Source organism: Apus apus, chromosome 3 (genome assembly GCF_020740795.1).
Source record: "Apus apus isolate bApuApu2 chromosome 3, bApuApu2.pri.cur, whole genome shotgun sequence".
NCBI lineage: Eukaryota > Metazoa > Chordata > Aves > Apodiformes > Apodidae > Apus > Apus apus.
Window position 1 is genome coordinate 33,650,488 of NC_067284.1, and position 110,921 is coordinate 33,761,408.

The 110,921-nt window shown below is 37.3% G+C and overlaps 1 protein-coding gene across 6 annotated transcripts; it reads left to right on the plus strand.

Annotated features, from left to right (window-relative positions):
• Positions 1-19,948: 19,948 nt before the first annotated feature.
• On the plus strand, positions 19,949-108,771 carry AHI1 (Abelson helper integration site 1). Of its 6 annotated transcripts, XM_051616008.1 has the most exons (26): positions 19,949-19,978; positions 22,529-22,630; positions 25,405-25,476; positions 26,313-26,434; positions 30,871-31,481; positions 32,050-32,207; positions 33,245-33,455; positions 33,745-33,937; positions 36,064-36,159; positions 37,542-37,727; positions 39,226-39,375; positions 40,840-40,972; positions 41,957-42,080; positions 44,386-44,615; positions 45,969-46,072; positions 46,693-46,811; positions 49,812-49,942; positions 51,248-51,388; positions 53,411-53,613; positions 65,087-65,204; positions 83,954-84,012; positions 89,148-89,213; positions 91,505-91,667; positions 93,138-93,238; positions 105,385-105,464; positions 107,620-108,771. In XM_051616008.1, the coding sequence occupies exons 3-26, from the start codon at positions 25,467-25,469 to the stop codon at positions 107,846-107,848; spliced, it is 3,738 nt and encodes a 1,245-aa protein (XP_051471968.1). In that variant the 5' UTR covers positions 19,949-19,978; positions 22,529-22,630; positions 25,405-25,466; the 3' UTR covers positions 107,849-108,771. The 6 variants fall into 6 exon arrangements, with proteins under 6 accessions (XP_051471968.1, XP_051471967.1, XP_051471969.1 ...); XM_051616007.1 differs by lacking the exon at positions 22,529-22,630; XM_051616009.1 differs by lacking the exons at positions 22,529-22,630; positions 105,385-105,464 and having other exon boundaries at positions 107,620-107,807.
• Positions 108,772-110,921: the final 2,150 nt, after the last annotated feature.

Sequence of the window (110,921 nt, forward strand, 5' to 3'; positions counted from 1 at the left end):
TTTGTGTATCAGTGCTCTAAGTAAGCAATCCATAATACAAAAGATGGGGACCACCAGCTGTGCCTCTAACCAAATCTTTTAAGAATGAACTCTGCCCAAGTGTTTTTTAAAGCAAGAGCTTAGAGCTGTGCTCTGAGTTTTGCTCCTCTGCAGAAAGGAGGAACATTCCAGAGATGTATCTACCCTCAGCAGTTCCTTTTCTAGCATTCCTACCACTCTATTCGTTGCAGGCAGCTGGCTTTTGATTTTAGGCAGCCACATTCTCCAAGAACTGCAAGTTCATTTTGACACACTCGATTCTCAGAAACATTGCAGAAGGAACTGTGGTGCTAATTCAGTGTTCTGAATTTACCAAGAGAAATGGACAAAAAATGATCAGGTAACAGAGGTCTAACCTGGGCCAGTGCAGGTTCTACATTCACCAGAGAAGCAGCTTAAAGTGAGGGTGGGACCACCTCCAAATGGTGAAGTACCTTCAACTGCTCTAGACTCACTAGATTGTTTCCAGTAAGTTTACTTACTGCATTGAATCAGCTCCTTTGAGTCAAAGCAGTTTTACCATTGAGGCAACCAAGAGCAGCTTTGCTCAGTATGGAAAACTGCTGTCTGAGAACTGAATTATGATTAGGAAATATGTGTTTCACACAAATTTGAAAATCTTCCCAGTACCAATTGTAAGTAGAAAAGAAATATTTCATAGAATCATAGAATGGTTAGGATTGCAAGGGACCTTAAAGATCATCTAGTTCCAACTCCCCTGCATGGGCAGGGACACCTCCCACTAGGCTAGGTTGCTCAGAGCCTCATCCAACTTGCCCTTGAACACCTTGAGGGTGTTCAGCCTCATCCAATCTTCTAATACTAGGGAAAAAAAAAATAGAAATTTGAGGACATGAATATATCACTTAGATTTTCTTTAGGAAAGGATCTTGAGTTTCTAAAAATTCCCAAATTAGTGGCAGCAGTAACAGTATGCTTCTCATACTGATTTATTCACAGGAAATGGCTTTACAGCAGAGCAACACACCACAGATAGGAGAATTAGGTCCTGTGTTTTGGGCACTCGCAGTAGGTTTTCCTCTCATATACCATAAGAGGAATATTTTAAACAAAACATTTCAGAAGCCTTCTACATTTTTTAACATCCGGAATAATAAACTGTCTTGCTACCTTTGCATAGTCTGCAACTCCCCAGTATCTGCAGGAAAACCACAAGAAAAACCTCACTTACGCACATACTCACCACAGCAACATCACATGGTCAGCAAGGTGAAGATAACAGCCAAAGCCTGATGCAGCTGGAATACATTTGAAATATAAAAATCCCAAACCTCACACTCCTCAGCATTATTTTTACATATATATATACATAGTTGTATTTTCTTGCATTATATTATAAATAAAAATAAAAGCTACCCACACAAACCCACCATTAGCATATACAAAAATTAGAACTATCCAAAAAACTAAAAATATTTTGATGTCAGTTTTTAAAACTATTAGTATGTAAAATGTATATGTACTGGAAGGAAACCAACATACACTCTATGTTATTTTAATTCTCTATGTCAATAGAAATCTTCTGCACTGGTTCTAACTTGTCTACTTTGGAACCACCTGAAATCAATATTTGACCATTTGGGTTTAAAATCTACATATATCAATTTATAGCCACAATCACACATTTTATAAAAGAAATCACCAGATGGCTTTCAAGAAAATCAATTAAACCCTATTTTAATTTAATGCATATCTCATTAAGAGATATTTTTAGACAAGGATTTTTAGTCCTTACAAAGAAAGGTTCCATTATTTTTAGTTTGTTGAGGGCCTCTGTACAATATTTATATAATAAAAAATACTTATATCAGAGCTTTGTAGCAGATAGATTTACAAAAAGCATGGAGTTAACTTAAAAAACCTGCACATTAATCTTTAATTCTGAACAAGAATATATGACAAGACTAGAGAGGGGTGAACTGCTGCTGTCCAAACACAAGCCAAATCTCAACATCTTTTGGGGTTTGAAAAGGTTACACAAATTTGTTTGATTTCTTTCAGTTTTGTGCACTTCCTAGATTCAGGCAGAAGCACAAATATCATACAGTGATAAGAGAAAAGCTCTTCCTCTGCTACTATATTTCTGGTCCGATGAGAAACAGGAAATATCAGCAGTCTCATGAGATTGCCTGTTCTCTGAAAATCTCCAGCTCAAATAAGGATCGTTGCACAAACCCATCTGAGCCTGAAAACCTTTTTAAACTGGCCTATTTCTAATTGAGACACAAAAAATCCTAGCACAATTCAGCAGCTTTGTCACCTGAAGCCAAATATACATAGAAAGTGTTTGCCTATGCTGTTTGTCTGACATGGCTACAACAAGCATTAACTACTGATAAACATTGAATGGAAACCTTTCCAACACTACATACAGATTTCTACATATAAATCATGCTTTAACAAACAAATTAAACATTTTCAAACAGGGGTTCACACCTTTACTTTGTGATACCTTAAAGGGACTGGATTTTTACAGGCTGCATTGTCACTTTTTCTTGAAAAGCAGAATCCTTCAAGTTTTATCATTAAGTAAACCACTCTGAACACTAGTTTTTAAACCTTTGATTAAAAGTTTTAAGACTCAAAAGGTGTTCAATTTCGATCAACAGCAAGAGAATACAGACACAGAATGGCTACACTGGTGTCAGAATTCATGCTGACAAGAGCCAACAGCACACGCTTACAGAGTGATCCTTACTCTAGGAAGGATTTTGGCAATCTGGTAAGGGACCTTCTGAGACAGAAGGCATAACTGGACCATTATATGTTTACTGGCAATATGAATCTATCCTGCATATATTTTTAAAATTCGTTTTGAATACAATCATATCTTTAGCCTCAAGATCTTGGGGTGATGAATCCAACAAACTAGTGATGCATTGTGTGAAGAAGTGCTTCCTTTGTTTTGCTTTTAGAATTCCTGTGTTACAAAGCGCATAATCATTCCTGACTTGCTGTCTCTGATTTTATTACGCGTTTTCCTCTCACCCTACCTTTGGTCTTTTTCCACATCAAAGTGGTCTCTCCTAATCTGTGAACTCTCTCTGTTCCATACTCCTGACCAGTATTTTTGTACTTCACATTCTAGTATTTGCTTTCTGAAATGAGGTAACCAGAACTGAACATAATGTTCAATCTGTGACCGTATCCTGGATTTATTTAGTGGTACACTGGCACTGTTTATTTTGTTCTCTGTTCCTTTCCTCATTCTTTTCATGTTTCTGGCTGGTAATTTGTGAGCTGTTTTCAGAGGTCTGCCCAAGGATTCCAGTATGTCTTTCCTTAAATGTAACAGCTCATTCAAAGTCCATTGCTTTTCAGACATAAAGGGGTTTCCCCCCCTCCCTTGTACATTATTGATACTAAGAGTCAAGCATCACCTTTTTACCCACTTACTAAGGATTACAAGTAGCCCTAGTTTTGGCCATTCTGAACTATTTTTTATTATTGGACAATTTCTTCATGTCCTTGTTCCACCAATTTGTTCAGTCTCTTTACAAACAGCTGAACACATTTCCCAGCACACAGACTCATGAGACTCCAATGGAAAACTCCCACCGCCATGAAAACTCACTCATCTTTTAACCAGTATTTTATCCTTGAAAAGTTATTATTTCTTTTCTCTTGCAGAAGGTTGGCCTCTTCACAAGCCATTGTGAAGGACTCTGTGAAAAGTTCTTGGAAATCCAAGTATGCCTGACTCACTAGACAACCCTCATACACGTGCTGTTGATTTTTTCTAAGGACTGCAATGCATGAATGAGATCGGCTTTCCTCCACAAAAGCCATGCTAATTTTTCATCTATGTATTTGGCTATTAGTCCTATTCTTTATAATAATTTATAAAGATTTGGCTGGTAATGGTGTCAGGCTTTTAGTCTGTAGGTTCCCATTGCGCCCATGGCCTTCTGAAGTTTGATATCACATTTACCTTCTTCACCTCCTCAGATACAGTGACTGCTACAAAGAGCATGTTACATTTCTTGGTTCACTATTTTCATGGCTGAGCTCTTTTAAAACTCCAAGTTGCTCTGGTAATATGATTCTTCTTATTCATCAAAATACTGTCATGTCTTTTAAAACATCATGACAGATTGGCATAAAAAAATTAAGGACTATATCCTGCAGGTTTCCTTTGTAATCCTGTATAGATGCCTTTACTATTCTCCTACAGAACTGCATCTTCCCACGGCTTCCCAATGGCACTCATGCTAGGGACTGGATTTGGTATGGGTAGCTTAGTAATACTGCTTTCCAAGACTGCAAAATGTGAACATGAAGTCTTTCAGGAGAACAGTTAGACTAGGTCTTAAGACAACAATGTATCTTAAAGAAGACTAAGCTGAACTTGAATCACTGACTAGAGAAGCAAGCACAGGCTAAGGAGAACTGCAGTGAAGCTAAAGCTTCTCTCCTGTCCACATCCCACTGAAAGTGAATGAACTGTTAATGATAAACAGCATGACCAGATTATTATAGTTCTGAGGGCAGCTCCTTAAAATTCTTAAGAGCTTTGTCATAATGGCTAATGTTCAAACAATTTTATACCATTATTTTCAGCTATAGAGAAGTTTGGAGGAGGAACACAAAACACAGAAATTGAGAAGATGGTCAGGAGCTGTGATTACTGTAGTGTTGTTTGCAGTAGTGCCCAGTAGATCTGCTGCAGATTCAAAGTTAAAGATTATAGTGAAGTGCAAAAGTTAAAAATTTTCTTAACTTTCTAAGTTGAGTTTGATTTCGTTTGTTGTTTTTTTTTTTTTATACACTACATTGAATCCTCCTTATTTCTACACTCTTCTGCTTTGTGGAAATCCATTCCAAATACTAAATGTAAATTCTGCGATTATTTTCAACTTATTTTAAACGTACTGCCTTAAAATGCCATTAGCTTATTCTGGGGTTTGCATTATGACAGAGATACAAAAAATACTACTATCCACTATTTTTATCTAAAAAGTCTTACATCTAATGATTTTGCATGCTAAATTTTAATAAATCATTATACATGCAACATAATTTTAATTTTACTGCACTAATATTTTTTTAGTTCTGGTCAGAACTGTGACATATCAATACAGCAGAACTGTTGTCCTACTGCAGCTTGTATTCCCCAGAAATACTAATGAGTAGAGATTAGTATAGATTACAAGAATGCTTCTAAAGACCTCTACCTCAAGGTTTTAGGGTCCACAGTTTCAGATATTTTTGACCAGATTTAGAAAAGTGTGGGATCTGGATGATGATTTTCAAATCAGATTTCTGAACTGTTCACCTCTCTGTTACCATGTAGCACCTTTCCCTCCACTCTCCACTCCAACTAGTCCATTTCCTTCTCTCCTCTCTTGTTCACGTTCATGTTCATTGCTTTCACTCCACAAGCATGCATTCATATTTTTACAACGTACTTTTTTCCTGTCGCTCTATGAAAGTCCTAGACAAAATACAACTGTAAAGACCTTTTTATAATACTGTTGGGGACTGTCATTTTAACAGCATTATCTGTCATCTTAATAATGTCCCTGTTGCAAAACTGCAGCAGTGCATGTCATAGCCAGTGACAAATCCTGTCAGACAGTCCTGATGAGCTCTTTTCAGCTGGAGACTGTTCAGACTGTATTTAGAAGCAGTCACACTAGGTCTGCATACTGTCAGCTTTCCCCTGGCCCCTGTAGGCTGTGGAACTGCAGGCAGGCTTTCCCTGCCTGCTCTACAATATTTCCTGTACACAGTTTTTCTATATGCCCTCCAGGCCAGTCTTCCAAGGCCTTCCAGACGAGGGCTACCAGTGTGCCCATCCTTCCTTTGGCCCCTGGGAACTCTGGTGTTGCCACTCAGCCTTCTACAACATCTGAGACTGAGGCATTATCTGCATGTGCCTCCTTGTTTTTTGATCCTTAAACAAATTCTGGCCATTTTCTGAGGTGACATCACAGGACTCTTAGGAGAAAAGGAATCCAGTCCAAACCCATCCCAAATTCTGCCAAGGGCTTCTCTTCCAAATCACGGGACACGCCTCCCATGCAGCATGCTTTCCTTTTTCTTCACTGGCTCCACAATGAGTTCCTATTATAATAAAAATATTATCCCTGGTTTTCTGGCTTTCAAGTTTTCTGCCCAAGAGCTTCTCTGAGTAAGTCAACAAAAAGTGTGATGCACTTCTCCAATAATGGCCTTACACATGACACACTTTGCAGCCTGTCCACCTTGTACTTACACAGCTGTTTGCAGATGATCTGGTGGTTGTGCCAGTTAATACAGGGAGGTGCCTTATAGCCTCCTGTACCTCCACTGAATTCACAATTGCACTTGGAGGTCTGCTGTCCCTAATGACCAAACATACTGTCTTGACAGCAACTGTCAAAAGACAGTGCGGATAAAACCTTTGAGCCTCCTCTCCATCCATCTACTGGAGCTTGCCAGCAGTGTGAATTTTAAGACTCAGCATTAGATTGACTTTTTATTTATTTATTTATTTATTTCCTTTCGGGGGGATTTCCACATTCAAATCACCATCCCCAGCAGAGCTGATGAAGAAGACTGACCTAATGAAATTGGCAGCTATCTCATTGTTATAAGTCAGAACAACTCTAGGTTTTTCATCACTGTAGGCAAAATTGAACCCAGAGGAGGCAGAGCCACTGCCTGAGGTTCCATACCCCACCCCATCACCACTCAGTCCATTAGCAACACAACTTCTCCTTTGAACTGCAAGGAGTGTAGATATGGACCCTGCAGAATGGGGCTGAGCATGTACATTGCAGGGCTACCACTAATGTGGATTTTCCTTGAACTGCTCAGTGAGAACCTTGTCTATGAGAACTGCTCTGCTCCTGTTATTACCGCTTAAAAGTAACATGTTTTCAGAGTGGAACAGCAATTGGAGCCCAAGATGATGAGAATCCCCTTCAGTCTTTTATTTAAGGATCTGATTTGGCCATTCATCTTAGTCTGTCTGTGCAGAAACCAATTCTGGTTTGACCATGCTCATACCCAGCACGGTCAACATCCTCTCATCTGCATCTGAGGGACTGAAGCCCAATGAACGTGCACTGTCCACATCTGATATAGGAGCCTGAGAGCATCCCACTGACTCTATACACCTGAAAACGGTCCCTTTCACAGTGATCCACGAATGCTACTTACCCAAATAGCAACAGCACTTCTTACCACAGATAAAATGTAGAATCCAGAGCTAAAAGCAACAAGACAGTGAAGATAATGTTATTCATTATTTTATACACTATGTAGATAGTATTATACTGTGTATACTGCGAGGAACTGACCAGGAGGCAGAATATGTGCTTAGGCAGGGAAAAAAAAAAAAAGGAGGTTCTGGAATTTAAATACATAACCTTTAGATCTGAATTTTAATCCCTGGAGCCCTTTCTTAAAGCTGAACAGAGCTAAGCACAATTGCCCCAGGTTTTGCTTTCTCATGGTTTTATTTGGTTTTGTTGTTTGGTTTGGGTTTGGTTGTGGTTTTTTTTATATTGAAAATAAGACAGTAAAAGTCAGATGGCAAAGAAAAAATGTTAGTCTCAGTTTACAGACCCTCTCAACACTGCATATGCTTGCCTCTAAAAATTCCTATTTATCATCATCTTCTGTATTACATTGAGATCAAGGGATGATAATGACAGAAGACTATGAAAATGCAAGCAATATTATCTATAATTTATTTGGTGGATAAAGGATAATTAGAAAAAAAATACATGTGAACTACGGTTTCCTTATCTTTTGTATATCAAGATGCTTACTGTCAGAAGGCTAAACTTGGTGGAAAGTGCATTAAAAGTAATTTTGCAGATCATAATTGCAACACCTAGCATTTACTATTAAACTTGGGGACTCTTGAGTACAATATCCAGTAGATTACATCTTTCTATTAATAGATACAAAAACAGGTACAAAAAATGTCCTGCTTTTCATAACACATGTATGCCACATATGGAAGTAATTTCCTGTTACAGTATTATCTGGACTATGAAAAATAAGACATTCACTTCCAGGAGGCCTAACAACTTTTCTTGTCTCTTCCAGCAGGCCTGGATACATGATATGAAAGCGCTGAGGAACAGAACTTTTACAGTCTATTTATTATCTCTTCAATAGGAACAGATTTGTAGCATGATGAGATGTGTTAGCATGGTCATACGTGCATTTCCTTAGCAGGAGGCAAATATTGTTCTCCACTGCAGCTACATATGCAACAGCCAATATTTTTATTCTTCAAAAGAACTTTAATTAATGAATGTTAGTTACTTAATATATGTACAATATTTAAGTTTTGTTAATGCAATTATTCTAATTTGTAAACAAAAGTTAACTCATTAAGCTGAGGTTATTTAAAGCAGAGTATGAGTCAGAAATAGATTGGAGATTCTTGATATATCTCATGCTGCCATAACTTTAAATACTATCCAACTTTAGAGTCAGGTTGTACCTGCTGTTTAGCTTGTGCCATTTAAGAGAAACCAAGATGTGCAGATAATAAAAGAAGTTCAGAATATTGTGTTTTCAGACATAAATATGTAGAAGAAAAAACATAGTTTTCTAGGAGTGAACTTACATAGTACAAGACAAGCGGGTTGAAAACAGTGTTATAATAACATTCAATAGTGATTTATCTATACAGAATAAGGTACTTGAAATGAAAAGCTTTATGAAAACACTCAGCAGAATAAACTCACTATTCTGAGAAAAGAGAGGGGTTGGATAGCTCTGACCACATCCCCGCTGCATCCTGCTGCCCTGGCAGCATCTGTCAAGCGAGGGGTTTGCAAATGCCACAGCTGCAGCAGGCAACAGTTTCACTGCAGATCCAGTTTAGGAACAAACCTGGACCTGGGCTGGAAGATCTTACTTGTCTGGAAGCAGGAGGAAAGCAAGACAGGGCACCAGGTGGAAGAAAGCAATTCTGCTACCCTAACCTGCATTCACTCTCACTGCAGTGCATACACTGGCAAACCTTGCCCAGTAAAAATCCCTGTGAGATGATGTTTGGCTTAGAAGGAGTGTGAACTAAATAGTAACAATCAAGTACTACATATAATCTTAAAAGAAGGATATGGTGTGGAAAGAAGGCAACTGAGTGAGCTTTCTCAGTGTAAAGAAAGTGATTATACACATTTAATCACCTAATAGCAAAGAGATTAAGAAAAAATTAGAGGACTTCAATAAACCACTACAGTCTCTTCTGTGAGTACTTTTATGGATCATTAAATGACATAAATAGGAAAAGAGGTCTTTGAGGTACTTTTAAAAATTCACCAACACACTAAGTCTAGGACACACAGGCTTTCTGTAACACTAATTACAAGCAAGCTGTATCACATTCTCTCATAAACTGGCACATTATGGAGCCAAATTTAGGTTAATTGTGAAGTTGGAGGCAAATGCAAAAGTATTTCAGTTGCTGAGAAATGTTTCCCTTTATTAAAAAAAAGAAGAAGAAAGGAAGAGAAGAGAAAAAAAAAAGCATCATCTCCGGAGGTTCACTCCTAGCTTAGTTTCTGGTTTGTGTCAACTTGTTTATATCAGCTGCTGATTTGCGTCATTGCCTTGGCTTTGTGGTTGTATCTGGGGCCTGATGGACACCCTGGTGCATTAAGAAATTCACCACAACAGTACAGCATGTTAAGATCAGATAGCACAACCTAATGTTTTCTCAAGCACACACACCACACACAACCCTACCAAAAAAAAAAAAAACCACAACATTACTGGAGGCAGCTAAGAGAAGCAGACTATCAGTTTGATGCAAACCAGGTTTAAATTCTGATGATGGAGAAAATGTCCATGCAGCATCAGAAAAGTTGTAAGGGTACCAAAAAGCTGTATATGCAGTTTTAAAAGGGTTTGTGTTTCTAGGAATCAAGATATCTTACATCTCCTCACTTCCTCTAAGTTTTTAGCACAAACATCTTGAACCACTGCATATGTGTTGTGTTGTGCAGGGAAATTTTGTACTTTGAGATGTAAAACATTCTTTGAGCTATGACTTTAATTAGTTCCTTGAAAATAATCTAAAAAAAAACAACAAACCCCAAACAAATCCTGAGTATTTAAGCTTGAACATCTGATCCAATCATTTGGAATAGTGAGCACAGTATAACTTAGATTCTCTGCTTAAAACAGACATTTTATAATAGATGCACAGTATGTAGGGTGTCCATAAAGAAGTCAACATGACATTTTAAGATTTGTGCCCGTGATCAGGCAACTCATGTTCACATATATAGAACTGCCTAAGGAAGATGTCTGGCTCACCCACCACTTCAGAAAGGAGCGAAACGTAGAGCATGATGCCCTCTTGCTGCAGCTGAAATGCCGAGCAAGGAATAACTCCGTTCAGAGGACAGACTTCGATAAACCTAATAATAATAACCTTTCACTCCAGCTGATGTCCTGCTTCACTTTTTCTGTCCAAGCTTCCACGGGCAAACCTTATATTTTTTTTTCTAGTTTTGTGATAGATCATAGAAGGTCTAGTGAATAAACAAAGAGGATATGTGTCTATAATCTTAACAGAGATATTTCATAAAAGAAAATAAAATGTTTTCAAATCTATGTTTACTTTATGCAAATTTTCTTTAAGAAAAACTGAAAGTAGTTTCAAGAGCCTCAAAATTTTCCATGAAGATGTTCCTAAAATATGTGGTTTCTATTTAAAATTTACAAATTGGGTCAAATTTGTGTTAAGATTTTAAAATATCTTTCAAGACAAACTTTACAGTTGAAATGTTTTGATCAATCTGTTTTACTTCTCCTTTTCTTTCTGAGAATTTCAAAATACTTGGCTGTTTCCCAATTTGAAATGAAGTCAGATTTTGAAATCTGAGATTCTTGAGTAAAGTAGAATGATTATTCCCTAGGTTGTTCTGATACTATACCATATTTTAGATGGAGGAGCTGAATTTCTAGAGGTTAAACAATGAGTCCAGGAAGGACCAGTAAAGCAAAAACAATAATCCCATTTTTAAGCAATGGGTTCAGGAATAACCCATTTTGTAGTGAGTATAATTTCATGGGGCAGTGTGTGTGTGCAGTATTGCCACAGTGAAGTAAAAAAGCTGACCTCTATCTGTCTCTATCTGTCCAAACACACAGTGCTCATTCACATCCTAAGGATCTTCTTTCCTTTCCCCCTCTCCTATGTCTTAATATTAACACAAAGCATCAAGTAGCATCCTGATTGAAAGGTATTCACCTGCAGTTATCACTCTCAGTGGATACTGAGGGCTTCTAGAGGAGCTGGAACATGTGGTGTCAAAGAGAAACATATCACTTGGCAGCCTGGTTTGCTGTGCATGACCTGCATTGTGAAGTAAAGAGTGGGTTCTGTGCAGAGTTATTATGATTCACTCTTTCAGAAGCATGATTAAAAAACAAATATTAGACATAAATTTTATTTATTGATTTATTTGTTTGCTTAGTAATCCCTTTTAAAGCACAGATGAGAGAAGCAACTAAGTTTTAATTTCATTCAACACCTTTTGTAAACATATCCACATCTCTGTCAATATCAGGATTCTGTAGCTCTGGAACTGGGAGCTTCCAAAAACATTGTGAAGTCTTAACACTGCTGGTAGAGTTCGCCACCCCAGCTAGAAGAGGCACACTGAGGAGCTGGGGAGTACAGTGAGCCAGAAAACAGGGCTGGAGTAGCTCTGTGGTTTCAGGGCTGTGGCACGGACCTTGGGCTTTAAGGTATTCTGGCCCTGCTGGCTCCAGAGAAGCAGGGAAGGACCCAGCTACAGAGAAACAAATGAGGAGCAGTTTGCCTGTAGCTCAGAGTGTGAAGATGCTATTCCCTGTATGCCCATCTCCAACACAGGAAGGATGAGAAGAACCCAGCAGGGATGAACAGGGGTCTCTGGTGGCAATCTCACTGGATCTGTCCACCAAAGAGTACCATCACCTCATTCATGAGGGACCTACTTTCCTTGGGGGCTCCTCAGCTCTCCACCACTACAATAAATCAGTTTTGCCTTCCCCATGTTCTCAGGTCTTTTTTGCTACTCATTCAGCCACCCTAGAGAGTTTCCCTGGCTATCAAATTCCGTCCTTTCAGGCCTCCTTAAAAATAGCAGAAGGGCCCTGAAGTATGCCATTATGACAGTCAGAGAAACTTGGAAAGGAGAGTTTGCAAAAATATTTACTATGTGAACTCCCTTCTGACTGTCTTCATAGGAACTGAACTAAGTGACCAAGGAAGAAATTTGAAACCAAAGCTTCTAAATGAACTCACAATTAAATAAAAAATCAACATGCCCTAAAATGACAACTGAAAAGCTAAGTCGAAAGCACAAATTTCCACGGTCTTTATAGCTTTACAAACATTTTTTCCCAATTTGTTTAAGTATGTATTAATTGGGTAAGAAACACAGGAAGATGACTCTCTGGTGCTTTGCTGACAGTTTAAATTACTTCTGTTTAATTCAGAGGTTTGACTAACTGCTTATAGTAAATTCTGACTGTTAGTCACTTACTTTGATGTAGCAAAGTTGGAAAATAGGAGTCAGTCTTTTAGTCCAACAATCTTCTCTAGCTGAGACCATAAGAATAGGTAATTTTATCTGCAATGCTTACATTTTATTTCTTCAGCCTTTTTATTACAGGGAGAGAATTATTTTATTGTAGAAGGTGTAAATGTTTGTGTGGTTTTTTTTTAAATAGACTAGTAACCAGCTTTGAAGTAAACAACTGTGAATTTAAAAGTACACATAATGGTTTTTGAGTCTTTCCACTTAGTTTTTCACACTCCTACTTAATTTTATGTAACTGACATAAGAACAATACCATGGGTGAGGCAGAGTTTATACAGTTAGATAACATAATAGATATAGTATAAAATCACAACTATTCCTTTCCAAAATACCATGCTTTACAGATTTATATACCAATAGACACATATGTTCCCAAGGTCATATTTTTTTTCCTCAATACTATTCATGAGGTGTGCAGACAATCTGACTTTCAAAGCATGCTGCACCAGCTAGTCTAAAAGGAAGAAACGCATCCCACACCCACAGTGCTTCTCAGAACTGGAAAACTTCCAAATAATCCCAGGGAGACTGTAGAACGGTGGCTGTGAATGTAAATGTAGACAAAGTATCTTAGAGAATAACTGTAGATGGCCATCTTTCTCCCACGAGTAGTTGTTTATCAGCATTTTCACAGTGTGACCCCATGAAAGACACCTTAAAAAAATGTAATTGATCTTAGGGATGATCCTGGACTTCAAAGTTTAATATAATGTTTCCTGAAGACAAACATCAGGGATGGAGATACTTTGCAGAGAGGTGAGTGGTGCTCACTTCATGTCTAACAGAAAAGGCCTTGATGGTTACAGGCATACTAAAATATAATTAACTTTTTAATGTTGATATACCTATTCCATCTTTCTGGCACTACTGTGAAGAGGGGAGATATCCTTTAAACATCTTGGCCTATCAACATAAAAAGGTGAAAGCTTGTCTATCAACAAACTTGTAGAGGGAAAGCTTGGTCATGACTGGTTGCAGCTTAGAAAATAATTACATATCAAGCTGTGATTAATCTTCTGATTCGAGTGAAATTGAAGACAACCTCAGGAGGAAACTCATAATGTGTCTCTGTATCAACAGGGAGCTGCATAAAGGACAGCGTTTCTTACTGAGGCCTTGGGGAGGCTTTCTTCATCAGTAGATGAGAACTATTAAAAAAAAGTAAAAAATAATAATGGAATGAATAATCAAACCACTACATGACTGAAGTAAGATTCATCATTGTGTGGAAAATAAATGGGGACAAATCATACAGTTTCTTTCTGCGAGAAGGTAACCTGTTTTGAGAGGGTAACAAACTTTGTGCATGAGGAAGAGACAACTCCCACATGTCCATCTTTTGTAGAGTTTTTGGCACTGCCTCACACATCTCTAGCTTGCCTATGCAAATGTTACATACTCTAGAGGAAATAAGCATATAGATGATATAAAACTGGTGGAAAACCTAATCAGAAATAGCTATCATTAATTCAGGATGAATAAGGAATGCTGTACTACTGTGACACTTGCAGGAGTCTGCCCTGGGTCTGACACTATTTGATGCACTAGCTATTGAACCGGGTTGTACATTAAAGAGGAAGGTTTTTAAACTTGCAGTTACACCTGGCTGTGAGGGACTGCCAGCATCTCAGACAGGAGGGCTATAATTCAAAGAGATCTTGACAAACAGGAAATCAGTCTGAAAAAGGAGACTGTAGCTCAGTAAGGGCATGTGCAAGGCTTACACAGACAGCAGTAAGCATGCATACAGGCTGGGGAATGCTTAGTTGGCAACTCTGCTGAAAAGATCTGAAAGTACAGGATTCACAGGCTGTATTTGAGTCAACAATATCAATGTCATTGGGAAAAGGCACACACCATTACCATCCCAAAGATTGGTAAAGGCATTGTTTTACATACTGTGTTAACTGCAGGCATATTTTAAAAGAGATTTGGACCAATTCCAGAGTCTAACAAAGAGCAACAAGCATGGCTGGAAGTCTCTAAAACACCATCTACAAGGAAAGAGGGAAAGCACTGAGATTGTTCAGGCTGCAGAAAAGACTGAGGGGAAAAACTGGTATCTGTTCAAATCCCAAAGAATGCTCATCTTGACTGATACAAAGGCAATAATCCACTATTTTTGCTGGAGTAATAGGCCTAAATGGCAGGAAAAGGGGCAGTATTAGCAGAAACAGATATATGACTGTGGGCGAAGAGGTTGTGAAGACTCCAGCTCTGGAAGACATTTAAGAACAGTCTGCAATGATGGGTATAGTATACGTTGCCCTAAAAAGGACAAATAGACAGCATGTCACTCCAGAGCCCAGTATTCTCTGATTGACTTATATCATTGACTTTTCCTATAAGTTTTATTTGAATGTTCTCCAGCTTTGTCCAATAACACAGAGGAGTGGGCTGCAGTTTGGAAATGGAAAAACAACCATTTAGACAAAAGGTGATCCAATAAGCAGAGTAAGAAAGCTTGAGAGAGTTGGAATATTACAAAAATTTTTAATCCTGCAAGGATCTGCAAGCTTGAGTCAGATAAATGATCAAGAGATGAGAGACATGTAGAATAACTGAATCAAGAAGTATAATGCTGAAATGGAGAATGATGCTACTGTAGCTGATAGGTAAACATGACTGCATATGATCTTAGGAAAAGACTGCTAATAAGATAATGATCACAGGCAAGAAACAGTTTGCAAAATCATAGAAACACCTAGCAAGAAACCTTCACAATACCAGAGAGATGAAAGCAGTAGAAGTATCTATTAAGTGTTTCAGGAGCAAATCAATTAACACTGGTACTGTTATTTTCCAATACACTGGTGTTATGTAAAGTAGGTTTTCCATGTGACTGATTTATGTACATGCATCTGATACCTTTGGCCCTGATGTGGTCAGGTTGCTATGTCCTTGTTTCACAAGGCTTTTTAGCAGTGGCAGGAAATCAGTGGCAAAACATGGTTATAAAGTCCTACATCCTGAAGCAAAAGATGTAGGTCTACTCTCTCTTGCAGCAAGAAAGAGTAGCTGCCTTTAGGTTACCTAGGTTAACAGAAAAAGGATAACGTCTTTCTAAATGAAGTCATGCCTGTTCTCAGGAGGTAACAGAATCAAGACAGGCATGTAAGTATGAGTTAGAAAATGTAGAAATGATAAAACGTACATAGAAACAAAGGCTAAAATAGGTACTCATTATGCATTGTGACAGGGTAAAGGTATATAAAAAACCTGCCAAGAAGGGATTCTTAAAGTTATCTAGAGATGGGGAGAGAAGGTTGTAGAGCAAGCCAACACTGAAAACTGAACAGGCAGAAAAATATCTTCAGGCAGTTCCTCATTTCCTGCTGAATAGAGCAGGCAGAAATGGGAGAACAGACTTAGATCTTGTCTATGTTGAGAATTTGAATTGCAGTATTTTTTTTAAGCTGCAAGCATCTTTGAGAGTAGTTTGTGTTTTTGCTTTGCATATTACTTACGGAGGAACTTCAATGAAAAATAATATGTTAATTTTGCTCTCAACCATCAGACCATTTAGATGTTCAGTAATTTTCTTCACTAAGTTTCATTTTGAGTTCATTTTACTCAGAAATTAATCTGAAATGTCAACTTACACTGACTTCTGAAGCACCTTTATAAACCTCATTTGTAGCTGTGACAGAACAGTGCATTTGAGTTTGACAAATGAAAGCTGAGGTTTTTATTTTTGCTGGGCAGACACCAAAATCTGATGATACCACAGTACCAGCACATCACCCCAGCAAAGGCAGAAATACCTAGGAAGCCAGTGCCCATCATTGCAGAAGGACATGTTAAATTGGAAGCAGAATTTCAGTATAACACTAAGTTGAAACTTCTTGTGCTATTTGGTCCCAGATTCTTTCACAACAAAGTCAAATGCATTAAAAACTTATCCCATCTTTCTTGGAATCTGAGTAAAGTTTAAAAGGCACTGCAAGATACCTCACTTTTGACTGCTATTTAGACATGTCCAAGCCCAAGCTGCTCTCTGCAAAAACCAGCTCCTTCATATGCACTGACCAAGTGCAACACAGTCAACTGTATCACCTAGAGCCCACCTAGAAAAGCAGATTCTCGTACATCAGTACAAGTCCAAAGTTTCATTATCCCTTTGCTAATTGCAAAGGATAAAAAATTGTACTGGCTTTGATATAAAAATATGAAATACATAAACCAGTTTTTTATATATATATAAATATGGCTTGCAAAATTGCCATGAAAGCAAACTCACATTGTTCCATTTACCTCAGACACCTTCAGTGAAGCTCTAGCAAGACTCCATCCACAACAGATTGCTTAGAAACAAATAACAACAAGGATGCACAACAGCTCGTGCAATGGAGCCCTTAAAATATTTCCCAAGTTAAAAAACAGCAACTTTTTCACTGACAAGAACAGTGATTCTTAGTCAAGAAACCACTGGAAGCATGGAAAGCGATGAACCTTAATAAAATACTGAAGAATAATATATTCCAGTGAGATAAACAATAATGATTAAAAACAGATTTGAAGGCTTTGAAAACTGAGTTGTGAGAACCTACCAAAGGACTATGAACTAAAATATCCAAACTGACCTGCTAAAAAATTAAAATTCTTTAAAAGAAAGAAAAAAACACAAGAGGAAACACATAAACAATTACATTTTGAAACAAATTAACCATTACATTTAAAAGAATAAACTACTTTTCTAAAAAAAGACTGCTGCAAGTAGTCTACAAATAAAAGAGTATTCATCATAGCACACAGAGAAATCCAGAAGATTCATTATTCTTTACTAAAGCCTATTGTACAGTTAATAAACAGCACAAAAGGAATACAATGCAATTAAATTGTATGCAAAGATGCACTGACCATACAAGGGGAACATCATCTTTTGAAAAGTTTAAAAGCAATAACACTGCATTTAGCTACAGGCAAATTCCAGCTCTGATATCCAGCGTTTCCAAAACACTCCAGAAGTGTTCTGACATGTGCTGTTACACTGCCATCCTGTGGCAAGGAACCTACAGCTCTCAGCGAACATAGTAAGAGTTTTCCAGATGATAACCGCCTTTCAAAAAGACAGAACGTAGTATTCTTGCTCTGCAGACATGAAAACATTAAAGATTTAGTTATACCTCAGGAGATACTGCTCAAGAAACACTAACTCTACTGAAATCCCAATCAAAATTTCACTTCAGAGGGCTCATAACCTCCTTGCCCGGGAAGACAATTTGAACCTATGGCTTCTGAAACTTAAGTTTTCTAGCAGTTAAACAAAATGAGTTTATCTTATCCTTTTTGTCATGTTGTAAAAATATAACACATTATAATAAATAGATAATCTAGTATGTTGAACATGCTGATAAACCATCTGAGATATGAAGGAGTATTGATGTGACCCTCCAATTAACTTTAGCCCATTTAAAATGAGACCACCGGCCTTGCTAAGACAACTCTGGCCTGGCCTCTGGCCTTCTTACCACAGCCTCGGGCCACGGGGCTTTTGCTCCGTCCCAGCTGATCATAAAACCTGCAGCCACAGTAACTGTCAGGTACAGTCGCTGTAGTTGTCAGACTGTAAAACTTCCAACATCTGTGCTGTGTCTTGGCCAGACAAGCAAGCTGCTCATCCCTTCACCCCTCCTCATTGTCAGGTAAAATATAAGCACGCTAAATCAGCCTGTGCCCTTGTCCAAGGGGGTACAAGATAAACACACTAATTGGCTTGAACGAACCAAGACATCTGTGTTCCCACACTACCTCATGGCTAGCCCTGAGACCATTTTAAGTGTCTTGGTTACAGTAAAAGCTAGCACTAGAACTGTCATATAAGTTAATTATAAACATAACAAGTAACGTCATAAGCACACAACTTCGGAAGGGACATCTGGATTTCTGGTTATCTGGTCCAATCTCCTGTTCAATGCAAGGCTAGCTTCCAAGTGAGAAGTTGTTATTCAAGGCCATTGTTTACCTGAGTTTTGAGTCCTATCAAGGATGGAGATACACAAGAATGGAGATACACTACAGACAGAAAGCAGCAAAAGAAATGCTGAAGGGCTATTTTGTTGTAACTGCATTATGCCTTGGCAATGCAGGACACCCACCTTACGAAAAAAGAAACACCCCTACCCATCAGTTGAGTGAGTGTAAGCATTTGAGAAAGAGGAGGACAGGAAAGTTCCAGAAAGAGCTAATAGCATCTCTCACTAATCATACCTGAGAAACAAGGTTTCAGATGGACACGATGCTTGGGAATTGTGAATGCCACAGTGTTCACCTCTAGGTTGTACGAAGAGCACACAGTCAATGAATGGGCTCATTTTACCCAACTTCACTTCTGAAAAGATATGGCCACGTTCATCCAAGGCCTGCATTAAGAATCTTTGACAGCTACAACTTTTATTTATTCATTTTTACACAGAAAAAAATGAATCTGTTACAGTAAAGATAAGCTATTATACCTAGACTGCCTTAATTAGCTACTAAATCAGACAGAAAATAAGTTTCTGGAGTATCTGCATAGGCTCAGGACATCCATTTGTGCTGTTATTTGCAAAAGCTGATTTATATTCCAGACATTTGATAGACACCCTCCAGTCTCCCAGCTGGGGCCATCATCCAGAAATTTTATTCTGCAACTTTGTTAGTCGGAACTCGATAGGTATTTTTGACAGATTTTTTATTTTTTTATTTTTTTTTAATGGAGGGTAAAATATCTCTAAAGGGCTTCCCTAATTCTTAAGCATTTCGGTGTTGCGTTCTGCTCTGAATTCCCACTCCATCTTTCAGCCGAGCTCCTCCGTGACCAGCTGACCCCGCAGGCACGAAACGCAACCTCAGGCGCAGAGCGGGAACACGGCAGCAGCTACCGCCGAGCCTGTAAACCAGGTTGCCCTCGTCTACCCGCCCCTCTGCACTTTCCCATCGGGAGGCTGCCCCCGCTCCCCGTGCGCGCGTACGAAGGGCTGCGGGAGGAGGAAGCAGCCACAGCTGCCCCTTTCCGCGCCTCTGCGGGATGGCTGCTCCCGCAGGTTCTTCCCGGAGCTCCCGCCTCGTTCCGCGGGGCACGCCCGGCCCGTGGCGGCCAGCCAGCCAGCGCCGCCGGCCCCGCCCCGCCCCGCCCCCGCCTCCGGCCGCGGCCCCCGCCCCGCTCAGACCCCGCGCCCGCCCCGCCCCGCCCCGCGTCCCGCGCGGCGGGAAAACCCGCCCCCCCGTGCGCGTGCGCCGGCCGCGCTGTTTCCGTGGCAGCGGCGGTTGTTGTGGGCCGAACCACCCGCGCGCAGCTGCGCGGGGGGGGGGGCGAGCCAGGGAGAGACCACGGGCGGGGAGGGGGGGGCATGCGGGGCGGCGCCACCGGAGCGGACGGGGCCGACGTGAGTGATGGATGCCGGGGGCAGCGCGGGGGGCAGCGCGGGGGGCAGCGCCGGGGGCAGCGCCGGGCGAGAGGTGGCCCCGCAGCTGGCGGGGGTGCTGGGGCCGGGCCCGCGGCCTGCCCGCAGCAGGGCGGAGCGGCCGGGCCGCCCCCCGCGGCCGGCGTGGCTGCCGGGGGCCGGTCCCTGCGCGGCCTGGGGCGTGGGGCAGGGCTGCGTGGCGCCGCAAGCCCCCGGTTGGTGTTCCGTCCTTCCTCCCTCTCGGAACGGAGTTGGTAGCTCACGCCAGGCAGAATGCTGTGTTGGGTTCGGGGCCCCTCGCTGTAGGAAGGACGTGGAGGTGCCGGGGGCTCCGGTGAGGTGCGACGGAGCAGTGAAGGGTCTGGAGAACAGGGAGCGTCTGAGGGAGGTGGGGCTGTTCAGCCGGGAGAAGGGGAGGCTGAGGGGGGGGAGACCTTCTCACTCCCTACAGCTGCCTGAAGGGGTTGCAGCGAGGCGGGGGTTGGCGTCTTCTCCCCAGAGCAAGCAACAGGACCAAAGAAAACAGGCTGAAGTTGTGCCAGGAGACGTTTACATTAGATAGTAGGAAAAAATGATGCAGTGAAAGGGTTGTCAAGCATTGGAACAGGCTGCCCAGGCAAGTGCTTGAGTCACCATCCCTAGAGGCGTGTAAAATAACGTGTAGATGTGGTGCTGAGGGACGTGGTTCAGTGGTGGTCTCTGGCAGCGTGGTAAAATGCTATGTTACCTGTTGAACTTGGAGATATTAAGTCTTTTCTAACCCAAACGATTCTGTGATACTATGAGCAGTTTATATCCCTCAGCAGACGAAGATGCAGTGCTTCTCCGTGCTCAACATGCTAAGCCCCAAAGCAATTACGCTTCCCTCGCATGAGGAATGTGCACCTGCACACTAAATGGGATCAATCCAGACAGTTATTCCAGTTTCGGCATATGCTGGGCATGTTTGTGTCTTTGTTGTTTACCACTATTCCACTGTGCAAAGAAAAATGCCACTTTGGAAATTCAAATACTTGGAGTGGTCTCTTGATGAGAACCCATTTTCATAATTATGATCTAAGATAAGGCAGAAGCTAAAATGTAGGAAACTCTGAAAGTCAGCTGTATTTCCTTACACAGAACTGAAGTCCTTGGTTTTGCCATCTGGACAGGCTGTGTTCAACCTTCTCCTGACCAACCGAAGGTGCCAAATCTGGGAAAAAACAATAGTGAAGCAAAAGCTTTTTGATACATTACAATTAGAAAACTCAGATGGGTAGCACCAACATTTGTAAACATCCTTTTAAATTAGCGTAAACACAAGCTTTTTAAAGGGACATCTGGACTGGTAGAAAGATATTGCACTTTTAGTAGTTTTTATTTGATATATGCAAGTACATAGAAATTTACAAGGTAATAATGAAGTTATCTGGCAGTATTCTGGACTTAAATGCTGAATTGTCATGAATAAAACCAGAATGTTTTTGGTGTCACATTTATTAGTGAAGAGGAATAGATGAGACTCTGTGCTATTTTCTGTATTGTTCTGAGTTAAAGCGTTCTCTGCTCTTGAAATAGTGATACCTACAGGTAGCTGAATTAGAAACCTACTAGTAAAACCCAAGGTTTCTCACTATGGTACCTGGTATCTAAAAGATATAAAAAGGCCTGGTATTCTTCTTGTTTTCGGCCACTGAAAATTCCATTCACTTTTTGTGATACTGGAAAAATGAGGAGTTTAGTTAATGAAAAATCTTCAAGTGCGCAATTATGTTTTGTCAACTCAGCTTCCTAAATTATCCTAATTAGGTATGAAATGTGTTACGTCCTATTGTGTAATACAGGTTTTCTATGTTCTGCTCCATTATAGTATAGGTTTGATTTTAGTGGGGATGATGATGATGCTTATTATTATTATTGATAAATACAAGTATTTTCCATAAATACTGGGCCTTGTGGCATGTTTTGCATAGATAATTCCTGTATTATGGATGGAGAATATAGCAACTCAGTGACTATTGTAAAATACTGTGAAAAGAGCAAGAATTTAATGTAGGATGACATAAATACAAATGGAGTATTAGAGAAGAGCAAATTAGATTATTTTCAGGAAGGTATATAGTAATTCTTGGAAGTTTGGGCTTTGTGATTTTGTCTTCCTGGTTATTCCTGATGGCTGTAATGTGCCACTGTTCCAAGTATGGATTTTTGTTATCCTGAATTGCCTTTTAATAGCCAACATGGAAAAGATCAAATCTGATCAGGCAAAAATGCATTTTTCGTTATTAATCTTAATGATAATCGAGTTTATTCAGATTGGGGCACTGTGGTTGCTGAGCTTTGATATACGATTAAGTCTCTCCTATTTTAAGATGAGATTAGACTGAATAAACAGTCTTGTTCTTACCCTGTTGATTAATGATCTATATTTACACAAGTCTAATAGTTGCTTTAATACACCATGTCAAAGGTAATGGAATTCTAAATTGGAAACTTGTATAAAGTAATAGCACTATCATTAATGGACTTTTCTCTCACTTGTCTTGCCACAAGAGGATAGACTTTTACTGAATAAATAGAGGTAAATAGAAAAATATGTTCTCACTGGTGGAGTTGGCAAGTCTGCGTTTTACAGAGTGCTGTGGGAAATGTGAGGTGAGTCTAGCCTTTGGAAAGGTGTTTGTTCCCTTATTAAGCAAAAGTATCTGCAAAATTATTTTATCTATAGGTTTTTTTTTAAATGTGATTTATTAACTTTTGACTATAAAATTAGTTCCGTACCTGCAATAGATATGCACTTCACTCCTGTCTCCTATATTGTCTGTCATATTTTCATTTTAAGTTTAAGAACATTTTATATGTTGTCATGAGTTTTTCTAAGGGGTGATTGAAATGACTGAACTAATCATAAGAGACTTTTCCATATTCCTGCAATCCTTAATGATGTATTAAAGTGATAGAATCTGCTGTATTTTATGTTTATTTTTATACTCTTTCAAATTGTAAGCATTTTGTAAGCAATTGTGAATTGACTACTTGAAAAGCAGCACTTAATAACTAGCATTTTTTAAATGGCCTTTTGGTATAACTGAGTATAAATTGCAAAAGTAGATTTATTTAGATTTATTTTTCAATAACATTTGTTTTCTTGTAAGAAACGTTATTTTAACTGTTACTGTTTTAGTTGTGACAGTAAAACTTTGCTTTACAAGTCAAAATATATTTTAGTTAGGGAAAATATTGCTACCTTGTCAGTGACACCATGAAGCATATTACAGAACAAAACATTCTGTTTTTCTTCCTGTGAAGTCCTTGTTGGTCAACATTGCTCATTTCAAACATCCTTGTTGTTCTATACTTAGTATAAATACTTTGCTTAGTACATGAAATAAACTAGTAACCCCTGGCAACTGACTAAACAGCACTCCTATAGTCCCAAACCAATAACACTGCCTTTTTTTCTTTCTTAATTTGGTTTGGCTAGCCAGCAGGCCAAACTGTCGTAAGGACCAAATGTGAATTTTTTGTCCAGAAAGCAGGGTCCCTCACCTGGTGTGCAAGAAGCCAATCCACACACAGAGTCAAGATACTTGCTTTAATATCCAGTTCTGCGCAGAAAAGGGAGCAGGGGGGTATTCCACAAAGCCAGCTCAGTTTCCCAAAATGCAAGTGCTACTTTTATACCCAAAAATGTGAGAAAGAACTTTGTCTCTAACGTTATTCTATCACTGGCACACATGATTAGTCAGCTAATCCCTCGCTTCCATTTAAAGTGGCAGTACTCACGAAGTTCAATACTCATGTGCAAAGCGTAAGGGGCTTGTTAGCAGGGGTCCCTCTGGTCTGTGGGTGTGAATTTTAGTATGCTAATGGCTCATTAATATATTAATACGGTGACTTCAATTACTCAGTATTTTTCTGACCAGTGCTCAAAGCTGTAAGCAAGATAAGCTGTGGGGAGTGCTACTTTCCATCCCTTTCATCTGTCCTGCAGGCATTTTGCAGGCCTGTCTCAAGGCTGGGCTGTTGACTGCTTGGGGAGTGTTTTTCTCTAATTGGAATCTGTTTTTTTTCTAATTCTTACTGTTTTACTGTTTCCTAAGCCCTGTTTTTATTCTGCATGTCCTTTATATGTAATTTTTTTCCCCAATGTTACTTACTTCAATTAATAACTGACATGGAAATGATGAGAGAGTTTGTAGCCTGTGGGGGACAGGTTGTGAAAGAGGGATGAGAGGGATCTGAAGGTATGATAGTGGAGATGCTTGGAGAAATGCAAGTGTAGCCTCCACTCTTTCCTATACTGGTAAGAGGTGCGTGCCCAGGAGTGATTTTTGATGTTGAGGCCAAAAGGTATGTTTGGCCTGCTTCAATGATTTTACATTCTAGCCACTCACCAGAGTTGCTGTGTGCAAACTGCCCATTAACAGTAATCCATACCAACTCCTGAACTGTACTTGGACCAAAATGCTGTCAAGGATAATGCAACCAAATAGCCTGGCAGTATTTAATGCTACATCATAATTTATTATGCTAGGTGAGGTCTGGGTGCCCAGCGAATATGTATTATTGGTGTCTGACAGAAGGTGTTACCTGGAGAGAACCTGGAGCAATTGCCTGATGGGCTATCAGGGAGACATGTACAATGGTTTATTGCATGGAGTGCTGAGGGGAATATAAGGCATCCACAGAAAGCTAGGTTTTATTAGCTCCACTGTTTACAAAACAGCTTTTTGTATTAAAGTTTTTGTAAAACATTCTGAATTTTCTTGATGAAAAGATAAAGCTGTGTGATATTTTTATTTGCCTTCCCGCTTTGTTTGGATTGTATCTGTGGGCTTCTCTCCACAACCAGGAGGGCCTAACATTTTTTCTTTAGAGAAATGAGTTTCGTGTAACTGCTTGTCTGCTTTATGTAAAATACAAATGCTTTATGTAAATATAAATATTTAGAGATTTGTAATGAAGTTTGCTGGCAGATACTAATCTTGATACGAAGCCTTGAAGGCTCTCAGCTGGCTACAAGGTGACTTCCTTTATGATGTCAGAATAGGAATGTGATTAGAAAGGCCTCAATATAAATGGCTTTGTGGGTCATTAGTATTTAAATAAACTGTAGGTTTTTTTAGAAGATTGTGGGATTACAGACCTGAAGTATTTGGCTACTGCCCAGAAATATTTAGCTAATTAAAATGCTGTAGTTTTGGTTTTTATTTACTGTCAAATAACAAGTACCAGATAGTCACTAAGAATTCTGAGCTGAGATTTGATGGCAAGGGGCTTGTAATAATTCAGACAAATAGTCTAGAAATAAATGTTTCCCTGAAAGACCTGTACTCATTCTTGATATTAATTAGAATACATTAAATTGTTAGCTTCAAGTCTATGGACCAGTTATGTTAATGAAAGTTTTAAATTCATTTAAATAGGATGGTGAATTCTGAGGAAGAAGCAGCTGGTGTGTTAAGCTACTTCTAACTGAGGACTGAAAATGCCAGCAGGTAAGAATACATTGTGTTTCATTTCCAATACATATTTTATAGTCAGAACTAGATGAAAATGGTAGGAGTTACTTCTGTCTATAAATGTTTAATGCTATATTGGTTTTGAGTCCTTGTTTATAGCTGATTTTCAAAGTGTTGGGGTTTTTTTCATTTTCAATTTGGGGATTTTTGTAAAAATAGCAATTACAATAGTAAATATGCTGTAGCTGAGGATTCAACAGCCTTTTTCAGTGGTGTGCCAGATTGCATTTTTAATTCTGTAGCTACAAATTATGCACTACCTCAGGGGAGCTAGAACACCTGCTGCAAGGGTTGAAATGCTGCTGATGGCAGTATCATGATCACAGAAATGCAGGGACTCTCAGCTCTAGCTCCTTTCAGACCTATGTATACTCCTGCCTCCTGTAGGTCTGGCTCAGGGTGATGCTCCTCTGGGTTCCAGACTCAGTAAGAACCTCAACCTGTTGCTTCTCCTGGAGACAGTGTGTCACATCTGTTGTTATCCATGTGCTGGCCAATAATCTCTCCTCAGCCTTGGCAAGCCCAAGTGCAGTGTGTGCTCTTCAAAATGTGCTTTGTGCAGGCAACTGAGTAGACAGTGCCAGCTTCAGCAACCAGGAATAGCCTGGTGTGCTTGTACAACAGTACTGAGTTATCCTGGTGTGGTTCATGTTGTCAGTGGAAATTCTTAACTGAATACCAAGAATATTTCTTGGTAAACTTTCCCTGATAAAATAATTCTTGTCCTTTGAGATTTTAAAGCTTGATTATGCACTTTTTTAGCAATGGTGATTACTGAGCTAGTGAATCATACTCTAGATTTCTTTTTGCAGTTGAAAGTGAGGCAAAGGCAAAAACCAAAGCCTGCTTTGAGGAGATCTTCAGACGTCATGCTAGCCTAACTGACACAAAGAAATCAAAGAAAAAGAAGTTTCCCTCTCAAGAGAATATTGTGGTGAGTTTGGACACATGCAAGCTTTGGTTGCCTTCCTTAATGGAAAAAAGATCTGGAAAATATTTTGTAGAAAGGAGATTTAAGTATTTTTTTAAAATAAAGTATAAAGTATATTTCTGCACATATCCTTTGTTTTGTTGTGGCTTTTATTTGTTGTTGCTTTACCAGCAATGCATTCTTCTAGTTTGGAGGTATGCCAAAATTACATAGAATGTAATAATGGTAAGAAGCAAGTGGCACATGCAGGCATTCACTTATTTAAAGTCTGTGAGTAGTTAATCATAGAATCACAGGGTTTGGAAGGGACCTCTGAAGATTATTGCGTCCAACCCCCTTGCTGTAGCAGGAACACCTAGGGCAGATCACACAGAAACACATTCAGACGGGTCTCGAAAGTCTCCAGAGACGGAGACCCCCACAACCTCTCTGGGCAGCCTCTTCCAGTGCTCCATCCTTACAATAAGAAGTTTTTCCTCATGTTGAGGTGGAACTTCCTGTGCTGCAGCTTGGTACCATTTCTGCTTGTCCTATCACAGAGCACCACTGAAAAGAGACTGCCCATTCTTGACGTCCACCCTTCAGATATTTATAGACATTAATAAGGTCCCCTCTCAACCCCAGGTCTCGTAGCCTTTCCTGATATGACAGGTGTTCCAGTTCCTTTATCATCCTTGTAGCCTTCCATTGGACTTTTCCCAGCATATCCCTGTCCCTCTTGAACTGGGGAGCCCAGAACTGGACACAGTTCTCCAGATGCACTCTTAGACTGGACATTAAGAAATTTTTTTTCGCAGAAAAAGTGGTCAGACACTGGAATAGGCTGCCCAGGGAGGTGGTTGAATCACCATGCCTGGATGTGTTTAAGGGTCGTTTGGATGTGGTGTTGGTGGATATGATTTAGGGGAGAACTTTGTAGAGTAGGGATGATGGTTGGACTTGGTGATCCCAAGGTTCTTTTCTAACCTGAATAGTTCTATGATTCTATGTGGTCTTACTAGGGCAGAGTAGAGGGGGAGGAGAACCTCTCTTGACCTGGTAGCCACACTGTTCTTAATGCATCCCTGGATACCATTGGCTGTCTTGGCCACAAGGGCACATTGCTGTCCCATGGATAACTTCTTGTCCACCACGACCCCAAGGTCCCTTCTCCATGGGGCTGCTTTCTAACAGGTCAACCCCTAATCTATACTGGTGCATGGTGTTTTTTTCTTCCCAGGCGCAGGACTCTACAGTTATTCTTGTTGAACATCAGTCTTGTTGAACATCTTTGCCCAGCTCTCCAGTCTGTCTAGATCTTGCTGAATGGCTGCACAGCCTTCAGGTGTGTCAGCACACTGCAGTTACCTAGAAGCACTTAAAATCACTGTGAACTGAATCAAAAGTTAATGGTATACACACGAGCTATGAGGCTTTTCTAGGATCAGTGTGTAAGCCTAACTTTAAGGTTCTCTTGAAGCCATAGATTTGTATCAGGCAAAACACTAAGAAATTAATAACTTGAGGAGAACGTGTATTGAAACCTAATAGTGACCATTCTGAATCTTTCCTTCAAGTGTGGCAAAGCTACAAGAGCTCTTGTTGGTATTTTCCATGCTGGTTTTGTTTGAGTAGAAATTTCTGCAAACTCTTAAGCAAATAAACAGGAATTTCTTTGTAAGAAATAAACGTGTATGGGAGGGGAAGAGCAGATAGATGGAGGAGGTTAACTGCTTTTCTACCTGTTTTCTTCACTTTGTATAATTTAACTATTATAGAGCTTCATATGTCTTGAAATAATGTGAAATTTATCAGTGACAGTTGTTGTGTCACGCACTTGCCATAAATGCTCTCCCAGGTTTAATCAGAAACAGGTCATAGTTGAGAGCATAGCTACACCTGAAATGTTCCAGTCTACTTCTTTCTTTTGTCTCCACTGAATATAGGTGTTTTTAGATTAAAACCTTTTCCGTCATAGTCCATTGTTGCCTTGAAACCCGAGTTCTGGAGCTGCAGAAGGTTGCTGTTGACTTTGAACAGCAGAAGTGAGGGTCAGGAGACTGGCTGTCCCCTTGCCGGCTCTACTCTGTGTTCCCATTGCCTGGAGAGCCTGCCTGGAGGGAAAGGAAGCATCCTGACTGTAAGAGGAAAGGCTGATGTCAGTAGGGCAGGATAAGTTTGAAGTTGCAAGTGTTAAGAATGAGGGGCTTGTAATGATGATGGAGCTAGACGTCAGCTGTGGCCAGTGTCAGGTCTACTTTGTTGTTCAGTAGCCACAGGGGCAGTGGGTATGAAGCCTGAAGCAAAAAAAAAACAAGCAATTGGGGACACAGTCAGAAAGTGAATTCACTAGTGTCCCTTCCAGGGCTAACCATGCTTATTTTTTACCAGTTGTATCTCCTATTATAACTTACTAGAATGAGGAAAGCCTCAGACCAGGCAATGCCCAGACTGTTTTGCCCAGATAGATTAATCTGTCTAAAGTCAGCATGGAAATGGTTGCGTTTATTTGGTGCAAACTAAATATCATGGCTTAAAATCATGGGAAAAGTGGCCTGAGTTATGATCATAGAGACTCTGTGTCTGGGGAATGTGTTTGAACTGCTGAAGCAGTGTTGTGCTGCCAGGCAGTATCTAGTAATGTTCCTGAAATATGCTGCAATTAGAAATTGTGTTTCATTTCATTATGAGGATATTCTATGTCTTTTTTCCTATGAGTAAATTTGCTATAGTTAAATGACTGTGCAGCTACTATTGATGACACATATTTCTGGTTGTATGTTTTTGTTTCTGGGCATAACAAATACCAAATTCTAGTAAATACTTCAAGTAGGTTTTGCAATAGCTAGGTTTCTCAGAGGAAATGATTCTTGAATAGCAGAGTTACTTTAGAAACTCTTGAACAAGTCAAAGATGAGGGCTTTTTTGTTTAGGATTTCTCACAGAATTCTGCTTCTTGGGCTGGATGGATTAAGGTTCTATCGAAGGCAAAAATCAGCATGACTTTAGCTGTTGATCACTTTTGGGTCTTAATTGCCAGTGTATTTTAACCTTCATGCCTTATACTCTATTCATAGAAATGTAGATAAGGAAGTGGACAACCTATCAAAAACCATTATTTTTTCTAATTTATACAAAGTTTGTTGCTTTATTTTGTATTTTAATTTCCTTTAGTCTATTCAGTTTTTCAAGTTATTTATATGAAATCTTCCACATCCTCTTAAGTCACTGACTTATGAATAAAGAGGATGTTACTGGTCTATTTAAGCAAGTGAAAGGTGAAGGTACAAATATAAGATTTTTTCATTATTTGATACTGAGATAATTTAAAATCTTTTTAGTTGTAGGATGCTAAAAATAGAGATATCTACTGAAAAGATACATGAATGGCTTTATGTTTTCCTGATGTATTAGATAGGCCTACCTGCATGAAATTCCAGACATTTTCTGTTTAACTCCTACTTTATTAGGACAATGTTGTGCATGTTTAAGCTTTGTCTCTAGTTTCAGACATCAGCTAGAGTTTTATGTAGGGCAATAGAGTAAATGAACCTCAGGGACTTTATAGAAGTTCCATTAAGGAACAGACCTGTGGGCCAAGCTCCTTAGAGAATTAGGCCTTAGTAACCTGTGGTGTTTGGAGTTATCATAGAATAGTTTGCATTGGAAGGGACATTTAAAAGTCATCTAGTCAAAACCCCCTGTAATAAGCAGGGACATCTTCAACTAGATCAGAGTCCTTCCCAGCCTGACCCTGAATGTTGCTACAGATGGGACATTATAACTTTCAGTATCCATGAACAGAAACCTGAAGGAGGGAAGAAAGTATACAATGTGTTTTCTGAAAAACACCAAAAATTGGCAGGAGTGCAGAGACAAATGCATTAGCTGAAATTTATCTTTGCTGTTTTTACTAGACTGGTCTTTATTCTTAGTAGAATGACAAAGAGTTGCTCTAATGTGCAGGTTTTTTTCAATTTTATACTTTAAAAAAAGTCTTAATGGAAATCTGTTTTTCAATTTTAGCACATTTTAATATAATTTCATTGTCAAACTTTGGCAAGCAATTTTCAGTAAGAGAGACTACAAAGAACTGAGCCTGGAGTTGCTCTAACTTGCATTTTAAATGGATGAAAGTACTTGATATCATGCTGCGTGTAATCTTGAAGTCTGTTTATGGAGTAGACTTGTTGATTTTTTGTTATTTTTTTTACTAGAAGTTATTTAAAAACATAGTGAAATTAATTGAGGATAAAGTGCCCAAACACAAACTTTTTTTTTCTGTGTGAATTTTCTGTTGCCTTTCAATCTGTCACTTGCTAATTTTAAACAAGAAAATAACTAGATCTTTAATTTCATTTTACTTTGTGTAATGTTGCTAAAGAAATAACAAAGTACTATGTTTATCCTTACAACATAATTTTTAGTACAAGTATGTTTTATGTTCTTTTCATTTATAGCTTGATACCTTTAGAAGTAATATTGATCTAGCTAAGGAAAGTGTGAATGATGAAGCAATTATAAACAACACATATAATCCTGAAGAAGAGAGTCCTCGATTTACAAAAAATAAACTGAGAGAGAAAGCCTCACTTGCAGAGAAAATAAACAATGACATTGTTAGTGGAGAGAAAATCAAGCAACCAAAGTCTAACAAGAAGAAAAAGAAATCACTGGTACAAGAACAATTTAACGAGGAGGAAAATTTATATGAAGATAAATTGGAGAGTTTTGAGGAACAGATTAAAGATTTTCCAAAGAAGAAAACAAGAAGAAAATCACAAACAGATGTACCTCATCAAGAAGGTGATAGAAAGATTAAAAATTCCTTGACTGAAGTGAGAAACATAACTGAGTTAGAAGAGAAAGAAGAGCTAATTCGAGCTTATCAGCTGTATGTGGCTGAGGATGAGGCAACTGCAATTAAAAAGAAAATAAAAATGAAACTTAAAGAACAGATGTCTGAATTTACTTCCAGTGTTCAAAGCCATGAAGTAGTATTGAACAATGAAGTGGGCAAAAAGAAGAAAAAGAAGAAACAAATAGCAGTTTTAAGTGAAGCTGAAACAAGGTACCGTGATAAAAGACTATACTGTGTGTCTCTGAATCTTAAGTGAACGTTTTGTTTTCTTTTAAGATAGAAACTTTCTTACAAAATGTACATATTTTTGAAGTGATTAACTGGATGATTCTGTTATGAAAAAATATTACCAAACACTTTTTCCAAATACTACGAACATTAACATGTAACTCGCAGATTCTTTTTAACTTTTTAAAAAAACCTCCATTACTATCTGGTGTTTATTTCCTTGGAACTGACTCTTAACTAACTGTAGATAATTTTCTGCATGGTTTTCTAGTGAGGAGTGATGGCCCTGATCCAGCAGAAAAGTATTAGCTTAGCGCCATTCACAGGAATGGTTCTACAATTACCTAGAAATCAGGAGGAGCTGAAGGGGAGAGAGAAATAAAAAAGGCAAGACACGAATATTATGGGGGGATGTTGCATTTTCAAGATAATAACATGATGAGTTGCAGAGCTGAAGAGGAAATTTCAAGTTCATTAGAAATGGTAATGAGCAGTTGCATCCTTATGTGCAGTAGAATGCAGCCGCTGATGGTAATTCCTTATGTTGCAGTGCAATGTCCCTTTCTGAGCTACAGCATCAGCCAGAAGAAGACAGCACCGAAAATCAGTCTTTGGAAAGACTAGTTACAGCAGAAGAACAAAAACTGGAGGAAAGCATGGAAAAACAGAAACCTAAAGCAAAGAAAGTTAAAAAGAAAACCAGAAAAGGTGTGCCAACAAAATGTTAGAATGCTGTACTGCTTTGCTGCTTTATCCAAGCCTTTTTTTTTTTTTTATGCATTGCTACAGAAATATTTGTCCATAATAGTAACACAGTATTGACTGAGCTGTTGAAGTTACTTGTTTTTTAGTTACTTAATTCTATTTTTGTTCTTCCAATTCTGTGGCTAATTTGTAAGGAAGTTAATTTAGTGTACCTGTCTAAAATCTTGAAAATTCATTTACTGTAAACAGTTCTGAAATGAATATAGTTAAGGAGGTTTTTAAAGCATAATACAATATAATACCATCTTTACAGTGTATTACTTAAATGCATATTCTAATTGTCACTTTATTACTTTATCACTTTTATTTACTTTATGCTACAAATATGCATCACCACTGTATTAACCAGATGCTCATTTTGGACATAAGGAATAGTTTTTCATGCAGCACATAGTCAAATTGGAGAATTCATTTCCTCAAACATTGTGGAGGCCAAAATAAGAAATTAGTTTAAAAAACGGAGATTACAGAAATTGATGGGGAGTAGGTCTTTTGATATCTGTTAAGTATGGTCATCTCACTGTAACTTCTAATTGAGGAAGTTCTGAAAAGAGTGTTTGATAAATTCAGGGGAAATGCACATGGAGAAAACATCACTTTCTGTTTACCTTGTTTCTTACATTTTCCTTCAAACAAGCAAACAAACCTTGTTAAAGGCTGTAGTCCAGAGCAGGATATTGAACTGTCAATTTTGAGTCACTGTGGTACAGAAGAACCTATCTCAATCAAGAGAAAGACATGAGATTTTATATTAAAATGTTGGTTAATGGAAATATAGTAATATAAATTCATGTGAATGCTCATACGTGTTTAAAATTATGCATATTTTATAGTTTTAATTTAACTCATTACATAAAGAACATGTTAAATATTATTACTTTACTATTAATTGCTAAGACTGTACAGTGCATTTTTACTTTTTTGAATTGTCACTAGTGGAGCATGTTAACCACTATTTACTTTGTTTTTATTTCTACAAGAAAACACAGAAGTTGCTGCAGAAAATGATGAGGAAATGAGGAATACAGAAATTTCAACTCAGTCTAAATTTGATTTTGATGATGAACTTGTGTTGGGAGTTTACATCCATCGATCCGATCAACTTAAAACTGATCTCCTGGTGTCTCATCCCATGGTTAAAATACATGTTGTTGATCAGAGAAATGGCTTATATGTCAAGAAGGATCATAGGTGATTTTAATAAACTTGTCCTATTATCAATGATTAGCGTAAGCACATAGATTCCCTAAAAGATTATATATTAAAATAAAGCTGAATATTAAGCATGCAACATCATTCATTAGTTTCTACATCTATGATAATGCATATATCTACCTAGAGTAAATTAGAGTGGTCTTTTGCTTTTCTTTTAGTCACTGTCAAATGTCAAATGCTTTCAGTAACTGAAAACACTGTTTTGTTTTAGTTAGTTTTTTTAAGGAACTATAAGAATTGTAATTTTTTTGAAATTTTCAAACAGCAAGAGCAAAGTTTCATCTTCTTATGAACAAGAACAGAGAGAGCATGTTCTTCCTTTAATGACACAACCATATGACTTCAGACAGACTAAATCAACAGTTCCAGAGTGGGAGGAGCAAGTCATATTTAATGAGCGTTTTAATTATTTTATTCAAAATACTGAAGAAGATCCTCAAGTAATCCTGTTTTTTGAGGTAAGGTTAAATATTTTACATCAAATTTCTGCACTGTATGATTCTGTTTCTTTCCTTACCAGTATATGCTTGACAGATTCAGGTGTTCTATTTTGGTTATATTGAGTTAATAGCATAGCCTTAAGGGACAGAATTAAGTAGAGATACCAAAAAGTGTTACTGGTGTTTGGTACTACTACTACTTTCAATAGAAGAAAATTTACATTTTCGTAAGGCTGGTAAGATAATTCCAGATCAGGAGTGATGGCACCACGTATAAAGCTTATTACTTCTTCCTTTTGCACATTCACAGAATCACAAAACAGTGGGGGTTAGAAGGGACCTCTAGAGATCATCTAGTCCAACTCCCCTGCTAAAGCATGTTTCTCTAGAGCAGCCTTTCCCGATAAGGAGATGCTTCAGTCCCTCATAATCTCGTAATTCCTAAAATCTGAAAAGAAATTGAAGCACTAGAAGCTCAGAGGGAGTTTGCATGCTTGTAGCAACACTTCCCTTTTACTGTTGAGCAAGCTATTTCATTGGTTCCCGTTAACATTGTAGACATCTACTTCTCCTCTCCCATTATTCACAAGTAATTTTTAATTTGTCCTCAAATACAAATATATTTAAAGGAAAAATTCTAAGGTATGTATTCAATCTGATTTTGAGCTTAAGTATTTCAATATTTGTAAAGACAGATTCTGCAGAATTAACCTGAAAATGGGAACTTAGTACAATAAATATCTTTAATTCCTTTTTTTAAATATATTTCACTCATTCCTTTGTTTTTTATATTTCAAATAGATTAGATATAGAATATCACTGTATATTTCATTATGTTCTGTGTTACTTATAAATAACACCATTTATGGAATTCACGGTCCTTAATTGCTTAACACAAAAGTGATCACATTTGTATGTAAAGATTCTACGTGGAAGTCACGTTAATATTGGCACCAAAAGTTTGACTACACTGAAAACATGCTGTTTGACTTCACATTGTTTATGAAGTTTGAAGACAGTATGATTCCAGGTGTTGATTTTTAAATTATTTTTATTATTATTTTATTTTATATCGGATAAGCCTCTAAGTGGGGCTTAATATAAGATGATTCTGGTCATTGACTAGAAAAATTGAAGAATCTCATGGACACCTTTGGAGGTGTTCCAAGTCAGGTTTACAGATCATTGAGCAACCTGATCTATTGAAAGATGTCTCTGCCTGTGGCAGGGGGCTTGGACTAGATGATCTTTACAGGTTCTTTCCAACCCATACAATTCTATGATCAATTCTGTGACATAAGTGATAAAGCTAGGAAAGGAAAACTAACTTTTAAACTGCCCTTTATTGTTGCAGAATGGCTTGAGCAGCAGGGCCATGGGCCCCTGCTATCTCCTCGAGAGGCCTTGAGAGTGTAGCACAAACAGCAGCTGTACAAGCAATCTCTTTTTTTAGCCTAACACAAGTATAAACAATCTCTGTTAGCTTAAACTAACTCAAGGACAAGGTAGAGAAGTAGAATGATAGAAAACAAGGAAGAACCCTGGAACTCAGATGTGTGTTATTATCCAGTAAAATCACTGCAAGTAGTTGCCGTCCAGTGAAATCACTACAAGTAGTTACTATCCAATGAATTCACTATGCGTGGTTACTATCCAATGAATTCACTACATGTAGGTTTGGAAAAGGGTATAAAAGTAACACTGTATTCAATAAATCGGAGCTTGCTTTATCAATCACATTGATTCTGGTCTGCTTGCTTCCCTCGCCGCTGGCACTTTTCTAGTGAGATTAACATACAGCTGGTTTTCTCTGTCAGATTTGTGAACTTTATAGGATTTATGAAAATTACACATGACCATTTTCAGTTTTTATTGAGACAGAAGAGAAGCAAGAACTAATTTTTTTTTAAGACCAGACTTACAGGGTTTTTTAAAGCAAGTGAGGAAGAGTCAAAGGTAAACTCATATGGATGTTATTTCTAATTGTGTACTTGTGTGGAAGAAGTACTGGTTTTGTAATAGCTTACAACTGAAATCTGCTAGGTTTAGTGAATCACATCTAGCATCTTTTCAGCACTCTTTTTTAATTACCCTGAAGTATATATTAATTACAAATACTTTTATATCCCTATCAATACTTTCAGATCCTAGATTTTCGAGGGATGGATGAAGAGAGATCCAGCTCTGATGTACGAATTCTGGAAAGGGGCTTCCGAAAAATTTGTTGGGCATTTCTAAAGGTATTGTAAATATTTAAATGAGAAATAAAGTTTAAAAATCTTGTTGTTCAGTTTTCTAAAAGACATTAACCCTCCTAAATGGGTAAAACATTTCATATTCTCAGGAACAGATATGGGAAAAATAAATCCTTGCTTGCTTGGATGTTCCCTCCCTCTTCTTTTACTCCATAAAATTCACAGTAACAAGCATGACAGTAGAAAAAACACACACACACACATATATATATCAAGAAGGTATAGAATATGTAAGGTTGGGTTTTTTTGTTCATAAATTACAGAAGGCAGTGAGGGTTTGTGTCTTCATGGGATTGTGTCTGCAAAGAATGTACCTCAGTGGTTGTTTACTCAAGTGCCATTTTCACTTGGCCAGGCTTTGAAAAGACTTGCTAGCCTAATTATAAAAAAATCTGCCATTTTTAATTGCAGGGTTTGAAATGCTGCAACAATGAGGTACAAGTAATCTAGCCAGCACATCATGTACCTTTTTACACTTTTAGGAGACACCTGGATGTGCCAGTTTGGCCTTGGAGAGTTGATAATGTGTTACATTCTTTAATTTGCCTGAGGATTGTTCATTTATACCTACCCTTTTGGTTGGTGATCTTGATAGCCACTGAGCAGTCCACAACATGAGAAATACAAGAGAGATTAATGGAGTACCTTCCCAAGGCATCAGAAGTCTGGTGTCCTGTGTCTCATGTGTAGCTGGTGGGAGCTCTGTATCCAGTCACTGAGTACAGTGTATTCCTGACCAAAGTGAAGAATGACTTCCCAGCTCATAAATACAAATAAAATTTTCACCTGTTCTTCATTCCTACTGCATCTTTCATCTGTATCAGTCAAAGCAGAAATGTCCTGATAAACTGTGGTCAGTGGCAGTGGGTACATGCAGAGTGAGTTGTGAAAGCACCAATATCTTGTTAGTTCTAAAGAGGGAACTCGAGTTCCTCAGAAGTTGGAAGAGTTACTGCTTTGCTGTATCTTCTAGTCTGAGTCAAGGCCTTACGAGTGCCCTTTACTGTTGTGTTCAAATGGGGCAGATTTGGAAGAGGCTCTTTGTGGATTGACAGTTCTTTGAAATGTGGCTAGTTCCAGCAAGTAGTAATTTAAAAAAAAAAAAAAAAGCAGTACTGCAGAGGCTACAGAGGTCTCCTCACGTAAAGGATATTATTGATGTGCATATGAAGTATCTTTCAAAACTAAACTACCATGATCTTAATGATTAATACATACTGAGGTCATTATTGCTTTTAGGGATAGCATATTTCTCCAATGGGAAGGGGATTTCAGTGTTTATACTACAGTTGTTTAAGATATTAGAAATGATCAGTGACTTTTATTTGTGTTAACACTTTTTTTCCTATTTTTAATGACCCTTCCAGCTTGTAGGTGCAAATGGAGTTCTAAATGTTGATGGAAAACTCCGTCTGCAATTGTATTACCCACCCTCAAGGACCAAGTCACATTCAAATGTTGTTGAGGTTTATGACTGGTGGGCAAAATGTCCTAGAAATCGTTACCCATCAACTTTGTATGTCACCGTAAGAGGCATAAAATTGCCAGATCATGTAAGTTAAGAATACAATATATAAATAAATTTATAAATATACAGACCTTTCTGTAAGAAGTAGTAACTAGCTAAAGTGTGTGAGTATGCATGTACGATAAAGCTGTACTTACATGCAATATATACAATAGCTAGTATGTCACAAGCTATAGTAAGAGCTTTGCATGTTAAGATACATGTTCCAAACTCAGCCCTTCGTAGCTGTCTTTGAAAAAAAGACATAATTTCCCATCTGCAACTTTATATATTTTGCCATTGACAGTCAGGAAACATTCTTGAAGAATGATATCCTTTTCATTAGGAGGTATGCCATTTTAACTAGAATCATTCAGGAATGTAAATTCTGTAGTGAGAGAAGATGTGAGTTACTTAACTCAGAGCCCCTGTATTCTCAACCTGTAGTGTGTTCTTTTTTTTCTCAAAAGAAAACAACTTTAAAGAGAGGCTTGCATTGATTATGTGCTGAGATGTGTGTTCGAGATAAATAGAGCGTTTGTTGTACAATGCAAGCACAGTATTGTTCCATTACCTAATTTTCCATATGTATTTACAATTGTCGTAAATTTTCTGATCGCTGTTGATACAGCCAAGGGTGATCTGTGGAGTCCTGATGAGATGTGGTCTGAAACCAAGCTTATCTGTGAGATTATTTCATATGCTTTTGGGACATTTTTCTAATCTGTATACTGGAATGACATCTTCAGATCTCTTGCTCAGTCAGCTGTTGAGGTTGTTAGGAATTCTGCGTGCTTCGCTTGAGTGGCTGTGGTTGATCCTTCTGCAAGTGCTCCAGGCTTGTCTTCCCCATGGTCTGGAGGTTTTCCTGGTATGTTTAGGTGCTGTCACTTGTTCACAGCTGTCCTTACTTGGCAGTTCTCTGTGAAGCTTAAGTGATGTGATGAATTTTCATAGGCTTTCTAAGCTGTACCTGACTTGGATCCATTTGCTACAGATGGTATTTTGTTCTTGTTCTGTTAAATGCCAGATTTGCTAAGACTGGGATTGAGCTCCAGGTACGAGCCATGGCATGATACAGTTTTCTCTGCATAGATTTCTGCTTCCATTTAAGATCTGTTACAGATCCTGCCTGGTCTCCTCTTTCTCCAGAAGCACCCATATCTGCCATACCTGGTGGCTATAAAAAAAGGATGTCCCTTATAAAGCAGGGCATCTTGCATGGAAGTAGGTCTTTACCAGGTAGTATAGCGTTACTAATTTTCACTTACCTAAATACCTAATAAAAATAAGAAGTATTAATTATTTCAAAAATCTTTAATGCCATCTGATTGACACAACTTTGGAAGCTCAGTTTGCTTTCTGACTTGCTGGTTTCTTTAAATGACATTTTTGCTGTGACATTTTCATGTATTAAGCTTTTTATTTTTAAGATATAAAAGTGCAATGCATTTGAAGTTAAAAGTATCTTTTAATATTTTCATATATTACACTGTTAAGATTAAAAATATTTTTTCCTAATACTTAGTTTTGTTTGCCTTAAGGTTGCTCCTTCTTTCTGCTCTATGATAGCTGATCAGCAGGAACAAAGTAGTGCAACAAGTGAGCTCCAGAGAGAGGGATCTAAAAAATCCTGTGAACCCTTTGCAAAGGAGAAAAAGGAGCCATGTAAATGGACAAGATTACCTGGACAGGTGGAGTGTTTTTCTTTGCTTTTTAAAAGAAAAATAATTATATAACTTTATTTTTATGTAACAAGTACTAGGAAGCAAGTAATTGATTAGAGCAGATAAATTAAAAAAACAAAATACATACCATAAGGAACTCTCAGAACTAGCAGATGCTGCTTAGTTTCTTACCAAATATGGCTGATTTAACAGGTTTTTTTCTCAAAACAATCAGGTATTTTTATCTCCAGAATTCTCCAGGAATTTGAAGGAGTAGGGCTAATCAGACAGTGGAAGGAAGACAGGCAACCAGTTCTCAGATTTCAGCTTGGTTGGAAATGTTTTCTCGTGTGCTTTTGTTATTTTGTTTGATGGTGGTTTTTTTTATTCCCTCCATTAAAGTTATTTTTACAATAGAACAGAATTATGAAGGAGCTTTCATTGAAGAACCATATGAAGGTTCTTGCTGACTTCCTCCTAACTCCTGCATTTCTGCAGCTGATTGAAATTAGCAATCATGTAAAGGGAGTGTTTTTGCAACTATGTACAGTATGTTCATGCAGTGGGTTCATATTTTTCTGTAGAATTGTGTTAGCTTGAGCTCCTGGTTCTATAAGAATTCCAGTAATACAACATAAGATTTGTTAACAAATATTGTTGATTTTAATTTTGATCTCATATGGTAGTCCACGTACAGATTCTTTCAAAAAGCATAAGAAAGCTTAATTGCATATATAGTTTCTAAGAATATGAGTTTACCTTTATTCTGAAATGAACTATGTGTATTATTTCATGTTATGCTTTTAAATGTATATTAATCTATTAATAATTATTTTTCATTCATAAGTTCAATCAGGTTTAGGTTAAATCATCACATAACTACTTTGAATATTTTAATTCCCCTTAAACTTCTAATTTAGTTCTGGAGAAAAACCCCATGAGTGAAAAGGAGAAAAAGAGGAAATGTTTTGGGAGAGAGGAAGGGGGACTATAATACCTGTGCAATTTTTTGCAATGTTTTATCTCCAGCTGTGTTTAAAAAAAAAATTGGGACTTGAAATCCAGATGAGGAATACTAAAGGTTATGGGGGAAACCAAGGGTTTGAGTGCCTGTCGTTAGTCTTCTCAGTTCACACTGGAATCAAGTTACTAAAAGTTTTGCTTAGACTCCTTAAGGGAGTTTGACTTACAGTCTAAGTCTACAGCTTATATTATTGATGTTAGTAATCATTAAGCACTTCTTAAGATGAAGGAAATTGTTTCAATTTTACATTTTCTTGGTTTTTTTAAAGCTTCCTATTTGTAGTAATGGGGCAGAAAAGAATGTACAGGAGAACTGTCGCTGTTGATAAGGTGGAATTTTTCTTTTAAATTCCCTTAAGATGTTAGTAGCTTTTTAGAACTTACACGTGACAGGAGCTAAGAATGTGTGCTGAGCATTGGGAAGTTAATGTTCCTAACTGTAATCCCAATTCTTCCCTGGAAAGCTAGGCTTGCCGCATACCTAACAAGCGGCTGTTGTCCCTGCGAGGTGGAGATCAGGGCTGCTTCTGTGTTCGTTTCTCTCATGATGGGAAGACACTGGCAGCAGCATGTGCAGGAAGGAATGGCTATCCCATAGTTTGTAAGTTTAATATATGTTTTTTGTTTGTTTTTTTTCTTAAAACTCACGTTGTTTGAAATTAAAGGGCCAAAGATATATTTTTAAATTGTGGGTTTTCAGGGGTTTGTTTTATAATTGGGTTTTGTAAGTTGTTCTGTGCATTAAAGAGCATTGAGGAAAATTATCTTTCTGTATTAATAGAGCTGGAACTGTCTTCGTATATCCATGGTAATGTATATACAATTTAGTGGTATAAAATCACAGTATTTCTATGCAGAGGTCTAATGGAAATGCTTAATCAGTTTGCATAAGGAACATACATTCTGATAATAATGTTTTAAGTGAAAAAACTTTTTCAGCCCCCACCCCACATGTTTTTTTTCTGTTTTTCTCCTAACCTGTCGTGGAAGTTAGATACATGGAATAGTCCGGACAAACTACTGGAGGCTGCTGTCTTCCATGGACTGCATTAGTCAGAACTACTAATATTGCTTATAACTCAAACTTGGGGCTGCTTCTACACAACAGCTTCAACTGCATAGTTCTCCAGACCAGCGTAACAATTTTGAGATTGAGAGACAACAGTATTTTAAGTGTACTCCAAGTAAATATTTGAACACAAGGAACAGTAAGGCTAGACTCCTTTATTGCACAGACCTAGAGAACAATCTTTGTGTTACTCTACTTCAGAGATTTGTCAAGTAGCTGTCAAAATTTAAAAAATAATAATAAATTTAAAAACTATAATCCTAATCTGGTTCTAATGATTTAAAGTGGGTAGGCTGTTTTTTAAGGGTTAAGATATTTGTAACATCCATGAACCACTAGATGGAAGTATACGCTTGCTGTCCATGCATATGGAGCAACTGTTTGTTTTTGGAAAATGAAAAGATAAAGAAAATGAGTTGATTTATGCTGGCAGACACTCAGCTTAAGACTAAACTTTGTACTAATAATTTAATGTAATTGATGGTAAATACTTACAAAGTTTTTGGTTTTCTGTAGTGTATGAAATTCCTTCTGGACAGTTTCTGAGAGAATTTTATGGTCACTTTAACATAGTATATGATCTTTGTTGGTCAAAAGACAATCAATACCTTCTTACTGCATCCTCTGATGGCACTGTCAGGTCAGTATGATGATAATGTTCTGGCATATAGTATCAGAAGCACACAAAAAAGTGGTCCGGTTTCATGTCTTATTACAAACTGTGCTATAATAATTTAATTCAAGATTTGACTGCAGTATGACTTACTCTATTATACAAAAACTGTGATTCAGTCAGTAACTTGTGCTGTATTTACTGTATTGGTTTCTAATGTATGTGTATTTGAGGCCAAAGCTTTTCCAAAAACTGTAGTGTCTAAATCTACAGTTCAGTAAAACACAGAAGGCTTTATATTTCAAGAAGTCACTGAGACAGTTGGAATATTCTGTCCTTGGAGAAATTGCCATACTATGAATGCTGTATTAAGTCTGCAAATTTGAATGAGGCAGGAAATTGAAAATATAAGATTCACATTATGTGTATAAAATGACCACACTGCTCCTAAATATGTTTTGCGGGTTATTTGGGATTTTTTTTAGGGTTTTTCAACTATTTAGTTAAACAATTCAACTTAAATGGCTGTAAATAAATTTTACTAGTGTTATTTCCAAGGCTGAATGTGTACACATTTTCCTCTGCAATTAAGAAGTGTACTTCAGTGCAGTGTTAATGTTAAAATCCTAATATGCTCAAGCTTTGAAAGGAAAATCTCCAAACCTATAGAAAAATACGAAAACTTGGCTGTGACACTGCACAAAATATTGTGAGCAGCTTCATAGGTTTTCGTAAGTCTTCTTTTTTTTTTAGCTTTTCAGATCCCTATCTGTTGTTTCTGTTATGCAACTCAGTAGTGCTACAGGCAGTTGCATAATGAAAACGCCAGAAGAATTGTTAAATGATACCTTGTATGTGTGGAACTGTTGCTTTTTTTGTTATTGGTGGGGGGTTTTTTGCTTCTTGTATGTAGGCATAAGAGTATTTTGAGAGTTTATCTCATGTTTTTACTTTTTATTTGAAAGCAGATTAAATAAGATTATTATTATATTGAAGTTAATATCCATTTCAATCCTTATGTGACTTCTAAGAAGGTTCAGCTGTTCCTCAGTTCTTGAATTTGTGGCAGCAAGTTGAAACAGTAGTGGTCTGCTTTCTTTTCTGTGTAGCGTGCATATTCACTGCATGAGTCGTTAGTTCCTGTATTTACTGTCCGTTGCCATAAGTTCTTTAAAAAGTCTCTTTTTAGGCAAGGATTTTCTTCTTTTCCCTTTCATATGGGGAGTATTTTGCCATTGAAATGTGGTAGAATGGAAGGATGAGAACCAAAAGGCACTCCATTGCTTTGAAGTAATTATCAGTTTATTACCTGGGTCGTCTCTCAGACTGATTTCTAAGAGAATTTGAAGAAAAATTTGGAAACTTGCGTGAATCCTTCTTTATATAGTTTTATGTGCTACTCTTGAGTCTTCCCAAGCTTTAGCCCCACATTATTTGTGAGCAAAAAATTAACCTTCACGTTCTTAGAGCAAGACCATTCCAAATGATAGGTAGACTCTTTTGACCAGTGCATGTTAAGTTGCAAGTAAATTGCTGTACTTGAAGGGATTACAATTTTTCAGTAGCCACCAGAAGCAGTCACCCCACCTGGAAAGGGGGAATGAAACAATTAAATTCCATACTGTAAATGAGCACTCTCTGAAATGTGCTGCCCACCTATATCTCATTATCGAGGTACCATTCCAGTCTTTATGGACTCCTCTTTGGGGAAGGTTTCATAATAAAATGTGTAGCATCAAACAAAAAACACTTCCTAAGAAAAATCTGACCTTACAGATATGGGTGGTACAGGATAGGAAATAGATGAATAGTAAGAACTGAATTTATGTGAAGAAAACATCCTTGAGATCACAATCACTGTGTGGGAGATAATTGTTCTTTTAACACTTTCTGGGGTTTTATTTATTTTTAGTGGTCCTGAATGTTTCTTTGTGAGATTTTTGTTCTGCCATCTTTTGATACTTTTTTCTTTTGTTGTAAATGAGTGATACCCCAGAAAGTCTTAATAATATGTTTATAACTCCTGAAGGAAAGAAAATTATCCATTCATGGAATTCTTTGTGTATTTTAAAATGTGCAAAATATCCATTAAATGAGTAAGTAGTCATGAATTTACTTTGAAGACAGAGTACTATGTAAAGTAGTAAATGTATCTTCATTCTTGTTAGAAACTACCATATTAAAGGATTAAAAATAGGTGGAACAAATTCATAGGTGGTGTTAAGTATTTGCCAGCATTTTCCTCCAGAACTGCCAGCACAAAATATGGCATCAGTTACACTTGTGTATGATTACTGTATAGAGGAGTTATCCTAATGTCCTTTTGTTTTAGAATGTGGAAAATAGAAATGCAGGCAACATCTGCAGTGAGAGTTTTCCCTCATCCTTCATTTGTTTACACTGCAAAGTACCACCCAGTTGATGACTCCTTGGTTGTGACAGGATGTTACGACTCTGTGATTAGAGTCTGGAATGCCAATGTGGAAGAAATTTATGGACAGCTGCTACAGGAGCTTGATGGTCACAAAAGCTTCATCAACACACTTTGTTTTGATGGAGAAGGTATGTACTTTTTCAAACAGTCTTCCATTGATGACCAACTTGTATTACTAGGTTGCTTTATTTCATAGAGGCAATGTAAAATCCTAGAACAGAATAGTTTTAGATGTGTTTGCTATTAGTAGCTTAGTATCTTGCCTTATATGGGCAAACACAATGGGACACATAGTCCCTGATAAAAATTGAGAGTAATCAGAACAGGTAAGTGTGGAAAGAACATGTAAACAAATGTGTAGTGATCCAGCAATTATGACGAGGCAAATTTTGGTCATAGTGTAGTTTTCAGTATCCTTATAAATAGCTATTATTATCAACTAATGTTTTGTACGTACTGCAGCAAAAATTAGCAGAACATAAAGCACAGATTCTACTGTTCAGAGGAGACAAATGCATTAGGATACAGGTGGAAAGCCTAGCAGTTACTGTACTGAGGTAAACTGGAAAAAAGGCAGGTTTAGCTAGAATTCTTCTAGGTAGAAGAATTATGTACTAACAAAAGCAGAAGTAGAAAATCTAGAGAGTTCTCAGAAAAGCACTTCAGAACAAGAGATGGCATGACCATGATAGAAGCAAAGGCAGCTCCACCATATTGTAATTCAAAGTTACCAACCGAAAGCAGTGATAAAGAAATTGAGGTACTGGTAGTTAGATTGTGAGAATTTGAATGTTAGACTGAAGAAGTGGGAAGGTGATGAACATTTCAACATTGAAAAAGAGTGTTAAAAACAGACAAAAGGACACAGATTTCACCGTTGTGAATAATGTTAACTGGTAGATTAACAGCTGAAAGCCAGTGAGAGAGATGTACTGACATGTACTAGTGGAGGGTGGGAAGAGTTGAAGATGAGTGAATGAATAAGGTACTTCTGAGTGTTTGACTTTTTCTGGTTCATTTGTGGAGGTATTCACTGGAGTAGTACTACAAAGAGGAAAGATTTTTATTTTAAGAGGAAAGGCTTTTATTTTAAAACAAAAGTATTTGTGCTTAATTGAAGATCAATTATTGGTAACAGCATTCTTGTTCAGGATGCTCTCAGTGAACATACATAGTCATGTAAAGCTCATTGAGCTATAAATTTTTTGCTGGTTCTAGAATATGAGAAAAAGTGAAAAAACTTAAAAGAATATTCAGCACCCCTGACTTAGATGCTGAATCCAAATTTATGGTATCCAGTTATGCCATGCAGTACGAGTGAAGGTGTACTTGCAATGAATGTTTTGTAGCAGAAGAGAGGAAAGAATTGATGTTCACCTATTCACAAAAGTAATAGAAAAAAGTGGTATGATATTCATACATGCTTTTCTTATTTGCTCTTTTTTGTGGTATTCTACTTACAAGATGCTGTTATTGCACAGGGCTCCACATGTTCTCAGGAGATAGTGCAGGACTGATAATAGTTTGGGATACATCTGTCAAAGGAAGTTCTCAAAACCTGTTTCAACACTGGAGGATTAATAAGGTATATAAGTTTCTTAAACTAGCATTGTATTATTTTTATGTGAATTATTCCAAATGTAGTAATTTGATTTCAGTTTTTTTATACATTACATTTTGTATAACTGATAAGGTGTTTTATTTAAATAATGATACAGAAGAGCTGATAGAACATCATGTAATTCATTGACATAGTTTATTTGTTTGTTATTTATTTTAAATTGTTTGGCAACTACAGTTTTTTTTTATATAAAACGTGAAGATGCTTGGTATTTGATAGGATTGTATTAACAGATAAATGCTAATGTTCTCTGGAGACAATAATAAAACAGATCACAGGCTTTAAAAATCACCTCTGTCCATACCTTGGAGGCCTTATCTTCAGTCAGCTTTCTTGTCATCGACTGTATTTCATAATCTCAGAGTCACAGTAGAACCTGCCTTGTGCTTGTGAGACGTTGATTGCTCAAACCAGGACAGATGTAATGCTTCCATATAGGAACAAACCTTTTCCTTAACCAAATAAAATAAAGTAGGCAGAAAAAGAGTAATGCAAGAGAAAAAATAATAATGATGTATAAAAAACATGAGTTTTAAAACACAAAGTTTTGGGGTTTTTTTACATTATTTTCTTTCTTTCTGCAGGAAATAAAAGAAAATGATATTAAAGGAATACCAATAAATCATTTGGAGGTGCATCCTAATGGAAGACGTTTATTAATCCATGCCAAAGACAATACCCTGAGAATCATGGATCTCAGAATGCAAGTAGATTTTTTTTTGTGCCATAAAACTAGCAAATGCATAGTTGTAGAGAAGAAAGATGTCCCAATAATCAAGGATAGCAATATTAGGGTTAGGAAATGGTTTCAAAACACTGCTGTATTACAGATGTTTTCTGTGATATTGGGTAAGTCTTTTAGAATAGAGTATCCCAAAATTACTGGATTACTTGGGAGTTTAAGGTGGCATGAAGGAGAAGACAGTAATCTTCTAAAGATTGAATTCACTTTTAAAAATGCAATCTGAACATGAAAATATCTTTGAAATTATAAAATTTACTTGTGTGTTAGTTTCTCATTGCTAAGGCTGTGGGAATAGTATTTTGATGATAAAATGGTATAAAGATCATTATCATAAATACTGAAATATGCAGTAATGTACATTGCATACAACATTAAGCAGGTGATGAGATGTTTTGAACTTAGTTTTTTATTATTTTCTCATTTTTAATAGCTGTGAACCTGATCTAGTGGGAGCTGTTCCTGCCCATGCAGGGGGGTTGGAACTAGATGATCTTTAGGGTCCCTTCCAACCCAAACCATTCTGTGATTCTGTGATTATTTAATAACAAACTACAATAAAAACCAAGGGGATCACAGAATCATTTGAGTAGTTGAGGTTGGAGTGTCCAGTCCAACCCCAATAATCAAATCATGAGAGCGTGTTATGCAGGACTATTCTCACTGGGGTTTTGAATACCCTGAAGAATGAAGAGTCTACAGCTTCTATGAGCAAAATGTTCCAGTGTTCCTTCACCCTCAGAGTAAAATTTTAAATGAAATGTCCTGTATTTCTATTTGTATCAGTTCCCTCTTGTCCTTTCAGTGGGTAAAACTTAGAAGTCTTCCTGCTGTCAGTTGCACACACTGATAAAATGCACTTGAACACTTTATTCTGGAAAGTCACGTATAAAATATGAATGCTCTTTCTAAATTATTCATTCTTAATTTCACCTTGCCATGCAAAAAAAAAACAAAGGTCCCTGGTGTTCTACGTGAAATAACCTGGGGGAAATACCTCTTTATACTCTCATAGGATGAGAAACTGCATTCTTTTAGAACATACCTTTGTACATACCTATGCTCTTTCAGGAAATCTCTGGATTGGGTGTTTGAAATACCTGAAGTCTTTCCAGTTTTATAGCACACTGTTCATCTTTTACTGTAACGATAAATCATAATGACCATGCTAGACGGGTAAGCTATCCACTCAATTGAAACATGAAATTGGTGCATTATCAGAGGAAACTTTAGTTTTTTGAAGCAGAGAGTGTTCTTCTGTAACATCTAAAAGTACAGAGAGTTTTAGTTTGAGAGGGAAAAATGGACGTTCATATTAATCTCTAAGAAACAGTTAATATGTTTCACAATTATTGAACCAGTTGATCTGTAGGACACACAATCTCCTCCTATGTCCCACACCTATGGCCATGTATTCCTAGCATTTCCTTTTTATCAGCTCTAGAGATCATTTGATGGTGGGTAAGTCAGATCAGTGAACTGATCCGACTGAAAATCAGCCTACAAATACAAATGATTAATTTTCATTTTAATCACTTATCTGATCTAACTCATCTGATAGCTGCCCAAATGCTAGAGGAGAATTGAGGGAGAGCCTGGGAAAACAAGGGTGGAGAGGGCAGCAGCAGGACTGCTGCTTTGGCCACAGCCCACAGTTACGTTGGCTGAAGCCTATCGATAAACCACAGGGTCAGATACCCAGCACTGATAATTGTACACGTCAGCATTAACTGTTCATTCCCTGCATGAGAAAAGAGGGGGTGGAGGTCACAAAGCAACACAATTCACTTTGATTGACAGCTGGTTGTTCTTAACTTTGAACTTGCTTTTTTGATCTTTTTGGTTAATGCTGGTGTCCTGTCACTCAGGTATGTGATCAGGGATTTGATTTTAGTTCAGACTTTTCTTTAGGGTTTCATATGCAGGTTAGTTTTACAGCTTGCAGAACTCTTCTCCATGGGATTCCAGAGGTACTGTATTTCTTGCTTACATAGCTAAAACTCTTATTTGGGCTAATATGGTCTTCCACTGTGATCATTAAAGCATCTTTTTCTATTTCTTGCCAAATAGAATTATAGTTAAGATATATTTATTCAGAATATTGTTAAAAATATATATAAATATATATATAGTTAACAATATATATATAAATATATATATATATAAATATCCTGTCATATCAACTGCATTTCACTTCTCCCAGCATACCCCCATTGTTTCTGCAGTAACACATTTTAAAAATTACAGTCTGTTGTTTTTGAGAACTTTCAGGGCCTTTTGCCGTTCCTCTTACCTCCTTTTTGAACTTTGTGTCTCTTTCCAAGCTGTCCATAGTTTTGGAGATAGTATCTTACAAGCTGGCTTAGGCTTCTTTACCTCCTTTTGCAGATTCTCTCTTACTTGATGCCTACAAACTGACAGTAGTTAATTAGTAGGTCATTATTATTATGATAACTAGCAGCATTTCAGTGAAAAATGATTAGGATACCTAAATAGCACAATAATGTTAATGTTAAGAGTAAATCAACATCGATGTCTGAATTTTCTTTTATTCTGCTGCTGGTTTTGTAACTGAGGAAACATTAGTCTGAAGCTACTGGACAAATAAAAGCACTGCTGGGATGTAATCAAGCTTAGGAAGTGTAATGAAAACTCTTTTTGGCAGTGCTTGGAGTAGTTAGTGCAAATTTCCCCATTTTTTTTCAAGAAAATTTACATCAAGAAAATGCAAAATACCACATCTGCATCTGTCCTCAAGATCTGAGCATTTCTGTTTTCTGCCAAAAGACAAGGTTGTACACTTTCAGCTATAATTTCAGGTGCATTGTGAATGCCAGGGAAAAGGTAAACACTGTACTCTCCAAAAGGGGAGTGCCTGCATATCTATTTGGGATGCAAGGTGGACTGATTTTTTTGTTCTCAAAGTATCCACTACATTTGCAAAACAATCTTTGTCTTTAGCTTGGCTACAAAGAAATACATCGGTGCCACAAATTACAGAGAGAAGATTCACAGCACCTTAACACCATGTGGTACCTTCCTGTTTTCTGGAAGTGAAGATGGAAAGGCTTATGTTTGGAATCCAGAAACAGGTAACTAATTATTTTATTATCTTAAATCAGGTTATCAAGACTGAGTGGGACAGGGTTTTGTAAGCTTCAGTGTTGCACTTTTGATATGGAATAAAACTTTAGTAAGATGCTGTTAAATCCTGAAGCCTTAGCTCCACCTTTTACATAGCTGTTATTAATATCTAAGATTTAATTATCTAGAAGAAATTAATAGGCAGAGTTAGCATTTGTAATATCCAGCAGGAATGCAGCCCCTTAAGTTCAGCTTTTTGTGTACTGCAATTCTTCACATGTGAATGAGAGTCTTAAAATGGAATGCACAGAAATGTTGTAGGTCAGTTCAGTCTTTCTGCTACATGTTTTGTTTTTGAGAATTAGACTTTTGCTGAGAACCACTTCAGAACCACTTCATCTGTTTCCCAAGGATGATCAGAGACTGAATATTTTGGGCCATTGGTATATACAGTTTCTTCATTAATTATTCCCCAAACAAAGTAGTTTCAAAACCAGCTGTCAGAATCTTTCTGGAGAAGTGTTTTGCAAATGTGAGGTACAGACTTTGTCATCTTCACTGTACAGTGAGGTAAAAGCAACAAAAATAATAGTAGAGGGTGACAGACTACACTTATTTGTTTTGATGACATTATGTTCTGTCTCCAGCTATAACCTAAATAATTTTTAAAAAGGAAAAAGTAAACACTTTAAAGCTGGCAGCTGACAGTTCTGTTTTGAATTTCTTGCCACAGTTCCAACTATATTAGCTTAGATCTATGGCACTACATAATTGTCTGAAAACTTTAAAAAGAACAAAAGTAAAAAGGGGAAGAAACTTTCTTAGCAGTATGCTTTTACTAGGCTTTTATTTTTACTTAAACACTCTACTTGCATTCATAATGTCATCAGCTGAAGAGCAAATCTTATGTATTTTTTCATAATTTTGTGCTCAACGTTCACTCCTGTTGTCAGAATGATATAATTGAAATGCAGAACTAAGATATCTGCCAAATGCAAGCACAAACAAATACTGAGGAACACCACCTTTCCAGAGCTCACTTATCACAAGAGAACTCAGCTAACCTGATGCATCCTTTGGGGTTTCCTGCAGCTGTTGCAAATGCACCAACTTTTCTGACTTACTGAATAACTTAATAGCATGCAATATTTTTTGTCTTATGCCAAATAGTACTTTTCAATAAGGAAATGGATTGAAGAATATATATTTATGATGGTAGTAACTGCACTGCCATAAGGCAAGCATAATCATGTATTATTTTGTGCTATGAAATGTGTTTCCATGGTATTAATAAATGTATTTCACTTCTTTAGGAGATCAGGTGGCCATATATTCTGAGCTCTGCTTCACATCTCCACTTCGTGATGTTGCCTTTCATCCACATGAGCACATGGTGTCATTTTGTGCCTTTGGTCAAAACCAGCCAATACTTGTATACATTTATGATTATAAAGGTACAGCACAAAATTTCTTCATGCACACCTATTAATATTTTATTTTTAGAAGTGATTTTCTAGTACTTGTACTTCTTTTGAAGGAAGAAGAGAACGGTCATTTGATTATAATCAAAACCCACCTGGTCATAACCTTGAGCACCCTGCTTTAGATGACCCTGCTTTGAGCAGGGGCTTTGGCCTAGCCAATCACCAGAGGTCCCTTGCAACCCCAGTTTTGAATGTGTTATTGTATGTCATCCTGTGCAATTCTTAATCGCACTTAATCATATATAGACAGTGTCATCAATATTTAAAAGCCCCTTTTCAGTATCAGGGTGGATTATGGAGCCAGAAAATACTATTATTCTGAAAATTAATTAACAGCTTAATACAAATCTCACTATTTTGTGTTGGTTATGTTACAAACTAATGTTAAGGAGCTGTATAGACATTAATTAATATGGGACAGTACACATTGTTTTATTAAACAGGTTTTACACCTGTGGTGTGATTAGGTAAGATGCAGATTTATTCCCCATGTTGTACTGAAGATAATACTAGTTTTGAATTTTTGATACACATTCAGACAGATTCAGACTGTCCTTTGCAGACTTTTGTGATGTTGTGCTTTTGTGATTAGCTTTAGCAGTGTCATTGTTTCAATTACAGACAGTTTCAGGTGTCATGTTGCAGCTAGACAGTACATAATATTAATATGAATTATACAATAAATCTTGCATATCTGTCACAGATTTTGGTTCTAATTATGTTTGCAGTGAACATAGATTTGTAAAGCTTGTCATGTCTTTATGCATTTGCCTTTTATATAACACGAACTAACAAGATTACTCATCTCAGATTTCACAGTTAAGATTATTTGTCTCTAGAGTTCGTTGATTTTTACAGGAAAATAAAGTGGAATGACTTTAATGAATATTCAGTGCTAAACTTCAGCCCAGAAAGACATCTATATTTTGGAGAGCAGTGGAAAATATTTTGGGTGAAGGAATTGTTTAAAATTTTTTTACTCTTCAGCAGAGAGGGAGTCTTTAAAAAGCCAATAGGGTAGTTTAATACATATGTATATATGTGTGTGTATGTATATTTAGAGATCACACAGATATCACACTAGTAATTATTTATATAATCTGACTGCTTAACTAAGTCACTGATGATAGTAAGGTTTTGCATAGGTTGTGGTCTTTTGTACATTGTCACTAACTTTTTGTTCCTTTTTTGGTTAAAAGCACACACTTTGCTTTCAGAAGATGGTCTTAACTGCTTTAGTGTTCAAAGAGCTAATCATATAGTAATACTACTTTTAGTCACTGACACAGTTTTCACATAAGTGTTTTACATACACTAACAGTTTTTAAATTATCCTAGACAAAACTTTCATGAAGAATTATTTTAACCTTTGTTGGTTTGAGACCACAGTGGAAAAAATTGCAAAAGTTAATTTGTTTAAATGATAGGAAGCACAACTGTCATCAAAAGTATCCTGTCCTAGAGCAGTCTGCCTATTCTAGAGCAGGCTACCTCCTAAGAGTCATTCCTGTGCCTGTATGTTTGTCTAGCAACTTCTGAAATTTTACTGCAAGTATTAAATATCATAAGCTCAATTGAACTAGGCTGGAAAAAATGTGATATGTACGTAATAAAATAGCTGACTTGAATTCAGTGCAAGGTATATACCTTACTTGCCTTGGAAAACTCTCCTTTCTCTCCCCCCCCTAATATTTCTGCATGGAGAACACAAATGTTTATAAGCAATACAAAAATATCGGTTCTGTGTGATAGGTTACTGAACACAAAAGATAACAGAGTGGAGACCTGTGAAGAGGAAGTTGGGGGGAAGCGGGGTAGTATGGGGAAAAATTAATGTTATTTTCAGGTTTTCCTGTGGCACTATTAGTACACATTCTGAAGGTGTTCCACTGGAGATACGACTGGCAAAATGACAGTGATGATTCAGTTATTTCTTTTTCCCATGGCAAAGTAAGGCTTCACCTGACACATTAATATTGTTTATTTCTGCAGTTGCACAACAGGAAGCTGAACTCGTAAAAGATCTCAGCTCATCACTTACAACAGCTGCACCAAGAGAGCCACAGATCTTTAGCAGTTTTTCTGAAATTCCTATACAAAAAAGTTCAGGGCTGTGTCCAGCAGATCAGTTTGTCAGCGTTGCAAGAACATCAATGAGAATGCAGAAGGTGAAACAGAAACTTGATTCCGTAACAGTAAGTCAAATTTAATTAATTTCCATAAGTGTATGGTCTTCTCAGCCAAAGTTCATATTTTGGGACTGGTATATGTAACAGAACATCGACATGTAGTCTTAATATCTGCTCTTCAGAAATGAATGTTTTTCTCAGTATTATTAATGCACCTGTAAGTAGCTCTTTAGAAGAGATGAACTGCATAAAGTTAAGTTATTTTTGTTTATCAAGTACTGCTGACAAGGGATGTTTTCTTTCCATGCCCATTGCCATTTGTATGATTTACTCCATAGATCATGATGGCTGAGCTTTAGAAAATTACCTTGTTTTGTTTTGTTTTTCTATACACCTTTAGAATTGTATGTGGCATAAATGGCAGGGGGTTTCTAGCAGGGGGGCCTACAGGGCTGACATGGGTGGAAAGAGATCATAGACTGCCTTGTACAAAGCACAGCTGTTTCCAGCCAGGTTCATGAAGGACAGCACAAACTCCCTGCACAACTGACATTGGAACCAAACAGAATTGCATGTGGCACCTCTCTGAAAACATACTTAAGAAAGCTTAGTAGCTACTAGGGACAGGAGACACCAGACTGGAGGAGGAAATGTAGAGAAAAACATGTGGGGAGGCACAAGTGGAGGTCCAGGAAGAGGTATGTGAGGAGGCACTAAGGAAGACATAGGAGGCACAAAGGTGATACAGAAGCCACAAAACAACGCACCAATGGAGATTAGGGGAAGATAACGGAGTAGACATGAAAGGAAAGGCAGGAGAAGATGTGAGGAGAAAGAGAAGAAAACAATGTAGGAGGTGCACCTCTGAAGAGACTGCAACCCATGGAGGGATCCATGCCAGACAGGTACAATCCCCAAGGGAATTCTGGCCAATGGAGGACCCCCACTAAAGCAGTTAAAAGGAAGAAGAAACAAGTAAAGGGGAAAAGAGGAAGCCACTAGGCACTAACCCTGCTGCCCTACACCATTTCACCTTACCTAAAGGACTGAGCGTGACATAATCGCAAAACCGAGAAGACTGATGAGGAGAGAGAGGAGTCTGGAGCAGACCTGAAAAGAGGGATGAAAATGTTTTCTTTGGGTGTTGGGTTTTTTTTAACTATTTTCTTGTTTCTTATTACCTAAATCAGTAATTAAAGCTTTTGTAATTGGGAACAGATTTAATTAAGTAAAATTCCCCAACTTGAGATAATTTTGCATGCGACAAGAGTGCAAAAAAATCCTGTATAGTGCAGTTATAATTACTGTTCACAGTGAAATTACCTGCATTTGGGTTTACACTTGCTATTTTTTGTTTTTACATATTTCTGAATGCATATAGGTTTGTTTATTTTTTTATTTTTGTCTTCTTAGACTTTGTCCACATTAATAAGTAGTGAAGCGCAAAATAAGGTGAAAGCAGTTGTTGCTGAGGATGCTGTAGCTACTCCCATCCTGCTTTAGGGGTTTTGCTTTGAAGTAGATCTGGTCTGGTTCCCTGGCATAGACATCCCCATTAGGCCTGTGCTTTGAAACTATCCAGAAGGAAGCTACTGCACACTCCTTTGTTTTCCGGACTCTTCCCAGTAGACCCCTTTGTAATACACCACAGTGTAGCTCACATGGATAAGGGAAGCATGTTGCTGCTGCCCCTACAATTACATATGTCCTCACATGAAGCAAGCCTTGTTTCTGTTTTCTGATTATTTTGTTCTGGTGCATCTACAGCTGAGCGCTGGTGCCTTCAAGTTATTTATTGATCAAAGAGAAAGACTCATAATATGGAGAGCGTGGAGCATGTAATCTTGTGTCTGGGAAGACGTTCCAGAAGAAATTATTTTTACTCTTCTGAATGTCTTGTCATCTGAGGAAGAAGAAAGGGGTATTGAATTTCTGTGAGTCTTTATAATTGCAACTGTTTATAGTCCCTGATTACCCAGGGATTCTTGGCTGTGGGAGAAAAATCTTGTTTAGCAGAACCACGTAGTGATTCCATGGAACCCTGTACCTAGGTGAAATAGATTTGCCTACTACTTTGCTTGAGAGAGTAATTTTCAGCTACTGGAGTTTTGTAACCTTTGACTCCCGTCACTCCATGACCAGTTTGGGGTGAGCAAGTCCACTGTGAGCAGTCATGATCAAGATTTTGGACAGCATCCTGTGAGAGAATCAGGAAGGTCATCTGAGTTTTGTCACTGTGTGGGTTTCCAAACAGTACACGATGGCAGATGAAAGACTCCACATCCAGTCTGTACCTGTCATAGAGCAAAAACAGGGAGTTCTTCCATGTAGGGCTTTATGAAGATATTGGGAGGAGAATTATTTTTATCTAAATGAGTCTTGACCCTCATCTTTTCAGCAATCCAACATAAGCCACAGCAGACAGTGACACCTCCTTTCCAAGCAGGGATAGGATAATTTCTTGCATGTGGGTGTAGAATTGCCTGCCTACATTATCAGAGATTCTGGACAGCTCCATATAATATATCAACATTAACACTTAAAATTTCTACTAATTTGTAATTGTGAATTATAATTTTGAATGCATGTGCATTTACATGTGCACAACTCCCTTTTTCATGTGAAAAATGATGCATGTATGGAAGGAAGAGCAGGCTCTGCTGGAAGTTTTGTTAGAATGCTTATTTACATAAATACTAAAGCGTTTGTCAAATGAGGCCTTGTAGAAGTTGCTACTCAGCCGTCTGTGTAAGAATGTGCTAATACAGCTGGGTGCAGAGAAATGAAAACAGAGGAAGGAATCTTATGAAGCAACATGTAGGGTGGCAGGCTGCCCTGTGAGAGGGTTGGAATATGAAAATCCAAACGAGAATGTGGGTGTTACCTTGTGTGTGTTTGTCAGGAAAAATAAAAGTGAACTGGAAACTATGTAAGCTTTTTACTGGTATTTTGGTAATGTTTTTATGCCAGTGTCTTGTCACAGATGCGTAGAGATCACCATGTTGGGGCAAGCATCTTGGCAGCATAGCCTGCCAGTAAACGTGGCCCGAAGTCACACCTGGGGTCGTATTTATGAAACAAAGGTGCTGGAACCTCCAAATAGTTGATCAGCCAACACACGGGTCTGTGGGTGCAATGTGGGTGAACTTAACAGTAGTAAGTAATGGACATAAGATTAACTTGTAAGTGGAAATTTTGGAGGTCTGCAAGCGAAATATGTGATCTGAAAATGTAATGTGAAAATTTGGTTGAAGCTAGATAGAAGTAGACAGTATTCTGACCCTTTATGAGCTTGGGTTTTTTGTGTTGTGACCAGTGTCTCCTTTTCAGGTCCCTTTAGAACCAATGTTTCTTCCTTTTTTTTTTGTTTTTCTTCTTTGCTACCTAAACAAGAACCTTAATGAACCATAGATTCTTCTCCTCTGCAACACTACCATTCCTGTTAGTGCAGAAAATGTGTAGTTAAATTCAGTCGTTGAATATTGGGTTAAAGCTTTAGTAAGTCACAAAAGCTAGGACGATTTGTTACAAAAGGTAAATATTAATTTCTCTATGGAACTAGAATTCAGAATTGGCTTCTTTACCACATAGAGAAATTAAAGTGAATCTTGGCAGCAATTCTTATTTATCTCTGCCTCAAGGAACTAATGCTAATGTATATTTCTATTCACAGTTTTTTATAGGAAAACACTTAACCCATCTCTAGTCATCAAAGGAACCCATAAGTGTTTTTCATTCAGTGTTACCATTTATTTATTTAGAATTTCACTTCCATCTAGCAATCACAATACTTGTTTGTAACTTGACATGCAGGACATACAACAAGGGAGGATATATGTTATGTAGATATTGGGAGAAGGGTTTCTCTTAGAAGTATGATAGTCTAACTATGACATTAGGATTTTTAGATGTTAAAAATTTCATGCTATAATTTGAAGCAGAGAAAACCTTTTTAGCACTTACGGACAGCATCTATATAGACTCTGTAATACTAGTCCTGGAATCGATTATATGTTGGCTGTCCTGTCTCATAACATGTGAATACTTCTAAATTAATTAAATGTCTGTTTAGTTTTTTGAGTCTTGATTTTGTGATATATTTCTGAAAAATGTTTTTAAAAGGTTGCCAAAATTCTGATACTCAGAGGTTTTTAACTACAATATTAGACAAGTAGAAGGTAAATGTGTTCTTTCCTATATACAGAACTACTTACACTTGTTTGGAATTTTTTGTCCTTTGACTGTATTTATTACTATGCCAGAATTCATTAAGGGAGTAAGTACTATGAGAGAATCCAGCATCTTACACTTCTAATCGCATCAAATGTATTAACTTACATCATTAAGCTGTGTGACTATAAAGTATGGTCATATATGATGCTTTGTTATAGTATATGTCAAATAATATTCTGCCTAGTCCTTCCAGATGGTCTTCTTTTAGCATTTAGGTGGAGATGCAAAATATATCTTGTTGTGTGAAAACAACAGAATTTAAAGCCACTACTTTTCAGAAAAAAACATGCAGCCTTCCTAGCGAACACATAAACATGGCACTATCTAAGCCATCAAGTGGAAGAAGCTGGAAGCTTGTCCTTTTGTCTGCAACAGAGTTCTAGAGGCAGAGCTGGATGCCAGAGTAGCATGTGTTTTTTATGCTGTCCTCCAGGTCATCTTGGTTCTGGTAGAGTGAAATACCATGCTTGGCTTCTGGGTTTTAGTGCAGATCAGGAAAAGAGTTCTATATACAGCTTTTACCCGAAGACAGAAAATGGGAGGGTTGTAATATATTAACTACTGAGAACTCTTGTTGAATCTCTCAATTCTGAAATTTGCCAAGCCACTCTCCATGGTATTTGAAAAGTCACGGAAGTCAGATCAAGTCCCTAGTCACTGAAAGAAAGAAAACAACTCCCATTTTTAAAAAGGCTAGAAAGGAGGACCCTGGGAACTACTGACTTGTCAACCTCACCTCTGTGCCTGGGAAGATCATGGAACAGATTATCCTAGAAGATGTAGGGAGGTGATTCAGGACAGTCAGCATGACTTTACTAGGCGCAGATCCTGCCTGACCAACCTAGTTGCTTCCTACAGTGGAGTGACAGCATCAGTGGACAAGGCCAAAGCAGAGGATGTTGTCTATCTGGACTTCTACAAGGCCTTTTTCTACAAGTCCTTGGACATGGTTCCCCACAACATTGTCCTCTCTAAGTTGAAGAGATACGAGTTTGATAGGTGGACTGTTCAGTGGATAAGGAACTGGCTGGATGGTCACATCCAGAGGGTAGTGGTCAATGGCTTGATGTCCAGATGGAAAGTGGTGACAAGTGGTGTCCCTCATGGCCCCTGCTGGGACCAGTGTTGTTTAGTATATTCGTTAATGATATTGACAGTGGCATTTAGAGCACCCTCAGCAAGTTTGCTGATGACACCAAGCTGGGCGGTGGAGTCGATATGCCAGAGGGACAGGACGCCATCCAGAGGGACCTGGACAAGCTGGAGAAGTGGGCCCAGGTGAACATTATGCAGTTCAACAAGGCCAAGTGCAGGGTCCTGCACCTGGGCAACCAGAGATATGAATACAGGCTGGGGGAAGACGTGCTAGAGAGCAGCCCTGATGATACCAGTGAATCAAAAGTTGGACATGAGCCACCAATGTGCAGTGCAGCCCAGAAGGCCAGCCACATCCTGGGCTGCATCAAACATTACAACTATTCTCAGGAATAAGCAAATAAAGGCTTGTCGACATACAAAATCACACTTTTTGTTTAAGTGCATAATTTAAAAAAATTAGTGAAGTGCAAGCCTCGTTATAATTTTTTTTTTTATTAGAATAGTAGGAATGGTAATCAATTTTCACAAAAATATCTCTTTTTTAACATCTCTGTAAATTATTTTTTTTTAATCTACCAAGAAAGGGTTTTATATGAGATGGGAAAAGCCTGGAGTCTAACCAAATGCTTGGAGAGGCACGGGGGGAGAAAGGGAGCAGGGTGGAGGTTACAAATGTCTGAGCAGTTACATGATTACTTCAAACTCTGTACTGTATTTAGAGTCATGTCCTAATGTCTTTTACCAGAAGGCACGGAGAAATAGGTTTCCGTATGTATTCGACAAGCTGTGAGTCAGAATAATTTCTGTTGTCTGTTTTTTGTTTTTGCAAGACCTGGACAGGCTGGAGAGTTGGGCAGGGAGAAACTTGATGAAATTCAACAAGGGCAAGTGTAGAGTCTTGCAGCTGGGGAAGAACAACCCCATGTACCAGTACAGGTTGGGGGCTGACCTGCTGGAGAGCAGTGTAGGGGAAAGGAGCCTGGGGGTCCTGGTAGACAGGAGGATGACCATGAGCCAGCAATGTGCCCTTGTAGCCAAGAAGGCAAATGGCATCCTGGGGTGCTTTAGAAAGGGTGTGGTTAGTAGGTCAAGGGAGGTTCTCCTCCCCCTCTGTTCTGCCTTGGTGAGGCCACATCTTGAATATTGTGTCCAGTTCTGGGCCCCTCAGTTCAGGAAGGACAGGGAACTGCTTGAAAGAGTCCAGCACAGAGCCACAAAGATGATTAAGGGAGTGGAACATCTCCTTTATGAGGAAAGGCTGAGGGAGCTGGGTCTCCAGCTTGGAGAAGAGGAAACTGAGGGGTGACCTCATCAATGTTTACAAATGTGTTAAGGGCGAGTGTCAGGAGGACGGAGCCAGGATTTTTACAGTGATGTCTAGTGATAGGACAAAGGGCAATGCAAACTGGAACATAGGAGGTTCCACATAAACATGAGAAAAAAATTCTTTACTCTGAGAGTGACAGAGCACTGGAACAGGCTGCCCAGAGAGGCTGTGGAGTCTCCTTCACTGGAGACATTCAAAACCCACCTGGACATGTTCCTGCGTGATGTGCTCTGGGTAATCCTGCTCTGGCAAGGGGGTTGCAGTAGGTGACCTTTCGAGGTCCCTTCCAACCCCTAGAATTCTGTGGTTCTGTGATTCCTTAGTAGGAAGACAAATAAAATCTTAGCGCAGGTATCTTTGGGTGTGTTTTGTATGTGACACAGGTTATAGACATTTTTTATTTGCATAAAAGAGGACATTTTTAAAATTTAACTACTATAGTCAGGTCATGGATTTTTTTAAATTATTTTTTTTCCTGGTCATATGTTGATAGCAAGGATCATAAACAGCTGCAAAAGGGGTCACAAATCTACTTTTTACCGTTACTGATTTTGTCATTGGCCAATTCTAGTAGAATGTGTATATTCAGGCGTTTTTTTAAGCTGAAATGCCAGTTTTATCCAATCCAGGAAAGGTCATAGTCTGTGTGTAATGGCTGAGTGAGTCTACACAACTTGTATATAACTGAGCCTGTGTTTAACTGTTTTGTGTTTGTACAAAGAATTTGATTTTCCTTGTGGCTAAAGGAAAGAAGCTTGCTACTCCAACTGTTTATAGTAATCTTACTTTCTTCTTAAAAATAACTACAAGAAAAAGTTAAAGAAAAAAAAAAGAAGGAAGAAAGCTTTTGTGGTAAGCCTGTAATTGAAGTGATGGAACTCTCTGGCAGAACTAAGAAACTGAATATATAGAATTACTGTGTGTTGATATAAATCATCTATAGACAATAGCTGTATCTAAACTGTTGAATCAGGCTCCCTCTAGCTTCAGTTTTCGTATGTATGCCCTGGTCACTTCTGGGCTTCTGTGGAAAAAATAATGGAGCACCCGGTTTATGAGGGAACTATATTGCCCTTTAGGTGAGCTCATGATCTGGATAATCAGGGTAAGAGGATTGTAGGGAGCATCAGGGGAACACACTGGCATTGAAGTCAGTATGTTTCAGTTTTGCCTGTCTCTACCTGGATGATACCTTTTTTTACCTGTCCTTGATTTTCCCATTTAAACTAGCTGTTCCTCAAGAACTGACTCTATTAGTCTCTAAGTGCCTGCAATGCACCTACCACAGTAGAATCCCAGCTTTTGCTGGAAGCCTTCTAATGGTACTGTCATAGAAGTGATTGCGTTTTAATATAAATGTCAGCTTGATTCAAACTTACATTGAAAATGTATAAGCTGTAGTAGTCCCGTACTCCTACTTCATGTATCACTACCTATGTATTTTCTTCTAGCATTAAGAAAAATTTAGAATTTGTATTTTATTTTTTTATGTCAAATTCAATTGTCGACTTTTAATATTTTTTTTTTAATCACGGTCTAATAACATTTTTACACTGTTTTTAAGCCTCTAGGATACTGGTTTTAAAGTTTCAAAAGGGAAGCCTAAAACTAAAAGAGTAAGTGGTAGTAGAGAGCTGGCCAACTTGATTTAACTTGCAAGTATATATGGAAATGTCATTTATATTGGTTGCAGTGGTCATAAAAGTGCATTCTTGGGGGAAAAACAGAAGTTATCGTCATCTTGTCAAGTCTGGCAGTATTCTGGTTTTTGTCTCATGCAATTCACTTTTAATGTGAAAACTAGTTCCACTGAAAATGTTTATTTGCATAATTTGCATAGAACTGCCCTAACACAAAAAAAGAAAATGCAAATCAGCTTTGTTTAAACTTGGCAAAAATTATGAGTATCCTTTTTAACTACAAAAACTACATGAATGCTGTAACTCTTTAGTTTTACTCAATTCAGCTAGTAGTAAACTGTGTCTCTGATAAAGCTGTGGTTTGTGCATGAAGCAAGCAGAGCCTGTTGTGAAAAATAAGTAGATTGATGGTTGGCTATCTTAGCCAACTTTGCTCATTGTTGTAAAGATATTTAGCAATGCCTTCCCACAGCATGCATTTCAAAAAAATTGCTTCACCCTGTTCTGTACGTAGTCCTAGTTCTGTCTGTTGTAGGGGAATTAATTACTCTTCATAGGGCAGTGTACTTTACCTGAAAACAGTTCTGTTGGATCAGTAGTTTTCATTTATTAGACAAGTTGTTCCTTCTTCTGTTACAAAATTGTGGGTTATTTTCTCTTTTAGAGATGTAAGTAATACTTCAGAAATAGTTGGAAAATGGTCATAAACACTCTGATTTTGGGAGCACTTTGGATGTGCTGTCTTTCACAGCTCAGTATCACTGAGCTTCACTGTCGTTAAGGGGAGGAATGAATCACTCCTGTAATGCTGCATACATTTAAATCTTTTTAATATCTCTTTTATACAGATGTATTTTAACTTTTTTATAAGGACTTGGAGAGAAAGGAAGGAGTTGTAAGATAGAACTTATTTTGGATTTTCAAAAGGCCAATTTTCTTAAATCTTCAGTATTACACATTCACTCTTCTAACTTAACGTGTCAATTGCATTTGATTTCAAAGCATGCTTTTTGGCATGTATAGTGAGAATATTTGACTAATATAGCAGAAAAATAAAGTAGGGAAATAAATACTGTACAGTACCAATTAACTTTCAGAGTTCCATACCTCTTCTATAATTTAATCAAGCACCACAATCAAGACAAGTTTCTCCTGATATTTTTTCCTCTCCAGGATGGACCAGGGAATTGTCTGTTAAGTGCTAGTTTTGAATAGTTCACTCTGCTTTGTTTAGTTTGATTTGCAACCTGTCTTCATTCCCTAGTAGTATCTGAAACCAGCTTTTTTGATAGCTAATTTGAAAGAGAATTCAAAAAAGTTCCATGAGAATACTTGACTGGGAAACACACATTTGTATCACTGATGGTGTAGTGTGCACTCAGTGAGAATTTTGTGCAGGGAGAGGTCTCGTTTATCTTACTGCAGAAAGGTTCTTACTAGATATAACAGTGGATAAAAGAAGATGAAACACTGGAAAGCTGACCTTAACCTGTTTGCAGAACAGATTATTTTTCTGTCCTAATGGCTTTCCAGTATTTGTGTGTATCAGATAAACATATATAAATGTAAGAACAACAGATTGATTTTGTTGTGCAGAATAACATTCCTCTTCATTCTGCTTACATTTCACAACTAGCATTTACTAACATTGTTTAATTTGTATGCTGCAGTAAAACATAGCTGGCCTAATGCTTTTTAATCATATTCTATGGTTGATCTCATGTCTTGCTTTCAATTCTGGTTGGCTTTGGAATATAGTCATTGCAACTGTGTGCAGTTGCTGCAAAGGACGTGATTAGTTAAATACAGTTTTTATAATAAACTTCTTTCAGTAGAATTAAATCCACATTGCTACACAAAAAACAGATACATTAAGATGAAGATCTGGTGTAGTCATACAGAGGAGATGATAGCCAATATCCTCTCTGCCCCCTGGTAAAGTTAATCAACACATTTTTGGTGCTGTATGACCTGCATCCCAGGCACACTTGCCAGTGCCCGCATATTCTGCATTACTGGAACCTTTTGAATTTTTTAATATTTATTAAGTTACAGAAATAGTAATTATATAAATTATATCGCTCATAGAAATAAGCCACTGATTCACTTTAGTTTAGGTGTGTCTTCAGACAGAATTTAGAAACCAGTAGACTGAAAATTTGCAAAATGTCATTGTTCTGGTTTTGGTCAACAGCTGAAGTTTAAGGTTCTGATCCAGAGTTTGCTGAGGCTAAAGAAGTGCTCCAGTGAGTGTGGGCTTTTAGTTGGATTAAGTAACCATGTGCATTTACTCTAGATTGTGAAATAAGCTTGACTTTTCAAATGGATAAAAATTATAACATTTTATGTAAATAACTTTCAAAAATGTTAGCATATTAATCTTATTTTGTTTGAAGAAAGCTGTAAGTATTTTATTTAAGGCCCTCTTTCCTTCCCCTTCAGCTGTACTGTCAAAGCATCCAGTGAAAATAAGTTTCACAAACAGTAAAATTCTCGACTGGATCCTGTCAAAAAACTAAGATTTGCCATAACATGTTTTATACCTAGGCTATATTGCATAGTATCTGAAGAGTAAAGGTTGGATGAGGTTTTGCTTTGTGACAGCTGCATTTGTATCAAGTACCTCCATAGCAAGCCATATTTTAACTACATTATCTTTGTGGCTGTGGAAATTAGGACTGCAGATATTTTCTGTGTAGCTTGCAGAAAGGAAATGTCTGGTGTTTTTATGTAAGTATGCTTTAATGATGTGTAGAAATCAGGGTTTTTTTCTTCTTTTTGGATTTTTTTTTCTCTCATTCTAATGTTGAGCAATCTCTTCATAGATGCAGTGTAGCTTGAGTACTCAAAAGTGAGACGTTATTTTACATTTATCAGTTTATAACCATATATAAATGTAATTTTACTTTTATACATGAAGATGCAACAAGATGTCAGTTCAAACAGTTCTGTTCCATTGTTTGCACTGCTTGAGATTTTGTGTTCGTATGTAAACAAGCAATTCACTTTATAGCTGTGTCAATAATTTTCCCAAGTCTGTGTCACCAAATACTAGAAAAACCAAAAACCAACCAAAATACCCATCCATTGAAGTTCTGATTTATCATCGACATGAGTCTTAATTTTTTTCCTGGAATTCAGTTGTTATTTAGAGTAAGCAAATATTTCTCTTCTAGCTGTTGCATCAGTAAGTAACCCAGGAAATTACACTTCACTTTCTGATTTGCCTTTCCTATTACAGGCGAGCTCAAATCTCTTGCTTCCTGCACCACCGTCGCTGTCACCACACTCCAGGCTAAGACTGCCAGGCACTCTGAGAGCTCCACTGAATCCTCTCTATTCTTTCACTACTAAAAGTGGTAAGTTTCTTTATTTCTTCACTCTCTGTAAGGAATGGGTAATAACTTCTATGAGGATTTTTTTCTGCCTTTATCAATCCTGATGTGCAACTCTTTAAGGGGTGTCCTTGTTGTTACATGTGATATAATTTGAAGTGCAGTGTGATACAGTGCTTCCCTTATAGTGTTGGGGTTTTCTTAAGCTGTACAGTTGTTCATTAGTTCTCTTAAGTTCCTAGAACACCATGAGTGTTGTGTAGTATCTTAAACACAGACACTGGAAAACAATAAAAGCATAAGTATCGGTAAAAGAAAACAGTAATAAGAAAAGCAGTTGATAAAAAAATTGCAGTGTTCAGTAGTTTTATTTGCAGTTGTGTTTATTTTTATGGGTTTGTTTCTAAAGATGTTTTGTATGCATACTTTTCTAGTAATATCTGTTGTGTTGCTAATCACAATATTCAATAGTAAAATTGGTAACTTCATTCCTTTTTTGGCACCTGTAAAATAAGATAGAAAATTGGAATCTCTCGTTTTGAAGTTGTTTTTTTTGTTTTGTATCCTTGAGAAGTGTAAGAAGTCCAGAAGGAGGGTGGAATATATAATGAACAAAAAACAGGTGATAGAGATATAAAATGTAGTTAGTAAAGACAGGAATAGTCTCTATAATTATATAGAATTATCTCCTACAGGCAGACAGTTTTCTTTCCAAATCAAGTTGTGATTACTTTTTCTGAGCGGTGAGGGAAAGAGATCTTAGCATGGACTAAAAGATTGACCATTATTGCCAGAATTGCTCTTAGGCACTAACTCAATTCAAATGGCCATACACCAATTAATTTCTGTGTTTCCATTTTCTCCCTTAACAAAAAAGTTTAAAGCCATAATAGTATTAATCTATTGCACAACAGATGCTTATTGTTTCCGGTGTGTAAATTCTACAGAAAAAGTAGAATACATATGCTTTTTTGCATACTGTGAATATTGAAAATAAGTGGACTAACCCTTTAAAGAACATTAACATATACTTAAGTTGCTTTAAATGGCTATACCTGATACTGCTCAAATCAGTACATTGAATCTTAGAAGCACAGATGAATGTGATAGCTGTTCATGTGCACTCCCTATGTAGTTGTTTCTAAAACTGACTAATACTTCAGGATAATCCACAGGTACTAGATATAATTTATGCAAGAGAAGTATAATAAAAAAGAGGTACATTTTAATGATCTTTTAACAGTTAATGAAATCAATGAGGAAATGAAGATTCTTGGGGGAAAAACACCATTAAAATGCTAGTGGACCATAACTGAAATAGATTTTCTGGCAAGAAAGCTGTTTAAAATACTTAATTACTTATCTGTCATTTCTGTGGCCTCCAAGTTGTTCTGCTGTGATAGAGTTGTTTACAATGGTTGTTTTTATAAGATTTACTCATCCATTTCATCTTTCCTCACTGGTTATAAAGTGTGAAGATTGTTGCTCATGTTCATTGCTCCTAACTGCCAGTTTAATTTTACCTTTTAATATTAGAAAATCTGAACTTAAGCAGATCTAAAAATGACATTTATGGATTGCTGGAAGCACAAAGCCTTTTTGTTCCGTGTTCGTTTCAGACATACTATATATTACATTCTGTACTTATGTTATTGGGATATTGCATCATTACCTGCATCTGTAACACAGAACTCCTTCATTTTTGTTCAGCAGATGGTTACGTATTCCTGAAGGTTCTGCTGGTAGTCATTCAGTCTTCTCATTCTCATGCTTTTCTGTCACCTTTTGCTGTGTATTTAATGCTTCTTAAAGCAAATTGCAGAATTCCCATTACAGTGAAATCCCTACAGGGAGCATGTGTAAAACTATTAGCTATCTTTTAAACTCTGTAACTGGTGTATGTGCCTGCTGTAGGGACTTGATCAAGTTATAGCTGATATCTTGTGATACGGGCCTGGAAACATGCTGCACTTTCTTCTTGTTACAAGACAATTATCTAGGTCTTGCGTGAGGTTAAAACAGTGGAAAAACAGGTTATCCACCTTTGTGATTTATTGGCAGTAGCAGTAATGCTGGAAATCTTTATGGACTTTTAAACCTTTTTGTATCCAGATATATTTGTAGAAATAGCCATAAGTGTTTTAGTAATACTTCAAATAAAAATAATATTCACTGCTAAGCCTTTTAAACATGCCTATTCATTTTAACAGGTGGGTTCTGCATACTCTCAAACATATAGTATGTTTTGTCTTGTCTTCAAGTGCATGCTTTCACAACTATATAGGCTTTCATTAACCCCCCCAGGCCTTGTTCTGCTATTTACCTTTCTCACTTCCCTCAAGATCAGTTATTTCCTGGTCACTGAGGCAGGATTGTCTTTGTCTCCGAACCAATTCTGCCTGATTCATTATTAGCATGCTCAGGGGTGCAGCCCCCTTAGTCAGCCTGTCCAGCATCTACATCAAAAGTTCTCCCCAGTGCATTCCTCAAGTCTGAATTGCTTGTACCTCTGTTTTTATCTCTCAAGCAGATATTGGGATGGTTTAAAACCTGCATGAGACTCTGGGCCTGTGACTGTGAGAGTTCTGAATGTCTCTAAGGATGGAAACTCCACAACATCTCTGAACAGCCTATTACGATGTTTGGCTGTTCTCACAGTAAAGGGTTTTTTTCTTACATTGAAATGATATTTTGTGTATTTCAGTTGGCATCAATGCATGGGATTATTCATCCCTGAATTCATGACTTTGCATTTCCCTTTAGTTGAACTTTGTGAGGTTCTTGCTGGCCCATTTCTGCAGCCTGTCAAGGTCCCTCTGAATGGCAGCACGTCTTTCGTGTATCAGCCTATATCCTCCCTGGTTTTTATCACCTGCACGCTTGCTGAGTGTGTGCTCCATCCCATCATCCAGGCCATTACTGGAGGTGTTAAAACAGTGCCCCAGTAGCGACTGGTCTCATGTTAAATGCCATGCATGCAGCTACAAAGCTCTGATCCCTGTAGCTCAGTCTGCTGCACTGCTTTACACAGTCCACTCTGCATCTGTTTGTCTGGAAAAATGCTATGGGAAACAGCATTGAAACTCTTGCTAAATTCAAAGCTGACAGTATCTACTGCTTTCCCATGAATGCTACAGAGTGTGGTGCAAGAGAGATATTTAAAGTCTTGTCAAGAGTATAGTTAAAATTACTAGAACAAAAAGTAATGAATTTTGACAAATTAAGGAAGTAGGTATCACAAAGCAGATATAAGACACGGATGAACTTGCATTCTTATGCATTACATATAAAGCACTTCAGTAGAGAGATTTGTTAAAAAGTTACAAAATTAATTTAAATGTGTTGTGTGTTTTCCTCTCACAAAGATTGTGTTAAATTTGAGAGAAAGGCACAAAACCTAGGGTTTTCTTACTGCCCACCCTGATAGCCTGTCACTTGGAATTTCTCATAGAGAGTTTAACTCGTTTTGCCAGATCAGGTGGGTTTTTGTGTTTGCCTCAGTAAAGCTGCAGTGGTGCTGACGGCTGTTCCAATCATTTGAAAAGTTTGCTGGATGTGTCTCTTTGGAGAAAGTAATCCCCTTTGAGTTTTACCTTTAGAATATGGATTAATGAAGTCTTATGGTTGGTCCTGTTTTTCACTCTACTTAAATTTCTACATGTTATATATACAGCATATTACTTTTTTCTTACTTGAGTATCGTTTAGTACACTTTAGGGAATCTGTCCCTAGAAGACATATAATATTTAAGCTTGGTGAACTTCTTTCCCTCTTTCTTTCCTTTTCTTTCTTTTGGTTTTTTTTTAATATGAAAATTTGTCTAAGACCTGTGTTTGATAGTTAGAATTTAGGTTTTTCCTTCCTTGTGCTGTATATCTCTGCTTATGCTCATGCTTCAGTGCTTATTTTATCATAGCCATCCTGTGGTGTTGCTCTACACCACTGCAGTGTAGCATTATCCAGGACTTTGAGACATTCCTATCTTTTCCTTCTCATGTTCATATCTGTATACCTTCTTCCAGGATAACCCATTTCTTCATTGTTATTTTTTAAACAAATAAGGAAATAGCAAAAGCTTCAGTTTTCAATTACCCAGTCTCTGAGAAACATTAAAATCCCCTCTGGTTTTGTTTGCCTTCCCTCCTTAAGACTGGGAACACCTCTGGACAGTGAAATCACCTTTCTATCTTCTCAGACACTGTTTTGCAGATCTGTGGCATGCCATGAAAGGAAAGGCCCACATTTTTAGGATGTATTCAATAGTTACTCTTCAGCAGCTCCCACTGTGTTGAGGGCACATTTTCTAAAATAAGTTTTAGGTTTCAAGTAATTGTAATTAGCAGTGACCCTAATGGTTAACTATGTGGGAGACTGAAGCTCAACTATAAATACTGCACAGATCTTTTTACTAAAATTTTTACTTCAATAAAACCAGTTAATTAAACTTGCTCTTGAAAATTCATTACGTATGTGCTAGAAACGTGATGGTTCTTGTATCTTTTTAAAATGTCAAAAACAAAAAACACAACACTTTGGCAGGGTTGAGAACAATTAGAAATTTTCTCTGCATTAACACAACTGACAGTCAAAGGTGTTTTCCACTTACATAAAGTGAAAGCTTCAAAGCACTCTTTCTCTCTTTTTCTGAAGATCTTAACAAAACTGACTTTGCATTCAAGTCCTCTGTTATATTTGATAGACAATTGAAAACTTTTTCAGGCTCAAGGAAACAGTAAAATAGGTTTCTACATCAAAGATATAAAAATATTTATGGATCAACTAAATGCTTTTAAATTACTGTTTTGATTCTTGTTTTTTAGAAGCAGGAAAAGGAATACATTAATTAGAAAAATTCGCGCTTTTTTTGCAGAGGTATTGCAGAAACACTGTCAAAAGTTACATTCTCATATGTACGTAGATATAAAAGGTGTACTTTTTTCATGTTTCATACTTTCTCTTCAACTCTATAACAAATAAGTTCTGTACTACCAAAGTCCTGGAGGACTTTTAATATTTTTGTTTGTTTGTTTTGGGGTTATTTATCTTGCTTCTGACATAATTTTGTGCCACTCAAGGAAGGATGCATCTAGAAAGCTAGTTCAGTGTGGCATTTCTGTTTTCGTCTCTTAATAAGAAACTGTTAGTGGAAAAAAGACTCATTTTATATTACTCTAAACACTGTATTTGATAAAATTTAAAAACAGGAGTGAAATATCTTCCTATTCATCTTTTAAAAGAAATAGCTTGTGTGTGTGTAGAAGATTTATTTTTGAGAAGATAAAGATGAGAAAATAACTCTCAATTTCATCTTGAAAGATTCCGAGTATGTGTGTTCCCTGTTAAACTGTAATGTGTGTTGCCTCATTAGCTCACCCAACAGCTTCATTTAAAATTGCTGTGATGGGAAAAGCAATTAAGCCTGCAGGGCTGCACAGATCAGAGCTATGGAAATGGTGTAGTAATTTGCCAGAATGTCTTAAGTCACTTTGAGGTATTTCTTTTTAGCCCCTCATCATCTTAAAACTGAAGCAGGAGCATATTGTGGTGAAGAGTAACAGATATGTACCTAAAAGTGGTTCAGTGCCCACACTGTGAGTTGAAAGTGGTTTGAGTGTAATGCAAGGTGTTAGGAGAAAGAGGTGATAATGGGAAGTAATTTTCATTGTTTTTTATATACAAGAATACTTACAAAAGGGAAGCAGGTAATGTTTAATAATCTCACCAAATCCTCAAATGCATTAGTATTGAGGTGACTCTGCTGGGTTGTTGGTTTTCTTCTGTGATACTGATTAAGAAAATAATAAAGTTACATTATGAGGCCTGCACAGAAGGGTTTTAGTAGTTTCTTCACTGATGGCCTGAATATATTTATTTTTCTTGTTTATCCTTACTAGCACAGACAGAGAAATGCAAGTTTCCTGTTTACCACGGAAAAGTGATAAACAGCCTCCATGAGATCAGGCAATCCAATGGGGGAAATAGCTTTAATTAGTAGTCTACTACCAGTTGTCTTTAGGTTCTAAACTGGGTAGAAATGCAGAATACTATTTGTTTGTCCTGCAGAGGTGCTGCCAAAATAGAAAGGGGTCTAATAGTAAGAGTACATCAAAAGAAATGTTTGCAGAATGGTTAGCTTCCTGGCAGTTATAATCTACTTATAGTAGATTATTTCATGTATTTTAAAAGGGAGAATGTGCATTAAAACGAAAGAAATATGTGCCCAGTACTTCTCTCATTTCTCAGTTATACCTGTATATTTTTATGCAATTTGCATTTTTCCTGGTCTGTCATGTATTTGAAGAGATGATCCTGCCTGACAGATTTTTCAGAAATAAAACTTTGTAAAACTTTTCAAGAGAGTTCTTCTCATGTTTTTATGAGGATGGGCTTTTTTGGAAATGTGGCCTTTTCACTCAATTATTCTAATGGGACGCTGGTTCTAAAAAAATGTATTTTTTTCCCTATAATTTTGTTTTGCCTTCCTAAGTGTAGAAATATGGATTGCTTTTTGTTGCTGTAACAAGTATCTAATTGCAATTTTGGAAATTTCTCACATTTTGCTGTAATTAGTAGAACTCAGTTGCTTCTAACTTTTTTATTGTATCAGGTATGTATTAATAGAACCATAGAATGGTTTGGGTTGGAAGGGACCTTAAAGATCACATTTTCCTTCTTTTTGAAAACTGAATTACTTCAAACATCTCCCCCACCCCCCAAGTTGGATAACAACGTGAAAAATTATACGAGAAAGTGCAGAAAACTAGCACTTTTTTAAGTGCGTAAACTTGGCTTATTTTAGTCTCTAGTTTTTTGAGTATATTATTCTGTTTGTTTGTGGTTTTTTGTAATGTTCTCTTACTAACCTACAACCTGCCTTTACATTCATTACAAGGCTTTATTTTAACCATAAAGCACTACATAACCACAGAGAAATTATGGTAATGGACTAAGTTTTATATCCAATTACCAGAATTTCTCTTTATTTTTCAAAAGAGGGTAAGTGAACTGAGTAGAGACAAAGCACCAGCTGAACGCCACAGATCAGATTTTCAGCAAATGTGAAATGATGTAACTACACTAAAGTCAGGTAAAAATATTTTTACCAAAAGCAGAGGAACATTAGGTCAAAAGTGTTTTTTATATGTCTGTGTGTTAATTTGAATAGGAACTCCGCTGGGGAAAATGATAATTCATTTTATCATCTCTCACTTTTACTTAGGGGAAAAGTATAATAGAGAATGGAGAAGAAAATAAAATTATTGTTATTGTTATTATTATTGTTGTTGTTATTATTATTATCATCTCATAGCAGAATGGAAGAACAGAAAAATAAACTTAGTATTTTTGTTAAAGTTAATTTTCTTTAAAAACAATAGAAACATCCATCAAAGATTATTGGGGGGTTTTATACCTCTCTGGTTCTTTGGAGTCTATTTTGCTATACTATTTCCATTTTGAAGGCAAGGCACTTGAAAATTATGATTCAGTTTCTTCAGTGCAAATAGATTACAAAGGCTCAGTTGTCACCTTCAGCCAGCCTTTGCACGTACTTCCCTGATCTTACTCCTTCTGCTCACTCACTAGAGCCATCTTGGGGTGGTTCCACCTTGCAGCTGACCTTGGCAGTAAATAAAAATTAAGAGTACTAGGGCACAACTGTGCCCTCACCATGGCTTACAGGCAGCTCGGGAGATTCTGCAGGGGAAAGAACTTCCTCAGAGCTCTGTGGCCCTACTGTGCCACCAGCAGCAGGTACCAGTGTCAGAGTTTTGGCTCAAGGCACAAATACATGACCTTGTTTTAAAGCAGGAGAGCTGAGTGTTTACATTTATAGTAAAAATGAATTTTTAATTTAAAAACAAAAGGTGTATAACTAAATTCATCTAACCACAAAAATCTTCTAACGGAATAGTAAAGACATAGAGACAAAACAATTAACATTAATGACAATCTAGCTCTTTTATTTTAAAAGGTTGGTTATCCAGTTTCCTCTATCTGATTGATAAGATGTTATAAATGTCAGAAGAGTTTGTATTTTCTAGTTAAACTTGCTGGAGTTGTTTATATGGAGATCAAAGATACACATGTTCCTTTATTATATGTTCTTTTTCATGTTTCTCTTAGGCAAGTTAATTAAAATATTTCACTAAAAATTACACTAAATCCAGAGCACAATAACAGCAATCTTTGAAGATTCCAAAAACTTTATCAAAAGAACACCATTTATATTTACTTGAAATTGGTGTATGTTAGGGTAATTACTGCTGTGCCTTCAGGGTAAAGGAAGTACTCTCAGCCAAATTATACAAGGGTGTGGATTAAATGAAGCATTACTCTCTGTTTGGCAGCAGTGGATGTAGATTGCAAAACTAGGGTGTGACGTAGTACTGTGGAAAGACTCTGCCAAAAGTGATTTGGCCTGAGTCTGCCCTTACTTTCTCAATTATGTGGATCCTAAAACAAGCAAGTCTAATTAATTCCTAAGTAGAGAAGTCCTGTCACCTGTTTTCAGTCTGAGCTTGACTTCAGATAGAGCTTGTTGGTAAATTTTGAGCTATTGAGCCACAAGACAGCAAGTGTTGACAATGTGCATGCTGAAATTCTGACTTAAATTCAGCAATTCTGACTGGTTTCAGAGCTGGAAACAGTTCTTCTGCCTGAGGAATGTGCAGTAAAGTATGAGTTCGCTGTCCAGCAGAAAGTTCAGATCAGCAAGGATACTGTCTGCACAGCAATTAGCATGAGTGAATAGGATGAGCAAATCGATCCATCCTTGTATTGCTCCAATCCTCATGTTCCTGTCATTTCCAGAGGAGCTGGGAGGACTGTGCAAAAGACCCAGTAGCAGCCATGGTGCACAGGAGGGAAGCCTCTCCCAAGAGGCAGCCTAGGTCCTTTAACTTCATACCTGGTTTTGACAAGTGAGCGAAAACCAAGTATATATTAAAAAAAAAAAAAAAAGTTTTTTTAAGACACGTTCTCCATCCTTTTTTGGTATGTATATGTACTTTTCCAGCTATTTAAAAAACCCTTTTCTAATTTTTCTGGATAAATTTTTATGTGTGAAATAACTACACTTTCATGGATTCATATGCTGTTTCGCTCATTGTGGAGGCACACCAAGTTCAGTGAGAGGAAGCTTCCATCACATCATTCATTTTACTAATATAATACCTTTTAAAGTTAACTTTGGGTACCTGTGGTACATACTATGCTCTGCAATAAACTGTTGTACCAAGGTTGCTTGATACGGGTCATGTTGGTCCTACAGAAACTAATGATAGAGGATGGTGGCTTGGGAAGAGCGTTCAGAAAGCATGTGCCGGGGAGTCAGGGCCTCTGAGGGTGTGTAACTTACACGTTGCTATTGTCACACAGCCTGGGGACTTGGTGTTACTTGCAGAGCTGGCCTCAACGTGCTGCTTTGATTCAGATGAAATGAGAGTTTCCCTGGAGCCTGCCCCCTCACTGTGAGCTTGCTGTCATTCTCACTGAAGGTTGTAAGGAGCGGTGACTCACTGCTTGTTGGCTTCCAATGAGATGGTAAAACTGCCTTACCAGTTTTCAGGAGTAGAATTTTATTGGGGTGTTTCCTGCAACCTTATGGCACACTCCACTGAAGCAACAGATTGCACAGGTTCCTTCCTCATCTTTTCCCCTCACCACTGGGACTCAGACTCCTCAGTTTTTACTTCCTTGTCCAGAGAAAAAAGATCTGAATGACACGTAGGCAAATTAAAAAAACAAAACAAAACAAAACTCCCAGGCTTTGCTGTAGTGTGCTGGACATTCCTTCTGCAGAAGACTTACTCAGATTGTATAACACAGTAATTGCAACTTTTCATCTCCTCTGAAGATTGATTCCACCGTATCACATCCTCATATGCTACTGGATACCCTTCTATCCTGTCAAAATCTCCTGTTTTCAGTAGGGGGCCACTGTCTCTACTTCAGCTCTGCATGCTAGCTCATGATGCCTTCTTGTGTATTTTTTTTCTGGATTAGCTGAAGGGTGTGCTAGTGACATATGTTGATATAGGTCTTTCTGGAATCCATTCAGAGGCTGACTGGTCAAATGAAGCAGGCTGCTGCTGTTAATATGGCAAATAAAATATAGAAAATTGGAGCTTAATATATGTTGAGCATCTTTTGGTGGCATAAATTGCCTGGTAGCAGAAAACTGAGGATTCTTTCACTGAACTTCTGGTTGTCACTGTCCACCAGTAGTGCATAAAAAGCAATTCCTCTTGTTTTGGTTTTGGTGGTTTTGTTTGGGTTTTTTTGTTTGTTTTATTTTGAGGTGTGTGGGGTTTTTTTGCTGTTTTGGTGTGCTGTTTTTTTTTTCTCTAGCAGGGTCTGTAACTAGCAAGATTCACTTTGTAAGGTGCTGTATTTTCTACTTCTTTCAGGTGAAGATCATAAATAGGCTTTGTATTCCTACTCCTTGCATCTCTTCATTTTTTGATAACCACAGTTAAGCAGCATTCACCTCTAATAAAAAAAAGGAAAAAGAGAAAAGTAGGTTGGGTACAAAATAGTGGCTATTCTAGTCCTGATAAAAACCTGAAATACCAACATAACTTATTTTTTCCAGCATACTGCATATGAAGTTCTGATACTATTTTTCCTTGAATGCAAATGTTTGAAAAATGCTACGTTTGTTCTGCAAGCAGTTACAAGATATTTTCTTTTTTTTTTTTTATTTGGTCAAGACTTAATTTATGATGAAGCTCTTGGGTAATAAAGAAACAGTAATTCTTCCAGTAAGTGGCTATTTTTTCTTAGCTGGGAGAACTTTGCATTACAAAAATGTTAATGCCTTATTTTTGAAAAGTATTTGTGCTATTCTGAGCATATTTTCTTACTTAAAGCTTTCCATTTGTAGAGCAATAGGCTAATTTGCTGTACATACCTATGGGTGACTAGCCATTACTGAATTTCAGTTGTGGACAAACCATGCAAAGTTTGTTTTTCCTCCATGCATGCATTTAATTCTTTGTCATTTATCCCTAGGCAAGTATGGTTTTTAAAAACACTGTTAGACCTCCTGAGGTCAGTAGATACTTGGCTTCAAGAGTTACAGATAGTGTTGAATTCTATTCAACTGTATCACATAGAAGTTAACTTTATTATTAAATAGAATTTAATTGTGCTACGTATTTTTAGGAAACAGATAAACATAAATCCTGCTTAAGAGCTCAGTTTCCTCTGATTCAGTGAGGGTAAGTTAATGAAGAAGCAAAAGCATTATCAAACCGAAAGATGGAGGTTGCTATTTCAGTGTTGGGCATCCACAGCTTTAAAGGAGCTGCAGTTTCTATATTTCAAGAAGTATTTTTGATAGGATAACACCAGAAGCTTTATTCAATATAATACAAAATAAGGTTCTTTTCAAATTTAATTTACCTTGTTTGCTTTAAAATCGTCCTGGTGAGCTTAGCAAAACAAATAGATACTTTCTCAGGTTATCTGCAGCAATAGAAAAAAATAACTTATTAATACAAAGTATGCGTCATAGTCTGTGTTTTCCTTACATCTGTCTTATCTGTTATCTAGAACTTGTAAATAATACTGCCAATCTGTTTTCAGAATGCTGATGATATCTTTGCAGGCTTATTGATGTTTGCTGTAGAGTGACTTTCTGTTCTGTACATTGTAGGAAGAAACAGCTGGATGCTATAACCCCTGCTTATTTTCAGTTGTATCTACTGCCATTATGATGTAAGGTTAGGGGTTGTCATAAGTTAGCACGTTCCTGATTAGCATGAATTCAGTAAATGTTCTTTACTTCGAAAGAATGCTTGGGCACGTGCTACTACTTGTATTGTTTATATATGGTACTGTAGAAACTTAACATTTGCAAGAAAAATGTAAGATGATGATTTGATAAGATTACTCAGAAATAATTAGGTGGGTGTGTAGGCTGCTAAATGTATTTGATTTTAATCTCTAATTAAGAAGTTGAATTTTTTAATTGTTTTTGTGATGCAATAGTTTTTACTTCATTATACCTTTTATAAATAGAGGCCAAATTCTGCCTGTTCATTGTGCCTTTAGCTCAGGATAAATGTATTGGTATGAAACACTGTTCTACTCAAACCTTGTGATGGACTACTCCATAGTTCCTGCTGGAGAATTATTCTAAGATCCAGAGCAAAGACATGTTTGTGCCCTGGTACACCTTGATCCAGGAATGAAAATGATGGCTAACCCTGAATTAATATCTCTATGCATTCTTTTAGCTGATGATAGATATAATTATGTTGTGGGAAATGGCACTGCCAGAAGCATAGTGTTTTTATTCGTGTTAGCACTGTCTGATTCTGAGGTCTTTATGTGAGGCTTGGAATGAGTTGATGTTACAGTGGAGGTATCTTTGTGGATCTACAGGTGTGAATTCAAGCTTTGCTCCATCCTACTGCTCCAATGTTCACTTAGCTCTTCTGTAAGCACAGACTTGGTTCTTTGGGCTGGGGAATCAGAGATAACCAGATGCAGGAGCTGCAGATAACTGTACCAGTCCTTGGATAAGAAAGTTACTCTGTTTAAGCACTCCAGACCAGTTGTCCTTCTCAGGCTAGAAAAAATGTGACTGTCGCATGGTTTGAGAAGCCAGAGTTCCTCCAATGCCTGGAGCTGGGACATCTACTGGAAAATTGCATGCTGATATCAAAGAAGCTGCAGCAGTATGTGTGGAGCTGTATGGTACTGAATTGCTTAACTCCCTAGAATTTGTTTTATGGATAACTGGTTTTAATACCAGTGTTTAGTAAACAATTTGTTAAAAAGATACATTACAATCTTTTTTATTGAAGCTTGTCTTTCTCTGCAAATGTCTCCATAGTGTATTTGCAATGGCAACCAAAGATCTATTGACAGAAGTTCCCTAGTTCCTTTTCTTTTGTTTCTTTACAAGTTCTCATGGTGTTAATGAGGATGGGGAAGGGAAACAAAAATGTTATGCTTTGTCACCTATCAGCACAGCTTTATTTTGGCTTAATTTTTGTAGTGTTGGTTTTTTCTGGTCTTGTGTGTTGCAGATTTTTTTGTCATTGCTATCTCTATTAATCTCTGGACTAAATGAAGGAGTGACATCTGGCAGCAGTAGAGCTAAAGCTTCTCTCTTATGTTGCTAGGGTGTATAGCATGAAAACAGCTCTTATTTCTGACTGGTAAAATACATTAACAGAAGTTTCTCTATGTAACTTATAGAAAGCAAGACAGTGAAATGAGAGGGATTTTGTCATTTAGATTTTTTGTTTGTTTTAAAGTGGATACATTTAGGTTAACAAATCAGAACCCCATTTAGAAAATGGGAACAACATTAAGGAGATAGTTAAGCCTTTTTCAGATGCTCTAACAGAGGGAAAAAGTGAGGAAAAGACAAGGAGAGGATTAGTAAGAGCACAGACTCACCTGACATTGAGTAGACTTCGATGAGTGCAGAATACGTTGTGAGAGTCTTATGGGTGTTTGTAGAAGTACTTTGTGTTCAGTAGTGATGCCATCACAGCACTTTTGTATATACACTTGGACATAGCGTGAGCACCATCTGCTTAGAGCATATACATTACACGTGGCTTGCAAGGTATGGTCTCTTGAGAATTAACCATTGTCTTTGCTGTTATAATAGTTAGAAAGAGAACACTATTGTAGAAAGAATACAGAAAACAGGCTCACTTTGAACTTCTGAATGTAGTTTTCTAGCTCTGCAGCTTCACCCATATGTGTTCCAAAGTAGTTTTGAAAACTGTGATACAGATTAAACTTCATTAAAACAGTTTTCAATACACTTTGGTCCTGTCCGTTATCCTTTTTGGTTTGGAATATGTTCAAAATCATAGGTGCTAGACTAAGTAATGTAGAGCAGAGTTTGAAGTTGGTGTTTACCTACTTGGATATTAATAAAACATCTGTTTTGCTGGTGAAACAAAAAAGGTATGTATGTTAAGTGGGTGCATCCATTCCTTTAATTTTATGTGAATGCATCTGAAAGTGTTTGCAGTGGGTTTTGAAAGTATTTGTGATCCCGTGTCTAAGTAAAGGAAACCAGGTTCTTATCCAATATATAAACAATCTTTTTATTTAATGAATTCTGTTTGATCTATTAAAGCGCAATTGTTGTGAGAATAAAGCCTTTCAAGGAAGATTAATATATATTTAGATCATTACAAAATTATTTCTTTTTTATACCTAGCTTGAAAAACAGAATTACAGAAAGAGCTGAGTAATGCTGCTTTGACAGCTCTTTCGTTTAAAAAAACTCTATTTAGAGTTTTCTTTTATGCCTATAGTAGATTATTCTGCATACTAAAAGATATTTTGGTCACAAAGGTCATACTTTTGAATAGATGACTGTGCTGAAAACATACTTCTGTTGACTGGGAACAGTTTTAAAGCCACAGAAGATGATCAGGAGAAGGACTCAGCTGTTATACATGTATTCATATCATATCTGAGTTGGCATTTCTTCGTCATGATTGTTGTTTGTTTGGGTGTATTTTAAATATACCATGTTGCAAGAGGCCACGATATAAATTATAACAATGTCTGCAATAAGAAATACCATTTCCTAGAGGCATAGTTTATTTCCTTGTATTTCAGGATTTGTTTGTGGGTTTTTTAGGCATTAATAATTAGTACAAACTAAAACTCAGAAAAATAGAATAATATGGAACTGGTATAGGTAATTTTTTTCCTCTATGATTTAGAGGGGTTCATCACAGAAATATCTAAATATTAACTTTTTTTCAATGTTCTTACATATTTGTTCATTGGTGTTCTGTGATTTTTCTGAGGATTTTCCAGGATAAAGTTTTGGGCCATTTCCTTAACTGTAGATTTCGTAAGACTGGAATCCTTGGAGATTTATGATGCACAACAGAATTAATTCACCAAGAGCATTTCACAAAGGGGGAAAAAATGCTTCTTTTGAAAAGTTAATTAAAATATAAATTCTGTAATGAATATTCTTTCAGCCTCTATTAAAAGATTAATTATTCACATAAACATTTAATGTTAGGTGATTGTAAGCACTCTTGTAGGATATTGTGACTCCCTAGAAGGACTTCTTTCCTTCTTCTGTCTCTATTAATTTAAAACAAACAGGTGCAATTTAATAGGAAATATTCTTAATTATTGCAAGTGCTATTTTGGGACATTGTTGCTGTTATATAAATTTCTGCCCAAGTCTAATCTGCTTGTAAGTGAACTCATCTATGTCCTGTGTATTTCAGCTCAACTATTTAGAATTCAATCAACTCACATTAATGTGCTTATCTAGAGCAGAGGTCGTTTTTCAGTGAGAGCAGGCAATAAAGCTGGGAACTTGGTAGTACAGGCATGGGGTTTGGACAGGAGGACAACTACTTTGTTTCTGTCTTCATCTTTTCTCTTTAGTTGCTGTTATACCAGCAGGGAATATATTGCCAGAAGTGACTTGGGAACTAAGGACAGTCTTTCCTTTGACTGTTCAAGTTTTCCGGGAAACAAATACAGTTTCAGATTCCTTCTCAAGGCAGACAGCTACACTGGTTTCAAAATATACTGGTTCCTTGATAGGCATTTATCTCAATCAGCATCTGCTTGGACTCAAAATAATCAGACTGAGAGGATTATGTTAACCATAAAGAAGACCTGTCCTGCTGCTTAAGATGTGTCAATGTGAAAGTTCTGATAATTTGAGAAGAAAAACAATAGCATCTAGCATTTTGAGACATCAACCATCACTTTTAGACGTTTAGCAGTAGGTTCTTCTAGAAAGAATTTATTATTGTAATGTAAAACTACATGTAAAGGCAACCACTGAGGAACCAATGAAGAGTCCCAGGGAATACAGTAGTTCAAATGTAGATACTTTGATAGTGAAGACCAGCTCCTTGAGACATACAGGGCTTTGAAAATGAAGACAGAAAATGCTGTTAAAAAAAGGAGATGGTTGGAAAGTTCAAGTAAAACCTCTGAATCAATAAAAATGCTTTTCCATTACTTATTCTGAATCATCCTTAAGATGAGAGAGTTTAGATTAACATTGTGTTGTTCTTTTTCAGGTTTGACCTTACAAGGAATGTAATGACCTTTATATAAGCTCAGGCTAAGTGAGAGTCCCAACAGGTCACAGTGTCCTGTAGACTTCAGTTTTGGATGAAGTGGAAATGTCCTTCTAAAATCCTGGCATCAATTTCAATACCTTCCTGTAGTAGTTGAAAAGTTTGCAGTCTGGATCAAAGATAACCAAACCAAGCACTGCTGAGGCTGTTCTTCACACCTGCTCAGTGTCATTTACATGCTTCATCAAGCATGGAACCATGTCAAGCCAATAGCTGTGTAAAATTGCTTTTAAAATCTGCTGCATTGTTTGAGAAAGAATGGGACAATACACCCTTGTTTGCTTAATGCACCTTGTTTTATGGATGAGAAAGATTTGGAGTTTTGGGGTTTGTTTGTATTTTTTTAGTATGACTGTTCTGAATGTAGGAGCTGCTAAAGGAATGCTTGGTAGCTGAAAACAACTAAGGGAATGCATTAAAGACAATTTTGGGGTAACCAGTAGGCATGATCAATGTCAGCAAATAGCATTGGCTCTGTGGTGCATTGAAGAATATTTGGACCCAAGTGTGCTGTGGTCTTTTTAGTGTTTACACCTCAAGCAAATTGGTAAGAATTTCCTTCTTGTTTTGGAGGAAGGCTCTAGTCACAAAAAATCCTAAGTTAAAAGCCAGTGCTAGCTGCTAGAATTCAATGCAGCACTCTCTGCATATCTGCATATATCTGAGTTACACATCTTTCTCATTCCTGTGCTTGCATCAGAACAGGTCTGCATTGCCCTTTATTCAGGCTTAATTGGGTTATCAGTCTAACCATGAAGTTTTCACCTGACAAGCAGCTAAATAGAGTCTGGACCAGAGTACTCACATCCTTTAACATGCATTCCAGAAGTACTTGGATGTAATACATTTGTTCCTTAGGAGAACAAAGTTAATTACTGATAAAAATACAGATCAATTTTATTTTTATTTAATTTTGAAGATTTTTTTTAAATGAGCAGTTGTCTTCATCATGTATTTTATACAGCTTTTATCTTAGAATGGGTTTGTATGAACTGACCAACACTTCAATGCTGAAATTGAAAATCTTGTGGTAGAATACTTGGCTATCTAAACACTTTTTTTTTTTTTTTTAATCATGAAGAGATTTTGCTGTTCTTGAGTTTGTTAATTTGTTTTGTTGGGTTTTTTTATTCAGTGAGTTGATATGACACTTATATCCAGTAGTATATCCACATGTAGTATCATATCTTAGCAGCTCATTTTGTGACTGTATGAGTATGTAGATAACAATATTAATAGGAGTAATATCCCCACTGATTTGGTGTTAATGCTGAACAAATGTTTGAGCAAATAGCTTCTTTGAAAAAAAGGTAAGATTCAGGTCTACCTTCTTTTGAGTATGGGTTAAGTACAGAAAAAAGTTCCTATTCTCATCTCTTTCCTCTTCTGAGAAGAGATGGGGAAAAAAAAGTAATAAAAAATCAAAGTAAGCCTTTCAAAATAAAGTATTTCAGAATTTATAAAAGCTTTTTTTGAGATTATTAAGACCACAAAATTAATTCATACACAAAATTGAAAAATCAATTATTACACTTATTTAGGATTTCTCACAAGTACAAAACAGTTTACATGCAGAACATCTGCAGGAGCAGGGTTAACTACGATTGTTTGAGCTTGCAGCTTTTCTTATATTTAGAAATATCTAAATATCCTACTGATTAAATATTTATGAATAAATCTCTTGTACAACTCTAAACCACTGGACTTTAGAAAGAATACTGTAGGTGGAGTTGTGCAGGCTTCCTTGTGGAACTGTGGCAGTGCTTGGGAATCTTGAAAGTCCTCTTTATTCAGATTGTGGACTCGGCAAGAGCAGGCTTTTGGAGTGACAAACGAAAAAGAGTTTTCAGAATTTATTCCTCTTTGAAAACAAAACTTTTTTCAAATCTAGTGTCTCACAGAGAAAATCCTGTGAGCTTAACTCTGTGTTGCCTTGCATCTCTATGCTGGAGAAGCAGTTCTCTAGTGGAGCAGTAACATTTTTCACTATTGTGTTCAACAATTTTCAGATTTCCGTATCTTTTCTTTTTAAGATATTTTCTTAAGTATACAGCTGAGGAGACCAATAACAAAAAGATAAATGCATAGATGATGAAAGGATTTTCTTGAGCTTAGTAGTTAACATAATAGTTTGAAAAGAAAAGAATTTACAAGTACTTGTTCAAATGAACTATGTAGAGACTGAATAAAATAAACAGCAAGATGTGTTGTGATAGGAACTCAGATGATCAAAGGCAGCTACTGAATAAGCATAGTTATTCTTTCAGATAAAATAAGGAAGTAATTCCTTTGAGAGTTTTTGTGATCATTTCTGTTGGAAAACTTTGTGTGCGTTACTCAGAAATTCAATGAAGAGAAAAGCAATACAGCCTATATAATAGTGTCGGCTTTGAGCACGAGGTGGCATGTGGACATAGCTTGAGTTATTTCTCCGAATCATTTGAATGGAAATATTGGATTAGTTAACCTTGTGTCAGGTCTGTTAGTTAAATAAACTCTCCAACTGTTCCTGACTGAAGGGTGCATAGTTGTGACTGAAAGATGCTGCTGCTTTTCATTAGAATTTTGTCAAACGTCCTGCTAACATAATGATTTTAAAATTAAATGGTTTATTCGATGGAAAAGGATAACAAGCAGAAAATTCACAGCCTTTTCTTTTCACAGGGTGTTTCAGCCCAGTAGGAAATCCTCTTAGCCAAACACTATTGGGTAGACTACAGGCGGTAAGGAGTTCTCTCTTTGCATTTTTTTTAAATTGATGTTTAACTATAAAATGTCATTATTCACAAGTTCTCATTGTAGAGAAGTGTGTTTTTTTCTTAAGCTTTTTTCACGAAAAAAAGGTATCTTTATCAAATTATCTATATGGGTAAATAAGCTTTTGCAACAGCAGCCAGCTGGTAGTGATGTCAGGTATTTACAAATTAAAAGCTTTATATTTTTTCATTACTTACTTTTTGTTGTTTAGCAATAAATAAGTGAAAATCACAATTATGTTTTCTTTTATTATGACTAAGAATATAGGCATTGGTAAGCAGGGAAGTAAAGCTGGGACAATAACTTGAAATGAAATCCAAATTGCAGCACCATGATTTCATTGTTTACTCATGCTTCATCTTTTTGTAACGAGTAAAGTCAGAGCTAATCCTCCATTTAATTAAGTGCTTATCTGTTAAATTTCGATTGGATGTTTCTAGTAATTATATTTGTTCTTTGATTTCTGGTTTCCTGATCATGATTATAGAAATCCAACAGAATCTGCAAGTGCTATTATTTCCAACTATACACTTGCTGAACCCAGATTAAACACCTGTGTATGAAGAGTCTAGTGACAGTAAAATGAGTGGTGCCTCTGAACAGGTTTGTGGCTCTGGAAAGCTGAGTCTGTTCTCCAGGAGATGTTAATCCTCCTGCACCCAACAACAAGGATGCCATAATTTCATATTCTGTCTTATTTGCATGCTAATTGTCATTTTTTAAGAGTAATTTTAGATATGGACATAAATGAACTTGGATCATATGTAACTGGTTTATAGTGTGAATTTGGGGTTTTGGTTTGGTTTGTTTCAGGGGGTTTTTTTGGACCTCCTATGTTTAACAGAATCTATGAATACAGTTGTGGAAGGCTTGTAAGATACAGAGGATTCACCAAGAAATTTTGGAAGTACAGTTTTACATTACTGTTAGTGGCTAAATTGTTCCTGTTTTCACATTTTCCAGTTTTTAGTCAAATACGTAATTTTTAGGAAAAAGTATAAATTATGTAGTTGGTATTTTAATGTTCTTCATCATAGCAAGCTCTATAAGTATTTACAGGATTAACTGTTTTGGAATATACAAGTAAGAGCTAATTTATTTTTTTTTTTTTTTCTGAGAGGGTTAAATTAAGGTTTTCAATAGTATTGTTACCTTTTGTGTTATAAATGCTGTGATATGTATAAGTGTAGGTAAACTGAATTTATACCAAGACAGTGATATATTTACAAATGATGAAATAGTTGAAGAAGTTTTGAATCATTTCAGGAGCTAGAGTATTTCACATGCTTCTGAATTGCTCTTTTTTCCCTTTCTTTCTTTCTTTTTTTTTTTTTTTTTTTTAACCCTGTAGGCTTTGCTGCAATGTGCTGTGCTTGTATTTCTGTTTTCTGTTTGTACATTGCAGGTTTCAATGAAGTGCAGCCTGGCACAGTTTTGTTTTTTTCCTCTAGGCAGGTTATAGATTCCCATACTCATAAAATATTGAAGGACTGTACTCAAATAAGGATTGTAGTCACACGAGGCCTAAGGAAATAATTTTACAATGTCTACAGACAGATTAATTCAGACCAAAGAAGAGTACATTATTCTTAACAATTGATACTTTTGGAATAATTTTAATTTAGCTACTAATACTATCCTTGTACTTCTGTTTCCTGTAGACTAAGTTTGTGAAGTTTGGTGTCCTGGCCTAGGAGTGTGTTGACAATTAGTTGAACCAGAGAACAAGAACAGAAATACAGCAGTGCTAACGATATTCAAGTATTTTATGCTACGTCTCAGCTTATTTAGCATTTCATTTAAAACTTCAATTACTAGTCCAAAGAGATTATGTGACATTCTTAGGGAAGGACAGGATTAAGTGAATTTCTAACCCTCAGATTCATAAGGAAAAATGAAAATAATGGAGCACCTATAAAAGTTCAGATTAATTCTGTAAAATTTTTGAATGTTTTAAATATTATCTCATTTCTAAGCCAGTCATGGAGTTTTGGGGCACTGTAAATTTATTTCTTATTTCGTCTCCTTTAAAAAATAAACCAAAAACCAAACGAAACAACCACCATAAAACAAAAACAACAACAAAACCCCAAAGGGGACCAGTCTCAGAACCTGTTGCACACTGAGGCACAGATTTACTGGACAGACACAAGAAGATTTAACACCCGTTCTACCTCTGTATTTGCTGGAGTGTTTGCACAAGGAACACTCCCAGTTTCTCTTCCCTCTGGCAGGTAGCAGAGATAGGGAGGTGGAGTGGAGAGAAGCAGTGGCACTGTGCAGCATGCAAGAAAGATGTTTGTCCTTTTTCATGTCACCACATCTGTCATTCTAACAGGAAAAGGAGGGAGGGTGGATTTGGCCCTGCATGCACACACATTGGGGTTCACTGTGCTATGTGTAGTGTCTGCCTACGATTAATTTTAGAAGTGCTTTTTTTCCAAGTGTAGTTATTAAGAGTTAATGAGTAATTAGAAGTGGGACTTAATCTGTATTTTTATTCTGTTTCGATGAACTATGTGTTTATGTATACAGCAGAAGCATATGAAACCACCAGTCACCTTTACATCTTTCCATCTTTTGTTTTTAAACTTTGATATTGTGGTATTTTAACTATTTCTTCAGTAGTCGAAATGCTGAAATTTTTACAGAAAAGGCAGTAGTAACATATCACTTGTTCTTGCTCAATACTGCTTTTCCTAAGAGAATGAATGCTACCTAATGCCCAAATCCTGTTGGCTGCTAGACATAATAAAAGCAAAACCTCCATTACCACAGTCACTGAAACTGCCCAATTAAAAAGAAACCATAAACATTTAAATTATTGCCTTTTTCAGGAATCAGTGACATTTGATACAGCAACTTACTTATCACTTTACTCTTTCCTGCAATGCTGTCTTTTGTATTAGTGTCTTGAAATATTTTTTGTTTGTGTTAGAAATATCAAGGCTAAGTGGGTTAGTTATGGAGAACCAGTGCGATGTTCCATGGTCTAGAACTCTGCATCAACTCCTGCACTGTTTATCTTCTTCTGAGGATGTTCCTTACACTGAAAGCTCCTAACAGCTTTTTTCAACCAAAATCAATGTGACACAGCAGGCTTTTTCAGCAGGTGTTTTGTTCCTGTTTCTCACAGATGGTCTGCCTCCCAAAAAGAACACAGCTATAGCCCCATGTTTGTTCTGATGCAAGGAAAGGATTAACTAGTTTCCAACTTGTATTTAAAAAAGACACATTAATATTGTATTAAGAACAATGTATTCATACGCTTCAATATGTCTGCCACTTTTTTTGGAATCCTGAAAATGTGACTTATTAATCTTCTGACACAAGATTTAAAAAATAAATTATTCTTAAAAATAAAAATAATTATTCTAACCTGAAGGGCCAGTAGTTCCTGGGTGTTCCTTGCAGTGCAGCTGGCAGTTGGCACTGGCCTGGCATGCCAGAGGCAACTCTACTGCCTTTCAGCAGCTCCATTTGTGGAAGGCAGTGGTGGCATTCCTGCTGTATCACTGGAGGTGAGGCTTGTGTGCAGCCCGTTACACACTCGGTCTATCTCTTTAAGAGGAAACTCTTAGGATTTTTGTTGACTTCAAAGTTTAACACCATGTCTGAGAACACTCAGCATAGTCTCAGGATGACTCATGGATTTTAGGTTGTTATTTCCAAACAGCTCACTCTGTTCAAGCTCTTCTTATGTTGAGTGTTTGAGAGTGCATAAATACTTTATTAAAAAGGGAGAGAGACAGATTGAGACACAATAATGGGGCAATACGAGTACCTGAACTAGATACCTAAATACTGCTAATAATTCTGATGAATCATTTTTGAGCAACAGGAGGCACTCCCATCCCACAGGCTAAGCACGTTGCCTGCACAGTTCTCTTAACCTTGAGAATGGAAAATGAGAATTAGCTGAAACCTGTAAGGCACTGCTAACTACCAGTAGCCCACTGAACAAGCCACATGCTGTAAACTGCAACTCCACCAGTCTTTGTTCAAAATGTCTTTATCAAATCAGGCAGTTACACGTTTGGGTTTTTCCCCCCCCCCCATGTATGTACATAATTATTCAGAACTCTTTAGGTGGTAGGCTTAGATGTTCTGATAGATTATAAGAACTGAGTGCAACTGTTTGCTTTTATACTGGTTTCATCTGTATGTACTGCTTGTGTCTAACTACTGTGGCATTACTGGAACCATCTGGAGGCTGTATGGAACTCTTCTCTTCAGGATCATCAGGGACTTCTTTCCCATATAAGATAAGCCTAGCTAAGTTAGGGAAACAATGTTGAGGGTAAGGATCTCTCTTCTAGAGAATGGCATTTATTCTGCTAAGGATTGCAGTAAGGAAGCTCCTTGGATCACCCTAATAAAAAAAACCCAGAATATAAAAGGAGCAATACATTTTAGGTATGCATTTTTAAAATGCAAGAGAAGATAGACCATTGGAAAAAATTAAGTAACACAAGCAAAGAACTTCCATCTCTTCCTCTGTTCTAATTTGTTGTTCCTCTGCTGATTTCCATAATTTTTTTGTTTTAAATCTTCTTTCGACCGAATAATTCTGTTGTTTGACAGAAATAAAATTTTGTAGGTTCAGGGACTTCCTAATTATTGCATTATATATCTGCTATTGTGTGGACTTCATTGGGAGTCTGAAGAGTAAGTGTTAAAGATAGAAGAACTAGAATTAAATGGAAAGTATTGGTTATTAAGATCAACCTGAAATTCTTCATTATATGAAAGTGTCATCTTTTGCATACTGGTTTAGAGGTGAAGTTCACTGCAACATCTTAAACATCTACTGTATTATTTACAATGCAAACAAGCTTAAGACTGCATAATCACCGATCTTCTGTCTTCCACCATGTTGTCTTTAGTGTAGTATACATACTTGAAAAACTGACTATCTTTTCCAAATATCTGCATAGCCAATATTACTCAGTGTTGCTTAACACCACTTCTGGTTTGTTGGGTTTTTTAAGTATTCTATTACAGGTGATTTTTACTGTTTTACAGTAGACATGAAAATACTCAAAATTATAGTTTACCAAAATACTTCATATTAATTTTTAAAAATAATTTCTTATTCTAGAGTGATGACTGCCTGACTGCAGTGGGGGTGAGAGGAGGAAGCAGTTGTCCACTCGGGCAAGAGACAGTAAGTATTATGTAATTTTTTGCAGTATCTTCTATACCTTTTACACTGTATTTGTGCTCTTGAAAGCACCTTCAACATGATCCCAAGGATTTTTTTTGCTACCTTAGATTTTGTAATTCTTACCAATGTGTTTGTAACTGGCAGAGCCACTTTAGTGCTGTTTTTCTATCACTCTTGAAAAATACTTTTGTAAAATATTGATTAATATAGGGTATTTTTGCTTTAACTGAGACCCAGATAGATCTTAAAATATGTCTGAATGTCACACCAGAAGAGATTTTGTTGCTTTGGGCATAATGACGAGTATTTTATATTCTTCTTTGGTCCTGAGGTGTATTTCATGTATCCTCTTACGGTCATTTTCTGATCATATGTCTCCAGAGAATATAAGGGTAATTTCCACATCTTGTTTAAATTGTCAGGCTTGCTAAAACAGTTGTATTACAGGACACATTGGTATTTCAATTTTTTTATTTCTGGGAGACAGAAAGTGAGACTTCCTTGAATGGTTTCCATGTTACTGAATTCTTACAACTTTTTTTTCCAAAAACCAAAACATTTACACCAGAACTATCTTACAAAAGACATTACAAAAAGAAGTATTTGCTGCTCTGCCTTGCTTTGTTTTTAATGCTACCAAATAATAGTGTTATATGGCATTCTTTTTTTTTTTCTTTTCCTAAAGTGACCTCACAATTTTCGTAGTACTATTGCTAGGAAAACCATTGCCACTCAACTGAAGTGGGCAATGTTAGAGCATCCCTTACTGAACATGATCATGCAAGCTTCCACTTCTGTACTGTTTCTCTGTTGTGTTCATCAGTGTTTTAGTTTGGTTTTATTTTATAGTTGAAATTTCTGTATTGTCAATATCACCTGTAATTACTGTGTAATGCCTAATGCAGGTAGGAGAGTTATGATAAAGGATGGTTTGTAGTTTTAAGTTTAAGATGGTAAGTTTAAGGATTCCTGAATGCCTATTTAGATAAATTTCCCATCTGCTGAGAACTGTGTTGATAATACTTCTTAGATGCTGACCAGCTCACAAGTTACCGCATAGAATTTGCAATGGTAGAATCATTTCCGTCTTTTTCCATTCATTGTAATTTAATCTGTTTAATTGGTGGCATGAAAGTATGAAAATACAAGTGACATTTGCTTTATTTTTACAGGTATAACTCTTGTATAACTTATATGACTGAAAATATAAATACAAATAGAAAAAGCACTGTGCAGGTCAGCAGTCTCAGGATTTAAATGCATGCATGAGAAATAAGAAGTGGAGGCTTTTTCTATAAATCCCTATCTTCATGGCAACTGTGTTGTCTCCTTTGATCCTTTGTAACCTCCTGTCACTCCTAGCAATCCCTATTTCTGACCTCTTTACTTACAATTTCATAGAGGAATCCAAGGTGACAATTATATGTGGGGAAACTGTTTTTTGTGTAAAATAGGTCATAATTTTGCTCTTCACTTATGATGAGGGAAGTGAGCAATTCCCTTATTCTTTCAGTTCACTTGTTTTCAGTCTTTTCTGCTCTGAATTCATTAGGACAAATTCTTGTTCATAGGGCATAGGAAATAAAGAGGAAACTATACTTGGTGTTTTCTTGTTCAGGGTAGAAAGCAGGCTTCTAGTGATGTATTCCAGGTAGCATGCATGGTGCTGACAACTATTAGTATACTTTTTTCAGAAAAATACCAAGTGTAGTATTTCACTGGCAAATGATTTATTATGTGAAATGGAATATAAATATTTTGGGTAGATATTTATAAAACTGTGTATGCAAATCCTTCTTTCTAAACACACACACACACAAAAGTTAAGGGATCAAAGCAAAACTTGGCAATAATATTGTGAACTAAATTTTTCCTTCGGTGAAGCTGCCGTAGTGTTGAAGTATTTATTTGAACACATGCTTCATGAGCACACACAGAATGGGATCTGAAGGTGGTGTAACAATTCTGAGAAAATGAATGTATGAAGTGTATTTTTTTTTCCTTTTGCTTCACAAGTAAATTGCTTATAAAACTAACAGCTGCTGTTTTGAAGCTAATCTTAGTGAATTGAATGTTCTTAACCATTTCTACAATCCCACAGTCCTTTATCTTGCTTCTCCTGCTGCTTTCCCACCACCCCTGATCCCATTAGCAAAACTTGAGACAGCCTCAGCTTTTACCAAAGTGCAGCTTTGGTTTCAGCTGCTTTTCTGCAAGAGGAAGTGAATGTTGCGCTTTCTTCTCTGTGGCAGAGTTGTGATAAAGCTGTGGTGCTCTTATCTCTCTTTTAGGTAGTGGCTCTTTATGACTACACAGCGCATCGATCAGATGAGCTAACCATCCATCGCAGTGACATTATCCAAGTGTTGTACAAAGATAATGATAACTGGTGGTTTGGCAGCCTAGCAAATGGACAGCAAGGCTATTTTCCAGCTAACTATGTGGCTGGTGAAAGTAAGTTTACTTCTGTCTTCCTGGTATACCGGTGTGGGTTTAACTGATGGTCCAAGATTTTACCATGCTGTACTGCTTATTGTTCTGAATATAGGAATTTATGTAGCACAAAGATGACATACTGATTATTTAGGGTGATGCAGAAATTGTGTAAAGTTAGCTAGCCACTGAGCAAGTTGACACACCTGACTTAGGAAGGTATTGGAACTTACACATTCCAGCTTATATGGTACTGTCTTAATGGTCAGTCAACTGGATTGGTTCCTCATTTCCTCTTACATATAGACCCCTGGTTAATGCCCTACAGTGGCAACATTTTAGGACACATCAAAGCATTTCACAGATATCTTTGTTTTTTCTTAGGTGTTCTGTGTTAGATCTAAAGTTACTTTTGTAAAAACTGTTGATTTTCCCTCTGCTCTAATGGAGAATGCTTAGTTCGCAAATAAGTGGATTTCAGTATGAAGTTCTAAAAGAACAGTAGCGGTTAAATCTCGACTCTGAGCATTGAACTTGCTACCAGGTCTTTGGCATTAAAACAGTTTTGAATTAACTAATGCAGAAAAACCTAAATGAATCTGAACAAATAATATAGGAAGCATCCTACTGAGTCAACTGATACGAAAATGCTCAGCATCCTGACACTTCCTATTATTCAGTTTATGGACATAGTGTTTAGTTGCCCTCCTAAAATATCAAACTTCAATTATACTGGTGTTTAGAAATCTTTTAACCCAAATTTTCTTAAGTTTCCCCCCTTTTTCTAGTTATTCCCTCTGTCTTTCAAGTGAAGTCTAGTCTTTATGCCTTTTTCCAAAAAAAAAAAAACCAAAACCCAACCTTGGACGTAACACTGTGCTAACTTGGTGATCATAGTTAAAGTCAATTTAACTACTGTCCTTCCTCTTTGTTGTCCCCTTGCACATCCTGTGCATTTTCTCCTTCCTTTCTTCCTTGCAAAATAACCCAGAGAGCAGTCTGTAGGAAGAGATTTCACTGATGGCTTGTTGTTCTTAAAAAAAAATGAAACAAAATTTTTGAGGCAGTTGTTCAATTGTGCAAAAAAACCACCCTGGTATATAACTTGTTATTTCAGTTGGTGGCCATCTTATTATTTAATCAAGAGAAATGCATATGGTATGTTTGTTAAGTACCAGCTGCATTGCTGTCAGTAGGGACTTGGTTCTTAAGTCATGTAAATGTTTGATTGTTTTTATTTTATATATTTACCTATATAAATAAGCAATATATAAATTACTTTTAAGTCTAAGCTTACTAATGTAAATGAAAGTTAATGGGCAAATTTTTATAAATTCTTATACAAAGTTTGGCTTCAAACATTTTTCACCTGTTTCAGTTCACATCCTGTTACTTGGCTAGTTTGTCATTTCATGGTTGCTCACATAAAATGGACACATTCATAATTATTTTGTGGTCCTCATAATGGTGAATTGTGGATGCTGTTTGCAGAAGAATATGGAGAACAATCTTCAGGATCAGTGCCAGATTCAGCTCCTCTCCTGCTGGAAGGACCAAAAGAAGCAGAGGAGGGTTTTCCAACACTTCATAAGGTAATAATTTGAGAATGAAGGACTCTGTAAGTAGTGGTGGAGTATGTCTTTTGTGTGGCAGCTGGACTGTATTAATTTTCAGTCTTGGAAAAATTCCTTGTGTATAGACCTCATTCTAGGCAAACAGGTAGATATTCATCAGCTGTCTGATGTTTGTCTCGTGTGGAACCGGCTGTTCCATCATGCGGCAATTAAATGTTCTGCCTCCCATTGCACCACTGTAACAAGTGGCAAATTTCCCCTTGACTCCTAGGTTTACAGAAGTATCTCTCAGAGATACCGGGTATAAATACCAGTTGAAGAAACAACATGGGTTTGTCAGAACCTGACAGACATTCAGGCACTGCACTTTCATTCTTCGACTATGCACTGCCCACAGATTCTTCGGATTTTCTGCCATGAAATTTCCCTCTCGTTGTGTTGCTTAGTAAAAAGCTGTTATGTTTTCCTCTTGAGAGTTTTTCAGTCCATGTAATAATACCTTAATTAAAGGTATACAGTGTGATCATAAAGCCTTATTACCAGAGCAGGAGATAGGCTGCTTCCTGGTCAGTGGATGTTTCTGCTGAAAAGCATGTGAATGACTGCACCCATCCCGTGGGGTGCTCAGGAGGGTTGACTTTAGAGCCTTCATGGTTTGGAGGAGCAAAGGAGAGAAAAGCTTTTGTCATGACTACATCTAATACTTCCTCATTCCCACTATATAGTCTTCTGTTGGGTTGCAAGCGCATATGGAATTATGTTGCTTACACAACACATACTAGATTGTACACAGAAGCATTCCTGTTTCTGTGATTGTAGTTAGCAGTCAAAATACAGTATGTACAGAAAAAAACAAAGAAACACTAGCCAGTTTTTAGTCAAGGAAAATACAGAGACTTGATTTTTATTTTACTTTTTCAGATCTTTAGAGATACTGCTATATGCACATCAGGCCAGATGACTCTCACTTCTCCAGGCAAACAGAGATCAGAAACTTTACATAGCTTATGTTCCCCTTCTATGAAGACTGATGATTGTCTTAAAATGTGGGATACTTTGTAAGCAGAAAAAAAACGTAACAGAAATTGGCTCAATAACCAGAATCTGAGAAATTTTTATTCAAAAATACTTGTGTTCTTCTTAATTGTGCTTTCCCCAACTATTTAAACTATTCATTTACTCAAAGGTACTTACATAACTACTTTAAAAGTGACTTTTGTTCAAATTTCTTTCAAATGACTTGACTTTCCATGTACCTTTCTAAAATTGAATCTAATATTTTGCGTCTGATTTGCAAGACTCAAAACATATGCTGTGTTGCTTAGTTTTTTCTTTTTTACATGATAATATTTGCTGCATAATATAAATTTCAATGTTTAGGGTTAAAACACTCAAAGCTACTTCTTTTAACCCTTTTTTTTTGTATGGCTTTTGTTTTTAATAAGTGAATAGAGAGAGGTAACATTTAATAGATTATTGTGTACACTTGCCAATCTTGTTGAAGCCAACTGCTATAAATCGAATTCCTAAGTGTTTTGTTTCTAACTATACTTGAAAAATTGAATTAATTGCTACATCAAGTAGTAATAATTAATCTGAAGTGTCTTTTACCTCTTTGTAGCCAAGAAACTCCTAGCCGAACCACTGTCCAAGAAAGACAAGGGTGCGTTAGCTCCAGATGCTCTAGTAAAGGTAGACTGGAACAAATATAGGAAAAATTGCAATATTACTGGAAAACATGAGAATTTCTTTCAACTGTTGTCTGCATTGCTGGAGGCAAGGAAGATATCCCAGAGGGAATATGTTGTTATACTAACCCAGTTTCACTCATACCCAGATTAGAAAAGGGAGAAGTGCTGAGACACTTATTCTCATTAAGGACTGAATAATTTTTATCCACATCTCCCTTTTTCTGTTTTAATCTACTAGGAATCTAGTTGATTTAGTGGATTAAAATACTTTTATGTACATAACTAATGTTACTAACATTTGCAACCAGTATTTATTATTCTATATATAAATATATATTATATTTATTATTTATTATTATTAACACTGTGAGAAGTAACATTTGATTACTTTTGAGCACTTATATTTTCTCAAGTGTCTATGATTGACATATTTTTCTGTCACAGTTTGACTCAGGTCTGACAACAATGCTCTCGATCCCCTCCCCCTCCCACCCAGGTAGGGAAGGAGGGAGACAAAAAGAGAGAGACTTGGCTGGATTGAAAACTAAAATACACAGCTTTAATTAAACACTAATGATAAAAGAATATATATACAATTATATACAAGTATGTTCAGATATCTGCAAAAGCCTCTCGCCTCCTCCCACACCCAGCAACTCCCACAGCATCTCCTGAGCTGTGAGCAGTCCTGAAAAATTACAGAGCTGCTGGAGAAAGTGGAGAGGGAGGAGGGTCAGGAGAGCTCGAGCCTGGGGGTCCATGGTGCTGGATGGACGGAGTCCTCCCTGGACGCCGGCCATGGATGGAAGAGAAGGGAAGAAGAAGCAGGAAGGAAGTTGTCTTCTGTGATCTCTGACCTTCCTCTGAACTTACGTAGATATATGGAATGGAATATCTCTGGCCAGTTTTGCTGTCTGTCTAATTCAGCCTCCTATGGGGGGGTCACAGATCTCCCCGTAGTGTCTAAGCTGGCAGAGTGAAGGTGCGACCTTGAAGCCCCAGCAGTTAGAAAAACATTCCATTCTTATCAGCCTTAGTTGGAAGGCTCTGTGACTAGTTAAAAGAAAGCTTACTGAAGGAAAAAAAAAATCAGTAAAAGGAAATTTGGCTTCATTCTGCCTCAAACCAGGATATTTCTAATAGTTTTTTTATTACTATTATCACTTTTTGAGCAACACTCAGTTTTAGTAATATTTCATTAAAATATTCTTTACTTTTATTCTGCTGGCACTTTGAATTAAATTGACTTAATATTTAATAATTAGTTTAAAGTTTTTTTGGTAGTCTGCATAGTGCGTACCGATAATCCGAAGACATAATTAATAAAGTATAGAGTAACAGTCCAAAACCAAGTAAATATGTTGCTTTTTATCTTGCACAGCATCCAACGGCACCACAAAATCATGAAGAGTCCATGGAGAAGTGCACATTAGAACACATCTAATATTGGTTGAAGGAAATTTTTGTTTATACCATTCTCAGTTAACCTGGTGAACCTAGCTACTACAAGACACTGTTAAACTTAAGCACTTGGGGATTAATTTTTTAAATAACACATTAGGCCAAGGTAGTGGCTGAGATTCCACAAGCATCTGAATGACTGGGAAAAACAAATCTGGCTGATTTTTTAATTATTATTTATTTATCTGAAGTTACATAAGCACCATATAAATCACCAAGAAGATAGTCAATTGAATCAAATGATGAATCAAATCTCTGTGCAAGACTTGCTATGCCTTGAAGTTTGAAGGAAGGTTCTCCTGCACTTTGGCTTTAGGCAACAGCAGATACTTCAGAGACAAACCAGCTGAGAAGACCACTGGGGGGGCTGATCGGTTATGGCAGTTCCTGTGTTGCAGCAGTGACACGGCAACTTTTCTTCCTATTCCTTTCGCTTTGTTTTTTTCAATATAAGAGCTGACAAAAAGAAATGCCAATTTCTTTTACATGGGAAATAAGGAAAATTATTGCTTTGTAATACTGTATGGTTTGGGCTTTTTTTGCTTTGGCAGAAATGAATATTTTTTTTTAATAAAAAATTATGTATTGAATAATTGGTGCTTAAGTTGTTACCACAAGCAGGAAAATATAACTGAATTTTTGGTTGTGTTTGGCTTTTGGCCACAAGCATGTTTTGCAAAATATTTAGTTATATCCACGTCTTCTGTATCTGTTGTTATTTTTGTTTGCTTTGAGGAATACGTAAGTATTTATCTCTGTTTAGACTGCAAAACAGTTACTGTGAAAATCATCATTAGCAGCTACTTGTGAGATTGTGCTACCATAGACTAAAAAGAGCCCTTAAAATGTAGAATACTACTATGGTTTTAATTACTGAGAACAGTAGAGAGTTTAATTTAAAATAGTTTTTCAACTGAAGATGTTATAAATGCATATCTAGCCTAATCATCAGAATTTTATGAGTGAATAAAATGGAAGCATTAGCATTAGTAGAAGGCATAATACTCAAGATCCAATATTAATCTTTGCAAATAATAATAAAAAAATTGTGTTCAAGGAACCTACTTTCAAAATACTTTCTACCATCAGCTTTGCATTCATAGCATAATAATTTTATGCAAACCTTGTTTTCCTGCCTTATGAGTTACTTAACTCCTGAGCCACAGAGTTAGGTCATAATCATCTTTAATTACAACATACATTTAAACTGCCAATAGAGATTTCATGGAGTGAAGTTCTCGCTGCTCTGGTGAAGAATCCCAAGAAGCAGAGACAGACCTGTCATCTTGGCTGCTCCAGTCAGTGTGCCCTTTTCAGATTCCTTAAGATGAAGGTAGAAAAGATAGGAGTTCAGATAGGGTTCTGTTAGAAACCAGAATTTGGGTTTTGCAAAATTTTGGGAAATCAGAGACATTTCAAAGTCAATACATTATCTTTTTTTTTCTTCTTTTTTTTTTTTCCAGAAGTGTTCTGCTGTCTAGAAAATCTTGTAAATAAGCTTTATAATTAAAGATGGCCTACCACTCACTGTGAAACGCATCTCATTGGGTTCTGAATGTTCCACATTATGTGAGAAGAGTAGGAAGTGGTAATACACAAAAAATAAACCAGTTATTTAAAAGTGCCATTGAAAGTGTAAGAAAATAATCTTTCCAGTATCTTTATCTTTGAAAAATAATGATAGCTATAAAAAAATGGTCATAAGCATGAAAAGGTTTACCTTCAAGAACTACATTATTATTGCACAATTTGGATAATCTACCCCAGAGATCATCAAAACTCGATTCCATGTATATTTAAACAAAGTTTGGGATTATCACTGTTCACATAAATAATTCATGTTCTCACTCCTTCCCCTAGAGTGTGTTACCAGACTTTCTGAATATTTAGCCTAGCATGTCTGAAACTTAACCTGCCAAGCAATTGATGATTTTCCCCTGGGCTCAAGCTCTCTCAATGTAGGTATTTTTGTGGGCTCAAAATTTATTTATTAGATCTAAACATTTAAAAGCACAGAAAATTTGCTAAAAAATATTTCCAAAAATGCTAGATCAAAACCTTTTATTTTCTGTTTTCTCCTTTAATGACGCCTTTCTTCAGGTTACACACAGGGGTACACTTCAGTGACTGGTTATCTTTTAGGAAGAGGAGAGACTAGGTAGATATGATAATGCTAATGAGGGAAACAATAAAGTATTAATATGATGGAGCTCTTGCTGGAAGTAGAACTGAAAACTTTAAACATGTCATGAAGTGTGTTCATTTTCAAGGTTCAGAGAGAATGCAGACCCAAAACCAGATGGTATTCAATTGAACTGAATGTATTACAGTAAAGTTTATAATTCTGGCCTCCTTTCATGCCAAAGATAATTACAGATCTCTCTTTCCAAAGGCATTGGCATCTGGGCTGAATGAAACTATGCTTTTCTAGAATCAGTCCACAAAGCTGCTATGTGGTCTTCCACATAAACTGTTGAATAGGCATTATAAAATAGATACATCTTGCAAATCCTACTTTTTAAGTAGTAATTACCTTGATTATTCTTGAAGAAGTCCTTCTTCCAAAGGAAATTTTACTGTGGTGCCATCTATGAGGAATGGATCATTTTTCTTAAATGTTACCTGACTTTAACATATTTCAGCTTTTTAGTTCTGTAGTTTTCTATTTTTAGGAATTTTGTTATCCCATTAAAATGCAGTTTGTACTGTTCAAGTTTAATTAGTCGCTCTTAAACACACTGTTGAGGGACAAATAGTATTAAGAAAGCTCTCAGGAGCGAACTAACTTCTCTCTTCCCCATGGTTTTCTTCTTGGGACCTCATAGCCTCTATCTGAACAGGACTGAACTATTTTTATGCAAATTTTAATGCAAAGCTGTAACCACGAATAAATTCCCAGAGGCCAAGTCTTGAAGACTGAAAACAGCTGTTATAAACCATAGTGCTTCAGTCTGGAGTATCTTGTCTCCACTCTTCCTCCTCTTTCATTTGTTGTCCCTCAAATCTAGTTGATTGGATTTTTGAGATGCCTCCTTTGTTAGTGTTGAGCCATGACTACAGTTTTCACCAACCAGATTTCCTGCTGGTCTCCCCTACCCCTGAACAAGGCCCAGGATTCTGCAGTTTCAAAGACTGGACAAGGCAAAGTCCTCTCTGCTTGTGGCTCTAGCATTCATAGATGGAGAAGCTAGTGAGTGGTGGCTTAGACCTAAACACTTAGTGGTTTAGCTGTTTTTTATTGGAAACAAAAATTCTTGCCAATGTCTCTGTTTTATACAGAGTCACAGTTCTGCTAGATATAACTAAGTTAATCCTGTTAGACACCAGGCACATAGTGGGCAAAAAGCAATTATAAGTTAATTGCATTTTAAAAAGGAAGGTGATGGGAAAAGAAATACATGTAATTCCACTAGCAGAACTCCCCATCAGTTGTTCATTTAATGGAGAAATGTATGTAGGGGTACAGAATAGTCCAAAAGAAAATTACGATTGTGGTGGTGTGTCACAACACTTCTCCCAAACTTGACCTGTTAGAACAGTTTTGACAGGAGATATCTATGCTGCTCTGTGGAGTTAAGTACATAGCTATAAATCTTTGATCCATGGACTGTGTAATCGAAAACAAAGTACAAACATAATACTGCGTTTAACATCCTAAAGACTAGTCTGAGAAGACACGGAAACATGTTCATTCTTGCCATCTATGATCCAATTAATCTTTAATTAGAGCAAGTTCTGTAGAAACAGCTCTGTGGGAGAATTCCCTTGTGCAGCGCAGGCTATCAGCAAGTGCACTTACTTTCATGGTTTGAATCACCTAGATAGCTTGCCTGCCCCTCTCTCAGAATCACAGAATGGTAGCGGTTGGAAGGGACCCCTGAAGAGGTCCCCTTTGCTAGAGCAGGATCACCTACAGCCAATCACGTAGGAACATGTTCAGATGGGTTTGGAATGTCTCCAGATATGGAAACTCCACAACCTCTCTGGCCAGCCTGTTCCAGTGCTCTGTTAACTCTCACAGTAAAGAAGTTTTTCCTTATGTTTAGGTTGAACCTCCTCTGCTCCAGTGTGTGACCACTGCCCCTTGTTCTGTCACTGGACACCACTGAGAAGAGTCTGACCCCATCCTCCTGACACCCACCCTTTAGGTATTTATAAGCATTAATGAGATCCCCCTCAGTTGTCTTTTCTTCAGGCTTAACAGCCCCAGCTCTCTCAGCCTGTCCTCACAGGGCACATGCTCCAGTCCCCTCATCGTCTTTGTGGCCTAGCGCTGGACTCTCTCCAGAAGTTACTTGTCCATTAATTGGGAAGCCCTGAATTAGATGCAGTATTCCAGATGTGGCCTGACTGGGGCAGAGTAAAGGGGGAGGAGAACCCCCCTGGCCTTACTGGTCACACTCCTTCTGATGCACCCCAGGATGCCATTGGCCTTCTTGTCCACGAGGCACGTTGCTGGCTCATGGTCAGTCTGTTGTCCACCAAGACACCCAGGTCCCTTTCCACGGAGCTGCTCTCCAGCAGGTTCCCCCTAGCTTGTACTGATACATGGGGTTGTTCCTCCCCACATATAGTACTCTATCCTCACCCTTGCTGAATTCCATTAGGCTTCTTCCTACTTAACTCTCCAGCCTGTTCAGGTCACACTGAATGGCAGCACAGCCTTCTGGTATGTCAGCCACTCCTTCCAGTTTTGTGTCATCAGCAAACTTGCTGAGGATATACTCTATCCCTTCGTCCAGGTCATTGTTTATTATATTAAACAGGGCTGGACCCAGTACTGACCCCTGCCTGGGGAGCACCACTAGACACAGGTCTCCAACTAGACTCTGCTCCACTTACCACAACTGTCTAAGCTCTGTCCTTCAGCCAGTTCCCAACCCATCTCACTGTCCAGTCATCCAAGTGGCATTTCTGAAGTTTGGCTGTGAGGATGTTGTGAGAGACAATGTTGAAAGCCTCACTGAAGTGAAGGTAGACCACATCCACTCCCTCCCCCTCATCTAGCTATCCAGTTACGCCATCGTACAAAGCTATCAAATTGGTCAAACATGACTTTCCCCTTGGTGAATCCATACTAACCACTCCTGATAACTCCTCTTCATTAACACTCCATTTTGTCAATTTTCCTCTTAGTCTGTCAGAGACCCCTGCAGGCCACAGCCCTAGAGAGATCTCTGCATGATCTAGAAGAAAACACAAAGATGTAGACTTGGGAGGAGACTCTATGATAGTAAACAAAGCGAAAGAAACTTAAGAAAATCTACACTTCTTCGGTATATATGAACTGATGTTCTCCTCTCCTGGTGAGCTATATTGTTCAAAGAGTGGAGAATTGGAATATGGCAACAAATGTGTTCAGTATTTGTTCCTGTGAACAGAAAAGTTCAAGATACTCATAATTATCTGAAATACTATTTTTTTTTCCTCTAAAGCAAACATAGCCCTAATAATTTTGTATTAACAATAAAGCTCTACAATCCAGATTAATTTAATAGCTAACACTGTATCTTTTCCAACAGTAGGTTTGCTGAATCTTAGTGCAGAGTGATATAGTGCAGAGCTGTGTGGAGCTTCCTGGCAGATCTGCCCACGCAGATCAAGTAGTCAGGAGGTTTAGAAATGGGGAAAGAAGAGATCAACAGCCTCATCAGCCTCTCCATACACTAGACTTCAGTTGCTTGCTCCTTACATTAACATGTCCTTGATGCATTCTGTGTTGCCACTACCTTTTCAGCCAAATACCACCTGCATGCTTTCCCAGGCTCCACTTGCTCATTGGCTGTGCTCCTCCTGCTGCTTCATCCCCTTGTTGCACCAGCACCTGCACTGCCTTTTTGCATCTGCTGCCAACGCCACTTGTTCCTTCAGTAGTGCTCCTGCTTAGTCACGCCACTGGGGTGGGAAAAGTTCAAGGAGTGGGCTAAGAGGGACACAAAGGTATGTTGGATAGACAAGAGAATACAGTGGTATTGAGATCTGTTTCAAAAAGATCTAGTATCTAATTCCTGCCTCATTACATGCTTGAAAGTTTGAAGGAATGAGGTAAGAAAGCTATCATACTTCAGCAATACTCTGGAGAATTGGGTGTTTGTCTCTACAGACCCTAGGAATTCTCATTAGTTGCCATGTTAGGTGAACTCAGCTTTTGGACTGTCTCTAACTGTGCTTTTGTTGCCTTGGTACTCAGGCTGAAATGCTGTGCTTGAATATATGAAAGCCTATATGATCAGTTGTTTTTAAAACCGATCATAAGAACCTTCAGTTAGGCAGCTTAGTTTAGTAGATACTTTAACCTTCTGAATTTAAAATAAGGGTAATTTTCTCTGTTCTGGTATCTGAAAGTACTAAAAGACTTAGTTAATTTTTTTTAAGAGAAATCAGTCTTCTATAGAGGCACTTAAGGAAATTCAACTAGGCTGTTCTTTAGAAAGGTCCATATTTGATTATAGTATTAATACAATGTAGAGATTCTGTAATATTTACTCAAAAAGGAGGGTAAAAAACCTAGCTCAGCATCATTCACAGGATTTTCAGAAATTGTGCTTTGACTGCAAGCAAAGTGAATTAGTGATTGTGTATGGCAAGGAAATGCAAGGTTATACATGCTGAAGGAAGTATGAATTACTTAGAGTCATTCTCTTCACAGCACTCCCTTGTGTTTTTGTATCGGTGGCATTATATTTCCTCCTTTGTGTTTACTTTTATCATTGACTTAGTTTCAGGTTTATTACTGTATTAACAAGGATTTTGTGTGTGAAGTAGATTTTCCTCCATAGCCCTGCCAGTGTTGGATTATTACATTCCAATAGGCTGACTTCTGTCTGAACTAAACCAGCAATGTGTTTTTTCAGCAGGCTAATTTTAGTGACTAAAGTGTGAACATGGTTGTTGTGGGCAGAGTGCATATATTAATTCAGTAAGTCAGTGGGAGCTTGAGCCTGTTTCTTTTAAGTCAGCAGAAAAATAATATTAACCTAATAAAATAATACTAGGTAGCAGGACCAGGACAAAAATGTTCAGATTTCATTCAACTACTGAGATTAGCTAGATTTTTTGTAATTAATTCCATTCAAAGTTTAAGAAAGAACTGTTCAAAACCTAAAACTGAGGTTTGGGCGATGTGGCTTCTGGTTCAAATATGATCTTCATTTGTGTGTGCCAAGACAATTTTCATCTGCGCCTCACTTTACTCCAAGTTAAAATAGAACAACAGTACTCAAGAAGTTAAGTTTCATTCATTAGGTCTTTGAAATCTGCAATGGGTAAGTTGAGTGTCTGAAAACAAAGTATTTTCATTCCATTTTAAAATGCCAAAACTAATGCTCAAATGATGAAAAGAACTGCTGTGAAGGAGCCCTCTATTTTTTCTCTAAGTTAAATATGGAAGGACCATGGTACACCTTGCCTCTCAGTTCACACAAAATGAAACAAACAGTTGGCAGACTTGAGGGTCAAGAACTGTAATTTTTTTTCTTCTCTGATGCTTCCAGAAAATTCTTGTTGGTTTTGTGGTTACTTTTTTAGCTGCTGTACTGCTGTTAGGCAGTCCAGAGCTGCTGAATGGTACTCCCTTACTAATACTGCTCGGTTTTAACTGGGGTTTTAGAAACAGCTGTTTCCTGGAGCTCATAGCAGAACATTTTACATCTTATTTACAAGCAGATGAGCACCTCTGTGCTTGGCAGAACTGGATGGCCTGATCTTTTTAATACTAAGGCTATTTGAGAAATTCAGAAACAATGTAGTAGGTTTTAGTTTAAGCTGCCTATGAATCTGAAATTCAACTAACAGTCTTAAAAAATCATAATTGTAGGCCAGGTTTTGAGGGCTGAGCTAGTTTTAAGCCTCTTCTCATCCTTTAGTCCCTGAAAAAAATATTTTTGGAAAGTCCTAGGTCTGATCTCCCTCCCTTCTCTGGCCTAGGGCTTCAGACTTTTTCTCCAGGTTCCAAGGTCTTCATAGGAACGAGTCCCCACTCTTACAATGCCTGCCTGGGTAGAACTTGTTCTTCCATGCATCCCATACCAAAGGGACACTTACAGAACATCAACCCCAGGTAGAGCCTACAACAGTATTTCACAGACAGCTTTGTGATACCAGATCTGGAGCTCCATCGCCATGCTTTCCACAGCTTTTCTGCTTGGTTGTGGTGCTGTGGAGGCCTGAAGTTCATGGCTACACATGGATGTGTAGTGTACACCTGATTCCAGAAGAGCAAATGTTGAGTGAGACATAAGACCTATCAGTTATGTTTGCTTCTGCCCTTCATGAGAATGAAACAACGTGGGTAGTTATCAGATACTTTGAACAGCCTGGGTGGAAGAAGGTAGAGGAAATAGTCTGTCCCTGAAGACAGTAAACTCAGCAAGGTCAGTCACATTTCCTTATAGGAATTCTTGCAGTAAGTATAAGACATGTTGGAATCGGAAGATGTTAGTTTATTGATAGAGCAAGTTGCATAGAGACCCACTACTTGGAAGTTAGAGAATTTACTGACTCTTCCAGGTTGGTTGGGTTGGTTTTTTTTTTTGTTTGGGGTTTGGGGTTTTTAACCCTGAATTACAAAGTAACCTGGAGTTGTTTGAACTGGTTTTGTCTGAAACTTGCAGGCTTAAAAAATAGACAGGTTTCTCTTGTTTATGCAGTAAAATGGCATTTTAGCTTTCTGTCTTTACTCATGTAGTAGGTGAAATAACTTAAATCTCTACAGACCATGTGTATCTTGAGCTGACTTCAAGGAGATTCCTAACTTTCTGTTTCTACATATACCTGAAAACTGTTTTTTATTTGCAAGTACCTTTTTTTGTTGTTGTTTTTAAGCAGGGTACTGTTTCCTTGTTTGTAACCACATAGGAGTTAACATTTTATGGTTGATAGACATTCTTTTTCAAACGAGGTATATTCTCTCCTTATTCAGGAAGCTGGTGGGTTTTCTATGTACATGTGTAGGCCCCATTGTCTGTCTTCTTCTTACCTTCCTGCCTGTTTTCTTTGTTTTTTTTTTTACAGATGTCACCAGTCACCAGTAAGTCAGGGGACCTAAAATTTAGCTCGGAGCATGACACAGATAGAGACTCACTTGCAACACAGTAAGAATGAAATACTTCAAACAATTTGCACAGATTTTTATGCAACTGCTGTTAGAAAACTTTGAGAAATGTTGAAAGTGTTATTTTGTTTTAGTAAGCAAAAAAAGAAGTTAGCTTTAGCGTTCTCCGCTTGGGTCACACCAACTCCATGCAACACTCCAGGCTTGGGGCAGAGTGGCTGGAAAGTGCCCAGAGGAAAAAGACCCAGGAGTGCTGAACATGAGCCAGCAGTGTGCTCAGGTGGCCAGGAAGGCCAACAGCATCCTGGCCTGCATCAGGAATAGTGAGACCAGCAGGAGTAGGAAAGTGATTGTTCCCCAGTACTCAGCACCGGTGAAGCTGCACCTTGAGTACCATGTTCAGTTCTGGGCCCCTCACTACAAGAAGGACCCTGAGGTGTTGGAGCTTGTCCAGAGAAGAGCAACCAAGCTGGTGAAGTGTCTAGAGAACAGCTCTTATGAGGAGAGGCTGAGGGAACTGGGGTTCTTTATTTTTGAGAGGAGGGGGCTGAGAGGAGACCTCATTGCTTTGCTCATTTAAGACATCTCCTTCTTTAAGGTACATCCTATTAGGATAGCTATGCCCAAAATTCAATGCCATATTCTACCCATATGCACTTATACAGCTCATTCCTCATCATACATGAGGGTTAAACTTCCCACTCACAATTTTTTACCAAATGTAGATACTGCAGGAGACAGAAAATAAAGGTTAAAAGATAAGTTAATTTTATAAGTTAATACCCATGTCACGTGCCAGTATATGATAGAAATTATGCGCTAAGTTTTTAAGAATCGAGATGTGGTTGTCAAGTACAAGCTTTCACTGTGGAGAAGTGAAACTGTTAGCACCTGCACAGCTCACTGTACCTTTCTTTGAGCCTCTACACGAATGATTGCTGGTTGGCCTATTAGAATAGTATTCATTATTGCCACAATACCTGCTGTAAAAAAACAGTGAATGACAAGCCCTCATGACATGTCTATCTTTCAGAATTTCAAGATGGAAATTATGGGATTTTAATAGGAAAAAAAAACGTTTTCCAAAATGGTAGTAGATTTTTGTCTCAGCCAAGTGGTTAACCTATCTTCTGCAGACTCTAGAAGAAACAGAGAAATGTCCACCTAACTAACAGATACTAAGTGAACTAAGTTTTTTTATCTAAGTATCTTTTAAGATTTGATACATCATCACATCTAATGTTCAAATATTAAAAAGATGAAAATTGCTTCTCAAAATTGGAATGGATTTATACTGAAAACTTGCAGAGTAACCTCACCCTTCGAAGAGCAGTGAGTAGATACTATTTGTCAGTACAGACATTATCTCCTGATGTATATTCCCATTATATGGTTTTGTTGAGCTACACTAGGTAGTGCTCTCTGCATAAATTTACAAGTGATTATGCATGAGACCCAGCTGAACACTGAGTTTGGTAGACTGGTACTTGTATTAGTGATTAATTTTCCTGGTGCAGTAGTACTTCTCAGATTGTTCCAGGAATTCTAACACAGGGAGTCTTTAACTCCAGGACCTTTTCCTTAGCATGTTCTAGTATTGGAGCTACAGCAATTGATGTATTCATTAATACATTACAATACCATGAGAACAGTTAAACATTGTAATAATCTCCCAAGGGAAGGGCATAAATAGATGTTAAAGTGGTTTCTGATTCTCTAAACCTGTCACAGTTCAGGTAAATTAAAACAGAAAAAACTAATATTATGCACTTTGCCTGCCTGCCTTATTCTTGTTGAGTAAATAATCCAGGAATTACTCATTAATTACAAGTATTTTGATGTTTGAGCTTAGGAGAGAAAACAAAAGTGCAATGGCTTTTATGAGAGGAGGGGACTGGCTATTTGTATTTTTTAATTAAGTTTGTTGACTAGTGATCAAGACTACATCATTTTTAGGATCATGAGCAGTTCTTTTCAAAGCTGTGCTATGATATCTTAAAAAGTAGATTACTGGAGTGTTCTCATATTGTGTCTTTTTTCTACTGCAGAACAGTAGTTTTTGTAGCTTTTTCAGCATTGTACCCAACGGGGACAGGCAGACAATTGCTCTAACACATCAGGCGTGGGTGGAAAAAGCTCTATATTTGGGCTAACTTTGTGTTTCTTTTACTCTTTTTATTTCTGCCTTCCTCTAGAGATGCAAAGAAAAAGAAGAAAAGGGTAAAGAGGAGCGAGAGAGAAAATCAGCACAACTTGATGGGTCTCGATACTCCTCTATCATCAGGTACAGCTAATGGTGTTGAAAATGAGCCTGTAGCCCGTCGGGTGGAACCGAGGAAGAAGAAAAAGGTGGTGAGAGGCTCCAACTTAAGCACAAATGGAAAGACAAATACTGCCTTTGAGCCTGAATGCTGTGATGCATAGTCATAACTGAATTCCAAATACTGGTGTGATATTCAGTACACATATTGAAAGCTGCAACCATGATCTCACTTCTAGGATTAACAAGAAACAAAGAAATAAAAATACTCAAATATGTAAAATGGCTCCACTTGTGACTTACCCATCGTGTATTTCTGGTTTGGCTTTTGCCCTGGGTTCCTTGAAATCAACAGAACTTGAATGTTTGACTCCTCACTGGACTGGTAAAATCTGAAACTGTCAAATACAATCCTGACCAATTTAATAGCTGATTACAACTGAACTTAGGCATTTCTTTAGACTGTAGGTAATCCATTGGGAGCAGAGATTCAAGTGAAAAATTGCGGTCTAGAGCAAAGCAAGCCCAACCACTACTTAAGTTATTAGATTAGCATTTTTAAATGTGTTGTAAGTAAAATAGTGTTCAGAATGGTCCAATTCCAAAGGAACACTGACATTACGGTGTACCCGAAAACATAAACTTTAAAAAAATGTTTTCCTGACATCAGATATTCACTTGGACTGCATTTTTGCAGCTCTGAAGCGAATTGGTGAGTAACTACTTGTGCAACTACGCTGTCTTCAGTGGGACTATTCATGCTTACCAATGTAAATAAGTGTTGCAAATTCCAGGCAGTTACATTCTTCCAATGAAGTTTTCTGCACATAATAAAGATTCATTGCGGTTTTGTCAGAGTTCCTGGCTGCTCTGGCAGCAGTCTTGCCAAATATACTTTCTTTTGTGTAAATGAAATATTTCATATCCAACTGTGCTGTTTGTTTTACTTGTAGTCTTTATTCACTTTTAAGTGTCATTAATCTATTTTTTTACTGGAGTGTTATGTTGTAAACTTTTACTAATGACTTCAATAATTATCTACAGTGCTAAATAATTTGTTTTATATTAAATGAAACACTGTCTATCAGCTAGTGTTGGTATTTTTTTCTGGCTGATGATGTCCAGTTTATTTTTACTCTGCTAGGAAATTCTTCCTCCTCCCCCTCTGAAGCAATAAATAACATAAAATTAGAAAGCCCTTATATAGAAGACAGGGCTCTTGATTCCATTAAAAAAAGAAGTGAGAATAACAGTGTTGGGCACTGATGTGTGAAATGCATCCAGATGCAGAGGACTAGTTGCTTCATGTTTTAAAGCCAGAAAAATCTCTAAGCTTGTTTCTTTTGAGTAAAGCATGACAGCAAATGCTCTCTTTTTTTTTGCCCCACTGGTCATTGTTTTTTGCTAACAGTCCTAGTTTTGCTTTGCATAGAGTATGTATATGGAGTCCTCCCTTAAATGGGGCTGGCATATGTGTACTGGAAACTTATTCATGTCTCTTTCCCCAGTCAGAGGTGGTGTAAAATTACCTTAGTCCTGGGACTGCCTGATTCTAGCAAGGCTCCTATCCTCTTATCTCTCTGCTTTTTCATTAGATTCCAACTCCTCATTCTGTATGAAATGTAGGCTTCAAAGATTTTATAAAAGAGAAAAATCCCAACATCTTATGTTTCTTAAAATGTCCTGGATCACATTTAAAATAAGAAGAGAGCATGACATCAAGCTCCACGTCAGGGAGAGCTGAGCAGCAGCCAATATGTGGGACCTCATTGGAAAGCATTGTAAAATGTTAATTTGGCATTGTGGACACTGAAGACAGAAATAACACTTCAGATAAACACCACAGAGAGATGGTAGCTCTAATCAAAGGCACAGCACCTCCTTTCATGCTTGCAAACTAGGGCTCCAATTATGTTCACTGCTCTGAAGCTGAATAGAGCTGCTTGGCCACACTTCCCAAATTGAGAGGAGAGGCAGCAGCAGTGTCTTCCAAGGCACGGTTCCAAATAACAATTAAGCAGAAGGAATCAGATAAAAGCCAAACATGAAAATGCAGGGAGTTGAAAATAAACTTTTCATAATGTTTTCTTGTAATTGCAACAGCTTTTGTTTTGTTTTTATAATTTTTCCTCCCTACCACATGGTTGATTAGACACTTATATTCCTTTATACCATCTCGCTGGTGGCACTACGGTTTTCTGCATTCATTTAACAGAAAATGAACATAAAGATCTGGTATTTTTCTTTTATATTGAAGTGATCCTTCAGTATTAAACTTAGAACCTTCAGTCTAAAATCCCTTTTACAAATTATTAATGTGGCATAGTGGGAAAGACAGTTTTTGCCTTTTCTTCAGAAATACGGCTGGTACATTAACTGTAAGAAAAACTGCTTTTCTCTTCAGTGTTAGCAGATTCTTTAGACTGCTGTTGGGATTTTAAACCTACAAGTAAGGAGAAAACTTTTTAAAAGTTTGGATCAGGGTGATGGTTTTTTAAAGTTTTTAAATCAAACTTTATATAACGCTTCTTATTTCTGTGCTAATGCAACCTACATTTTTCTTAAAATTACTTCAAAATTAACAGTACATTTGCCAAAAATGTGAATTTCAGTGGAACAGAAGAATTCTAGAATTTCGTTCTTTAAGTTGAAGAACCACAAGAAGTATCCTAAAACACAAGTGCCCTGCAGAATTGCTCCCTGAACCATGAATTAAAATACGAGTTATCAAAGTCTATTTGAGGAGTTTTTAGAGGGTGATGCAAGTTAATTGCTGGAACAAAGCAGATAAAACCTCTTTTTAAAAAGGGTAAATATTAGATATTTATAACTGCCTGGTGACAACAGCCGAGTAGATCTTCCATTTTTCTGGTGTTTTTCGGGTTTGTGTGTGTGGTTACAACATACAGTTCTTATTACCTTTTTTTGCTATGGCAGAGACATCGAGAGCAAAGCATAAATCAACAAAACAGAAGAGAACGGATGGCACATTTTTCCTGTGTTCCCCAATAGCCATCAGATTGCATTTAGTTTTTTCCCTTAAAATAATTTGAGGAACAGACATCGTAAAGCACAATAAGTGTATTTGTAGCATCACTTAATTCAGAAGGCAGTAGGGGATGGATCACAGTCAAACAAGGGCTAATGAGAACACAGAGGAACATGACAACTGAAAGTCTCTGTTGACTAGTGAACTAAATCTGCCGGCTGGGCCCGATTGTCTGCTGGAGAATTGAA

Excerpts from the sequence above, each read along its gene's own strand:
- AHI1 (XM_051616008.1), top strand. Across the intron at positions 26,435-30,870 it reads CCTCTCAAGAGAATATTGTG|CTTGATACCTTTAGAAGTAA; the intron begins GTGAGTTTGGAC and ends TTTCATTTATAG. Across the intron at positions 93,239-105,384 it reads GTTTTCCAACACTTCATAAG|ATGTCACCAGTCACCAGTAA; the intron begins GTAATAATTTGA and ends TTTTTTTTACAG.